The following is a 118,110-nucleotide window of genomic DNA, read 5'->3' as shown; positions in this document are numbered from 1 at the left end:
TAGGGGAGGGGGGGAGAACGGGGCCGGGAGAGCCGCGGGGGCCGCTGCCGGAGCCCCCCGGGGTGGGGGGGACACGGACGGACACCCCCTTTCCTCCGGAGGCTGGAGGGAGCCGGAGAGCCCCGCCGCTCCCCGCAGGACTTTCCGTGCGGTCCTTAAAGCGCCGGCAGCTGCCGTCACCGGGAGCCGGTGCTCGCATCGGGGGCCGTGCGGTGCTTCGCATCAAAATATCTGGGTGATAACCCCCCCTTCCATCATCCGTCTTTTCCCTCGCCGTGTGCCTCCAGGGTTGCTCGGCGAAGCCTGTCGGCTGCCAGCCCCTGGGAAAGGTCCTCCCGGTCTCCGTTTAAAAGGTGGAAGGGCATTTTCGGTGCGGGAGAGCCCGCGCCGTGCGGTGAGGGGATGCTGCACCGAGGCCGAGGGAGAAGGGACAGCAAACAGCCAAACGGGCTACATCCCAAGTGTTCCTAAATCCCAGTTCGGCGTTTGGCCGAAAAAGCCACGGACCTGTGAAGGGAGGAGTGACGTGAGAAGCCTTTACAGCCTCCAGATAACTTTTTATTGCCGTTCGCCTGGGTGCTCACCTGCAGTTTCCATGTCTGCACCTTTCTGTTTACTCCAGGAAACAAGCGAGGAGTCCATAGCTATGGCACCTCTTACCTTTCCTAGATACGTGCCTTAGAAAGCAATGTGTCAGCACACAGAAGTGGAGAAATACGGGAAATTCTTTATAAAGGCTCAGACGGCTGCTTTATAATAGTGTGTATGTGTGTATGTGGCGTGGTAGCTCTGTGAAAACTGCCCAGCTCTCCCCTCTCTAAGGGAATGCAGAGGATAACTCACAAATCTGAAAAAATTTCTAGGTGTTTTAATTCTTGAGCTTATGCAGTCAGCTTGTACCTACGCGGTGTAATAGAACAGTGCCCTTAGAAAGTTTTATATTGATTTGAAAAGTTAAAAATGAGCACAGGCATCGTCCTCTCTTACTCACCGGTGTGTGGGTCAAGACCAACATTGGTTTGTTGCTTAACTGCAGTTCCCGTAACCCAGTGATGATCCAAGCTGGGGCTTTTTTGACTTTGTCCCTCGATTATACAGTACTTTTTCTATCCCTTGTAGAGCTTCCTCAGAGGTGGTGCTCAGGAGCAGGTTAAAGAAAAGCTTCTTTGCCTTTTTAACTGCAGCTGGCTGCTTTCCATACTGTCGAATGTATATGGTCCTGTGAGAATGGCAAAGCCTGGTATGTTAAGGAGTTCCTCGTGGTAATACCTTCTGTCACTAGGAACAGCTAAGATGGCCTCCAGTCACTGCACTTAAGGCTGTCAATTTACTTGAGCTTCCTGGCAGTGATTCAGGCTTTAAGAGGATGGATGTATTGATGATTTACTGATTTCCCTCTCTGCGTGTTATACTTCCCAATCTCCCCGCTCCTCTTGTCTTGCTTCATTGGGAGGGACCTGAAAGGGCTTTGTGGGCAGGGAAAGTTTCTGGGGTTTGAGGCCAGTAATTTTTTTTTTTTTTTTGGGGGGGGGGGGGTCCTGTGTCAGGCCTGGTGATGGGAATATCCCATGATTGTTGGGGAGATGAAGATGTGGCTGATGTTGTGCAAAGCCTTTTTTGTCCCGTGTGCATATGCTGCCACTCTTAAACCACATGGGCTGGAAAGTGGATGTAAACAGACCTGAGCTCTTTTGCCCGTGCCCCGAGATGGCCAGACACGAGGCAGCTGTTGGTGCAGGCATCCTGCGAGTGATGGTTCCACCCCACGCTAAGCCCTGCTGGGAGGCAGGCTCAGGTACTGCACGAGGCTGAGGGCTTTGGGCTGGAGCTGGTTGAGGTCTGGTCCATTCAGTGTGCAGGCAGAGGCTCTTGGGTCTGCTTTTAGCTACTGGTACGGACCTACCTTTTAACTTCTGGGACTACAGATGGCAGATGAATCAATATTTTATGAAGAACACAGACGCCATGGTCCTGGTGGTACGAAGAGAACACTTACTCTGTTTCCAAAGGAGGTTGTCTCTCAATAAGAGAAGGCAACCATGAATCAGCGTGGAGCCTCCTGAAGGAGGAAAGTGGGGAATGTGTGATGTTTGTGGAAATGACTGGAGCACCCACTGTCTGTCCCGGGGTGGTTGCTCGGCCTCCCTTGTCTTGCCAAGCTGACAGGTGGAGCCCTGACAGATTTTCTTGATGCTGAAGAAAATAAATGCAGAGTCCAATCCAAATGTGTGTCATCCAATGCTCGGGAAGTTTAAGGCTACCTCTGCTAACAAAGTAGCATCTTGTGGCAGTTCTATTGGGATGCAGCTCTGGTCTCCTCCGCACTGCTGCAGGTACAGCCTGCGGATGCTCATCCATGGGTCAGGATCCCGTTGCACGGAAACGGCCTCGTCTCTTCTTTAGGTGCTGAATTCCTCTCCAGATCAGTGGAAGCTGCCTGTGTTCCGTGCTGTTGGAAATCAAACCACCTGTAGATGTCTGTCTTCAGTCACCTTTTGATTTCGTGGTTGGCTTCTCTGTCTGGAGCAGCCAGTTGTTTCTGGGCTGGTTGTTTCAGTCATTGTGAGGTTTTTGTGAAAGCCAGAATTTGTTTCTTCTGGAGGACCAGGATGTAGAGAGGACTGAAAAGCTGGAGATGTATTTTCTTCAGCAGATGCCAGCCTTGCTGTGTTGTTTCTAGATTTCTTAATGGAGTTTAACACTCGGTGGTAACGTTCATGTCATGTTCATAGGTGATACACACACAAGATCTCCAGGTTTTCACTGTTGCTTCACCTTCAGGCCTTTCAGTTTGAAGGGGGAGAACAGCTATGATGAAGGCAGTTTTATTCTTCGAGTTTGGATGTGCAGCTCCTGGAAGAATGCCCTTAAGTAGTTCTGTTTGATTTCTTGACAAGATGAAGTTATGAAATATTTATGCACACTAAATTTGGTCCTCTGCTAAGAAGGGAGGAGTTGTCTTGATGGTATGGGATAAAGGAGGAATGGGAGGAAGTCCTCTGTCATTACATCAAGATATAGTTGGAAATAGTTAGGCAACAGTGCCTACCTTATCCATCTAGAAATGATAAATGTGTCAACTTCTGGTTTTTTAGATGAAATTTTAAGTCTGTTTAGTTGCATTCCAGGTTATGCTTTTGGATGCTGTTAAGTCATAAGTCAAGTTTTGTTTGTTGTAATCTGTTCACGTGTTTTAATATTTTGCTGGTGAATATTGTTATATTAACTGAACAAATAGACTGGAAAAGAAAAATAAAGCAGCTGTCACTTTTAAAGCAATTTTTTTTTTTCTATGGGTTTTTGTCTAACATATACAACAGCTTAAATCTTTCTAGAGGATAACTCAAATACAAAACTGCTAAAAGAGTGCTAAACACTATACCAAAGAAAATGAATGGACTTTGTCTCACACTGTGGGGTTCACTGAGTGGGATGTTTCAGCTGAAAAGAAGCAAGACTCGAAGAGGGAGAGAGGAGTGAGCTTTGTGCTCTGTTTTGCCTTGTCCTCTCCCCTCTGTCCCCACCACCCCGATCTGCGTTGCCACAGCTGAATCCCACCCCAGTGACAGCCAGAGGCTTTGTGGGTGGTGTTGTGGTTTGAGGTATGTTTTAGTGGCCAGGCCAGCCCAAACCACGGACAAGCGGGTGCAGTGGGGAAAAGGTTTCGCCCTGGGAACCCGAAGCAGAAAGAGATCTTATCGGAGTGTGGTTGTTGCAACAGGGCAAAAGGTGAGCCTCACTGGTCTATGGCAAAACATGGATGCCTTGGGTTGGCTGTTGTCTTCAGATAACTGGTAGGAAAGGCTACAAGCAAAGCTGTGGCTGTATTTTGTTGCTGATGCTGAAATGATGTGTCGCTATCTCAGGGCTTTACATTTCTGGTCGTTATTTTTCTAAGGATAATTTTGAAGGGTACAAGGAGAAATGATATCAGGGTTAAGATCTGGAAAATACTGCTTTGCATAGAGCTGAGCTTTTCTTCATAAACTCACTGCTCCCTTTGGGCTCCAAGAGCCTCTCATTCTTTTTCTTAGCAGGACTCCCTTTCCCCCAGCTGCTGTTGCTGTGTTTCCACAAGTAAAGAGCAGCCTTTGCCAGTACGTAGTTTTCACCCACGGACTGGGTGTGAACTGGCAGAGTTCACAGAAATTCACAGCTTGTGTATAAACACTAAAGTTTCTGGGATTAAGAGGGCATGTGGCCCTCTGATTATTTATATTATTTTTTTCCCCAAGGAATAAATATATTTATACATACTCTAAAAACAAAAAAACAAACAAACAAAAAAAGATGAAAAAGATATTATGGAAACTGGTGCTTTTGGGATCAAAAAGAGTGGCACTTGTCCTGAACTCAGAGAGAAGCAATTCCCTGCTGTGTGTGGTGGGGAAACCACACTGAGCTTTTCTGGAAGGGAGACCACGGATTGCAACGAGTGACTGAGACTCCAAAGGAAATTCATCTCTATCCATTGTAAATGTGTGGTTGCTGTTAAGATGAAATGACACAATTAGTGGCTATAAAGAGAGGAAAAAAATCTATAAAATAGGTAGCAAATTTAAAGGGTGATTCCTTCTTTCCTACCCCTGATTGAACTCTTGTGAATGCCAGCAGATGGTGAATCGTGAGTTTGTGCTGCTGTTGCTCCTATTCTATTTACTTATTTATTTTATTTCAAGTTCTCTTTTTCTCTCCCGTTTCAAAACTTTTCATGGTGGCGTCCGTCTACCCCAGTCACATTCAGGGGGCTATTGTTCTCTGCAGCACGTTACTGTAGGGCTTTTTCTGGCTCCAAATGTCTGGAAACTGAGCACCCTTGCAGCTTATCAAAGAACATCGTACTCAATAGAACAGCGTGGCTGTGTACATAATGAAAATTTCGTATTGCATCACTCGACAAACGCAGGTTATCTGTGCAGCTGAACAATACTTTGAAACTACAAAGAGACTTATTCTTTTAAGGTCTGAATGCTGCTATCCGTGCTTTAATTGTCTTGAATGACCTCCTTCTTTTGAGAAGCTAGAGCAGGGTGTCTCAGTAGTCTGCTATTGGATAAATCTTTAAAAGGAATCATGTGGGGGTAGGGCAAAGCTTTCCAGTGGACCAAGAAAGAGGTTTCAGATATGCTCAGTCCCTGGGCAGCGGCTGTGATCTGATTCCCCACTCTAGGTGTGGCTGTCTGTTGTGTACTGTGGCGTGGTTGGTGACGATTCTCATATATTGGACAGACAGACAAATGTCTGTGATTCGAAGGTAAAAGTCCTCAAGATGTGCTGTATCCACATGGCTTGATTTCTCCCTTATGTGCTGAGCAGATCTGAAACCTGAACTGTTTATACTGTGTGTTCTGACATTAAAGTATAATCACAGAAGCATCTCCTCCTTGCTTCCTCTTCTTCCCTCCTTTACCTTGTGGTCTGCTGTTTCCATCAAGACAATTGAATGAAAAAAAACAATTGACAGGTTGCCACTAACCACTGCTTCTGGGTTTTTGTTTTGGTTTTTTTGTTGGGTTTGTTGTTTTTTTTCCCCCTTGCTGGCAGAGATGTGTTCCAGAAACATTTTAGTGAAAAAGCTTTTAATTCGTTTAAGATCTGCAGCTACCGAGTGGTGTCTGTGAAGATTATAGTGCCCTCCTGGAGATGGAGGCCAGTAACTTGGCAACACCTATTCCCAAGAGTAGTACAGGCTTCCAGTGAGGCGGAGGAACAGTTCAGCCAGTATACCTGCTTTACACCTAAAACTCCATGATTTCAATGAGCTGCTTTCATGTTTGGCAATGATTTTACATACAACAGTGTGTACTGTGTGTTCTTTTACCAGTATGCCAATCGTACTACACTGGACCCTTGGTAGTGTGGTAGGGCTGATGAGACGCAAAATAGTTGCCTTGCTTTTATTTCTTACACACTTGATAGATGTTCATGTTCTCTTCTGCCATGCAAAGTGTGAAATCTATAGCTCTTTGTTTCAGTTTCTAAAGTTTTGACTCTGTTAGGTGAGGCATTTGTGTAGATGCCTGGATGTGGTCTTCATGGATAATTCTGTAGTTCAGGTATTGGAAGGTGAAGCACCACTAGTCTTTTCTGAAGTGGAATTCAAGTGCTAGAACTTTCAATCCATGGATAAAGTCCTAGAGGAAGCTTAGTATCTTGGCCTTTTTTTGTTTAGTTTTTTTTCTCTTCATTTAAATTACATCTAGCTTTCAGATAAGGCAGAAGTTATACATAAAATCAAAGCAATTAAGATGTCCTGAACAGTTAGTAAAACCCTTAATCTTAAAACAAATGTGGTGTGATGAATCATATGCTGCTGTTGCAAGATACGGTAGTAAGGAATGGTGCAAGTCTAGCATAGGAAAGAAGGGTTTTGTTGTTTTATGCTTTGTCTGTAAGTGCTGTTCTGGGACTAGGTGTTCCTGGCTTCGGTGATTACGTGAATTGGCACTCCCTGTAATAGCCCAGCAAAGGAACTCCAGGGAGTATGCCAAGACGAAGTGCTGGAGGGTATTGGGCAGCGGGGTCTGGTGCTCCAGGATTCAATGGAAGTTGTGGGAAGAGCTACAGCCTGTTCCAGTCATTCCAGCGGTGGTTTGTCAGCAGTGAAGGGCATGGGTGTTGCTGTGTTTCCTTTTGGCATTAGGAGTAACAAGTTGGTTGGATTAGGGAAGCTTAAGTCTCTCCCCTATAGGAAAATATTCATCATCTTAATGTGGGTTGCATATGACTCAAAACCAACCTTCATAAAACCCAGTGAGCCAATATTTCAAGTCTGAATTTTTTTGCTTCCCTTTGGAATGAGTTTTAGGTAGCATTTGTGGTTTGTGATTTTCATACCGTTTACAGTATAAAAGGCTTGTGGAGCTAACTTCGCAGCACCTCCACCTGGAAACCAAATCTGCTAATCTGAAGGCCTGGCACAGAAATGTAAAATGGAGGCATGTAAGCAGATTGAAGAGTGTGTCTTTGCTAAGGATCAGGGCCATGTCTGCTTTGCAGTCCCTGTGACAATGTGCACGTTGGCATAAAACTACTAATATCACACCTTTGCCAGGGCTCCTGCATGCTTGGCTGAGGCATCACCAAGAGGAGCTTCTCTGTCTCCATATCTCCTCTGCTGCGTTGTGTACGGTCCCATCAGGCTTGTTGCTGAGTGATGGGGGGTAGAAATGTCTTCCTGGGGGTGGGGAGGGTTTGAAGTCCAACATCCTGGTCCCCCATGGTTTACTTTGGCTTCCAGCTTGTGCGAAGGCCTCAAGTTGCGCCAGGGGAGGTTTAGATTGGATATTAGGAAAAATTTATTCATGGAAAGGGTTATCCAGCATTGGAATAGGCTGCCCAGGGAAGTGGTTGAGGCACCATCCCTGGAGATGTTCAAAAGACAGGTTGACATGGTCCTCAAGAATATGGTTTAGTGATTTTTTTTTTTTTTTTTTTTTAATTGCTTATTTATTATTTATTTTTTTTGTCAGAGATAGGTGATGGTTGGACTAGATGATCTTTAAGGTCCCTTCCAACCTAGACAATTCTATTGTTCTATGAAGGAGTCATCAGAAACTTGACCTTCAGAAAGAGATTGGTGGAGTCTCTGTTGTGGAGGGTAGTTGGGAAGGAGGTAACTCCATTTAGTTCATACAAGCCATTAACACCAACAGCTACTGTGGTGGCTGGCTGTATGTGGGAGAAATAAACATAGAGAAGTTATAGAGGTTGCATATGGGGAGCAGGAATTGCCAGATCCTACAGATATTCGCGGGCCAAGCCTGTTGTGTGGCGGGAGATGCTCCTGAGCCTGTAGCATGCACAATATGTCTCTGGACCAGACCATGGTGCCGGCCCGAGGTGACCAGTGGGAGCCACTGGAGCTGTGGGATCAGGGGGGCTTGGGGAGCCCCTGTGCCATGGGCCCCATGTGCCCGGGAGGGAGCTGGTGTGCTCTTGGCAGAGGAGGGGGGTGGTGATTTTGCCAGGAAAAGTAGCAAGTCTTGTGGCAGGGAATGTCACTTGGAGCTTCTGGGAGGGGCAAAGCTTCAAGAAGTGGAAAATTGTTTGAAAAGTGCCCTTTTTGTTTGTTGGCTTTTTCTTTGTGGATGTTAAAACTGGTACAGGTTGTCATCACAGAGAACTGGGACTCCTGCACGTTTCCTTGGCCTGTGAGGATGTTGCTGGCCTCCTGAAAAGAACCAAGGATAAAGATTTAAATACAGTCTCAGAGGTTGGAAGATGCCCGAGAGCTCAACCTGATGGAGTGGATACTGGAATTGCCTCATGCCAGGGCTGAACCTTAGTGACTCAAATGTAAATATTATGTAAGACAACACAGAATCATAGAATAGTTTGGGCTGGAAGGGACCTTAAAGATCATCTAGTTCCAACCCGCTTGCCGTGGCCAGGAACAACTTCCACTAGACCAAGTTGCTCAAAGCCTCATCCAGCCTGGTCTCGAACAATTCCAGGGATGGGGCGTACTTCCAGGGATGGGGTGTAACATGCTGCAATCCTAAAAGCCCCTTTTTGACGGGCCAGTGAACACCATGTCCTGCTTGTCTCTGCCCCTTTGTGGCAAAATGTGTGGCAAAAAACTTGGAGTGGGTGAGGATGTAGCTCGGTGGATGCTGGGTTTGCAGGGAAAGGCCAGGGGCCAGCGACTGGTGGCTGGGGGAGAACTGGCCACTGGCCGGGGCTGGGTGCAGGGGCACACATCTTCCCAAGGCAAGGTGTTGGATGTGAGGTTGCGTGGGGACACAGGGTTCTCCTCTGCAAGAAGGATGTGGTTGGAGAAAGTTGGAGATTAACCACCTAAACTGTTTATTCACTCTGCCCTGAAGGGAGAGACTGTGTGCCCCAGCCTGAGGGCAGGAGCAGAGGAAGGTCCTTATGCACAGATAAGCAGTCATTTAAAAATTGTGCCCACTCGCCTTATCTGAGCATCCCCACCTTATCGTGCTGCTGTGGCTGAACCGAGCTGGGCTGCTGGGCTGAAACAGCACACTCGCCTTGCAGCTCAGTTTGTGAGAGTCTAAATACTCAGATACTGAATTATTTCCAGGATCTATATCAAAGTAATCCACAAGTGCTCAGATACCCCTTCCTCTGTGTGTGTTTTTTGGTTTGCAGCTTCTTCTTGTTGTTGTTTTTCCAACTGGCAATTTTACTCATTTGCCCCACTAAAAGCAAGCACTGACTATTCTTGTTCCTTCCTGGCACCTCACCTTTTTTGGAGATGAAAGAGGGAAGATTGGGGTGGGAAGATGAAGGAAATTTTTATCTAAGGTGGGGAGGGAGGGGAACACACGTGTGCACAGGTCTTTTCTTCTTGTCCAGCTTTCCTGTTGTGTCTTTCAGTGGGTCCCTTCAGGGCATGGTTGGATTCAAGGAGCCCTGTGTCCTTCAGTTTAACCCCCAGGCTACTGTCCTGCCCTTGTGGGCTTCCAGTAGGTGTTGCATGTTGTCTGCGGTCACCTCCAAGTTCCCTGTAAGGTAAAATACCAAGGAGCTGCTTCTCTTTTTCTACTGCCCTTTCTTGCCTTCAGGTATGATAGTCCTTCCTTTCACCTCTCCAGCATTGCTGGCACGTTGCTGCTGTTGTGTTCTTGTCCTGTCCTCCAGCTTCTTACAGCTTCTGTGCAAACTCTGCTTCTCCATCCCTCCATGTCCTCGTCTTTTCCTTCCATGACCTCATCTTTTCCCTCAACTTGGAGGAAATGGGGGTGGTTTTTGGACCAGACAGCAGCGTGATGTTTGACTGTGGGTGTACCAGGAGTGATAGTCGTGTGTGTGCTACCAGAGGTGGGAAAGCAAGTGGGGAAAGTCATTTCACAATTCCAGAGTTCCAAAACTCTGGAATTGTGAAATGACTTTCCCCACTTGCTGTTGGAAGGAGGCAGGTGTTCTGGGCTTCACTGCAGAGAGGTGGTTTCTATCAGTGCAGATACCATGGGATCTTCCTCTGCAGAGTCTTGGACTTCACTGTTGACAAGCTGTTTGGTTTAGCTTCAGTAAAGGGAGTTCTTCTGGCAGGACTCAAACGTGAATTGGTAGGCTTTGCCTGTAATGCTTCTTTTTGTCAGCCAGCACTGACTGCGTGCTTGACTTCCAGAGAGTGAGTGGAGATGCTGTGTGTTTGTAAGAATAATAGTAATTCTTGTCCGTTAGTTAACGTGATGTGACTAGCCAGCAGGAGGATCTTAGGCGTAGATCCTTGTTGGAAGACTGGTTTGTAAAAACACCAAATTATTCCTGCTCCTTTCTTAGCAGGTTTCTATTTATTAAAAGATCAAAATGTCCCTTTTGCTTTTTGAAGGGGGGCATCACCACACGCACTGGGTGATATCTAAGAGCTCGTCTGAGTTGCGTTTCATGTAATTCCATGATGGTCATACTTTTCTTCCGTCTTTGTCTCCGGATGTGAAGCTACGTTATACTCATAGCAGCAAAATACAGAAAGCAACGGTGCCTGCGTGGCTCGGAGAGATGATCTGAATCTGAGATGTGACTGGTCACACGTGTGTGTGGCTGCAGTCACCCAGCCCGGGACGTGGCTGTAGACAAACAGCAGAGCTGCGAGGGCACCGCCGCAGAATGTAGGGCGAGCTGGAGGAAAGGATCCTTGCTTTTGCCTCTCTTATGGGTTGCATTGTCAAATACCATTTGGGTTCCTGTCAATATGTAACAAAATCTCTTAAGACCAAATGGCCTGTGGGCGAAGATAAATGTGCCCTCAAAGGGGAAGGGAGGCATGATGGGCTTTTCTTCGCTGTGCGTTGTGCATGCTGCTCACCAGGAGAAGAAGCTTTCCTCTTCACAGGAGGGGTTCAATTTGTTGGTTTTTTTTCTTTTTGTGCCTTCTTAAGATGATAAAAATATTATCTCAGGGATTTTATTCACGTATCCCTTATGTTATATTAAAAACAAAGCCATTCCTGTTATACCTTGCAGTTTAAGTGTAGATTTCCCTGAAACAATGGAAATAAATTGCATGCAGGATTAGGACTGTCCTTGATCAGAAAATAATTAGGTGCAGCTTTGATTGCATTCCTCTTGTTAGCATTCCCATATTGCTCAGATACTCTCACTGTACCAGGATGTAGCCAAACCAAACAGGTGCCTAATTACAGTTGAACATCCAAAATTTCTGTACGTGTATGCGATCAGCCCGTGTTTGAAGAGGCATTACCCTCTTTTTAGTGATACTTGAATTTTTCCAGGTTGAACAGGAGGGGAGGGATGGACGCAGCTAAAATGCAAAGGCAACGGCAGCCCCAGCAAGCGGGTGCTGTGTGTGCACAATTAATTAGTGCCTGCGCGGTCTCCAAGGGCAGGGGGAGATGGGCCAGGCCACTGGGCAGGCAGCCAGGTGGCAACACGACTTCAGAGCAGAGCTGAACTTTTGCTGGCTTCCAGCTGGTTTTATTCCGTCCTTAACCCAGGCTGCGGGGGGAGGAAAAAAAAAAAAAGAAAAAAAAAAAAATCAGAGACAAATTAAAGTGTAATGATGAGTTCTTTCAAAGCCATAGAAAACTATGCCTGAGCAGTTCCTGCATTTGGGCTACTTTATTTTTAATTGGGAGCTTGTCCAAGATGCCCCAAGTTCAAACAGGGATCACTGCTGTGCAGCACAAAGCAGCATAGTCTCTCTTTAGGACTGGGGATATATAATGAGAGGACTGAGCGTGTTTATTTGGATACTATTTTAAAATATCGTCTAATTATAAATAACTGTCAATGAGAGCTCCCCAGCTCTCATGCTGTGCCCAGGAAATGTCTGAATGAATAGGCTGCTTTTCTGTCTGCCAGGGAAATCTAGAATCAAATTCTAGGTCTTAAATCCGTGAGGCTGGTAGGGTTAAAATTTTCTTCATTGGCATCCTGAATCTGTGGAGCTTTAGCCAGGCTTCCCTGACCAGACTCCCAACCATTGCATGTGGGGGGAGATGCCTTCTGCAGCAGTTAAGGTGTGCAGCTGCCTTCAGTTTTATCAATTAAGGCGACTGTTCTGTATCTGTGCTTGGAAATAAATAGGAAGTCGGTAAAAGCATGTAGTGCAATGCTAAATGCTGATCTCCCACCTCTAAGTATTAAGCTTCCCCAATTAGGCACCTGATGTTAAACAGGCACTTGGAAGTGTATCCTCCAGTGGACCTCACAGTGTTTATAGATGCATCGGAGAAGGAGCTTTCTAGCATGAGGAATTGCTGCCTCTAATGAAAGAAAACCTCGGCTTTCTTAATGAAGTATTTAAAGGAGGTGATTTGGATGGCAGCAGGCTGCTCAGAAATCTCATTACTGCTGTGGTTTTCTTTCGGTCAAGTAGTGCTGTCGTTCTCCTTATTCATACCTATCAGACTGCTTATGACAGCTACTCTTTGGATTCCTCATTTCCAAACTTGGTGCCTTGATTGCAAAGGGCAAATATTTATCTTAAATCTTTTTATTTTTTCCCCCGACTTTGACCATGAGAATTCAAAATGGAAAATAAACCAAACGTGAGACCGACATAAAAATTCCTTCCTCTCCCTCTCTGTGGTAACACTAAACTAGGCTGGAACCTCTCTTGTATGCAATGAAAAGCTGTTTAGCTTTCTCCTCCTCAGTACTTATAACCTGTGATCATTTTAAGTGTAGTTAAACTTGGTGTTCTTTGCTGTTACTAACACTTCAGGTATGTGATCTTACGTGACTTCAAAACCAGAAAACTTTCTCCCATAAGAGTCTCGGTTTTCAATTAAATGAATGATTCTAAGATTATCTCTTTAATTATTTTTCTTCAAACATAAGATACCATGATAAATAGTTGGCACTATTCAACATGTTTTGGGGTATGGGAGTAGTTTAAAGAATTGCTGAGACTTTCTAGGGCGAGTAACCATGGTGATTGATTGTTCTGTTGGATCAATCTTACAGCTAAACCCGCCGTGAGGATACAGCCAATCTGCAGTTACATCTGATGATGCTCAGCATTAATAAGAAGAGTAATTATGATAGCAGCAGAAAGTTACTGTGTTTTGGAATGCAAATGTTAAGATGTTGTTGTACTGAGTGTGTTTTTTTCCCCTGTGTGGGGGTGGAGAGCAGTCTGTATTGAAAGATGTGTTTTGGCTTGTTTGGCTTGAGTTCATAAAAAGTAAGGTTTCTCATTCTGGGATGTTTGTTCTGAAGGCTTGAAACAAACACAAACAAGGCTCAATGAAATCTGTGTTGTTACTCTTCTTTTTTTCTTTTTTTTTTTTTTTTAAGCTAGTTGTCTTCTGAACGCAAAGAAAGCAAGATGCCAAGGTTCAAACTGCGAGATTGCTAATGTCAGCAGAGCATTTACCACCAGTGGCAGTGGCACCAGAATTCCACTTACTGTTTATTTAAAATATTTGTGCTCCTCTTCCCTGCAGTAGGTCAAACAGGTTTGGTTTTTTTTTTTTTGAAGACTTGCTGAGGTGCTGTCTCTCTGTATTTGCAGCTAGAGAAAAGCTTGTCTTGGAACAAACTGGATTTTTCAGTGGATTAATCTGTCCTATAGCCTTGTAACAAGATTATGGTTTATGCTGATTTGTTGCAACAGTACTGGTATATCCAGTCATTCCAATAGCAAAATGCTAATCCTAAAGAAATAAATCTGTCTCCTTGCTGGCAGGCATAAAAGGAATAGGGGGATGGGAGTCCCTGCTCTCTTGTTAGGTATTAGTGGGTGATAGCTTGGGTTCAGCATGAGTTGGATTGAAGCAATTTGATTGTATCGGGCTTTTGCAGAGGGATTGGAAATGGCAGAAATAAAGCCTTATCTGCTTTCTGTTGATTGTGAAATATTTAGTGGTCACCCGGAGCAAGGTTTGATGGCAGCACTGTGAGGCTGAAGTATGACATCAGCACACAAAGCACCGCAGGTGGTGATGTGAAGCAGTCTGAGGGCGATGCCATCCTTGCCCCCTCCTCACTAAGCAGGTAGGGTGAAGCAACCTGGACCTGAGCAGGGTCACCAAAGCAAACTGTCTGTCCTGTTGTTCAGAGACAACTGAAAATTGCTGCAGCGTGGTCAACCATAGCCACCAGCAGCTGTGTTTTCATCCAAGGAAAAAGGTGCCCGGTGGGGACAGGCTTAATCCTGTAGCTGCATCTTGCTCAGCACTTCCTAAAGCTGCGAGAAGATTCAGTGTCCCTCCCTCCACCATCCAAGACTGAGAAGAGTGTCCTTGCTGGTAACGGACCCTGCTGCAGACGAGCAGTTTTGGGCAGCTGTGTGTCTCAATCTGGGCTGGATGGGGTTGGAGCATTCTCCTGGGTGTTTCCTACATGGTCTCTGCAGCGAAGTACCAAAGAGTCCATCCAACACTCTTGGTGTGTTTGTGAGGCACAGCCTTGAGCTGGCTTCAGTGCCTGGGCTCGCCTGTGGCTCAAATAAAAATATATTTTTAACAAAAAAAGGCCTTTTTTTTTTTTTACCTCTAATGTACAAATTAACTCTGAAGACCAACTAGTTGAATCTTAACTTGAGAGGCAGCACACAAGATTTTCAACTAATTTTGCCTGTGCTTCTCTCCTTTAGTTGCTATATTTTTATCCCCTTTTCTTACTTTTGGCAAAGGAAAGAAGAACAGAAGTCATCTTAAAATCAGAATGAGTATGAATCCTTATGCTGTCAGGGGAAGCCTTTCGTCCACTGAAACATGCAGAATTTATGTACTTGGTGGAAAGTCAAGTCAATATTACTTTGGATTTCTTTGGAGAGAGCAGTGTTTGATTGCAGTTTGAATCATGACAGAAATACTGGTTGATCTGGATAACAGGAACCAGCACAAACGAATGTGCTGCAGGAGTGGAACAATTAAATGGAAGCATATATTTAAAACTATTCGGGAAATTGTTTGAGAAGGAGGAAGGGAAACTGAAAAGTGAGGTTGATTATCAACAGTCCTAGATATAACTGATTTTTATTCCAGATCCTTATGTTGCAAGCTCAGAAGGGGAACAGAGCCCTCTGCTTTCATCTTTTCCACTATGTTCAGACACAGGCAGTCAGATGAGACCACTGTCAGGCTTTCCTAATGAATCTGCCCACTTTAAATTAAAAATTTAGTACACTACATTTTATAGCCCTGAGATGTTTAAATTTTAACATGGGTTGCGTTTGTTTTGGTTGCGTTTTTTTTCCATCTCACTCCTAGAAACTACAATATTTGCTCCTAGAAATTACAATATTTATCCTTTTAACTCACTGGCAGTCTATATTTAGACTTTGCATGATACATCCCCATGCAAATTGTTTTGTTTTTCTTTTTCTTTAAACAAATAATTTTTTTTCTCATCAGCTAGATAATTATTTTTTTTAATCAACCTTTTTTTTTGTTTCCGTATGTTATAACAAAGTGAGACTGATAGCATGGAGAGCCTTTCAAAGCAGGTTTTTCTTCAGTGGTAGTACTGTTTTCTACAATTCCATGCTCTTCTTACTCCTGGAAGAGTAACTCTTCCAAACATCTGTTCAGTCATAGTGATGAAAAACCCCATAAAATTTTCAAGCCTTGTAGATCCAATGTTCATTATTGTTGCTACAAGTGGGGTTCTTCATGTAACAAAATATTTTGGGGGTTTTCTTTCCTTCCTTCATTAAGAAACATTACAAGGATGTGGATTTTTTCCATAAAAATTCCTGTTGATATTTCAAACTGGAAAAATTCAGATGTTGTTTTCCTCCTAATGAACTTTTTCCTCTGACCTACATCGTAGATCAGTGCAAATTTTATTTTTGCGCAAGAAATAGCGTTGGCAGGCTGAACAGCTCATTGAGATTTGGCTCAGTAACCAAGTGCCAAAGCTTAAACAAGGACACCACCCTAATTTAATATTTATTAGTCTTTGACGTTCATTGTGGTATGTCTCCATAGATAAATATCCGACAGATACACTGGAGTATGATGCAGCGGGCGGAAAACAAAAGGGTTGACTTCCTCCCTCCACCCTCCTTCAGAGTTCAGATAGAAGTTATTTGTCATGAGGAAAAGTTGCATGACGGGCTAAATAATAATAAAATGGAATCAATTGTCCTTATTTGAATATTCAGACTGAACAAGAATTTTGTGTTTCTTTCCCCGAATTGTAAATTCCAAACTCAGCATGATAAAAGAAGAAAGCTTTGGGTATTAGTGAAATGATCTGTAGGAGAAGAGGCACCTGTTCTGCCTGGGAGATGTTGGTGTGAAGGATCACACGTTGTGGTAGGTGGACAGTTGGATGGGAGCTCTCCCAGGCACTGCTGCAGTTTCAGTCTGCCTGAAAGGGCAAAACCACTCTGACTTTAGATGAAGTCCACGCTTCTAAGGGAAAAAGGGGCATTTTCTCACCTGCTTCTCTCTTCCCCTTGATGTCAACTGCCCTCAGATGGTCACATACAGCAGCGCTGCAGGTATCTGATTAACAAATCATAGAATGGTTTGGGTTGGAATGGACCTTAAAGACACCTTCCACTAGAATATAGTAGGTTCATCTTCTGCTGAGTTGTCACATACTCATTTCTTTTGTTTCTCCTCCGTTGCATGTATTAAAACCAGAGAGGGTTATTTAGGAGCGTAGTCTTGTCCCCTGTCAGTGTGAAAGAATTCACACTACTCTCTTAGTTCAGACTCCAATAAAAACAGATGCTAAGCCTCAAAGATACTTGAAAATTGGCTACTTGGAGTTCTCTTCCAGTAGCCTGTTGCCCATGCGGACAGTCTGGGGTGTTTTGTGTATGTTTTTCAAAGAACTTGTGCTCATAACAGAACAGCAACATACTTGGTGCAGTGCTGCTTGAGTGCTGGTGATGCTCCCGTGTGTCCCTGCCTCAAAGGAGACAGAATTGAAGCTAACAGTGGAAAATCTTTGTGATGCAGCCTGACGTACGCCTTGATCTTTCTTGGCTTACTTGTTTTGTGTGGAACAAGGAGGTGCTGTCTGCTGTTTTTTGTGGGCGGTTACGCCTTGGTTTTTGTTGTCTTGTATTTCAAGAGATCTGAAGCCCAACCAACCAACTGGCTGCACAAGAACTGAAGTGTTTGGAGCTGTTTGAAGGCTGTGTAAAGAATGAGCCCAACAGTGAAAGAAAACACAGATTTCCAGATGAGAATCACCCAGAGTTATGATTAATTTAAATTTTTTTAAATTTTTTTTTTTTTTTAAGACAAAAGGATGCTATGGTACCCAGCCTGATTTTAACACCTGGTGATACCCCAAAGCCTACAGGTGCCTGTGGTGCTTGCAGACCCTGATTTCCAAGGAGGCTGAAGTTAGTGTGGGCAGTGCCCACAGTTCGTAGGTGCTCGCTATGCACAGCTGGGTCTTTCTGACCTGTGCATGGTCTCTTTGAGTGGGTTATCTCATCCTGGGCTTCCCACTTTTAGATGGGTGGACCCCTGAGCTTTTTATGCTGAGAGGAGAGCTTGGCTTCAGCTCTTAACCTGCTGTGAATCTTCCAATACAGTGAAAGGAAATCAAATTCATCTCAAGGTGTTACCTGCATGGGAGCTACGTGACTAGCCAATGTTTGCAGAAACTCAAGTTGGCCTTTCCAAAAACAAGACAGTTTTTATTAGTTGACTGGTGTATGGTGTTGTAGAATTCTTCTTTTGGAGTGGAAAAGCACTTCTATCTGTGCTAGCAGTGTGACCTCTCTCTGACTCGAAACATCTCTTTGCACAGAGCCATGAAGTCCATAATACTGGCCTTTTTTTGTCTATTTTTTTTTTTTTTAAACAATAAATTATAACTTAATTTCCTACTGGCATAGGCTGTACTTTGTTTTTCATGATGTGGTAGGATAATGTTAAGGTGTATCTTAATGCATGACTTGTTTGGTCCTCAGCCAGAGAAAGTCCAGTGAAGCAGACACCGTGTAAGTAAGGCTCCTCAGTGCGATGATAACATGATAAATAAGTAAGAACCTCACTTCTTTCTTTTTTTCCGGCTTCTAATCATTCTGCTTTCTCTTAGCTTCCAGTTGTTGCAAAATAAACCTTGGTTGCTAGTCTTCCCTTGTAACGTTAGCCGTGTGTTGACAGTTCTTCCTAGTTATTTCACAGCAGACATGCTCACCTGACCGGAGAGCCATCTCTTTTTGCTGTTCCACAAATTAACTCTTTATTCCTAGCAAACCTTAGTGCAAGCCCGAGTGGGGATACCATGGAAGATGCCCATTCGTGTGTTTTGTAGGAACCTGGCTGAGCACCCACTGAAATGATTTTTTATTATATTTTTTTTAATGTTACTGAGGTTTTCCCTATGTAATGATATGTTATGCTATTGTGGAACATTAGGTGGAATAATTAAACTCGCCACCTACTTAACTGACCAAGGCAGGCTGGGTGATGCACTTGATTGTACAGCAGCTGTTACCTGCGTGCAGATGGTGTTCAGGCTTACTGAAAACACATGGCCCCAAGCCTAGACGGGTTTTCCCTGGGGTTTTGCAGGCATCTTTTTCACCAGCTATTTCATAAAAGCCATCTTAAGTTTCCTGTGAGCTCCTAGCTCTCTTTTTCTGTAAGCCTTTTTTGTTCCAGGAAGAGCAGATTCTGCATGCTTGAACTGATGTGCAAGGGGCAGCATTAAGCTCACTTTACAGTCCTCAGTGATGAATGAGATGGGAGGAATGTCTCCGTAACCATCTTCCTGGCAGGAGGAGATGGTATCTAGTTCATCTGGCGTGTGTAAATGGTATCTGTTACGTTGCTGGAACCTTGTATGCCACTTCTCTTTCTCTGAATTGCTCGTTACCTACTATTTTAATGTCTCCAGACGCAAAGCTTATGCTTTAAAGCAGTGATGCAAACTCTTAGCCAAGATGACAAAGTGTGTGGCATTATAAAGTGTTTATATTCCTGTAGATTGCTGCTTATTTTTAGCAGTGTAGTTTCTGTGAGTGAATGAGTCACGTTGGCCTGCACATTTTGCAGTGACTTGAATGTTAGTTCCTCAATACTAGGAGGAGAACCTTAAAAGTTGGTGGTGGTTTTTTGGGTTTTTTTTACATTTGTTTCATGATTTTTCTTTAGTGGTTGGTGTTGAAAAGTCATTGCTGTCTTTGGCAAACCAGAATACATAGAACCTGCGTGAATTTTCTTTTATAGACTGTAAGGGGCCAAGCTGTAATTGCTGATCCAGAAGGAAGTGGAGGTGGGAGTGCTCAGACCCTTCAAAACTCTACTCCTGAGGCTTTACCCCAAGACTTTTGAAAATTGTGAAATGCTAAACTATGTAAAACTGTGCATCTTTAGAAAGTAAGTGGTGGCAACAACCTGCAGGGGAGGTCAGTGCTCGCTTCAAAAGAAATGGGCTTCCTTCTGTGCCGCAGCATTGCCATATACAAACTTGATTCCTGCGTATAACCAACCTCTGTTTTATCACCTGGTTCTTAAAAATTGCAGGCAAGAACAGAAACTCATCTCCGAACTTGTAGATCGAGGTATCCTGCTCCCAGTCTTGCTACCGCTGTTAACTGTTAATTGGAGATTGGAGTGTTTACAATGACAGAGCCAAGATTTGCCAAATGTGGATGATCCAGTTTTGGAACTGGGAAGAATTATTAAAGAAGTATTGACGTTTAATGTAGGTGGTATTTAATAAGCATGGGAATCTTGATTAAGCAATTACCTTTTTGTTGACTCCATCAACATGTGAACAATTTTGCTTTCGTGGTCAGCGTTCCCTCTGCAGTTGGCTTTCAACAATGGTGGGCTTTGCAGTATTTGTAGTTTTGTGGAGTTCTGTGGAAATGGAACATGTAATTAAAAATGGTAATACATCTTATTTGCAATGAACACATGAATGGTGCTGCTTCGGTGATTCATGATGAAGTAGCCCAAATGCTGCTTGTGGTCAGAGTGCTTACAGGAGGACAGCTTGTGTAGGAACATACCAGTGCTAACATTTTGATTTGGAGGTGTGAGGCTTTTATTGTCAGGCAAGGATGGGTGTTGACCCTTTATTTAGGGTTTAGGCACTGTTAGAGAATCACGGGTTTCTTAGTCTCGGGCATTATTATGAATAAACTTGACTCATATTTTGGAAAGAGGTTGGCAATTTGGGGAGGGGTGGGGACTTGCATGTGATAATTCATTGCTTCTACGGTTTTTGTTCGAGGGGGAAGAAAACAACTCAAGTATTTGCCTGTAGATTCTTTGTAGTGGTTTAATTATATTTCAGGCATGTGGGGTGGGGAGGAGAGGGCGAGAAGATAGAGCTAATCCATATTTGATCGTAAGAGACAAAACTGTTACTAAAGATGAGTGGCCTTGTGTTCTCGGTTTTCTCATGGCGCCTGGTTTTTGTGTAAGCAGCAGTGTGGGAGTATGTTGAATAGGTGAGAACCCAGTTGCATAGTTGGTGGATGTGAGGGCTGCCGAGTCCTCTCCCACACAGTTAAAACGTGATTAATGAAAGGCTTGCATAACTTGTGTTACTGAGACAGGGAGGAAAAAATGAGATTGGGTACGTGTGGCTGTTTTGCAAGGTACGGTTGGCTGAGAAAAGCATAAAGGGGTAAGTCTGGGCTGTGCTTGGGCCAGGAGCTGTGCCGTGTAGCTGGGGTCAGAGGTTGTCTCCTGCCTGAAGGGTCCTCCTCTCCAGGAGACAATGAGCAAGACTTATGGGGGGGAGACAGACTAGAAGGAAGAGAGTATGTATGGCCATATCTTGTCCTTAGTCACATTTGACTCTTCCTTGTATTTCCCTCCCCATGGCGTGGGCCATCATTAGCCAGGTGTTTTTGCAAGTCCATTAATCCCTTTGGTGACAAGGTGCCTCTTCCTATAAAAGAGCCTCAGGAATTCGGTTCGCCCATGGTTAGGAAAGATCAGGGTTTGGTGTGGATAGACCTGCCTGCTGGGAGGGAGCCGGAGGGAGCGTGGTCCTCCCCATTGCATCAGCCCCACCTCCTCTCCTCGGCTCAGACTCCCGTGGCAAAACATGACATTCATTTCCAGCGTAATCGGTTGGAGCAAATCATTGATGTAACAAGAATTGTGGTTTCCAAGGTTCTGTTTAAAAAATACAGCTACTTCCAGCTGCAGATTTAATTATGTAGTCACTTTTGGGCCTGCCTTAGTAATCTCTTTACACTCACCTGTCCCACCCAGTATTAGTGGAGTTACCACTTAAACAGATCGTGGCATGTGAGCCATGACTGGAAGCTTCTTTTCATCATGGGTGTCTTTATTTTCCTGAGAATATCTTTGTCAGACTCCTCAAGGATGACCCATACTGTAATTATTTCCCTGCAACCTGGGACATAGAATCCAGCTTTCCTTTAGGTAATGTTCTGAAATTATAACTACAAACCATGAGGCAGAGAAAAAGCATACCAGAGATGCTATTTTCTTCAGAATTTGTTTACTACTGTCAGTGAAACTAGTAGAATACTGGTTCTTCCCTTAGGTGTCATTGGTTTTATTTTGTTGTGGGATGGAATAATTGGTTGTTGCCATGGATTGTAGAAAGCATGAGTGTAATTCTCTGAACTGAAACATGAGTTTCAAATAACACCATGTATTATTATTACTGTGTTTTCCCCAAAATTGTAACCCTCCGTTGACACAAGCTGAAGATACTTTATGATACATATTAGGAGTTGCTCTGTGAATAGAAAATAGGAGATGAATGACTTGGTAACATTTAGTGTGTGCATGGCCCCTCTGTCAAATACATCTGAATTTACTTAAAGACATGGAAGGGACCAAAGGGTTCTTTGAGCTGTTTTGCCTCCCTTCCCTAGGCTTTTTGAGGTCCCTTCTCCCAGCACGCTGTGGGTGGAGGGTTGGTGCTTCTCAGGGAGCAGTATCTAGTGTCAAGCAGCCTGTCTGCCTGGCCGGGCTGCCAAGGACTGTGGTCCAAGGAGAGCACTTGGAAACCACGTCTTCAAATGTCCTTGTTACCTGGAAGCTACTTTCTGTGGAAAAGAAGGAAACTTAGAAATTATACCTTTGTAGGAGCAAGAATAGCCAGTACTCAGGAGCTCTGTATACCTTCTTTTTATTATTTTTTTTTGTGTTGTTTTCCATCTGCACTCCCATAACAGCAGTTTATCCACAGGTAAAAGTTCAAGCCCCAAATGTGCAAAACAGGAACTTTTTTTGAAGCTTTAATGGGCCATGGGACAGCAGACTGAAGGAAGTCCATCCCCTGGACTCTGCAGGCAGTTTGGGAGGGGTATTTCTCACTTTTAGCCAAACCCAAGTTTCTGGAGAAAATGAGCAGAATCCTGTGGCCGGAGAATGTCAGAGCAGGTGGTCGTAATGGTCTCTTCTGATTTAAAATCTAAGAATTCTCTCATATACACCAGTTGCCGCGTTTTGAATCGTGTAGGAGGGTGCTTTCTGATAGAATGGGAGCATGAAATCAGGCAGGAATGGGGTGTGTAGTACCCATTGCCTACGGTGGAAAAGATTGCCTGGTGTGGGCAAAAAAAAAAAAGCTCGATGTGGAAGTATCTCTCCTCTGCAGAGATTGAACAGGGGAAATGTCTGCTGCCCCAGGCTGAGGAAAGTCTCGTTCTTCCACTGACTTTTAAGAATATCAGAGGATAGTGAAGAGAAAGTGCAGTTTGTTGTAGTAGCTGAAAGGGATGGGTTTTGTCCAAACTTGATTCCAGGGCTAAACTACTTGCTTTATTTTTGGCTGTGGCAGCAGAGGGCTGGGGGGAGAGAGGGAAAATGAAATTTAAAGCTTCGTTATTCTTGGCCCACGTTTAATGTCTACCAAGTGTTGCTGAAAGTTCATGTGGCTGCTTTAAAGACACCTTGAGAAAGTACACTTCTGCATTAAACACACAGCAAACAGCCTGAGCTGACTGCAGGTATCTAAGAGCAGTCTGCCACAATACGTCCGGTTCTATGAAATTTTGGTCATATATCATGCTTGAGATGTATAGGTGGCCCTTTGAGTCGTCTATCCAATGTGGCTCTTAATTGCTGGAGAGCCAAGCAAAGCACTCTAGCACTGCAGGCAGTGGAGGAGGGGAGGGAACATGGTGAAAATGCAGAGGACTTGGTAGGGAGAGGGTAGGAAAGGAGAGCTGGATCTCCAGCTGTGTTTGGGATGGGTTGGGCAGGCACCACAGTACAACAAAAGGCACCACAAAGATAGATCTGGAGAGGCTTCTGGTTGAATTTGTCTCTGAGAGGACTTCCTTGTGAGGGAGAGGGTAGGAAAGGAGAGCTGGATCTCCAGCTGTGTTTGGGATGGGTTGGGCAGGCACCACAGTACAACAAAAGGCACCACAAAGATAGATCTGGAGAGGCTTCTGGTTGAATTTGTCTCTGAGAGGACTTCCGTGTGTGTTAATTATTTTTTATTATTTTTTTTTTCTCCTTAAGTGGCAGGATTACGTTTACAGATATAGGAATGGCTAATTAAGCAGTAACTTACAGAGATTTCAGCTTTGTCATTCTATTCCTTTGCGTCTGCAAGTGTGATACCCATAGTGATGAACAAGATTTGGCTTCAGGTGTCTGTAGGGTAGTATGATGCTGATCTTTCACCATATGGAAAGGTACTTTTTTTCCCTTATTTAAAAATTAAGATTTCTCAAGTATTCATATTGAGTGAGATAGGCAGACATATTTAGAGCTATGAAAAGTCTGGTTATGCAGAAAGCTGAAAAAGGAGCCCCAGAGCCACTGCTGAGTAATCTGGAGTATATCTCTGTGGTATTGTGTTCAGGCACTGAGTTGTTTTGCTTTATGTTGGTTTTCTGTAAGACAGAGTGCTTATGTTGCAAAAATGAATGGATTTTAAAATATTCAAAAATCTAAAAATAAATATCAGTAAGAATAAAATGCTTGTTTTGAAGTTTTCCTAATTCTTCATGCAATAAGTGTTATTTTTTTCCTAAAGAAAAAAAAATAATTTACATCTCTTTTACAGGAGAAGCTGTAGAAGGCCTTCGAGAGAGCGATTATCTTCTGATTCATTCATGTCGGCAGTGGACAACAATTACAGCTCACAGTCTGGAGGAGGGTCACTACGTCATAGGGCCAAAGATAGAAATCCCCGTACATTATGCAGGTAAAGCTATTGTTGACCTGTAATCCAAATTCAAAGAGAATGAATTGACCAACACTTGAACTGATCACTTTGTTTGACAGAGAGAAGCTAAGCCTCTGATGCCGGTGTCTGTGACTTACTCTTTCTTGTGTTCTTGCTCAGAAGAGAAGAGATACTATTTTACCCCCAGGGATACTAAATAGATGTATTTCCTTGGGCAGCACAATGAGAGAATATGTAGCTACATAGAAGAATGGGTATAATGAATTGCTTCTTGTCTGTGAACGTGGCTTGTGTTCTTGCTCAGAAGAGAAGAGATACTATTTTACCCCCAGGGATACTAAATAGATGTATTTCCTTGGGCAGCACAATGAGAGAATATGTAGCTACATAGAAGAATGGGTTTCAGTTTGAGTATGATGAATTGCTTCTCATCTGTGAACGTGGTGACAAACATGTAAAAGTTCGAAAATGCCTTGAAATGTTGGGTCAAAGATGGAAAGGGTTTTACACTTGATCACATACTCAAGGAGGGGATTGGTTTTTATTATTTCCATGTTAAAAGCCTTAATAATAATATTGCAGTTTTACACTAATGCTCTTCGGTTGTTCCTTGTCACTGTCTGCCTTTTTGGATGATGCAGTGATACTGTTGCTCAATATGATGCAACTAATCCATATTTATCTTAAGATTTCAAATTATTTTTAATTTCCTAGGGAGTTATTTTTAATACTGTTTCCCATTGCTTAGTGTCCTTATTCACAAGCTGAGGACAATAATAATACCTTAGTGGGACACGCTTATCTTACTGCTGTAAATACAAACATGTAAAAAGCTGGAAAGTGTGAACTGGAAGACCCATGGCTACGAAGCAGAGATGTGTGCTGAGTTTTTTACTTGGTCTTCTGTATAGCCAGTTGTCAATTGAGTCAACTACTTGGCTCTTTTACTGTCTCCTTTAAAATGTTGGTGCAACGAGGATGTGCTGAGTTGTACAAGAGCTGACTGAAATGTTTTGTTTCAATGACACCAGTGCTGCAGCTGCAGTGGTGCACCCTATTTCAGTGATGAACTTACACCAGTTACCTCCTTACCAACTGTTTCTTCTTGGAGTTCGCTTCTGGAAGGTTAATTTTTTTTCAGATGTGTTTAAAAGCTTTGGTGTGATGGCATATAGTGTCATAATATACATGGCTTTAAAACTCCCCGAATTCAAACTTTCTTAGTATAAACGATTTACACCAGTTACCTCCTTACCAACTGTTTCTTCTTGGAGTTCGCTTCTGGAAGGTTAATTTTTTTTCAGATGTGTTTAAAAGCTTTGGTGTGATGGCATATAGTGTCATAATATACATGGCTTTAAAACTCCCCGAATTCAAACTTTCTTAGTATAAACGATTTCTAGTGCCTGTGCTTAGTAACATCGATTTATTTATTTATTACACCTTCTGTCTGCTTAAGGTTCAGTGCTGTGGCCAGATAAACACTGCTTTTTCTTCACACTGAATGCCCTTTCTAGTGCCTGTGCTTAGTAACATCGATTGATTTATTTATTTATTACACCTTCTGGCTGCTTAAGGTTCAGTGCTATGGCCAGATAAACACTTCTTTTCCTTCAAACTGAATGGCACGTTTTAAAATCCTCACTGTGATTCCTGGAAAAAGAAGAACAGAAAATCAAGTGGTATTGGCATGAAAGAAGATTGGATCGTAAGGGGTTTGCTGAAGCCTGTTCTTAATTTTTAAAGAAATTAATAAAGATCTGCTAAGCAAGGTTTCCTGACTAGTCATACTTCCATTCATTCATAGCTTAAATTTATACAGATACCAGCAAAATCGAAATATGTCTCCTAAGATATTGCAAAAGTATCAACGTATTTTTCTTCCTGGCTTGTGTTAGTGCAGGAAAAGAGTGTATCTTTAGTTGACAGAACGTGTTTTGCTGTCAAACAATCTCCAGAAAGTTCCCTGCCATAAACCTGTCATTAATGAGATGAAAATACAGGAAGGTTCAGAAACTGACATGTAGTGAGGGCACTTACTGAATACGTGATGGGCTGCGATGCTGCCAGAGGAACTTCACAGAAATGGTCAGTGCTAACTTGCAGTATCAGAGCACGTCTGATGGACTTGCCTACAAGAAAGGAGACAATCTGGTGCATCTAAATGCATATAGAAACATCTTCCGTACCCAAAAGATAAATATATGCTGCTGTGGAGTACCATACAGAAATCTATAAGCTAATGCTGAGTGCGCTTTCATTGCCATACTGTGCAGTGGCATTACTCCATGGCATTACTGTTTTGGGGATCCAAACCCTGCAGCAAAGAGGTGAAGTTTAACATTGCTGCCTGAGAAGATGTGCTGGGCTGGGTGCTGGCCAGAGGCAGGGATGCTGCCAGCTCTGGAGCCGGCTGGGGCATCGGCCTGTGAGAAACTTCTATCTTTGCAGAAAACACAACTAGGGCAGTTGTCAGAATGATTATACAGGGCACAACCATTAGGTCCATTAGGTTTTGTTTTCAGGGGAGGGATTTTATGTCCTCATAGGCAAATGTTTGTAAACCGTATTGCTGTATAAATTTTGGATGATAGGACTGACCTTTTGCTTGATTTTAAACTTCTGTCAAGTAACTCGTTCATTATGAGCACACAGCTGACATTACTGCTTATACTGCCTACCAGAATGACCCTTAGGCATCGAACAAGAGTTCATTAAAATGACTTTCCAGGTTTGTTTCTGCTTCTAATGGAATAACTTCTTTTTTTTTTTTTTTTTTTCCCCCCTAGCAGAATTTAGTGTAGCAAATCATAGCATTATTTGGGTTGCAGCAGCTGAGCAGGAGGGGAAGTTGAAACTGCTGTTATTCTTTTAATGGAATAACTTTTTTTTTTTTTTTTTTTTTTTCCTCCCTAGCAGAATTTAGTGTAGCAAATCATAGCATTATTTGGGTTGCAGCAGCTGAGCAGGAGGGGAAGTTGAAACTGCTGTTATTCTCCTAAGATTATGGGCTTACGTACCACAAAATCATCTCTCACCTATACAAATATGAGTATAAAGTAAATCTTATTTTGCTACTTGCTAAATCAGGTTTTGGTACACTGACTAAACCTAAATACAATAAATCCTTATTAAAGAAGGAAAAGGGTGTATTTTACATTTAAGTGGAATCTCGCTTACAGAACCTGAGCTCTGCGGTTGTCAGGATGGTCCTTTCCCTACTGGGAAACTGCTACCCAGGTCGTTTCTGCTGGGGATGGCTGACATGGTTAATTTTTGCTGTTCCTGTCAAAGAACAGTCATATATGACAGCTGTTAGTCTAACCATTCCCTCCTGAATACTCTTTCCAGTCTACTTCTCTTTAGAGTAAAAGTTAAAGTTAATGTAGCATCGAGTTCAATTTTCATGTAATTAAAACCAAGTGGCTGATGTGTTTCTGGCTCCTAAAACAAAAGAGGTCTTCGCATCCATACAGAATGGACAGCGGATTAAAACCACTGTCCTGATAGTGCCCTGTCTTGGTGTGAGAAAGTGGGCTTCACAAGAGTCCAAGGTAAACCATCACAACAGATGCACCTTGCTTTGGTGTCCTTTGCTTTCCTTGGGCACCTATAATTCACACTAGATGCTTAGAGCAAGGTCATACCAGCTTTCTGTCTGAACTAGTTTTATGTGTTCCTGGTATTATGATATCCTTACTACTAAATTTCTACTCTAAAAGCGAGCGTGTCTCATCCGTAGCCTCCAGCTGATGACAAATGTTACTGCTAGTTTTGGCTTAGGTAGCACTGTAATCTTTACCTTGATAAATGTCTCTGTCAGTAGCCTCCGGAAAACACCGCTTTATGATCTGAATTTGGAAGATACAGGGCATGTTGGTATCTTACAGAATTAGCCTTCACTGTGCTGCTGCTTGTCGAGAGGTACGCCTCTCGTTCCCCTGCACAGAGGTAGCTGCATGGCAAGATTTGTCCCAGGGGTGTTGATGAACATATCTCAGACGTATTCTGTGATAACTGAAAGTGATTGAAGCCCCTGTCTGAGGGTTTGACTGCTGTGGCCCTCAGGTGTGGTCTGACCCTTCTTGTGTTAACTTCCAAAAACTATCAAAAGTGTTTTTGAAGACCTATGAACTTAAGCTGCAGAAGTCTTCTGCCCTGACCCTAAAAAGCCCAAGTTCAGTCTGTTGTAAATGCCTGTGTTACGTGGCTACAGTTCCTTATGTATGGAGGTGACTGATGTGAAGGTCTTGTGGAGTTGGATGTGGTTACTTAAAACTTCCCATATGAAAAAAAAGTGCCACGGAGGGCTGTGGAGTGACCCTATAGTGTGCATAACCTCACCTATGCAACATAGTCTTTTCTTTCAAAGGCTGTGCTGATATTGGTGAGGGTATGCAGCAAAATTAAAAACGCTTTGGGATGGGTTGGCAGCATCTAGGTTATTTTGCCCCAGATACTCACTCCCACATTTAATCAACTCATAACAGGACTCTTACTGGTTGTTTTTAGGACCTTATCTCTGTTGCAACTGATGGTTCATTTGCTCTCCTGTTCAGCCCGTTAGGGTTTTTTTTCCTTTTGAGGAACAAAGCTGTTCCCTTGAGATATTGTTTAAAAAAAAAAAAAATCCAAACCTCCCACTTCTTTTTATTTAAGCATCTTTGTCCAAGGTTTGGAGGGAATACCTCTTGCATCGGTGCTGCCATCTGTGTGCTCACAGGAGGCAACTAATAAAGAAAATGCTTTTATTAAGACCTTAGAAAGTAACACCCTCTTGCAGGGTGCACCTCCCTGAACACATCCGGGGTGTTGGAAATGCTCTTCCTGTGAGCTCACACCTCCACACCAGGTAGTGAAGGTGTGCAGTTGCCAATACAGAGTAATTGCCGGTGCCCTGTCTGGTTGCTTACCTAAGTAAGATAGCTTTCCTAATGTCTTTTTAAATGAGGAAATATAAAACTGTCATGTGAAGCCTTCCCCAGGTGGGGCGATGGGTGGGAATGAGTCAGAAGTCCCTTCTTTAGCATTAGCAGGGGTGTACAACGAACATCCTAGGGAAACCTGTTCCTACTGGTTTGATTTGTTAATCATGGAGCAGTGCCTGATGGGCCTGTTCCTCGTCATGTCCTGCTAACACGGAGGAAGACTCTCTCTGCAGGTCTCCTCAAGAGTGAACTTGCCTTTGCAATGGTGGAGCAGGAGAGCTCCCCGAGATTTTGCAACGTGCAGCTGCAGAAGTTTCTCTCTCGTGTCCAAAGGTGTGTCTGCCTCCCAAGCACAATTCTACAGTCCCACCAGGTCTGCTGATGTCCACTGGTCACACCTCGGACACTGGGGGAGGAGAGCACTGAAGTATGGTGTGAGTTAGGCATCTCCTAGCTGTCTTGAGACAGTGACAGCAGCTGCTCTTGCTCAGTGCCTGCCCTCAACCTGTTTCATCCAAGATCTGGAAGAGCTTGGCTTTTGACTTTGGTGATACTGAGCACTCTTAGATGTTTGTAGGTCTTGTGTAACTCTTCATGGGTCAGGAGAGAAGAGCAAACCTTGGACTGCCAAATGTCCTTTGCTTGATAACTTTATGGTATCTGCTGCCAACTTGTATTACATTGAGGACAGAGGGGCCCTTCCTTGTCTTACATTCAATTTAGTCTCTTGACTCCCTCACATCTGCTGGTCAAGGAAGGCAGTGTTGGATGAAGAGCTCTTTGTCCTGGGGTTTACCTCCGTCGTGGAGAGCCATGCCTGTTCTTCTGTATAAGTGGAGCAGTACATCTCTGATGGGGTAATTTTTAAGTTCAAAGAGGTGGGTGAGATCTAAGACAGGGAGGGACACTCCTCTGGAGTAGGGAACTAACTTAGGTGAGTCCTTTCCAGCCAACAGGTACACCACTCCCTGATATGAAATGTGTTTTGCATTTTAATTTGTGTTTTTTGCTTTGAACTGAATCTGGCATCCAGCTATCACATAGTTCTCCTGGGGCTTTTGTGCTGTACAACTGAACGTACCTTCTAGCCATCAGAAGCACTGCATTCGGGCTCTGTGAGAGGCAGGCTGCCATGTGTCTGGGGGCTGGTAAACATTAGTGAATGCATGTCCTTAGAAGAAAACCAAGAAAAAAAAAAAAACAACAACCCACACATTTAACTTCCCCCAGTACCCAAGTTTTGTTTTGGTTTATTTCTTGAACAAGGTTGTATGATCTGAAAAGCAGTCGGGGGTTTGAAAGCTTTTCTTCACAGGTACTGCTAATAAAAGCATTGCCATCAGCATATAGTCTTTATACTTGTAAAAGAGAAACGTGGCTTGTGTATCTCTGAATACTCAACTTTTCTCCCCATAAACAACTAGAAGAAACTCTATTTGGTGTTCATTTAAAAGTCTGATTGTAGAGTAGTGCCTGGGTTTCGCGGAGCAAGAGGGCACTCATTTTCATGAGCAGTGCATGTCTCCAGCTCTAAGTCCAAGATCAGTAATGTCTGAAACACTTATAGTTGCCCATATAGCGTCATTCTATGCTTTTCTGTCAGGGAAATTATTGTGCCATAACATACATTTATTTACTTGTTTTTAGTTTAATTTCTACTGCCTTTTTCCCCGCCAAAGACAGAGTTTTTCTATTCTAAGCAACCATGGCTTTGTAGTCTGGAAACAGTCTTCGTATTCCTGAATTTTTCAAACTTGTCACCTTGAAATAATGGATGGACTGTTCTTCCATACATAAGCATATATATATACACCTATTTATTTTATATATTTTTTTCCCTTGTCCTCCAGAGAGTTACCTTCAACAAGTTAAGTTGCTGTGAGACTTCCCCATGGTCCTATCTGTTTGTTATTCCACTTCTCTGGGCCTATTTAAACTTTGGCAAATGCCTCTCTGTTGTACAGCGCCATATCAAATCACAGGATCAAAATGCAGACACTGAAGTTGCTGGAAAAACCTGCTTATTTCTTTTGCACCCGTAGGTGCACGTGTTTTTCCTGTTCCTTCATTTTCCCCCATGCGCCAGTCCGTTACAGTAGCAGCTTTTTACCCAAGTTTAATAAAATATTCCTCTTTTGTCTGACCACCTGTACTGTGGAATCTCTTAGACCTTGTATTTTGTTTTATCCCTGCTAAGGAATATATGTATATGTTTTCCAATTGTTCTGTTTGCTTGCTTGCTTAGTTGAGTTTTGATTGAGCAGTTTGTGCTGAGCTGAAGGAGTTCGTTCTGAGTTGCTTTCTTGTATCACGTGCCGGCAGCTTCCCAGAATGCAAGCTATGGATCAGAAATACCTTTTCAGCGTAAGGAGATGGTTCAAATTTAGCTTCTAGTGAAACAGCGATGTCCAATTCTTCATCAGGTTGCACTGCTGAGGATCTTTCACCCTCAACTTCATCTCTCTGGAGTCAGCCAGACTTTTTTGCAGTATCTAGTTTCCTTAAAGTTATCTTCCTCACAAATTAAAAGCAGTGGATCATGAATCTCCTTCTCTCTCTTTGTATATATACACAGTCCCATGTCTATGAGAGATTTCTGTAGTCACCTACAGAATTTGTAGAATTTGCTTAACGTTGTTTGGTGGCTGGGTATATCAAGGTTTGTGTTCAGCATTCTGGTGAAACCCCACTCAACTCTGGTTCCATTCCCATCCACCTCCCAGTTTTGCTGCCTGGCCCAGCTGAAATGTCTGAAACTGCTGTAGAGTCTGCAGCTTTCAAAGGCTGCTGCTCTTTACAGTAGGGTTATTTCACAGGGTGGTGTTATTCCAAGTAATGGAGGAAGAGTCTATGTCCTAGAAGTTCATGGAAAGAAAATACCTGCATTTTCTCTCTTGCTTTCCAACCTGGAGTAAGAGTTTGTGGTTTGTAGACACCAGTTTGAACTATAAATTTGTTTGGTTTCATGGGATTTGCTTGATGCCTTAAAGGAAACAAAAGCTTGTGATGATGGTGATATTTTTCAATACTATCTCAGTGAGGTACTAGGTGGAAAGAGGTGGATGCTTTTACATGTAGCTGTCTTGCTGTCCCCTACTTTGACTTCGGCACAAGTATAGTCTTATCTTACCCTTGTTTAAAAAAACAAAAACAAACCACAAACCAAAATTTGCCTCAGCATTGAACTTTGTTATTGTGAGAAGGGAAAGGGAGTAGGAGGAGAGAGGAGAAACTTGCAGCTCTTACAACTGATGATTCGAAGTATCACATCCTCCTCTCAGACTTCCACAGTTCTTGGCTATTGCTCTAAGTCTGCAAACTTGCAACTTGCTGAAATTCAGCTGTGGCCTTATAAGCATTCACCCTAAGGTGTTCTTTTTTTTTTTGTTTTGTTTGCTTGTTTCCGATCCCTGTGGGCAGCAAAGAAGCTGATTGGAGTTGCATCAATTAGGAAAAAAACTCCAGAGGCTTGTACAAAAGAAATTAACTGGGGAGGGTGACTTTTTGAAAGATTGCAGTTGAGGGAAGGGTAGAATAGCAGCCAGGAAACTGGTTCCCAGAAGGCTGGGAGATGGGCTAAATCACACAGGGTTTGCTTGGCACTGCTTTAATTACTTTGCCTTGGCTCTTGGCTGGTACAGTGGAGCGCTGGGCTCATTTGCACGATGCAAAGAGACTTAAGTGCTTGGGAGAAGGGTCTTAAAAGCTGCCGAACTTAACCAGTAGGAAGCTGAGAGGAAAAGGCTGGTCCCTACTGGGAATATGAGGTCTATTTAGGGCTGCACTTGAGGTTCTGGTCCATTCCCGCGTTTCCGGCCACTTGAGGCTGCCCTAAGTACTTGCTACAAGGAAATTGGGAATGTGGCTCCTGAGTTCCCCAAGAGAAAGCACGGTATTCCTCTTTCCTGAGGGGTAACTTAAGGATTTAAAAGGGGAGGAGATGCATGAACGCTACAGCCTACCCAATTGGTAAGCTCCTGCCAGCAAGGTTGGGGTACAGAGGAGCTACCTGTTTCTGGGCACTGAACAAGGCATGAATTAAGCGTGAAGTGGCTTCACCCTTTCCTACCCTGAAGTCAGTGTTCAAGCATATAGGAAACCATCCAGTTTAAAAAACTTTTAAGGGTACTTATAAGCTCGAAGAGGGTCTGTTAGCCTGTAGTCTGTAGTTGCAAATCTGGAACTTCACACCTATTTTCCCGAAGTAGGAATTCTGGAATTTTACAGATTTAACGCCACCCATCTGGCCTTGAAGTTGACCCCTGGTGGGAGAAGAGAATAAAGAGAAAGCAGTTGTAAAGGCCATAGTCACTGAGTAATCAGTAAAAAAATATATGCTTTCCCTTCTGTACAAACCTTGAGGAAGAATTCTTATAAAATCTGTTTGAGCTGAAAAGTGGTATGTTTTGAGTTGATAGTTCATATGGATAATGATGCCTTTTGTTAATCTCTTACCTAACTTTGGTACGTGAAGTTGGAGTTGATGTTTTCATATGAATAGGGTAGCAGGTGCAGAAGAAAGCAAGCATGCCTCACTGCTAGGAAATCATTACAAAGAATGATGCAGTCATCAATTTGACTGTCCCATGACTCTCACTCTTTCCTGGATTGTAGTACGTGCTAGCAGCAGATAAAGATTTTTGCAGAGAAGTACAGTCCTTAATGCATAGGGGATTTGGGCATGGTTTAGTGCATACTTATGTGGGGTTTTTTTAACATTTGGCTGTCTCTTCTGCCTTTGGTTTCAGTTTGTCTTGAGTTTGTCACCTCTTTTTCCTTTGCTGATATTTTCACTTGTTACATGGTCTAAATCTGTGTGGGAATTTGAGAGGGAAGAAACTGCCATCAGCTTCCTGTGATTAGTCTAAGAAATTTCATTTTAGACTGACTGTCCCTTTTGCTTCTTGGGGCTGGAGGGGGAACTTTTACAACTGAGCTCACATGGCAAACAAGCAAGGCAGAAATTATGAGTGTCCTTCCCTTTTGTAAATACACAGCCCAGCTGGCAGGAATGCAGGGCAGGGGTTTTGATAGGTCGTGTGTGTTTGGGGAGGGAGCTGCAGAGAAATCCGTCGCACAGGCTGATGTCATCTTGAGAATTTTTGGATTCCCAAACAGACTTTTTGTTGTTTTGTTGAGGGTTTTTATTTATTTATTTATTTTTCCCCCTGGAGCCAGTGTTTGCTGCTTAAAACAACCGATAGGAAGTGCGGTAGGAATTCTTTGGTCAGCATCCTCCCCATGGAAACCAGCACACTTCACGTCTGGGAACGAGAGCCAGTCACGTCAGTGATGCCTATTAAAGCAACTGACATCACAGATGTCTTAAGCTTCGACTGCACTACTGTACCAATTGGTGCCAACAGGAAAATAAAACCATGCTATTTAAGCCATGTAGAACTCTGTTTATATGGAGAATCTAATTTGTGTGTTTAATTTAGCCTGTGATCCAAGACAGTAATTCTGCTGTGTCAGGGAAAGCCACTTCTGTGAGCTTTGAAACTTCGAGGAGTGGAAAAACTGGCTTTTTTTCTCTGTCATGAGCTGTTGTGCGGAGATTTTCTGTTCTCAGTTGGCAGAGATTAACTTGTTTCAGTGTGTGTGAGGGGGAAGCTATTAACACTAATAGCAAAGGTGACCATTATTAACTGGATGAGAGAAACGTGGGTATTTAACTTTTCATTCTGAAGGACCTAAGCATTAGTGGGAAACTGAAGCCTGTACTTATTTCCCTCACAGCTTTATGAACAGATGTGAAGTTCTGTTTCTTCTACTTGTTCCCTTTACTGCAGGTGAGACTCAACTCTTCCCTTGAACCAGAAGTTTGATCCCAAAGGTGGGCAGAGCAGGGGCAAAGAAGGAAATGCAGTGTACACGTGTATACTGTCTGGGGGCTCTCAGGAGTGTCCTCAAGCTAGGAACGCCTGGCTGGTGAGCCACCTGCCACGAAACCTACAGCGGTGACAGATCCTACTGTCATCTTGGATGACTGATAGCCTCCGTAGAGTAAGAAAGACCTTTTAAATCTAAATGCTGAGAAGGTTTATGATTTTCCTGGGAGTCACCTTCACAGCATGCTCTTGAAATATTTGTCGCCGGTTCAACCTTTTCCGGTTCATCTCACATGAATTCTGTATCGCAGTAGACTGGGCACAGCCAGCCAAGGCTGGCTGGCTGCATTGGGGTGGCGTGAATAATTCAAGCTGGCTGCATCTGTTCCTTGTTGGCTTGTGCTCACGGTGCTCACCTGATCCCTCTTTTAGCCTGTCTGTGTGTGTGGACCAGCTCATCGTGTGAAAAGTCTTGGTTTTTGTCCCGATGGCTGCACACATGCACGAAAAAGGAAGAGGGACATGTGATTGGGATGCACGACCACATCTGAGGGTTTCTGAGGGTCTTCATCAAAAGGATGGGAAATGCACTACTCGTCTTCTGCCGGAAGAATAGGTTTGGTTATTTATTTTACCATAATAACCTTTTGAATGGTGGCAAGTGTGAGAAGTGTACCTACGGAGGAGAAAGAGTGTTCAGTAGGAAGCACTGATTAGGGAAGGCCGTCTCTGATAAAATGCTGCATGGGCCTCTGCGTTTCCAAACTTAAAAAAAATAAGAACTTTGTAGGCCAAGTTGCACTCCTGGGAAGCTTGATGAGGAAAGGAAAGCCTTGGTGAGATAGATGGACAGGGTGGCTTGCATAATCCAGTTATTTAGTTCCCATGTCCCTGCTCATTTAATTTCTAGAGTTCAAAGTGTATGGGGGGTATTAAGACATTTGCTACACAAATGGCATCGCTGAGCTGAGAGATTCTTATGAGTGTGACTTGGAAACCCAGGCCCAGCTGCTGGAAGGATGTGTCCCTCAGTGTCTGTATGAGGGAAGAGTTACAGCCTATCCTGGGGTGCAGGATGAGAAATACTCTGAGTAGGAACGAGAGTTGCAGTGTGATAATAAATCAGCTTTAGCCTTCTCTAGACATGGCTGGGATGCTAGGTGGGGAAAACGGTCATTATTTATAACTCATCATGGTATCAGTTTTTTCCTGTAGAGTGCTTTCAGATCCTCCAGGAGGACAGTTGCTAGAGAAACATAACATGTGAATTTAGACAAACTTTCTAACTAAACTTAAAGGAGAACCTGAGTTTGACTTCAGGCTGACAGTGTCTTAAAACAGGATGTAAATAGAAGAGAGACTGACATTTATAATAAGATCTAGTGTGCATATGTTCCTATCTGAAAAACTGCTTTATCTGATTCTAAAAAAGAGGCTGAGAGAGGCACTTGAAATCCTAAGGGCTTGGGGCTGGTTGGTTGGTTGTATTTTTGGTTGATTTGATTCCTGCTGAGGGACCACTGCCCCATTGCAGGAAGCCTATGGATGCCTGCGGGTTACCTTTGTTCATCTACTGATGTGATAATACCCCCACTGCTAAAAACACACACACCAGAGGTCTGCAAGAGCTGTTGTAGATAGATATTTGGGTGCAGATGTGCTTGTGCCGCCTTCCCAAGCTGGGAGCACAGCACACGGACTTCTCAAAGGCAGACAAGCTTGGCTGGTCTTGTCATCTTCTGCTCCTGTAGTCATCCTACTGTGTTGGGAGTGAGCAAGGGGAAATGTTAGGGCAGTGGCAGGGGGAGATGGCGATGGAGGGGGGAAGCAGGAGACAATAGCAGCAGCAGCCTGGGTGGCGGTGGAGGGCAGGAGCAGGAAGAGGTGGTGGGATTGGAAGGTCCCCTGCAGGGGTTTGGGAAATGCAGACCTTGCAAGGATGAGGTGCTCTACCAGCCCCACTTCGAGACCAGGGCTCTCAAACTGGTAACTCTCTCTGAGCACCAAGTGGTTCTCGATACTCTGATGCTTAGGAAAATTTCTGGTACCATTTTAACAAAAAGTTGCTTTGTTAATCTGCATTTCTGGTTAAAACTCTAATGACTAGAATTAGTCTGTCTAGAAGAAAGAGACATATGGCAAGCAAATGGCTCTTTTTAATGAGCCTCCCACTCAGCAGTTGGCTGCTCATCCAGTTTGTGTGTGGCACAGTCTTAGAGCAGCATCTTATTGCCAGGAAAAAAAAATCCTGCAACCTTTTGGTGGGTTTTCTTTCAGGGAGAGGAGGAAAGGATCATAATGTAAGTATTAGAGAAAGACAAAGCCTCATGTTGGCTTCTTCAAAAATTTGTTACCAAAACTAAAAGAAAATGTTACAGAACCTAGCTTAGAAAGCTGGAAAGCACCTGGTTCTTTACCTCTCAATGGTTATAGAGTACCATATGTATCTTTTAATAGCATGTGGAGTTTTCTAATGATAAATAAAGTAACATAATGCCTGACTTCTAAAAGTCCTAGTAGTCCGAAAGGCCACAGTAAGTGATTGCAGCTGGTCTATAAAATCTTATTAAAATTAATTTCATTAAATACTTCATGGAAAATACTGTATTTGGTGGCCAGCAGTGGGTCTGGAGGGTTGATGAGACCATTGTTCCTAAACTATATGTGCCACCAGTATGGGAGCATAAAATTTATGATAAGCAGCCTTTGCTGTTAGTAACCAGCTGCGGGACTGATCCAAGAGAAACCCATTGCCGAGTGGTAGCTGTGTAGACAGGCAAGTAAAAGCATTTATGCCCAACTTCCTCATTCAGCTTTATGACTTCAGATGAACTTGTAGCAAGGTCAGGCTGTCCTTCAACACTTAACCTTGCCCGCCGAAGAGTATTCTGTGCCATGACAATGTTTTTTGGGCATCGGATCCGACGTTGACGTTTGTTTTCATCCTGGAGTAAGTTTGTGTATAGCAAATGGAGCAAACCTTGCTCTCCGTCACCCTGCTACTGATCCCCTCTGGAGCTCTGCTTCGTCTGAAGTGCAGTAGTGCTGCTTTTCCTTCTGGTTGTGATTTCTGACACTTCTCCCTGCCACTCAGTGATTGATTTGAAAGTCCAAAGTCCTTTGCCACCCTCTGTGTGAGAGGGCTGCTTCTGCAGACTTCAGCTTTGAGCGCTGCCACCACATGGTGGTTTAGTTGGGTCCTTTGTCACTGTAAGAAAGGGGGCTGGTTAAACATTCCTACAGCTCCACTACTAAGAGGAGCATGGTTCAAATCTGTTTCAGCAGGATTGCCTGCAAGAAGAGGCATATATATTTAAGTATAAATACTTAACGGGGGGGTGTCAGGAGGATGGGGCTGGTCTTTTCTTGGTGGTGCCCAGTGACAGGACAAGAGGAAATGGGCATAAACTTAAGTATAAGAAGTTCCACCTAAACATGAGGAGGAACTTCTTTACTGTGAGAATGGTAGAGCACTGTAACAGGCTGCCCAGGGAGGTGGTGAAGTCTCCTTCTCTGGAGACATTCAAAACCCGCCTGGACATGTTCCAGTGCAACCTGCTCTAGGTGGACCTGCGCTGGCGGGGGGGTTGGACTAGAGGTCCCTTCCAACCCCATATAAAAAATAAAAAATTAAAAAAAAAAAGAGTGGAAGGTACTGGAGTTCACTGGGGTGGTTACAGCAGCAGAGTCACCTAACTCTTCACCTGTTATTTGCTCTATCTGTAGTTGCCATGAATAAGATTCTTGTTGGTCTTTCAAAAGAGGAAGGGGAGCTATTAGTACCAACGTTTGTGCCCATCCAGCCCTTTTGATAAGATCTGAACTAGTAAATGCAACTTAAAATAACTTCCCCTGGTTCATCCCGTTAGCCACGTAGTTGTTATCTCAGCAGCCTGGAAACTGTGGTGCTGTGGTGGTGCTAGTCTCAGATGCTCCCGGGTCTGGCATCTGACAAAGAGGTTCAAAATCTGGGAGTGAGCTTTTCAGCTGGCCAACACAGTCTGGGTGGTAGGTTGTTTTGGTGTTGTTTTTTTTAATAGACTGTTGATCTGCAGTCTCGCAGGCTTTCTTCCAGCCACGTGGGTCTCGCCGCCACTCTTCGTGAAGTTCTCCCTCCTCAGACCTCCCCTGGACACACGCCAGCTGAGCCCCTGCCTACAAACCTCCTCTCTGTCAAATCACCGGTGACCAATTATAGCAGTACAATATGGAGGGGAGGAGGGGGAAGGCATTTGACTCTGTGCTTGCCAAGTCGTATTATCACAGCAAGGTGTGAGTAATAGCCACTCTCTGTCTCTCTCTCTCTATATATATACATGTACACCAATGCCAGATCTCACTTCGGTTTGATTTCCAAGGTATCTGTGTGCCAGAAAGCAGACTACTTCCAGAAAACTCTTCTTTGTGTGTGAGCAGTGAAAACCATTCAGTGAGAGTGGGTTGAACTTTTTTTGGGGAAAAATACAAATATATTTTAAGGAAGTTATGCTCTGATGGGCAAATAACTAAAAAAGCGATGCAGCAGTATTGTCTACCTAAATTTACCAATGTGATTCAACTAAACTGTGTTCTTTGCTGTTGGGATGCATGCGGGGGAATTTTTAATTTATTTTTTTTTTAAATCTAGTTTTTCCATTGTAAAACATGTATGCTTTTATAGCATGGAGAATTAAATAGGATCGATCAGGAGCTGGTAGGACCTGCCAACTGTTACAGTAAGTGGTAGAAAGTTTTGACTGATCCTTTCCTATCCAGGAATAAACTAGTAATATCTAGTTTATTTCCATTGTCTTAAATTCATCTGAAAAAGGGTAGGGTAAATTTCATGCAACCCCAAATTAATTTTCCGATTCTCTGGTTACTCAAAAAATAGCCAAAAAGAATTCTCTTTCATATGCAGTTTTCAACAAAACTGTGGTGCTTTAGAAACTTGAAGCTCAATGAAGTACTGAAATACATGAATGTCACAAATTTTAAGAACACAGAATAAAGTTGACTTAGTGTGCTTGAGGGAGATGGGGAAAGAAGTCTGGGATGCTGTGAAATTCCTTTATGACAAATGGACACGGCTTGTATACATCTGAGTGGGTGTGCAGGGAAGCTGGTGTTTCCATTAGAAAGTTTCTGCAAGAGAAGGTTGCAGCCAGCCCTTTCCATTTTGAAAAAGCTCTGAAGGGAGTAGGGAAGGGGGTCAAGTCCTTGAATGAGAAACCTAGTAAGTGTTTAAGGGCTGTGAAAATCAAATTTCTCTTTCTCCAGTTTTGGAAAAAAAAAAAAAACCACTATATGAATACTTCTGAGAGGATTGCTCTGCCCAAATTAATAGCATGAAGTATCTGCTGCTGTGTTTAGTACAAGCCTACTTTTTGGGGATAAGAACGTTTTCAGCTTTAAACGCCTGTTGTGCTCATAAGGTGATGTGGTGTGTAGGAGCTGTACTGTGTCTAAATAGGGACCCTCGCTTTGAGGGGCCTATCTCATAGGATCCATATGTGTGCTTCACGTGCATATATCTAGTGTTTGTTGTTGTGTGTGGCGATGATGGGAATGGATTGATTTTCACAGTTGCTGGTCCAGTCATGGTGATTCTCAGGTGCATTTGTAAAATGAAGCGGAGGAGGAAATATTCCTGCAGCACTGCAGTAATACTTGATCACGTTCATAGTTTAGTTGGAGTCAGCTTAAAACAAATTCTCTCTTTAAAGGCTGATTTAGTTGTTTGTAAAGCTCAAAACCTTGTGTGGATAGCTTTTTGGAAAACTAAAATGTGGGACCTGGTTGGTTAGCATTTGCCCTAGGCTTCAGTATCATTGACTTCAAAAGAAGTCAACAATAGAAATGACTTGGGCTGGTTTTGGCAAAGGAGGCTTTTTGTTTCTTCCTTTCCTTGGTTGGATGGGTGATCTTGGGAATGGAGACAGAATGCTTTGACTAGCATTGCTATAAATATTAGTCTCCCCTCCAGGAATTCTCTGTACTAAACAAATAAACAAAACCATTTAAAAAAAATGTTCTTTTATGTTCCAAACCATTAAAACAAATACAAACACCCTCTTACCTATGTCCTCAAACAGTTTCTCTGAAATAGGTTTAAAAATAACTTTATATGTTATTTTCTTACCTTTGGGGCCTGTTTATGGTATGCAGCCCCAACTCCATATTGCTGCATGCTACAACATGTCATATCGTGACTTCTTAGGCCAGATGAGCTTGACAAGTCAATTATGCTTAAAATTAACAGATGCTGTAACTCAGAAATTTGTCTTGAATTATCATTTTTGTAGTTCTCGGGCTTAGTGACCCTCATCAGCTTAAAAAAGCTTATCGGTCTTTCATCTTGGTAATTCCTCACTGAAGAAGAACATTTTTCTTTCTCTGCCATAGAAGGAGAGTAGTTATGACACCTAGATGGTGTCAGAATTTTGGGTAACATTTGGAGTAAGTGAAAACAGAAACAACATCAGGGAGGGATTAGACTAAGCTCTTCTTAACTGGCCTCACAGCTCAGAGGAAAATTTTATAGTCTCTCTGCTATAAGTAATTTTGCAGAGGTACATAACATTTCCTGAGTTGAGCCATGGATATTTGCTTTTTTAAGAGAGTAACAGAAGCCCTACTAATTTCAATGGGAGCAGAGCTAGATTACTGATGAGGGCTCTTAAAAAGAGCCTACTTCTGAGTATTTGAAAGTACTTGTGTTCTCTGGTATTCTGCTGATACTGCCATAGTTCAAAAAGGGAGAAATATAAAGCAGCAGTGTGGGTGACTCCAGCTATTTGAATACACTGCCCTGGATGAGAGGAGGGAGAGGCTACAAATGGCAAGGTTTTCAAATCTTAATCAGAAACAACTGAGATTCAAAAGCATGTTGCCTTAAATTTTGAAGCTTAATCTGGCAGGCATAAAAGAATGTCCATCTATATCCATCTATATAAATTATAGCTAAATAACTTTATTGCCCAAGGGTGACTAGGTCTAATGCTGGACTGAAGATGCTTATATTTGTTCAGCTGATTCCATATTAAATGTAGTTCAGATGTAATGGCAGCAACAACAACAAAAATGTGATTCCATATTAAATGTAGCTTGGTTGCAGTAGTAGCAACAACAAAAATGTGTACCTACAAACTCAGGACATGCAAGTGCAATTATTCATTTTAAATGCACTGTTAGTCACTGCAAACCACCCACAGCAATGGCTTTATGAGCATTGTGTTCTGGAGCACCAAATCTCAGTTCCTTACTCTTAGCTGCTATGGCTTAGAAACATTGTAGGAGGGAAGAACAGTATGAATGTGTTTCCCACTGAAAAGAGCAGGTGCAAGAGCATATACAAAAGACTTGTATTATTTAATAAGAGCACCTCTTCTCGTAAGGGTTGGGCTGCAGACTGTTTGAACCATATCCAATCAAATATTTGGAAACAGATGCACTCGACTGTCGTTTCTTCTCTCTTCCCTTCCAGGGGATACAATTGCACATATTAAAAGTAGCCAATCGAGATTAATTGTGTATAATAAATTTTTAGTTTAAAAAAAAAAACAAAAAAAACCCAAAAAAACCCCCAAAAAACCCCCAGACCCAAACTATTGCTTTCTATAAGTAGTCAAATCTACTTGTTTTCATGGCCATGTAAATTTATACAATTTTTCATTGTCACTGCAGCGTATACGATGCAGAAGTCAGTAACACGGTAAATCCCACAGTATTGTTTCAGTCTGGTGGTAGATGTTTTGGTGGAGTTTTTTGTTTTATCTCTTCAATTTCTTTTACAGACTTTTCTACATGGGAGTTATCACTTATGATTTGTGGAGACCTAATAACAACAGTGTTTGACTATTCCAGAATGTCCGACTAATAGAGATGACAAAATTTTGTCTGCAAACAGTTACAGATGCAAGAGTTTAGACCAACATGGAAATCAAACTTTGGGTGTCGACACCAGTATTCTTTTAAATATTGTAAACAACCAGACAGATTATTCTTAGCAATGATTTACAAACCCACCAGAGATTTGATTGCCTCCAGATTATAATGCAACATTTCCCTCTGAGCTGCAAAGTCAGAGTTACTTTGTCAGTAGAGGTTGTTGGGTTGCCACTATTTTATTTTTTTACTATCATTTTGAGCCTGTGTGTGGTGTCACCTTAATGTTTCTGACTGCTCAACAGTCTCATGTTAATTAACACCAAAATTAAAGTAAATATGTGAAGAACAGCTGAGATATTGCTAAACTCCTATAGAGATTTGGCAATTCTTATAAAAGAAAGAGAGCATTTCTTTTGTGCAAGGAAAATCCTTTTATTGGAATTCTTTCCCCTTATGCTATCAGACTGATTTATCTATTTATTTACGTCTTTTTTTCTTTTTTCCCTGCAGATGTATTGGCTTCAGGCATTGGCGACTGACCCGAGTTATATTTGCGGAGTTGATGTCTGTATTGTATTGATTGTGCTATTCCTAAATATAGCAAAGTCACTTTTAGACTGTTCTCTCCCGCTTGTTTTGCAGTCGTTCAGAAATGCATGTTCTTCTGTGAGCTATTAAGCTCCACTGTCTTGCAAGTTCAACACCTTAGTGTTCAGGTTTTGGGTAAAAGCTTTCTGATCTTGAGAACTGTGAAAAGTAGTGGTTTAAATTTCATGCTGTAATTGACTAGCAGAAATTTTTAATTATCTTTTTGAATGGCTCTTAATTGGGAGAGTAGACTTCAGGCCATTTAAAAAAACTAAACACTTCCTCTTTCATTGTGCAGTTAGACCTATATATTATTTGACAGAGGTCACTCTTACTTTTCTAAGAAGTTACTGGCATATGGTCTTAAAGGCTGCTTTGTGTTTGAATAAATCTTGCTTGGGTCCAAAATGTTGGTAATGGGTTTTCTGTGGTTTGTTCTGTTCCATAAAGCTTTCCAGTAAGAGACTACTTGCTGTAGTCTTACAGGAAAAGATGATGGGACCATCCTGCTTGTTCTTTGTGAGACAAATTCCTTTCCTGACTATGAACACGCTGCTGGAGGTGTTGTTCTGAATGTGTCCCAGCCTTTGGGCCTGGCCAGGAGAAAAAGGAGAACTTGCGAGGTGAAACAGGAAGGTGGATGAGGCTGAAGTTTCCCAGGCTGGACACATAGTGAGAATCAGAACCCATGACTAGATAAGTTGCTCTGGGAAGATGAGAGTCTTGGTATTTTTGTATACCAGATGGTGCAGGCTGAGGTGATGTAAGATGAGGTGGAATTTCGGACTCAAGAGTGAAGGATTCTTGTGGACTTGTGCTACAGAGACCCCCACTTAAGGTCAGTAACTAAACTAGTCTGATCCTGAACAGAGACCAGCTTTAAAAGTCCTTGCTATCTGGCTCGAGAGCAATATTCGTGAGATCAGTTGTAATTTGGCACTGAGTTGCAGTGTATTCATGAACACAGATGCAAAGCTAGAAGAGCATCATGAAGCTGCGATGGAAAATATCTGTCCAACCACTAACGTCTTAAAAGAAGCAGCAGCAGCTTTTGGTTACGTAGCGCTGGAGTCTGAATCTGAGCTCCGTTCATGTGCCTCAAGCCCATAGCTGTCCTTCAGGCTGGAGCATCATCTCCATGGAGGTGTCCCACTACTGGTACATGGCTGGCAGTGACCAAGTGGGACACTGCTGCCTCTGAGCAACATGGAACACCTGTTACAAACTCTGTGCATGCTATTTCTGTTTGGTAAACAGAATGTAAAGCACTAGAGGAAGTATTAAAGACAATAATTTATAACCGTAAAGTCATGATGTAATCAGGACGCTTAGAAGAGGGAATTTTGTAACCGTCTTTCCTGTTTTATTAGTATTATCTTGTATTGCAAAACTCTTCCTATTACCGGATCTGTTTGTAGGTGTGTTTATTCTTAGGGGCTGGGACTTTTCTTTCATCCTCAAATTGATCTCTTAATGTCTGGAATATATTTACGTTACACCCATTTTTTTTGAGTTCTCGAAAGAGTCCAGTCTGCAATTTAACATTCTCCACTGGGCATATAGTATTAGAATTGGTTTAAGTCTGATTTATATGGACATTCTTCTTCCAAAAAAAACAACCAACCTGGATAGTCCATTTCCTCTAAAATTGCTTATTTCCATACCGTTTTCCAGTCCTTTCTTCACCCTGCTGAAGCTAACTGGTAAAAATCCTTTCATTAAAAGCCTTTGGTCTGCATGTTGACTGCTTGCACATTAGGGTGGATTTGACAGAGGAGTTAGTTGCAGCCTGCTTTGTGTCTGACGTATTGACAAAGGTTTTAATCAGGACTGAAGTCTAGCTAACAAGAGCTTTAATCACACAGCTCAAGTATGTGACTGCAAATTTGTCAAGTGTTGCAGCCATAATATCTAAATGGTCCTTTAAAAAAATGAGTTACTGATTTGTTGCCGAGTCTCTCTTGGGGAGTTTTTTTGTTTCTATTTCTTTAACAGAGGTGGGAAAGGTGCTTGGGCTGGATTTTTTTCCCCCTCATCTTGGAACTTAATACACCCAGAAGGACCAAAGCGTAATTCCAGCAACTTGTCTTCAAAAATACAGTGTTTAAAAAAAAAATCTAACCTTGTGCTGCAGAACATTATAGACACTCAGAAAAAATAGTTATGGAAGTTCAGAAACCTCTTACTTGAATTAAACTGTGGCTGGTCTTAAGCTGTATTTAGCGGCAACTTCCAAATTAAAATAATACTGGTACAAGCTGGGCAGAACATGGAGCTATGAAACTGCATTTTCTTAAATGACTAGTTTTTGCCTGGCTGACACGATTGCAAGAAATGTGCTTCCACGTGTGTGTGTGTGTATATGCACACGGTGATACCTGTGATCAGTCAGCAGATTACAGCTCATTTTCTTATGTATAATGCTTTTTAAAGAAAATAGAGTATCTGTATCACGTGTTTAAACTCAAACTTGGTTTAACTAGTTAGAGAGCTTGACAATATCTTATTATTTGTCTTTGTAGAAAAGCTATAATATCTTAAGCATAATTCAAAAACTTGGGCAAATAATCCTTGTGGTGGGAAACTTTCCTCCTACTAAAAGCAAGCAACAGAGGGGACAGGGAAGCGGAGATGGCAGCAGAGTATATACATTTAGGGCTCTCTTTAAAGCTGTATAGATCTCATTTGAATGTCTGTATGATTTTTAATTTTTTAATTTTTTTTTTTTTTTTTTTTAAGCTGGCAACCTCTTCCGCAACTGAGTGATGCTTCCTGCCTCCCTTTCTTGGTAGGGAGCCTGCGTGTTCTGCCAGAAAGCAGCTGTCATTGACACAATCTGTTCTGTGCTCCGGCGTAGGCTGGCTGCTCAAAGGGGAGCTCTGTTGATTCTTACACATTAGGAGATTAGAGAGTGACTTCAACCTCCCTCGGTTATTAGGGCTTAAAGACCAGCTGCAGAATGAAATATTTGGAGCCTGTTTCACTAGCTTTCCGCAGTGAAGTGGGTCAGGGCAATGTGTTGAAGGAGCGTCTCCAGATGCTTTAAGTGTGTCATGGTAGATGTGGAGAGGGGGGAAATTGGGGGAACAATTTTTTATTTATGAAGCGGGATTTTTGGTGGTGTTTGTTGTTTTGTTTCTTGCAGGGGTTGAAAGATAAGGTCCGTGTTTTTAAATTTAGTATGTATTATATATGTGTATATGCATGTGCATATATAAAAATATATGCCCACATATACACACCTATCTATATATGCGAAACTATGATTACCAATTACTGCTGCCTCTTTTAGCAACTCTTAGCAATTCAGAGTTGTGCTGTGCTGCTGCTGGTTACAGAGAACAGAAAAATTACAGGGTAGTAATGCCAAGCCTCCTAAACAGTAACAAGTGAAGGAAAAAAGTATTTCTGCAAAACAATTAAGCCTGTTTGGAAGGTAATGAGCGCCAGAATCACATGCCAAGGCCTAGTTGCAAGGAGTTTCTGGGTTACAAGAGACACTTGTATGTGAGCTTAATTCTCTAAAATAAGCCTTGATTAATAAATGGCAGTACAGTGAATTTTGCCATCTACTAGGGTGTCTGAGAGTCCTGTCTAAAATGTTTCCTCAGGAATACTTTGAGAGAGCCAGTAGTGCTTACCCTGTTTGTATATAATTATTTTACTTCATGCTCTGTTTCAGTGATTACAATCTGATATGAAAGGAATGTATTTTGGGACATATTAATTCAATTTACCTGAAAGGTAGCATGGCTGAGGGATATCAGACAACCTGATTACCCTTTGGCATTTTTATTTTTATTTCATTCCGAAAGCTGAGTGAAGAAAGATCATTTCTCTGTGATCTTAAGGCATCCTTATATTTGCAGTGTATGTAGTCTTAAATTTAGGAGAATTTGTGATAAAGACATCTTTTGTATGCTTAACATTTATGTTTTCATGCAGAGAGAGCACAGCTTAACCCTACTAGTTAAACTACAGTGATTTGAGAAGGTAACATGAAAAATCAAACTTTAATGTTTATTTAAGGTTCTCCAGTGATCTTGTAGGAAAGGCGATTGTATTATATTTGATGCATTTATTCTGTTAGAAAAGCTATTATAGACAATGTGTGAATGATTCCCATCTTGGAAAAAGATGGAAAATTTATCAAAGAATGCAAATGGCTCAGCAAAAAGCAAGTCATCTGTTTAATTACAGCCTCATGTTCAAATGACAAACTGGCAGTTTTTTGGTTTCTGGAAGGAGGTGAAGATCACTTTTTTAAGTTATGAAATTGAAGTTTGTCACAATAATTCAGAAAATTCATGAGTTCCGCAGACATTTTCTGTGAAGGTTTCAGCTGTTCAACTTTGTTAGAGATCAAATCCTTCTTGCCTCTCTCCCACCCCCTTCCCTCTCTTCTGTCTGTAAAGACTGTTTTGTTTGTATAGTTTCTTGGAACAAGATCCACTGACAGCAGTCTGTGCAGCAGATTTATTAAGCAAATACAGTAGCTCCTTCTGTAGCTTCCTTTCCTGTATCATGCCTGTGACCCTTGGAGTTTTTCCAAGATAATGTCAGTCTTATGCATGATAGTTGGATACATTAATTATGCTTATGTGGAACTGAGTGTCTTAGACTTCATTCATCCATTCATTCAAATCTTGTCGAGTTAACTAGTTCCTAGAGGTGTTTGGTTCCAAAGCAGAAGGTTTTTAAGTTATGGTCCATAGGACAGCTTACTTTGGAGTGGTCTTTGGAGAACCAGCAGGGTGGTGACACTGTGCTGCTCCTTGTTTCCAGCTTTTACCTAACAGTTGAAAGTTAAAAATGAGGACTACCCTGCAGGCTGTCTAAGTACAGCAAACTCGTTACGTTGGTGGACAGGCTTGTGCAGTTGGACACAGTAACTGTAGCTTCACCAGAGTGGTTGGACCACTTTCTGCTGTTGAAGTTGTACAGGGTTCTCCTTTTAGTGTTACGTCTTTGACCCATCTGAATACTTTTTTCAGTGGAGATCCTGGTACTTTTATGGCTGGTGTAAGTCTAATAACAAAAAAAAATATCTTGCTTTTCACCTTTGCATTAAATGCAGCTGATAAACCATTAAAAGCCATTGCTGCAGAGGGAACAAACTTGGAAATCTTTTTTCCCCTCAAAACTCTCTTGTGTGCTGAACTGTGTATACGCTTAACATATCTTCTCTAAGCCACTGCAGGAAAATATAAGGCAATTGGTAGAAAATTAAATGCAAAGCAAAAATTAAGGGTCACACCTCACTGATTAAATGTACTTGAAACAAGTACCTTCTCTTTTAAGTAATACGAGTGATCATCAGCTCATCCTCAAGCCAATTATAAGACATGGGTGTGGTACTTCTCACCCTGCTCTGCCGTTGTAGATGTGGGCTTCTTGGTGCTACATAGTCCTGAAAATCTTCCCCAAAGGTGTCCATTTGGTACATTTTCACTTAGGTACTGTATCAAAGTAAGAACTTAAATGAAAACAGAGTTGAAATAGTGATAGAGATGGAGCAGTCCTTCCATACTAAATGTTGCCACCTTTCATGTGATGGTGAGAATAGAAAGCATGGCAGAAGTAGGAGGACAGAACTGGGTTTCACTTACTGAATGTGCTGGTTGCTGTCGGTTCTCTGCTAGTCTGATTCTTCCCTAGTGGGTGAGTAGGACGTACCGGGATTGCTGCTCTTTAGGTTATTTTAGATATAAAAACAGTAGCTGCTGTGCAGGCTGAATTGTGCTTACGTCAAGCAAAGGACGATGCTGGTCTAACTTAAATGATGAAACTTTTGTTTATGAGGATTCTTGATTGCATATTGACTCAGTTATGCCTAGCTGATTGGGATGATATTGTACCGAATTAAAGTGCATTAATTTGCATATTACTTCCGGACTAATCAAGAATAGCTATAACTACCAAGTACTTGATTTTGTCATGTAGTTACTCTGAAGCATAAACTTTCTGTAGAGTGTGTGTGTGTTACCTTTTACTTAACAGGAGTGGAGAAGGGTACATTTCCTAGCTCAGTGTTTCTGGAAGCTTGATTTGAGTGGAGTTTGTTTAAGGTGATATTTGGGGCTAATGGGTTAGCCTTGTGATTTTAAGAGTATTAGAAGACAAATCGGAGTCAGTGGTGGATGTTGATTGCTACCAGTAAAAGAAATTGTTGCCAAAACATTCAGTTATCTAGCTTTTTCCAGGTGTGTTTTTGTTTGTGAATTCTCTTACTTTCCTAAACGCTTCCTAAGGGCTTTCCTGGATATTCAGATGCTGTCTGTAATCTTACAGATCAGTTTATAAACACATTTAATTAAAATCTGTATAAGGACTTGAGGTTTGTAGGTAATTATAACTGTCCTGCAGCGAATGAGAAAGATGCCTGACAATATCATATGGGTGGGTGAATGTAAGTCAACTTGTTAAAGCATCCAAAAGAAGCTTAGACTCACTGCTTGTCCTCTGCCTGAATTGAAAGCAGAAGCTTATGGCTTACGTGTGTTGTACCAGTTCATGTTCTGAGGCTGGGAATTCTGCACAGATGAGCCAAACTGAGGAATACGTCCCATAGTGTGTACTAGCAGGAAAACTAGCTGTTGATGGGTGCCCACTACCTCCTTGGATGAGGTGAGGCATTTTTGATCTTCTGTGATCACAGCAGAAAGTCTAGCCCTAGGCATAGGGCTGAGAACTTCAGACAAAAGATGAGGTGAGAGTTCAGGATGAAAATCACCTTTGAGTGAATCTTACCCAGTAGTGGTGGTAGGGACCCTACTCAGAGCCACAGCTGGCCAACCAGCAAGGGTTTGCCTTGACAAGGGGTCCGTGTGGCCAGGTGCAAAGCCAGCCTGGCTCTGCAGGGAGGGTGCTCTCCTCCCTGGGAAGGGAAAGGATCGCTTGGGAGATGATGGGGACCTACACTTTAAAAATCTGGGTGCATAAACCTGAGCCGCTCCCCTGCTGAGACTATTAGAGAGCTGCATGCTCCAATTATGTCTATGGAAAATAGAGATTGGTAGTGCTTTCTGATTAAATGAACCCTTTCGTAGAAGAATCACGTTGGTCTTTCTAGAAACTATAGGCTTGGCCTTCTTTGCTGGCCACAGAGAGGCCAGTGCAAAATCCTGTGGTGCCTATGTCCAAAATGAGACAATCATTGGGGGGGTGGTTATTCTGGACATCTTGATGGACTACAGAACTGTTACTGTCATCGTTGATCAAAAACCCAGACTTAATGGCCCAGGTGACTCTTGCCAGCCTCCTGTTTCTGTGTAGGCTACATCTAGCTGATGCCAAAATGCCAATGGGTGTTTGGGGTATCAGAAGGCAGAAGGCCTTTGGCAAGCATGCTGAGCAGCTTCAGTCCTTTCTCTGTAAATCAAATAAATGACAGGTTTTTGGCTAGCAGTCTGAGCCCTAACTTTAAATCTTAGCTAAAGATTTAAAACCCGGATGCCCTGAAATGTCTTACTTCTTTCTTTCTTTCTCTGTGGAAAAGGTGAGGAAGAAGGGAAAATGCAGGCAGAGAGGGACGGTAGCTGTAGTGTTTGTAGGTATGTTGTTTCTCTGTGACAACAAGTTATATAGGAAGACATAATATTTTTGTTACACCAGCTGGAATTTCGTAAGATACAGTTGGAAAAGGCAGGCAGACTTTTGGGCACATGGTCCTTAGGGAGGAACAGCTATTTTTGCTCTGCACGGGAGGGATGAGACACATGGAGTCCTTGGCGGGAGGAAAAAAAAAAATGGAGGACTTGAGTATTGAAGTAGGAGGGCAAAACACAGTTTGACGTGCGGCAGAAAATGATCTCAGCCTCTGATCTCAGCCTTACAGAGTGAGACTTTACACTTCATTTTCTGTGTGACTGGGTATCATTGTTGGATGCTGGTGGATAACAGTGTGGTAAGAGCCCAATTTAGGCTTTGGAGTGATGATGGAATGATGATCACTCCAAAACATTGGTTTTGGAGTGATGCTTTCAGATAAGACATCTTCTGATTCTTGGTGCTTCAACATGTGGGAAATTTGTCTTCTGTGGGAAGGAGCCAGTGAGGAGAGGAGGCCGCCTTGTTATACTGGGAGGAGAAAAAGCCGTGTTAGACACCTTCTTACAGAGTAGCCAGCAGTGCTCATCTGAACGCAAGTCCTCTCCATTTCAGTCCCTGGTATAGCAGACTGGAAAGAGCTGGACCTCCTGTGTTGCAGGTGAGCCTGCTGACTGCCTGGTTTTTGAGGCATGGAAGAAAGATGCTGCCTGTAGTCCCAAATCCAAGAAGTGAACTATAAGGAAGAGTGTTGTAGGATCTGCAATCCAGTGGCTGGATCTGGATTTCCATCCACTGGATGTGGCTTCCTAAGCTCTAATCTCAACCAGTTCTCCTAAAGGAGAGAATTTCTAAAGAAAATTGAAGATGGTTGTTTACTATGTAATTTTACACTTACCTGATTGAGAATAGGTTAAAGGAGACTTTTGTTCTGCCAGTCTTTCTCAAAAGTATCCATTTACTAGCTACCACTAGAAGAAGGGTTCAGAGAGTGAGCTAAGTGCATGATCTCATACTGCATGCGTTCACCACCTGTGATTAATCGGGTCTAGAGAGGCCCCACATGCCAGAATTTAATTTAGGCACTTTAACCATGTGAAAGACCCTATTGGTGTCTTCTAATAGGTGTGAACTCAAAGCTATCATAGGAAAATTTTGAGTCTCTAAGTAACATCCTGGCACTTTTAGTTCTCATGTAATACAGATCCGAAACATTATAGTCACTATAAGCATCGGGTGGGTGGCAGTAAAGGTAAATATGATATACTAGGCACACAGTAGAAGCCTGTAAAGATGTCTTACATGCATATAGAGTTGGTTAATCTGTCTATATAGTAAAAAATACAGCAATATATCTGTGTAAGAAAGCAAACGATTGACCTTTCTAGATTTCTTTCAGTAGTCTTTATTGCGAGTAGTAGGTTTTGTAGTATTTAAGCTTAGGCAGTGTTCTGAAAAATCAGATGAGCCTAGAAGTTCCTAAAGACGCTTGTTGTTGTTGATAGTTAGGTGGTTGGGGGCAGGCTAATCACTTGATTTAAAAGAATATTGGCTGGTCATCTAGAAATATTTCTAGAACTCAGAACACTTTCATGTGCTGTTACCAGACAAGACTGTTTCACTGAATTTCACTGAATTTCTAGAGTTGGAAGGGACCATAGAGATCATCTAGTCCAACTCCCCTGCTGAAGCAGGATTGCCTAGAGCTAGAGCATGTTACTCAGGACTGCATCCAGGCGGGTTTTGAAAATCTCCAAAGAAGGGGACTCCACAACCTCCCTGGGCAGCCTGTTCCAGGGTTCCGTCACCCTCACCGTGAAGAAGTTTCTCCTCATATTTGAGTGGAACCTCTTATGTTCCAACTTGTGCCCGTTGCCCCTCGTCCTCTCGGTGGGAACCGCTGAAAAGAGTCTGGCTCCCTCCTCCTTCAACCCTCCCTTGAGATACTTGTAGGCGTTGATAAGGTCTCCCCTCAGCCTTCTCTTCTCCAGACTAAAGAGTCCCAGCTCTCTCAGTCTCTCCTCATAAGGGAGATGCTCCAATCCTTGAATCATCTTTGTAGCCCTACGCTGGACTCTTTCCAGTAGTTCCCTGTCCCTCTTGAACTGGGGAGCCCAGAACTGGACACAGTACTCCAGTTGTGGCCTCACCAGTGCAGAGTAGAGGGGGAGAATGACTTCCCTTGACCTGCTGGCTACACTCTTCCCTATACAACCCAAGATACCATTGGCCTTCCTGGCCGCAAGAGCACACTGTTTACTCATTGTCATTTTACTGTCCACCAGGACCCCTAGATCTTTCTCTTCAGTAGTTGCCTCTAGCGGGTCCACCCCTAACCTGTACTGGTACCTGACATTTTTCTTCCCCAGGTGCAGGACCCTACACTTTTCCCTGTTGAACCTCATGAGGTTCTTCTTTGCCCAGCCCTCCAGCCTGTCCAAGTCTCGCTGGATGGCAGCACAGCCCTCCGGGGTGTCAGCCACTCCTCCCAGTTTGGTATCATCAGCAAACTTGCTGAGGATACACTCTGTCCCCTCGTCCAGGTCACTGATGAATATATTAAACAGCACGGGTCCAAGTATTGACCCCTGGGGGACTCCACTGGTTACAGGCTTCCAACTTGAACCTGCTCCATTAATAATTACCCTTTGGGTCCTGTCACACAGCCAGTTCTCAATCCACCTCACTGTCCCCTCATCCAGCCCATACTGCCTCAGTTTCCCAATGAGGATGTTATGGGAGACAGTGTCAAAAGCCTTGCTGAAGTCAAGGTAGATGACATCTGCTGCCCTCCCCTCATCCAACCAACCGGTTATGGCATCATAGAAGGCTATCAGATTGGTCATACATGATTTACCCTTGGTAAACCCGTGTTGCCCACTTCCAATAACCCCCCACTCTTCAACTTGTTTGGAGATGACATCTAGTATGAGTCTCTCCATCACCTTCCCAGGGACAGAGGTGAGACTAACTGGTCTGTAGTTCCCAGGGTCCTCCTTCTTGCCCTTTTTGAAGACTGGAGTGATGTTGGCCTTCCTCCAGTCCTCAGGCACCTCTCCTGTTCTCCACGACTTCTCAAAGATGATCGAGAGTGGTCCAGCGATAACGTCTGCCAGCTCCCTCAGCACTCGTGGGTGCAACCCATCAGGCCCCATGGACTTATGAATGTCCAGTTTGGCCAAGTGGTCCCGAACCTGGTCCTCCTCTACTAGAGGAAAAATTTCCTCTCTCCATACCATCCCCCTTGCCTCTAAGGCCACAGATTCATGAGGGGCAGTCCTAACAGTGAAGACTGAAGAAAAGAAGGCATTCAGCAACTCTGCTTTCTCCGTGTCTTCCACTACTAGGGTGCCCACCTCATCCATCAGTGGGCCCACATTATCCCTCACCTTTCTCTTGCTGTTAACATACTGAAAAAACCCCTTTTTGTTATTGTTAATATTGGTGGCCAAGCTGAGCTCCACTTGAGCCTTGGCCCTTCTAATTTTCCCCCTGCATATCCTCACCGCTTCATGGTATTTCTCCTTATCTGCCAGGCCCTTTTTCCAAAGATTATAAGCCTTCTTTTTGTTCCTGAGTTCCAGCCGAAGCTCTCTATTTAGCCAGGCTGGTCTTCTTCCCTTCCTGCTTGATTTTAGGGACTTGGGAATAGCTTTATCTTGCGCCTTTAAGAGTGCCTCCTTGAAGAATGACCAGCTTTCCTGGGCACCCTTGCCCTCGAGGACCATCTCCCAAGGGACACCCCCAATCATGCTCCTGAAGAGGCCAAAGTCTGCCCTTCGGAAGTCCAGGGTGGCAGTCCTGCTGGCCCCCCGCCTTGCTTCAGTGAGAATTGAAAATTTTATCATTTCATGATCACTTTGTCCAAGACGGCCTCCAACGTTTACATCCCCCACAAGACCTTCCGAGTTAACTATCAGCAGGTCCAGTAGGGCACTTTCCCTGGTCGGTTCCCTCACCAGCTGCGTTAGGAAGTTGTCTTCCACGCATTCCAAGAATCTCCAGGACTGTTGCCTCTCTGCTGTGTTATATTGCCAGCAGATATCAGGGAAATTGAAGTCCCCCATGAGTACAAGGGAGAGTGATCGTGAGGCTTCTGTCACCTGCCTATAGAATACTTCATCAGTCTTTATATCCTGGTTTGGGGGTCTATAACAAACTCCCACCACAATGTCTGCCTTACTGGTCTTCCCCTTGATCCTTATCCACAGGCACTCGACACTGTCATCATGCATATTGCTAAGTTCTAGGCATAGAAGACTGTTCTTAACATAAAGGGCCACCCCACCTCCTCTCTTTCCTTGCCTGTCCCTTCTGAAAAGTTGGTAGCCATCAATTGCAGCACTCCAGTTATGCGAGTCATCCCACCACGTTTCTGTGATGGCAACTAAATCGTAGTTTTCTTCCTGCATGATGGCCTCCAGCTCCTCCTGTTTGTTGCCCATGCTGCGTGCATTCATGTAGATGCACTTCAGCCGGGCTAGTCTTCCCACTATTTTTCCGGAAGGGCTGGCACATTTACCTAATATCATTGGTGCGCTGTTCCTGGGCACCACTTTGGTAGCCCCGGTTCCAACCCCGTCCCCCTTCAAATCTAGTTTAAAGCTTTCTTGATAAGCTGTGCTAACTCCCGTCCCATTGTGCTTTTTCCCCTTTGGGTTAGGCTTCCCCCATCTGCTGTAAGCATCCCTGGTGACCTGTAGATCATTTTATGTTCAAAGAAACCAAAGTTCTGCTGCTTGCTCCAGTCTTTTAACCATGAGTTGATTAGTTGCTTCTTCCTACTTACCCCTTCGTCCATCCCTATGTCTGGTGGGATAGCAGAAAACACCACCTGTGCTCCTGACCCCTTGACCAGTTGTCCCAGAGCCCTGAAATCCCTTTTAATTGCGTTGAGGCTTTTGGTGGTCGCCTCATCGTTGCCCACTTGAAATATCAGTAGGGGGTAATAATCTGAGGGATGAACCAGGGAGTGGATTTTCCTTTGTATGTCCTTGGTACTCGCCCCAGGGAGGCAGGTAACCTCCCTGTGGGATGGGTCCGGCCTACAGATTGGGCCCTCTGTTCCACTGAGGATGGAGTCCCCTGTTGTTGAAATTCATATAGTATTTATCTTGGTATACTTAGTAAAATCATGTTGCTTCCGTAAACAATTTTGCCTTGGCTAAAGTTAGGTTATTTTGATCCTACAGCTGAGAATGGGAGCACTGGAAAAATTAAGTTTGTAGTACAAAACACTGTTTAATAAAACATGGAAAAATATATTGGAAGGAAAGGATAAACTATGTTCATTGACAGAAAATGCAGTTCATGTCTGTTGATCTCATGTAAGACAGTAGCATCTTTCATTATGAATGAGGATGGTTTTAATGGTATTTACTACAGTTCAAAAGTACTTCCCTCCCCTGTCAGATTTGAATGTTGCTATAAAATGCTGTATTTGGAGATATTCAACAATATCTACCTTAACTAGAAATTCAGAAACCAGTCAGGCAGAACCAGTTCTTAAATAATGTGCCTTTCTAGAATCCAGAGGACTAGCACTATGTAACTGCTAATACTTGAAAGCAGCTTTCAAGATTCAAGCTGGTTTAAGGATGGCCTCTGCACTCAATGTACAAAGTACAGGAATTGGCTCATTTAAACTCCTTCATGCTACTCTGGTTTATGGCTTTTAAAAGTGAAATTTTTATTTCTTTCCGGAAAGAAGGCTCTAGCCTGGCACATAGCAGCTTCCAGAACTTGTACAGATATATGAGGCAAGGAAAATATTAATCATTACTTGGGAGGCATCATCGAGATGTCACATTTTGTAGTTCTTAATTTTATGGCTCATTTCTGCCTTTTATGGTGTTACTTCACTGTTTATTTCTGTAAACTCTTACGTATTCTTAATGCTTCTTCTGGCTTCTTCCTTAGGAGGGGAAAAAAAAATTATATTTTCCTGACACCTTTTAGAAGGAGGATATTCAACAGAAGCTTCTCTGTTTTCTTGGTTTCTTGGACTAATTTATGTTGAGGAATTCAAAGCCCATGTCGGAACTTTTAAGCATATCTTAGGAAGTGATGAGTAAAGACATAAATTTAATAAACAAGCAGCAGATTGTTTCATTCACTACCAGTCTGTGTGTCCAACAGCATTTATAAAACATAGGAATATTTTTTTATTATTAAAATTCAGACTTCTATGGTTGTTTTGTAGTGTTTGTTCATTAAGAGCAATTGAAACCTAAGACACTTGTGCTTATCTGTGCCTAATATTGCTCTTGTCTGTTACTTCACATATTTTAAATGCTTCTTTTGACTCTTTCTCAACTCACTGCCCGTCTTGCACTACCCTCACTGCTCTTGCACCGCAGCATCCCATTTGGAAAACTATCATAGTGATACTCAATACAAACATCATCTATTAAATATCCTCAGTACAGTTTTGGAGTGCATGTTATTTACAAGCACTTCTAAAACATGGGGCATGTGTGTGTGTGTGTGATGGAAACAATTGGGTGAATATGTAAGGAACAGAAACTGTCTAAACTCAGGAATGTTTTAGAGGGTTGTAGCCTGAGTGCTCCCTTGCTGGGTTTTCATAGTCTATTTCTGTGATGCTACAAAGACAGAGATGTCTGTGTGCAACTGAACACTTTGCTTCTTTATCTTAGAGGTCATTGCAGGTGCTTCTTTTTCCTAATTGTGGTTCGGGCCTCTAAGATGAAACTTGAAAGAATAGGGCAAATAAAGAACATGTTTCTTTTCCTGTTCCATGTGACGCTTGAATTTATATTTTTAAGATACTGTATTTACCATCAGTAGCTCTTCTTCCCCATTCTTTGATTGTGGTGTGTTTGTTTTTTTTATGATAGATTTTCTTTTTTCTGAAGAAATAGCAAAGATATCATCCATGTTGAGTGGATACGTTGGTGGTTGGGGATAATGAAAATGAAAGCATTCCCTTTCACCCATACAAAGAATTGAGATTAAAGCAAGTAGTATTTATGGTCTGCATCTACCGCTCTGCTATGTTTTATTTATTGAGAAGGTGGCCTTCTGATATGTCTGAAAATCAACCATCCAAGCTACTGATGGTTGCAGTTTGAAATTTGTTGACAGCTGAAAGGGAATCCACTTTAGAATAAGAGCATGAAAAACAGTTAAAAGGCGAGCGTCAGGCACGTTGCTGGCAACAGACATCAAAGACCGTATTTTCAGCTGGATATTTAGATATGGAAAACAAATGTAGTAATAGTTTACTTCTGTTTATAAATCTGAACATGAGTCAACAGCGTCATGATGTTGCCTCAAGGAAAGGGGAGGGGTGAAGTGTCTGAGATGAAACTTGCAGTTTGTAGGTGGATGCGATTCTGCTCTCTCGGCTGTTGGTAAGGCATCAGCTGAGCAGCACGCTCACAGTCAACACTGAACCTCAAGAAAAAGGCAGACAACTGACAGTCCAGGGTACAGCAGCAAGAATAATCAGGATCTAGAAAACGCAGCCTCTGAAGGAAACCTCTCTAACAAGGGAGATTTGAAGGAGTTATTCCAAGTATCGCAAAAATCTTTTGTGAATGTGAGGTTGCTGTATATTGGCATGAGTTGCCTAGGCAGTTTGAGAAATCTTTTAGGATGGATGTTTCTAAGAACAGGTCATATATTTGCCAGAATTGGTTTAAAGACAATAAATTCTACACTGGGATCAAGAGAAGGGAGGGAAGAGGGAACCTTTGGACATCTCCTTTTTTTTTTTTCTTTTTTTTTTTTTTTAGTGAATTAAGAACTGAAATTGTATAAAGCTGCGTTCATATCCAGTCTTTCTCATCTGTGTGTTTTTTAGTATTTTCATTAATGAATTAAAGGACTGGGAAACAGAAGGTCAAACGTAAGTAGTAAATGAAACCAGGTTATGTACTGATCGATGTTAAAACAGTGTTTATTTTAGTAGAGACAGAAAAATTGTCTATGTAGGAGCAAAGGGATGTAAGTTACATTTACAGGGTAGTGGAACACTATTTTAAGAAGCACCATTTCTGAAAAGGACTTCATTATCCACTGTGAGATTTTTGTCTGATTTCTGTTGGAAATGGGCCTAATGTGATCAATGGGTATATAAAACAGGGGCTTATACAAATGTCCTCTCTTTGGGGCTGATGTGACTGCATCTGGGATACAACTTATGGCTGGTTTTCACAGTTGAAGAGATGCTGGGAGGAAAGCAGGGTTCCTAGAAGAGGCATAAACATGATAGGCTGGAAAATAACATTGCTTGCAAACTCTGGGGGTTTGGAAGGGAAGTTAGTTTTATTCAGCTGTAGTCTCCAAGAGCTTTCCCTTATCAAAGCAGTGAAATTAAGCTAGCTATGTAATAGCTTAAGCTGAAAGAGCCTGCCAGGCCAAGTTACAGCAGAACTGGAATCAAAGTAAACAAAATGGTAGCAGTGAGCATGAGGAAAAAATATTAATTTGAGGGTAGAACTTCCTTCCCTGGAAACATTTCAATAAAGGTTGATAGAGGAATTTTTTTGTCCCCTTTGGAAAAAGCAAAAGCATGTAAACCTTAACCCAAAAGAAATAATTCATTGCAGTCCTCTGGCTTGTGCTATCAAAGAGATAAGACTTAGATGATTACATTGGCTCCTTCTGGCCTCATAATTTATTTTGCAAAATGGGGGGGTGGAGAGGGGAGGAGTTTAATGAGAGATTAGCAGCTCTCCTGGGAATAGAAGAAGGGTTTTCCCATGACTGGCATTTTGTAATCTCTCTCTGGAAGTGTCTTTTTCAGTCTTTGTGCCTGTTCTTTCTAGGTCATTAATATTTCTATATGTTTTGATGTCAGAGGAGCATCTTTTTAGCTTTTTTTCCTCATAGCGGGGAGGGGACTGTTCAGTTACCATCAAGAGAATTCCTCTCAACTCTTGATTTTAGTTTTGGTTTGTTTTGTTGGATTTTTTTCACTTCAATAATTGTTTCATTTGTTATTTTGTATAACACTGCAGTTTCTGGAGTCACATAATTACTACTTCAATAATTGTTTCATTTGTTATTTTGTATAACACTGCAGTTTCTGGAGTCAGAGAGAAAAGTTTCTTTCATTCTTAGTAAAGAAAAGCTAGAAAATACTATACAAATGTGTCCTGAAAGCTGCAAAATCTAGGAAAAAGAGGAACCAAACAGTTGGTGCTGTGGGTATTTTTCATGTTAAATATATCGTGAATTTATTTTGGGGTAGAGGAGGCTTGACTTCCATTTCCAGTATTTTTTAGCTTTGTATAGATAGAATTATGAAACTCTACACACTTCATGTTACGGGAAATGGTAACAACATACTATATAAAGGGAAGTAGATGCTGTCAAAGAAGAAAGGTTGCTGATATCAAAATGATCTTGCTGGCAAGCTTATTTAGCCCTGAAGAGCTCACTGCAAATTGTGGTGTATCTGGAATTAGTAATCAGCAGCAAAAAGTCACTGGAATAGTTGGGGGCTGTAGCACATTGTATACGAGGAAACTGGAGGACATTAGGCTTGTTCAACCTGGAGAAGAGAAACATGGCGGGGCCTGGTCTTCCACCAGCCAGAGGGGATTTGTAAAGACAAGTCAGACTCTTCTCAGAGGTGCACAGAAAAAGGGCAACCTATGCAATATCCAATATGGGGAAATTCCGCTTGGATGTCAGGAAAAGCTTTGTCACCATGATTGGGGTTAAAGGCTGGAAGGGATTGCCTAGAGGTGCCATGGAGTCTTCATCCTTGGAAGCGTTCATGCCTTGATGGAACGGTTAGTCTGGCTTTGAGCAGGAGATTAGATGTCATGACCTCCAGAGGTCCCTTCCAGATGAAATTGTATGATTCATTAAGGACGTTACAGATTTGTCCTCTAAGGATAGAAATCCCATCCCTTTATTTCCTGCTTATTACTAAAAGCTGAATCTGCAGTACTGAAACCTTAGCTTAAAGTAGACAATTTTATTCTGACATTTATCTCGTTTTATAAGATGCTTTTAAGAGCCGGGCAGCAAGATGAAGAAAAGAGTGAAGCTGTCTTTATCACCTGCAGTGCACTGGTGAAATTTTTTTTCCTTGGAAAGGAAGCTCTGTGGGGTACTACAAGGTGTTGTGGTAAGGATTATAGCCATCTAGTTCCTCATGTTTCTCTGGTTCTCTACCTTCTGAATTCTAGTGTGAAATGTGGAGCTGATGTTCAGATTCACTTGTTTTCTTCCATTTCTGTTAGGAGCTGGGGATGTGTGTGGGAGGTTTTTTTCTCTTCCTCCCTTTTCTTCCTTGTATCCCTCCAAAAAAGTTCTTTCTGAACTTTACAGATGCTGCCAGGAGAAAATTTGGCATGTGCGTATAATTTAACTGTTCACTTATTCCTAATCAACGAAAATATGCCTTCAAAAATACTAACAATGTTCTCCTTTTGTAGTTTGTTGTAAGGTTTATTTTGTATCTAATTTGTGACTAATTGGCTATAGCATATGGTAACACTCTTTTAAAATAAGATGCCTCGATTTTTTTCATATTTTTTATATAAAGGAATTTTTCTGATTAGCTGTTGGTGTTTTCTGGACACTTCTATTAATGTCTGAGGGCAGGTCTTGAGTTCATAGCTGAGGTTCACTTAACAGATGGCCTTCCTTGGCTAACTTGCTGGTTCTCCTCCCCCTCTCTTCCCTTCTCTTGAGAGAGAAGGTCTCAGTGCTCATGGCTGTTAACTTGTGAAAACTGGATCCTACTGGTTTAAGTCCTTATGCATCCAAGTTGGGAATGCTCAGTAGTTAGTAGTTGTCCGGATGCACACAGTTTTCTTGTTTCTTCAACCTCCTTATTTTCTTCCTCACAGGAAATTTTCCCCAGCCCTCCAGGTTGCCTCTTAGGCTAGTCAAACATCCACAGTTTTTCAAGAGGTGACCAGGTAGGAATCACAGAATCTTCTAGGTTGGAAGGGACCTTAAAGGTCATCTTGTCCAACCATTGGAGCAGAAACCGACTCTGCATTTTAGGATTTTTTTTAAGAGTAAACAGCTTTTTGCCTATTTTTCATATCACCTCTCCAAAATTACCTGTGCGCTCAAACTGTCTTGCCATCAGATGTAATGACCCTGATAGACTTGACCAACACTGTTTCCTTCTCCATGTATGTGGTTCCGGATTTCCCTTAAACCAAGGCATAAGTTAGTTCCTTGGAAGCTCTTCTTTGCGATCTGGTGGATTGGGGCTTCAGGCAGGGAAGGAAGAAGAGGGCTTCAGGGCTCTCTGGGATAGATGCCAAATAGCTTCCTCTGAATCTTCACCTCCTTTTTCCTCCCGTTCCATGGTGTACCGTAGATATACTGCCTCTGTGCTAACTTGAGTAGAGTTTCCTCTTTTTTAGTTAAAGGACCATGATTTCTAAGCTTCATAATTTTATAATTTTATGTAAGTTTAGTTCCTTGTTAGATAAAACTGATCTTTTTTTTCTTCTTTTTTTCCTCTTTTCCATGTTCCACAATTTCTTTTTTGCAGTCCTGGTAATGACACTTGTGAAGAATTGCTTATAAAAGATAAAATAAGATCCCTGTCAGTGCAGAATTTCCCACAAGAGTGAACGCTGAAGTTCTGACCCATGTCTCATAGCTCAGCACGGGTATCCTTAAAAGGTAGCTTAGTCATACATTCTCCTCAGGGGACGAGTACGTGAAGTGCTGATACTGTGCTCTCGGGCACATTCGGGTTCAGAAATCCAAAGCTGACAAGTACCACTTTAAGATGACAAACTTCTTTAAATGAAACCGTGGTGTTCTGGAGGAGTTTGCAGGACATGCTTGCTTTTGCATGCTTGAACAACTCTTTGCTCCGTCACACCTGCTTCTCACACACCAACGTCCAGCTTTGCAACAAATGGCAAAAATCTGACATCCTGAACTTTCTTATTGAGCAATGAATTCCATCCTGTTTCATGAAGAATGAACAGAGCTGTCCTGCTGATCATGGTTGTCTTAGCTTGAAATTGGGGGTGTTTTTCTGTTTATTGTACAATACTTAAAAGCAGTGTTATTTTAGTGAGCCAACAATCTAACCACTTTACCCTTCACCAGCCTGAAATGCTCTGAACTATTTAATATTAACCGAACCATTTTACCGAAAGTGCTATCTCAAAACAAATTCAAATATAGCTTTACCCGGGAAAGCCATGGAAACCCATTTATTTTTCTGTTCTTCAGCTGGAAACAAATGTTCTGTTCTCGTACCATGTGAAACTGGAATAGATTCAGGTCAGGCAATGCATGTTCATTCCTTGAGACTCCTTGACAGTTTTAACTACATTCACTTCCCTCTTCAGCCCACTCCTTTCACTTCTAACTATGAGAATGGGAATTCTTTCATCTTTTGGGAATTGCGCTTGCATTTCTCTGAGCCTTGATGGATAAAAATCTGTTAAAACTTTATCTAAGTGGAACACATTTAGTATGTGAATTGTATTCTTGGGTGTTGCAATATAAAAACATTAGCATTCACTAAAAACGGCTTTTGGTGGGAATTTTTTTATTCTGGGTTATTGTGGTCACTTTTATACTTCTGTCTGTATTACTAGATTTGTTATGGGAAATACTAATCCATATGAGTCATGGTAGATCGGCAATCCTTCCTTGGCTATGATCTAAAATGTCCCTGATAAAGCCTAAAACTTTTCCTTAGACTAGTGGATAGCTGCATTTGTCGACAGCAGATGCTAATTGGTCATGTGCAAGCAGACACCTAATGCCTTCCTTTCTGACCTTCACCAAACATCTGATTGGAAATCTATTCAGTATCTTAGCAATGTCTCTTCTCCTGGATCGCCAAGAAATACCCATAGGGTGTGTTTGTATAAACTACCAGGCGTGGAAAATATTACGTAAAAGTTCTTACCAGCCCTTAGTAGGGATGTGGCATTGCACCCAAAGGAGCCTAAAATCAATTATTCATGTCAAAATTGTCCTTCTCTCGCCTGTGTACAATTTGAGGGTTCAAGTGGCAGCGTAAGAGTTGAGAAGGCTGTATTGTACTGAACAAAATGAGGGCTGTTCTCTAAAACCCTGTTCCCTGCTACACGGGGTCCATCTACACTAAAGAAAAAAAGAATAAGTAACAACAGATTAGTTGTGCAGGGAACCACAAAACATATTGCCTGTATTGAAGATTTAGACCTCTTCTCAACGTTGAATTCATCTACTGCTGAAAAGGTCTCCCCTCCCCCACAGTTTTGTGTGAACCAACACGTTTTGTTTTTTTTTTCCCCCTTTATAATGTCTGTTAGAGAGGTTTAATGTGCTGGAGGTGGTTGGATATTTTTCTCATTAAAATTTATGTTTTGAGTAGTTGCCAGGTCAGCAAACTGGCTAAATAAAAAGGAGGAGGATTTAGCAGAATCTGAGCCAGCCATTTACAAACAAATCTCTTGGGGTCTCTAATCACTCGCGAATCTAGCCATCACTTTGATTTGAAGGGAGATTAAGGATTACGAATATTTTATAAATCTATTTTTAACTTCAGTGCTGGTAGATGAAAGTGAAGGATTCAGTGCTACTTTTTCACCCTTTCTTACCTCCAGCAGCAATCTGGAATGATTTAGTTGGATAGACTGAAAAAAGTAAGGTGTTTTCACTCTGTCCAGACCCAGTGCATGAAAAGCTGTCAGTGGTGCAGCCAGTTATGCATTGGTACAGGAGTACAGAAATTCTGGTATCCCAAAATGGGGCTGTGGAAAGAAAGGGTTTGCCTGGTAAACTTATAATTCATACAAATTGTGGTTGGATATATTCAACTTCTGTGGCTCTCTGTCTTAAAACAAGTCCTCCTAGACAAATGGCCTTCACAAGGCAATAAAAGTTGCCAGAGCAAGTCCGTGTGGGAAGAGTTAAGTGTTTGGACAGAAGGTGATGGACCTGCCTTCTCCTACTGTAGGTGCATTTTGCCTTTTCCAAACTTGTGGGTAGCCTGTTCCTGGCAGTCAGTAACTTGGCAGGAGCTCTGTGAAGCTTTGTCACAGAAAAGCCCCATGGATGCACAAGCAGCATCCTTTAGCTCTCTGGCGCATTGCACCTTTTCCTCCATTCCCCTCTTTGTCATCTGCACCAGTTGCTCAAACCATTTTGTTCTGCCAGGTAAACTTTACTCAGTCCCAAAGCAAAGTTAGAGGAGGGAAGGAGGACTCTCATTTCTCTGAAACCTTCATAATTTGGTGCTTTTTAAACATTAGAAAGAAAATCCTGAAATTATATGCAAATATTAATAACATTTAGCTGGGCTAAAGGCGTTGAGGTTTGCCTACAAATCCCATCTGGATATCAGTCAGCGCAATGTTTGTTCTTCGTATTATTCTTTCAACCTGCTGTAAACAATTTCAATGGCTTCTGGATTTCCCCTAGATATACAAATACATTTTCAGCTCTCATCCTCCCTTTGATTCGCTGTATCAGTTCTGATGCCAAACCAAAACAAACCTCCCTTCTGTGTAATAGCTTCGCTGCATCTCCGCTCCCGCGGGACTAGTCCTGACAGGGCAGGAGACGCAGCCCCAGCCCTTCTCTCTGCCACCAGCCTTCAGGAGGGTTTGGTGTCAGGTCAGAAGAGAGCAGAACATCATGGTGGAGACCTGAGTCTTGAAACCTGCCTCCAGTGCATTGGCTCTGGCACCCCGGGGCAAGGAGAAAAAGCAGGGGGGAGGATGAATCACAGCCTGCCCCTTCACGCTGCTTTGTGTAAAGCCTTTGAACCCGTGCCCTAAGGGGAGCCAGGGTGCCCCTGCAAGGCAGGGGGCTTCCAACAATGCACCCCTTGTGCTGCCCGGCTTCTGGGATTATCCTGTAAATTCCCTGGTGAGAAGGAAACCCCCTTCTGGTGTGGGAATGATTTCCTACTCCTGGTGATGGATGAAGCTGAAATAAAGCAGTTCAATTTTTAGAAAAACCGTCGACCCTGAAGGGATTGAGCTGTTATTTTAATTACTGTAATGAGCAAACACTACTTGGAAATCATTAAAAGAACATATACACAGCTCTGTCTGATGTGTATTGATGAAACTTTTCTTGAACCAGAGGGATGCAGGTTAATTTTTTTCCTGCTAAATTGACAGCAGCGTGGGCAAGACATTTTGCTGTTGCTTTGTATCGTGCTTCCGTCACCAGGAAATTTGTAGTCAAATACAGGCTATTAGTGTGAGTGTGGGTGAATGTTGTGAGTGAACATTCATAATGGTCTCTTCATAGGGGTTTGAAATTCGAGTTGGCAGAATTAATTTTCGGCTGTGCCATTTTTCCTTGGGAACACTGACCTGTTGGAACTGTTGCAGGATCACGTTGAGTTCAATCTGAAGGTTTTGGGAGGGGTTTTGGTTTTTTTCTTTTATTGAAAGGCTTTTCAGATCCACAAAGGAAATAGAAAAGAAAACCGTACCATACAATCACCGGTGATTTAAAACTTCAGCACATAACATGGGATGTGCATGTTGATGCATTTCCTGCTATGCTGGATTTGAAGCAGTGGCTTGAAATTTGCTTCCCACCTTCACAGTTCCCTGACCGTAAGAGTAGATAATCAGCTGCTCTGCCCCAAGGATTATGTTTGGAGCAGTTCAGGTTTTTTTGTATATGCGGTTTTGACTGCAGCAGAAAGATTGATTTTTGTAGCAGGGATGTGAGAGATTGGATTCAAATTCCTAGCTCAAATGAAACAGAAGAGGGGTAGCGTGAACTGGAGTCGCTCACCAAGATGTAGGGTTGTCCAGCTGAGTGAGCGTGCATGAGGGCATCCCTTCTGTGGGCACCAAAGCGCTGGGAAGGTATCTTGGAATAGTTCTCCTGAAGAAAAGAAAGAAATAACTGTAAAACTTCAGGTCCGTTCAAGAGGCAGAAAAGTTTAACCAAGCTTCTCAATACAGAACTATTCTGTAAAGTTTTCGTAGAAAGTTTAAGATCCTTTGGAAAGAGGCTGCTGGAAAAATGGATAGCAAATTGCTAGCATAAGATAGAATACAGATGGAATATGCAGGCTTCCGTTCCTCCTTCAGAAAAGCACTTTTTATTGGTGTAACAACTTTGTAAAGTAATACTTGCAGCAAGCATTTTTTGGGGGCTAAATCCCTACTCATATGGTTCTCCTTAGCGTAGATGTTGCTCAGCTGATAGGAGCTGGTGCACTGTGCGTTGCCCAGATCCTTGTGATGGGTGGGTTTCTAAAGCTCACTGCGCTTCACGTTGCGGTGACAGTAGGTGGCAGGTGATGTGGATGGCAGATGAGCTGATTCAGCAGCAGCGTTGTGTTATTTTTTTGTCTTTATATTGCACGTGTGCTGTCCTTCTACGTGGTTTTCTCCATGGGACAGCCAAAAGTAGTGAGATAGCACTACAGCATTGGAGAAGTTGGTGGGGAATGAGACCCTAACTAATTGTGGACCTGAAGAAAGAAACTGAAGAAAAATTAGTATATATTTTGGGGGGAAAGAAATTCTGATAATTCTTGTATTTCCTTGTTGCCTTCACCACTAAAGAAAGAGTTGTCATATTCTAACATTTTTATTATTTAAAGGCTGAACTCTGCTGTAAAGCTCAGTCAGATGACCCAACACTTGCTCTTTTTCCCTCACTTCTTTCCATTAATGCTGTTTGCTTTTGGCCATGGAGGTGGAATCAGGTTTCATAAGGGAAATGAAAATCTCATTTTCAGGCAGATGTTGCATATCAAAAGCAGAAACATGTTAGAAGGCTTGATCTGATCAGCTATGCATATGGTTTAATTTTTCAGTAGAAAATATAATTAAATTGTCTGGTGTTCCTGGATTAGCCCATAGTACTTCATGTTATAATCTTGCATGAGGATCTTAAGTGTGTGGTTTTGATATTTCTGGTATATGTAAGCTGCTAATCGAGTAGCTTTTCTGTTGTGAAGGATTGGTGTCTGGCTCAATTTATCGACTAATTAACCTTCTTTTTTTTGCTGATCATTAGAGTGGTGTGCTGTGTAGTTATAGATAAGCTCATCCGCTGTTACTACTCTCGGAAGAATGCTTTTTAACTTTCATTTCTCTCAATATTGATACTGACTCTAAAGCTTTTTTAATGGTAGAGGAAAATAATTTTGAGTAGCAGAGATTTCTTTATTTTATGTTTCATGCATTTACTAAGAAATGTGTTTCCTACTGACTTGTGGCTGTACTCTACTGATTCATGGCTATACTACTTCCTAGAAGAGATCTCACAGAAGATATGTTTTACTTCAGAGGGAAGTAGTTCTGTGTGAGGAAGGAGATGGCACACATGATGTGGGAGGTGATTCTACCCCTCTACTCTGTGCTCATGATACCCCACCTGGAGTGCCGTGGCCAGCTTTGGAGTCCTCAACAGAGGAAGGATGTGGATCTGTTGGAATGGGTCCAGCGGAGGGCCATGGGGATGATCAGAGGGATGGAGCACCTCTCCTATGAGAACAGGCTGAGAGAGCTGGGGTTGTTCAACCTGGAGAAGACAGGCTCCGGGGAGACCTTATAGCAGCCTTTCAATATCTGAAGGGAGCCTACAGGAGAGCCGGAGAGGGACTCTTTGTCAGGAAGTGTTTTAAACTGGTTTTAAACTGGAAGAGAGGAGATTTAGATTAGATATTAGGAAGAAATTCTTTCCTGTGAGGGTGGTGAGGCACTGGAACAGGTTGCCCAGAGAAGCTGTGGATTCCCCATCCCTGGAAGTGTTCCAGGCCAGGCTGGATGGGGTTTTGAGCAACCTGGTCTAGTGGAAGGTGTCCCTGCCCATGGTATGGGGGTTGGAACTAGATGTTCTTCAAGGTCCCTTCTAACTCTAACCATTCTATATTTGCCAGGCAAGAAGTGAGTAAATGAAATCTAACGGACCATCCTAAACCTTCAGCTCTGCATGGAGATGTGTGCAGGCTTCACCAGTCAGCTGTCTGACATGGCCTCAGACCTTCCCCTAGAAACCCTGGCAGTGATGCAGGTAGGGTCTGCCCACACAGCACCACGGAGGTGGGAGATCACAGCGTGTCCTGGCTTGCCCACTTTATCCTCGCAGGGAAGCAACAGCAGCCCAGCGTGGGATGGGAGCCCCTGGAAGATGTCCTGTGCTGCTGGGGATGAAACCTGCCGCTGCCATATCTGCCTGGCTGCTGTCAGGCCTGATGGCTTAAGGAAGCAGATGTGCGTGATAGCGTTCATGACACATCATTCTGCTTAGATGTGGATGGGATGGAGCACCTCTCCTATGAAGACAGGCTGAGGGAGCTGGGATTGTTCAGCCTGAAGAAGAGAAGGCTCCGAGGAGACCTTATAGCGGCCCTTCAATACCTGAAGGGGGCCTATAGAAGAGCTGGAGAAGGACTCTTTGCCGGGAAGTGTAGTGATAGGACAAGGGGAAACGGTTTTAAAATGGAAGAACAAAGATTCAGATTAGATCTCAGGAAGAAATTTTTTACTATGAGGGTGGTGAGACACTGGAACAGGTTGCCCGGGGAGGTTGTGGCGGCCCCATCCCTGGAGGGGTTCAAGGCCAGGCTGGATGGGGCTTTGAGCAGCCTGCTGTAGAGGGAGGGGTCCCTGCCCATGGCAGGGGGGTTGGAACTCAATGATCTTTGAGGTCCCTTCGAACCCTAACCATTCTATGATTCTATGATTAGATCCACCACCAGTCTTCTCTGCAGTGCAAAATGAAAAGTGGCCCCCTTTTTATCATATTGCAGGCGTTTGTTGCTTTGTGGAGGCTGGCTGTCGTGAGGCTCCTTTAATGGGAATCAGATGGGAAGTGCGCGGAGCGGTTTTCTGACTCCTGTCCAAGGGAAGGCTTGGGTCAGCTGGCACACAGCGTTCTGAGGGCTGGCTCAGCTGGGCCAGCTTTGCTGGAGCTGGCAACTGAGCTGCCTGGTCAGCCGCAGAGCAACACTAGGGTACGGTGAAGAGGAACCTCTAGGTAAGACGTTAAGTAACTTTTAGAGGTATTTAGGCAATTCGGACAATTCAGACTGAGGCGTGGCGGGGGAAGCCTGTGTGTTGTGCTCAAAGAAAGCAGAGTGATTGCAGGGAAGAAAGGTGAGGACCCTGGAATTGCCCACTTTGACACCCCTACGTCAGAGAGCCCCCAGCAGATAAAATGACACAGATTGTAAGCCAGATTGTATCTGGCTGGGCTTAGCCGGTCACAGTCTTTCCAGTGATTGAACTAAACATGTTTTAGACTGTTTCCACGCCTGCTTAACTAAATCAGTGTGTAGGTAAGCCTGTTAGCTGTGGTGCCCTGTGTCCATTCAAGAGTAAGCCATGCCTGTGGCTGCTTTCTATGAACCCAGCACGTACTGTTGGCCAAGTTTACTGGTGGTAAAGACCATCACTTTCAATGTTGGTGTTTCGGCAAGATAGACACTTGGTCCCCTCAAGGTAACCCAGTGTGGTAGAAGGAGGAGGCAGATTGAAAGGGTGAGAGAAGCCTTGGGGTGCTTCCTTGGTGCAGGTGACCCTTCTCCAAGGGATCTTCTGCAGCATGGTGATGACTGTGCCACAGTACATCTGTGGAGGCTCGGTGTGTGGGAGGCCGTGTATGATGTTGAATTTTACTCCTCCTGGGTATGCTGTAGTGAAGTTGAGAAAGGAAGGAAAGGACTTTTTTGGGAAGTTACTGCTTCAAGGAGGGCAATTCATGTCATTTCAAAGGTGGGGTTTCTTAACTGTGTCTTTGCCTTTCTGCTCCCTGTGTTCAGAAATCTCAACTGAAATAGAAATTTTCCTTAAAGGAACATTTAGCTGTTGGGAAAACTTTTTCAATACGTTGTGATAACTGTGCTGCAAAGACTGATCTTTTGATGGATTTTGGTTTTGAGTTGCTTTTAGCTTGGGATGTCCCAGATTTTCTGGTTTCTAACCATCATCTGTCTCTCTTTCTATGTATCACACTAACCAATTCTAAGTGTCTGAAATTTTTCCATTGATGGCATCTTCACAGCCGTAAATCTGATCTATGTATCACACTAACCAATTCTAAGTGTATGAAATTTTTCCATAAATCTGGGTGCTAACACAAACTGACCAGTATCAATTTAGTTACATTATTCAAGGAATAACTTTTAGTTTGAACCAAAAATGTTAATCATATTTCTCTTAACCCCAGAGGTAGATTTAAGATCACCTCTTCATTTTAAAACTAAAGTTCTTTCACAGAAGTATAAAGCACAGAATTTCTCTGGAACATTTGCAGCTGCTAATGCTAGCTTGTGTACTTAGAAATCAGTATGTAATAATATATCTCATGATAATCTAGCAGCTGGGGAAGTCCGTGTGCATTGAAAGACAAATAGGCGGCCAGCCACTGATAATTACCACTTCACAGCCCTTTCTGTGAAAGGCTACAAAATGGAATTGGTGCAAAAATGGCTTTCAACCGGAGACGGCCCAAACCAATATTAGCGAGAAGGTTTCACTAGAAACATATGTAGGATAAAATATTCAATAGCATTTTAGAAAGCATTAGCAAGGCATAGTACAACTCTTTAAATCATGAATTACCATTTACGTGGAGAAAACAAAATCCCCTAAGTGGTCTTCTAAAAACACTTTGGAAATTAAACCACCCCATGTCTAGTCTGTAACGTTTCTTTCCTGTCAAGCTCTTTCAGGCTGGGGCTGCCCCCACTAGCCTGGTTTCATTTGGCTCTCACCAAGCTGGCAGGCATCCTACGAGAGGGAAAAATTGGCTGGGCATTCTGTTTCTTTACACCTTTTGGATTCAGCTATGATATATTGAACTGCCAGAGAGGGGTTTAGATGGTACCCACCTTATTTAAGGTAATGAAACAAAATGTGTGTGTAGGAATGTGTTCAAGAGAACTGAGGTAGATGCGTATCTTGCTTAGATGTAAATTTTAGGTTTATCGTCTTTGTTGCCTTTTAGAGTAGCAATGAAAATTAAATGAAGTGGCAGTGCTGAAGCAGTGTGCCATCACCCACCATCTCTATTCACCCACCTTTTCAGCTTATCTCCTTTTTTCCTTTTTCTTTCATTCCCTTTTTTTATTGTGTGACACTTTAGCACATGCTGAGAACATATGCCAAAATGCTTATTCATGAAAGCTGCCTTCATTCATCTTGAGCTGTTATTGAGAGCTTTGTCTGCTTCGTAGATAAATTGCACAATGCTGAATCAATGTCCTCTTGTACTGGAAACCAGACGAACGATTCTGACAGAAACTCTGCTGCATTCATAGAGAGTGAGTGAAGAGATGGCTTACCTCATGCAGAATACGGGTGTCGAAACACCTTCTGCCTCTCAGCTGAGGCAATGATATATACGTGGCTGCTGATCCTAAACCACAAAAATTAGAAATGTTTGCTTGCTGCAAGTTACTTTGCATGCCTGATAGATATTCCAATGTCATGGATGACAAATTTTGGAGCATAAGCTACTACGTGATTTTCAGATTGTGTATTTTTTTGGCTCTACACTTGTTTTAAATCCTCTTTAATATAGTTTTAGCGGTAGCATAAATGTACTTAACACTGAATAGTCTCCTTGACAGAAGACTGTAGCTTAATAAACCAGACCTATTGTGTAATTAAGGAGTTTCTTTGGAATTTGGCTTCATTTCATTTTTAAATATGTCTAATTTGTTCCAGAAGTAAAGTGAGCTTGTTTCTCAGAACTTGCTTGCGATTGCTGGTGGTCAGAGCTATAAAAAATTGAAATCCTTCCTAATTTAAACACTTTGTAAATACGTAAGCTAAGCTACAGTCTGCACCGGGCGTTGACGATACAAAGTGATAGTATCTTTCCTAAGAAAATTGTCTTTTTAAGCATGTAGAACAACCACCCCTCCTTTCCATTGCTGCTACCCAAATGCTGGAAATTATTTGAGCAACAGGTTCTCCAGTAATCTGAGTGCAATACTGCAGTAGGTTTAAATTGAGAGAGATGAGGAAAAAGATACAGAGACTCTGTTAGAGGTTCTAAACCACATGTATATTCAGCAAGTAGATGGGATAGGAGCTTTGAAACAATAAGCCGCTCTATAACGCACAGACGCTCTTTCAGGCTACCAAGCCCAAGCTCTGAAGTCTCTTTACACATTGATAAAAATGTCTAACTGTGAATGAAATACGTTTATTCTGTCTCATGTAAAGCCCTGTAAGCTACTAAGAACTGACTGAGCTGCTGACTCAGTCATTGTTCCTGGTTTTTACAACTCCTCCCATTCAGTTAATTAAAAAACCTGTTCCTGAACAGGAAACAAAAGCACTTTTTATACAGAATTGATCTATGTACATTTTCAAGATTTCTGCTCCGTGAATGCACTTTTTCTTTAGCTTTGTTTATGGCGAAGCAAGTGCCTGCCAGAGGCAGGGCTGTCGACGTGACCGTCCTTCTCGGGTGGAATATTTCACGACACACCGTCCTACACTCGTGCCGGGGCCCGTTGAGCATGGGACGGGGGTCAGAACCTGAAAGGCACAAAAGGCTGCTCAGCGAGCAAGGGAGCGATGAATGGCGCTAAAGTCAGGGCATGGAAATGGGGATACTCACGTGGGAGTAGCAGGGGGAAAAAGATCTGTCAGCAAAAGAGCAGAAAGTGTAAAGGGTGGTGGGTTTGAGACTGAAGAAAGTGCCTTTGCAGTGTGGCAGAAGCATTAAGAGCGTTGAGTTTTGGTGAGTGTTGACTTCAAAGCTTTTGCAAAATAAATAAATAAAAGCTGTTAGTAAAGCGAAGTTAACGATTAAGCTCAGCAGTTGCTGCTGTTATTTTAGCAAAAGCATTGGCTTGCCAAGAAATAGAAGAAAGTGTATGAAGTTGTTTGGAAAAACCACTTTCATACTGTCAAGCTTATTTTTTAGGAGAAGGCTACCAAATCCAAAGAGTTGTTCCTGGTGTAAATCCCCTAGTCACTCATGGCTAGAATCTGTGCAGTCCATGTTACGGCCAAAAAATATGCATCTGCACATCTTAACTCCCTTCCTATAACTGCAACTCTCTCCAATTTTTTAATGGACACAGTGAAGTAATACAATTCAGAGAAGGCCTGATACAGAGCTTGGGACCTGTGGTTTCTAAATTGCAAAAAGATTGCTTTCTTCAATACAACCAGATTTTTGTCCCCCAAAATGCTTAACCCTCTTTCCAAATTCAGTTGTTCCTCTGAGAATGAAGCCTCTTTCATCTGTCAGTGTAAGATTTCTCTGTTGCCACCGGTGGATGGGGTTTCTTTTTTGAATGCAGACTGATATTTTTACCTTAACCTCAAATAAATATCATCCTTTACTTGCATGCACTGGTAACGAGGAGATAAATTAAACTACTCCCTGTAAGTACAGTCTGTGTTTAAAATACTTTAACTTTCCATCAGTGCCAAATTCCTCTTTACCTTTTTGAACAAATTTAGAAACTGAAAGTAGAATAACTCCGTTCAACTACAGCTGCGCTGATCTCAGGTCCTGAAATATTGCTGCCCTTAGAAAATACTCCAGTTTCTTTCATTGACACTTGAGTTCACTCTTTAGCAACCAAAATGGGGTGAATGAAAGGGAAGAAAGGTTTCTTCTCGGGTGGATTTCCTGTGAGGACATGTCCTCTGAAGTAGGGGAAGGATGGAGTTGAGTTTTTGTACTCATTTGGTACTTGGAGTCACGCAGATTATGAAGTTCAAGGGCACCATTCCTGGTGGGGGCATCAGCCCAAATGGAACAAATTTGTGTACTGTGTTTTCCTCACAGTAATGACCACAAATTTTGTTTTAATAAAAAATGGGATTTTCCTCTTTCTGCATTAAAGAAGAAGTCTGATGTTTTCACACGTCCATAATTTCTGCTGAAATCAGTGTTAATGAGTTGGGGGAATCTTATGATGTAAAGGCAGAAATTTTTGATGCAGCTGTGCTGTAAAATCCCGGCACGCTTGGCTTACCTTTAGCAGGTATTCTAATGTGGCCTGTTTGAACCTGCTTGGAACTAGTAATATTAATTTCAAATGTTAACTTGGAGTTTATTCTGTTACTCTCATCTTGGCTTTCTTCTGTACTTTAATTACATGTTAATCTATTGTAGACACCCCTGTTCTTTTGATGAATGTCTTGGGATGAGTATATACTGATGATCTGGGAGGAGATCACCTAGTTAAGAATAGGTCCAAAGGCAGATTAAGTCTGTGCTGCCTCTTAATTTAAATGTATGTAATCTCTTTTTCTAAAATGGGAAAATCTGCTTGGGCAAAACAATGTAAGATGTTGTTAAGGACCTTGCACTTAAGTGCAAGTTTTGATCTTCAACTTGCGTTGACATATCGAAACTGTGTCTTCACTCCTTAGGGTCAGACTTTTAGCCCTGAATCAATGTTAATGTGTAGAAGAAAGCAATGTATTTGCTTAGTAAGACAAGTGACTCAAAAGTGCAGGAAGAAATCTAAGTGTGTGTGTTTTCACCTTTGGTTCTACGTCATTTTCTTTTCCAGCTGGTTTTACCTTCTTATCAAATCTTTGTCTTCCAGCCGATGTTCTCATAAGGATCCTGGATGCCCCTCTAGTAGGTCGGAGCCATAAGCTTTTAGTGCCACTTACTATTTTCATAACTGAAGTTTAAGTGGGCCTCCACTCTGGTACCAAGGGAACAGTGCTAGTAGTCACAGAAGAAAAGCTTTTGTCATCAGGCAGCTGCTATCATCAGGCTTATCTTCTCAACACTCTTTCATACAAGCTCTGGATTGGTTTAGTTGGACTTTCTGCAACTTTTCTCTCTTTCTTTTGATGCCTTTTTGTGCTGCAACCTGGATAAGCTCTGTTACTCACCAGGGGAGCATGGCATCTTGCTGTTCCGTAGGAAACTAGCAACAGCTCTTTCTTAATAGTAATTAAGAAAGGCAGACGGAGCAGTAGTCGTCAGACTCCTCTGTGTGGTCACTTAGGTGTGTGAACTAACATGTTACCTATGGAATATTCTTGGTGTCTGTTGGCAGCACATGGGAAAGGAATAGAATGATGTTAATTACAAGTTAGATCGATGATAACCCAGTGAGTAGGTTAAATCTAGTTAACTTACAGTCCAGACACTCAAACATGTGACCCCGTAGAATGGAACATTTCATTGTGGTAATCTCGTATTTATGATGATAATAACTTGTGAAACAAAGGTTAGAGGTTTGGCTTGTTTTCCCTGTCTGTCTTTTTACATCATCTGTAACCTAAAATTCCCTCTCATGCAATATCTCTGAGTTAAATCTGCTTTAAGCTATCATCAGTCACCATTTGAACAGATTTTTCTTTGTTATGCTGCCAATAGAATCAAATATTATTTTTTTTTTTTTTTCTTGTTCTGCTACTTAAAGAGTCATAAAAGTAAGATAAGAGAAACGAGAACGCTAGGCTGCACCGTCCCCTTTGCTTTGCCAGCAGGGGATTAGAGGTTTTGATTAGCAAGCGTTGGGTTGCCGTGTGGGAAAGGCAGGTTGGATTCCCCGCCTCGGTCTCTCCGGCGGTGCGATGTGTCAGCGCCCCGATGCTCTGCTTCGGCACGTCTGCCCCAGGTTGCCATGCCTGACTCACTCCCCCTTGGTTGAATGGGTGTTTGTACCACAGAGAGAGAATAAAGGCGTTTTAAGGCTTCAAAATCTTCATAATACTTCCAAGAAGTAAAACTATTCATTCTGGAGGGCTCCTTCCCCATGAAATGTTGCGCAATCTCTGCTGACTGAATGTGCCTTTGTGTCTTGCCCTCTGCTTTGCAGTGCCATAAGTTTAGCTCCAGTACACTTGATGAATTCTAATTGTACTATGTTTACTTAGATATGTCTCTAGTTCGTGTTTCATCTGTTTTTTTAATACGTTCCCAAAATTTCCAGAAGATTGGGTACAGATAGGGACATGGGAGGTCCTCTTCTTCACCCCTCTCCCTCCTTTCAAAAAAAAGTGCTGACAGGCAGCTCTTAAAAAACAAAGGCAGTATTTCAAAGTCTGCTATTTCATGGTGATTATAATATAAGAATCAATTGTAGTTTTTCTAGTTTGTGGCTGAGTCATTTTCCTTTGGAAGTTGTGTACCTAAGACTCTTGTTGTGCATTTTCCTGCTGTATTCTCCACCCTCTTATAGTGTCCTGCATGATTTCAGCAGACTACAATATGAAAATTGAAATAAAAAAATTGAAAATATGAAAATAAACAAATAAATTCTTAAAACTCAGAAAAACGGCCTTCCTCTTCTGCCCTCCCAAACCATTTATTTTTCTATAGCTCACAGAAGCTATCGATGCGGCAGATAAGGATGAACCTGTACCTTTGGGTCATCTTGCTCTGTCTTTGACTAAGAGGAGGAGTCTACCATAGCACTGTGTCTGTGTTAGTTTGCTGCCAGGATCCAGCCTGAGGTGAAGTCAGTAGTTCCTTCAGTGGGGAACGCCGAGGTGATGGAGCAGGTGGTCAGCTTTCCTGTCCCCTGCTTGGGCAGTAGGGCTGTGAGCCTGTTCCCCAGTCATTCATTTGTGGACTGCTGTCTGCTCCCGCTGTAGAAAACTCTCTACAACTCTCTCTCTCCAACTACTTGAAAGAACATTGTAGAGAGGTTGGTGCTGGTCTCTTCTCACAGGTAGTTAGCGATAGAACAAGAGGGAATGGCTTCAAGCTGCAAAAGGGTAGGTTTAGACTAGACATTAGGAAACAATTCTTCAGAGAAAGAGTGGTCGGGCATTGGAATAGGCTGCCCAGGGAGGGGGTTGAGTCACCATCCCTGGATGTGTTTGGGAGTTGTTTAGATGCAGTGCTGGGGGATATGGTGTAGGGGAGAACTTTGTAGAGTAGGGTTGATGGTTGGACTCGATGATCTCAAGGGTCTTTTCCAACCTGAACAATTCTACAATTCTATGCTTCTAAAACAGTTTTCTGTAATTCCCTTTATGCTTGCATTTTCTCTCTGTGATGAGTCTTTTCTCCCTGCACTGTCACCTCTGCAGTGGGGACCCACCAACTCTGCTGCTCCAGAGGACCTGAGCATGTGGGTCCTCTTCCGTCCTCTGAAGAACTCTGAACTAGGTTTCAAGTCAGCTGGAAGATGACAAAAGTGAAGCAAGGCATTTATTTCCCACTCATTGTTACTTCTGCATGTCTGTCAAACCTTTTCACATTTACTTAGTGACATGCCCACAAAAGAGCTGCAATATTGACTTTACACCTTGGTTCCAGTTAGTCACACCACAGCTGTATCAAAGCTGTGATGGAGTGTTTTTTGTTCTTCCTTTTTTCAGGTCTAGGCAGGTACAGCCGCTGCCATGACAACGCTTCTTGCAACAACAAAATGCCACATGCAGGTTTTATGCACAGACATATTGGCAAATGTCAATTTAAATAAAATAAAGATTTATTTTTTTTTTTAAATTAGATGTAGGCTGGAATTTTACGACTCTGTCTTAATCTATTCTTTTAGAGTCTTTAGTTTGCCTTGTCTAAGGACTAGGTAGGGATGAAAATAGCTCTGTGGTACGATCTAGCTGACAGGGTGACAAGTGAGACCATAAACTGAGATTTTCTTCCATCATCCCCCACTGAGACAAATTTATTTCTGCATCAGGCCTTGAGGACAGTTGTGCACTGTCAGCTGAGGACTACACAGGTCTGTCTTGGAACCGGGCATGCTGAATTGTGCTTTCCAATTCATGCAGTGGCATTCTTCCTAATACCTAGCAAGCCACCTCTCTGTGCCCTTTGTTATTATGTCTTATTTATGCTTTAGGCTTATGCTCTTCAACTTGCCCAGTTATATCACGGATCATCTTTTTGGAGAGGAAAACATGGGTTATTTCCTATCAGATGGATGCACAGGAATGCTGCAAAATGCAGACAAAAATTATCTTTTTCCAAAATGATGATATTCTGGCAGGTAAAGAGCCTTTTCTTCTTGACTCAGCTCCGCTGTTCTTTGAAATACTGAAATGTAGTCAGCAGTCAACAAATAATATGAAACATAAACCTCTGCAGTACTCTTGCTACCCTGCTGTGCCGTCTGCGCATTCTTGAGACGCGCCGGGCTTTGCAGAGTCTCACATAGAGAGATGTGAGACTTACTAAATAATCAAAGCTGCTGAAAGACAATACAACTCCTGCCTCCTTGGAGAAACATTTAACAGCTAACGCAATTGAGCAGATGTTTTGGTGACCTTCCGTGTTTCCTACTGATGACATGCAGCTACTTTTTTTTTTTTTAACAGAATTACTTTTTTCTTTTTGTTATATCGACATATACATGCTCTCGTCCTTTTATATCCATGAAAATGAGACTGCTCGTTCAATCTGTGAACCCTTGCTATAGATAAGGACTCCCTTGGTCTAGGCACAGTATAAAATGAGTGTTTTTGTCTTGGAAACATTCTGAAATCTTGGAAATGACTGGATTACTTGGAGGTGAGGGGTTCCAAGTCACTGTGAAAAGCAGGGAATCTTATATTACAGAAATAACCTGGATAAGGTGGGTTAGAATTGTAAAAGTACATAAGCCTGCAAGAACCTGAGCGGTGGAAGGAGCAGAAGCAACCCAAAGGCTGGGAGAGAAAGGGCTGGTTAATGACCCTGCTCACAGACGTTGCAGGGCCAGCTTCTGGCAAGAAGGAAGATGGGCTGATCTTCCTGCTCCTACTGGGTTTTAATAAATGCCTCCATAAACTGGAGGATAAGCCCTGGTTTAGGTCTTTCCCTGCCTTTTTATCTTTCCGGACTCATTTCCAGCAGTAGTGGATTTACTGTCTTTGCTGTAAGTACTTTCACAGGGAAATAAGAATTCATAATCTGCAGAGATAATATATACTAGAATGAAACTGTTCCAATACTGTGCCTGCCAGAGGCCAGGCTGAAAGATAAAGAGATATAAGGCTTGCAGTAGTCATTCGTTACTCCCTTGCATTTGGCTGGGAAGGAGTAACCACACCTGCTCGGTGGACCGTGTAGGTGTTACAAATCTTTGATCTTTCTGAACCTGCGCTGATTTACTAGAGAAACATTTCATTATTCTTTTCCTGCTAGTAAGAGAGGAATGGGGGTACTTCTATAAAAGTATAGTTTTATCTGTAGATTTTCTTTACTTTTTTTTTTTCCGTGAAATTCCTAATTAACACACAGTCAAATTGCCTTGTGATTTGTTTAAGCTTACTGTCAGTTTTGTAAAGTCTCTCGATGAAATCTTGCCTCTTGCAAAGTGTAATAAAATTCCACTTTAGCTTGCAGTCAAGCCAGACTTATGTCCATTTAACTTGTATTTCAGCCATGCTGTCTTTTTTTATGGCAACTTGAGTAGAGACCAGGGAGAAACATAATAAGAAATTGTCTCCTTCCTCCCCGTTAGTTAGTTACTTGACATCTGGCTCAAATGTGTATTGCAGGCCCCTCTTCAGCCCTTCTTTCTCTCCTCCCAATAAAAAAAGTCTGCCTTTTTCAATGAGGAAATAATTTTTTGAAAAACTGTCTATAGAAAACCTCAAGTTGTAAACCATCTTTTCCAAAGAAGAGGTGTTTTTAACATCCAGCCCTGACGGCTTCCATGCGCAGCATACTTCTGGATTTCGTAACAGGGGGAGATTAATGCTGCCCTTCTATTATATGCTTTGGGATCTGTGTGTACTCCTCTGTAGTCAACCTCCTCGTGAACTGCTGCTTGTTAGCAGTGGAGGCACAGACGGCTTTGTGTTTGCGCGGCTCAGCTGAAGGAAAGGGGAGGATGGCACAGATAGCGACGTAGACGGTTCTGAGCATCTCTTTGTACCAAAGCAAAGCTCTCCAGCTGATTTTTTTTTTAATTTTTTTTTTCTTTTCAGAAGCATGTGTAAGTCTACAATAGATAGCAGACCCTGCTACCAGTTGCACAGAGCCTGAAGCATTTGTTCTGTGCTGAGGAATTTGGAACTTCTTCATGGAAGTTTGGGTTGCAATGGGTAACTGGCCTTTTCTTGCCGCCAGGCTGTCTGCTGTTAAATACCTGACAGTCATAGTAATATAATATTATTATGCTTCCAAATAGAGTAACAAGAACCTAGAATTAAGGACCACCACCTAATTCAAAGTGCTGGATGAATATTGTTCATATAAAGTATTGTTATTCAGTATATTTTTTTCCTTCCTTGCTCGTGTGAATTCATGCCTTGTTACTGTGCCCAGCTCAATTCCTGCTCTGAAGTGAGAGTTCTCAATTTCTTTCTGAACTAGCCAAATTTTATCACTGCAGTATCTCAGAGTTTAGAAAAACTGTGTAGCTTTCATGCAGTATTGTGTTCAACTCTGTTCTGTACGTAAGGAGGGACTGTTAAATCGGAAGTAATCTCACTGGATTTTGGATTTGGATTTGTCTGAGGTTGCTGTGGTTTTGGATTTTTCTTCAGGGAACAAATCAGACCTTTGGATCCCAAATTAATTAATTAGGGTTGCATACAGGTGGCTGTGTCAGTACTTGAAGAGGACAGCAATACTCCCTGCGGAACAATTCAGAAGTAAGCAGGAGAGACCAACAGCTTCAGATCAGCCCATGGAGAATAAACACTGTGTGAGAACTTCTGTAAAATTTAAGAACATCTTGCCCTTATTGACTCTGTGAAATGCGGTCATTGGCTCTGTGCTCTAGAGTAGTAGTTTTTCTGTGCTATCAGGTGCTCCCTGGTGCAACTCATAGTCCCTGCTGCTGCCTGGTGTCCTGGCACGTCCTGTCTCTATGTAGGAGGAGGTCTGACTTCACTCAGTTCCCACACACACCTGAATGTCCTTTGCAGGGAAGTGGGGTCCCTGCAGGGGGAAGGACCTGTGGAGCTGGGGGACGCATCTTCCTCTTGGTGGCTGACAGGGAAATCCTGATACCTGGACTTAAATGATCTATATGGTGGATTTGGGATTAAAAAACACAGTGCTTCTCTCTTCATCTTTCCTTATCTGCAACTCAGGCTTCAGTCAGAACATGCTTTCCAGCTTTGTCTAACTGAGCACCTCCTTGCTTATTGTCCAGAGGTGCCGGCTGCCTGGCCCCTCTGTGGCTTTGCATGGAAAGGGGCTTGGAACAGACAGGTTGAGGAATTCAGCTTCTGGACGCTGGCACATTTCTATTGAGCGCATGAAGGGGTTTTCCAAATGTTGAAGAAGATGTTTCCAGAATTTTTCAAGATAGAGGATATGCCTACAATGAAATTTTTAGATACCTTCAGTAAGCATTTAAACAAATTTACAGGGAAGATGACCTTTAGAGATACTAAGCCCAAAGATACCTCTTCCCTGCTCTGGGCATCCTTGAGTTCCTCTTAGAGGAGTGGAGGAGACTCTGAGGGGTATTGCTAGTTGTGCTTGAAGTCCTCCTTATACAGCTGTTGCTGACTCCTGTCTAAGGCAGAATCCTGCACGAGACAGACCTCTGGTCTGACCTAGTATACCACAGGAATGGCTTCTCCAGGTCAGACCAAAGGTCCTGCTGCTTCTACCCTAGTGTTGGTCCTTGAAGCACTTGAATTGCCTTGGCTGAACTTCAAATAAGAGTGCATACTGAAACAGACAAAGTGTTAGGAAAAGCTCCAAGGGAACTGATTTTTAAGTGTGGTGGAGTTTATTAAACAGTTGCAAAAACATGGTCTTGTGGTGGGAAGTACCGGCATCTTTAGTTACCCTGATGATTATACTTCAAAGTTACTGTGATCAGTTTAGAAAGACAACATATGTGGAAGGCAATAAAGGGACATCTTCTGTCTTGTAAGTTGATATTTAGGCTTACAACCACTCGAGCATACCGGCCAGAAGAGTGTGCCTCCATCAGCAGGGTGCTGGGGTTGGGTGGAGAAGCTGAGCCTCTCGGTCTCACACCCCTCTTGGTGTGCATGTACACGTGTGTGCAAGCACCTGGCAGGATGGTGGGACAGGTCATTCTCATGGGGCGGCAGGACTTGCTGAGCTTGCGTTTGTTTCTTCCTTTGCTGGGAGGTGGCCTGAAATAGTTTAGTGTGGGCGAATTCTCCAAACGTGTCACAAAAGTCTCAAGTCTAATGGGATGTAGAGGGGCAGCAGGGTGTTGTGCACAAAAATGCTGAAGGAGTGAGAAAATATTTCTGTAGGAGGCTGACATCCTGATGTATTGGATGAATTTTAATGAAGCTGAGCATTGTTTGGAAACAATAATCCAGTGGCTTCATGCATTGCTAATTTTAAAATATGATTTACAGGAGATGCACTAACCATTGATTTTATGCAGCCTTTTACTCATTTTCTTGAGTTGTTTCTTACATCGAGTCTCGCTGTGCTATTCTCTTGCTGAGGTCAGCATTTACCTTAGTAGTAGTTAATGTTTCTAAATTTGGGAAGATCGCTCCACTGATTTTAAGTTTAAGTCATACAAACAGCAAATGTGTCTGTCTAAGCTTTCGTTGTCTCTGTATTTATAAAAGAAAGCCTTTAAACTTCGTGTTTGCAGTGCGCAGAGGTGATTGATGTGCCTGGCAGTCCCTGGCAGGTTTGCCCCGGATTTAGTTCTTGCCTTTTACAAAACTTAGAAAATAGCCAAGGTTTTTGTGCTGGGGGGAGGTAAAGTCAGCAAGAAAAACTTCTTTCTGATGCTCTTCTAGAGGCCACCACCTTCAAAAGGTTTTTAAATGTGTATGGTTTGGTTTCTTATGTTACCTAAAGTTCTCAAAGGGCTTAGTTTATGGAAAGTTAGGTGCCATTCTGCTCCGAGGGAAGCCTGGGGGTAAAAGGGGTTTAGCCCAGCATTTTTTAATATCTCTTTGATGATGCTAAAAACAGAAACAAACCCCTTAAGTTTATTGTTTTGGAGTTTTATAGTAATGGCTGTGTTTTCTTCCTGTAAAGCTTTTAATATTAAGGGCCAACAAATGCTATCTGTACAGCTACTGTTAGACCAAATTAAGTACACAAACACAAATGCCTCCAGAGTTACTTACTATTTCTAGAGAGCACGTGGTAAAAGGATCTTTTTTAATTTAACATCAGCTCCCACACGTTCTTTTCGTTCCGACCTGGTGAAGCTGGGTGTCTCTCACAGCAGGTTTGGGAGACTCACTGCAATCTCTTCGTCTTCTTGTTTGGCTGCTAATAACCGGAAAAATTGACCGAGCGAAATGGTGAAGAAGTTGAGCCAGCAGTTGCCACAGTGACAGTTGTCCAATATAAATATCTTACAACTCTTCTGTTTATCATCTGTTTTCAGGGCAGTTTAAGCTGCTGGAACAAGACCGAGATATTAAGGAGCCAGTGCAGTATTTTAACAGTGTGGAGGAGGTGGCTAAAGCATTTCCTGAACGAGTTTACGTCATGGAGGAAATAACGTTCAACGTTAAGGTAGTCCCTGAATAAATATTTATCCCTGTCTAAATGATTAACTGTTACAACCTTTATATACATGGCAAGTGAGCAACGGCGCTGTGTGGGAAGTGTGATTTTTGAGACAAGCGAGCCTTTAGTGCTCTGCATTCAGTGATGGTGCTCTTTGGGATCATTTTTGCAGTCTTAAATCAATGTGTCCTCTAAGGGCTCTTCTGTCCTATGGCACTTTGGGGAGCAGTCCTGATGATCCATCCAATAATTCATCTAATTAGGATGCTCCTGCCAGATTTTAAACAAATGTTGTTTGTTGCCCCCTCTCCCCTCCCCCCTCCAGCACTCTGAATTTTATTCTCTGCTGAGCAGCAGCTGCTCAAATCTCTGTCCAGAAAGACTTACTCTCAGAGAGCACACGGGGTGAAATGATGGGGTTGCTTGTCTCAAAATTACTGCAGCTAAATAGCACTGTAAGTAAAACAAAAAAAAAAAGCAAACAAAAAAACAAAGGACACACTTGTTCTGTGTGCGTGTGTGCGTGTTTGTGTGCATGTGAATGTCTCTTGGGCTCATCAAAGGGTCAGCAATCCCATGAGTGTTAAGAGGGCTTACTGTCACCAGACACACTGCAGCGCGGTGGCGTGACACAATGAAGACAGAACTTGTTCTTCCTTGTCCTGCCTGTATGTCCTAGCTCTGTGCGTGACACTACACAAGGTAGGTCAGCTCTGCCAACAGAGCAGAGTGGTCCTCAAGTTCCTCTGGTTTACAACCACCTAAGACTGGTTCAAGAGCATCCTAGAGTTTGGGATGCAATGGCACAGATCCATCGTGTGCCCGACAGGGGAAACCGGTTGATCCTGCTGCTGCAAAACCAAGATAGAGTTTCCTGCTCCCGTGTGTAGTGACGTGGGGTTTTTATAACCACCTGTTAATGGCTTTTTCTCTTTCTTGCACTGCTAGACTTGGGGGACACCAGCTAGTCCGCAGTTTTTATAGGTGTGAAACAAGATGGTTGAAGACAGCTATAATTCCCAGAGCTCATCATTTAATTCATTTAGTGACACAGACTCATGCCTTTCAAGACAGTAGGTTATTTTCAATTCTGCTCTCCATTAATCTGAGCCCCTAAAACAGAGCCTTTCATGAATGAAGGCTATATGAGAAAGTTGGAACACTTTTGTATATTCCAGGTGTAGTTGGGCAAATCAAGGCAACAAGAAAATTCCATTTCTGCCCAGGAATGTCAGTCTTACCTTGGGACTGCTAGCCTTATCCAGTGCTGTGCTGTTACTTTTCACTTGATCAATAACCAAATCAAGAGAGTGGCAGAGTAAAATGTGCAGCTTTGATTTTATAGGGAGAAAAATATTCATGTGCAGGCTTGTTTAAATGTGAAATGTTGTGTCTCGAGTTTAATGTGAGTTTTCTTAAAACTCTTTGTCATATTTAGCAAACTGAGAATTAAGCATAGCTTACTGTTAGATATAAAATCAATTTTTAAAAGATATTATAGTGATACTCCTTAATGTAAATAACAGAAATAATAATCCAGGTTTAACCTAGTTACATAGTTATCTTGGCAGTACTTCCTTGGCAGTTTTTCCAGTTTCGTAGAAGTCTATTCCAAGGTTATCATCTTCCAAAAAATAAATGAACTTAACAGGATTTATTAAAGTGTTTAATAACCCTTTGCATGCAAGAGAATTATGTAGGCTAAAATTTTAATATAGGGGAGATCCTGTCAAACTGATTAGAGCAAAGGGAGGAATACCAAGTGTGGTTGATTTCTGATGCTTTGTGCTCATTTAAATTCAGAAGAAAGTATCAGAAGGTAGCTAATCCGATATTAAAAAAAAAAAAAAAAAAAGCCTATCTATCTGATGAAGCATTTAAGATGAGGAGGGACGCTGAAGTCTGGGAATTCTTTCTTATTCCAAACACTCCAGTCTTTCATGGATAATTTTTGAAGAAAGAGGCTGTAGGGTTGCACCAGACGGTCACAGCGTGGCTTTGTCTGTGCTTGTTTGAGGTCTGCCTGCGTGTGCTGATACGCCACGGTTATGGTTCAACTTGGGACAAACCTTGCTCCTCCGTGTAAATCCTTTCACTGCTCCGGCAGGATTTTAGAGCTAGCGCTGCCGTTCAGAGAACTGCCTTCTGGCTGTCATAGGCCGTGGGGTCTTCTCCAGGGGGGGAAGTTGCTTTATTTTTACTTCATGTACTAATTGTTAAAAATGAGCCACCTTATCCTGGGAGAGGCAGGGGAGATGGACTTTCCTCCTTCCCTCTCTCCCTCCCTCCTCAGGGATTTGAGACTAGGCAGGCTTTCTGAGCTGAGGCAGGGGATTGGGACCTGCCAGATATTTGAAGGAGGTCTGTGACACGTGCCATCAAGCAGAGCTGGGAGTGGAAGGTGGAGTCACTATTCACAGAGTAGCATATAAAAATTTTAGATTAAACCAAACCTTTGTAATGGCTAAAACTACTCCTGGTAGTTTCTTTGGACGTACGTATGTATCAGTACTGTGCTTGTGTGCCCAGTCAGTTGCCTGGGGTACCTCTGGTGGCCAGCAGCATCTACAGGCACAACAATTTAGACTGTTCTGGGGATAAACTAATTTCACTCAGTCAGTAGGTATTTAATCTATTTTCTTCACTGATCAGATAGGTGATAATCCTTTTTAGCATTAATATTCAGCGCACAATTGCAGAGAATTTTGCTTTGGTAACAGCATTACGCTACAAAGATGAGGATTTTTTAATTCTCTGTTAGGAAGAAAAATATTAAGAAAATATTAAGGTACCCCAGGGCCCTAGCTTTTGCTGAACCGACAGCAGTAGATTTCTGCAGTCGGATGCTCTGGTCCCATACAGATGGTGGTCTGTACAAATACCTAGGAAGCTATTTGCATCAAGACTTAGAAACAAAACCCCCACATCATACGAAGGACAATTCCCAAAAAGTTATAAAAAGCAGCAGTATTGTCTGATAGATTAACGTTGGACAAGCCATGAATTCCTGCACTGTAAAAAACAGCCCCCTTAGTGTTGCAGGACCCTTCAAATATTCCGGGATATAATTTTTGTCCTGCAGATATCACTTGCAGAGAGCCTGGAGAGGCTGTGAATCTGTTTGCAGAGCCTTTCCAGGACAGAGAGGTGGGTTAGTTAATTAGCCTTATAAGGATTCTTATCTTTCCTATCAAAAACATTGTTTGGCTGCTGTGAGCTTTTGATACCAGATTTGTTTGTTGTTTTTTTTATTGTAATCCCCTTTTAACCGTGGTTTAACTCTGTTGGCTCATACAGTGTGCATTTTGGCAGAAATAAATCTACGGTGAAAACTTTGCACTTTTTTTTTTTTTTTTTTGTTTTGGCAAATGTTAATGCAGTACAGTGAAGCAAAATTGATCTCCTGATTTGACTGCAGTTCTATAGGCTCTGATAAACTTGCCCCGAGTTTCCAAAGTGCACAGACATAGAAGGTTGTAACCTACACTGGCATTTTTAAATGCTGCAATAGCGACTTTCTGGAAATCAAACTTGTTGGCAATTTATAGTACTCCACCTTGAGAATTAGTGGTTTAGTCCCCACATTGCCTTGTGCCTTGATGCCAGACTTATGAGGCTGCAAGCCTCGGCTCTCAGAAGGTTTTTCTTGTTTTCTTCTCCATCTGTTCCTGGTATACCCAGGCTGTGGCACCTTGGGGTCTTGCAATGGCAGCGCAGCGCTGTGGCTGCCTCTCTCCTCCAGCCTCTGGGCATGGCATCAGTGAGAAGGAACCTTAGACCGGCTGCTTCATGCCTACATCCCTATACCTGCCTGGAGGGAATTACTCCAGAAGAATCCAGGATAGTGAGCACCGTTGCAGTGCAGTGGCCTCATGAGCCTTCCTGACATCCCGTGTGAAGAGATGTTTCATGTTAAATATCTGTGGCATTACCTGTTTTGGGTCATTTTTGGAACACTTTGATTTATGTGAGGCATTATTAAACAGCACTGAAGTCAACTTTTAATGTAGCAATCGGGGCAAAGTCTCTCTCAGCTGAGAGGGAAATGCGTGCGTAATAACATGAAGAGTTTTACCTGCTGATACTTGAGAGATAGATGTTTATAAAAGAAAATAGGATGGTGTCTCACTGAATTTGGTCAACTTCCTTGAAAAAATTTGCTTATTTTTTTCTGCTAATAGCTCTCCTGAAGACTCTTTGGTTTATATCTTAAAAATCTTTATCCGTTTTTTGTGACCTGTAAAAAAGAAAATTATCATATATAGTATATATATATGTAGTGCTATGATTAGTCCCTTGGCTTTAATAGTAAAAAATGTATTAAGTAGCTATGGGTCACAGACCTCACAGTTAAAAAGAGCTCTACCAAAAAAGAAATATCCTAACTGTGTATTGTTAAAGTGAATGCAATGCTATAAAGCCACAAATCATTTTTATAAGGAGTTCACATGTTGTCCAAGTGATTAAAGACTTCTACATCAAGCTATAACAAATTGGAACAATTGGAGTCCAAGATGGGATATTGACTGAGGTGATACATCAAAATCTATTTGTCTGAGTTAACCTTTCCTTAAGCAAAAGAAACAATATACTTGAGCTTTCCCAAAAGAACAAGTTTCCTAAATAATCATTCATCACTTTCCTGATGCCTGTCTTCTGCAGTAGGTATAATTGGCTTCTGAATGTTACTGAGTTGCAGGAGTCTAAAAATTTAATACATTACAGTGTGTTAACCCACTGCTGTTTTGGGACATCTCTGTAAGCCAGTAACCCTTCTGGTCAGCATCCTGGCATCAGTAGTGAACGGTTAATGTGGATCAACATCTAGCATTAGGGAGGTGAAGGGCAAGTACAGTATGGAGTAGGTTCTGGTTCTGTGGGTCCTCTGTGTTAGGAGCTGTTCAGTTTCAACATCTACTAGTGATTTTTAGATGGTTTTGGAATATAGTGTGGCAAGAACTGCCTCTTCCACAGAGCTGGGAGCACCGATTGTTGTTCTCACCTATTACCAGAAAGTCAAAACTGGCAGGGAAGGGCAAAAGAGGAGCAAGGGGGAAGTAAAACTGCAAGAGTCATTGCCTAATGCATAAAGCATCGTTGTTATAATGTATAAAGCAGAGAGAGCAACCATGACGATAAATGTGTTTGGGGAAGGAGTTATTTCGGGATGCTCCCAAGGCTAATCGTTTAAAAACTGGAGCAGACTGTGTGTGTATCAGGTAAGGACAGCAGCTGGAGGTATGGTGGTTACTGCTGCACATTGTTGCACTGGAATTGTCCAGTAAAGAATTCCTGTTTAAAATAGATGTGAGGAGGGGGCACACACGCAAAAAAAAAAAAAAATTAAAACATGAGGGTGCAGTCCTACTGTGGAGATATTTGAGGAAAATGCAGTGTCCTACCTTCCTTACCCCCATTCCTCCAGCTGGTCTCAGCTTCCTACCAGTTTTAAGTTCTTTGCACGTGAAGGTTCAAAAGCAAACCTGGGAGAAGCCCCAAAGGAGGCAAGAGCCTCCTCAAGTGCAGGCAAAGCAGGAGGAGGGAAGTGAGCTGCAAGCGTTGGGCAGAGTGGAGCCAGACTGGGATTGGAGTCAGCCCTCCCAGGTATGTTACACAGCTGAATGAAGGCTTCTGGGGTGCTTTCTGCCTTCTGTAGCATTACCTGTTTTCCAAAATTATGAGGACATTCTAACAGTTTGTCACAAGAATATATGATTATTTCTGTGTCAGTCTGTGTTCTGGACTATCTTAACTCTGCTGCTGCAAGATAGTGGGCTGCTGTCTTCTCTCTGTCGTACACCAGTGGTATGCCATGTCACCTGCATGGGCAAGTCTGAGCACCTAAAATAGTGTAGGGGTGTGCTACACCCCTCCAGTGACTGCAGGAAGCAGAGGGTGCACGGGGCAGGTTCTCAGCGGGGATGTGGAGGAACATGGTGCCCGAAGGTGCAAATCCTGTTGGGTCAGTGCTGGAAGCTTAGAGGGCAGAGGGAGCTGAGTCCGGTGTGGTGTTACCCATTCTGCCTTTTGGGAGTAATTTATGATATGCACTTTCCTCCAGATCGTGCTGTCTTTAAGGGTCTTATTTGGCATGAATCAAATCTGTTCGAAGGAGCTGCTGTGCTTGACTGATTCCTGGGCTGATGGGAGCCCTGTGAAGGTCACTAAAGGCAAGTGCAAAGCCCAGCACCTGGCATGCACCCTGACAGGCTAGAAAGTAGCTCTGGAGAAAAAGTCTGAAGGGTACCTGGTGGATGGCAGTGGTGGTGTGGCAAAGGCAGTCAACAGCATATTGGGCTGCAAGGGAGTAGCCAGTAGGTTGAGGTTCTCCATCATTCTTGGAGAATTCTTCATCACTCTTGGATATGCAAGACTGTAGCCAGTAGGTTGATTCTCCATCATTCGGTAGTCATGATCCTTCAGCTGGAGTATTCCTGCCAGTTTTGGAAAGGGCTTTTTTCCAGTAGTACGCTAATGCAAGGAAGACATTGACATGTGGGAGTGAGTCCAGTATACCAAGATGGTCAGGGGCTGCAACAAATCAAATGTTAGGAGGGGCAGGGAGAACTGGGTTTATTCAGCATTGAGAGGGCTGAGGGGAGATCAGAATTTGGACAGCAGCTGATACCTTATATTTATGTTCAAAATTTGGTAATTGAGAATAATTTTGTCTTTAAACGTGCCTGTCGAACCTAAAAGTCCATTTGTGATTTGGCTGGTGGAAATGGGGGCCGTTAATAAGCAGCTGCTTTGTGAGACCTTCGTTGTGAAGCTCGGCCAGTTAGTTACCTCTGTGGTTTCACATCTGAGCCACCGTTTCCTTCTACAGTGGCGTGTGTGTTTGTTTGTGAATCACCAGGGAACTGCGAGTTGGCCGAGCAGCAGCTCCCACAGCCGTGGCCTGTGACACCTCCCTCGCTCCGGCCCGTGTCCCCCGCAGGAAGCGAGAAAAAGCTGTAACCGTGCTGTCTCGAGTTAAAATTTCTGACTCTGCAGCTCACGTTGTCCAAAGAAGCCACTTGTGGGGACTTGTCGATGCTAGAAACCGATATTCTTACAGAATGTGCCCTTTCAAAAAGAGGAGAGGGGGATGGAGCAGTACATGCACAGAGCTCTGTGTGTCCTCAGCCCCTACCAGTCCCACTGAAGGCAGGGCTACGTGGCCAGATGCAGCTCCGGGCAGGTTTTGAGGAGAAACCACCAATGAGCATCCCACCAGTGTTATCAGCAAAAAAACCCGAGTCCTTCCCTTTCACGTCACGGTTTCAAAAACGCTGTTTGGCCAGTGGTGTGAACTGTGAGTGTTACGTACCATAAAACCTCGTAGTTTCCTGGATTAGACCAGTTAGTGTTTGTTTAGATAATTCAGGGCTCGAATGACTTCCTCTCCGGAAGCCCCAGGACTGAAGTGCGAAGGCGGCACACCTCGGCTGAGCTCTGAAAGGCTTGTGGGAGATAATCTCAGCTCTACAAACAGGGGTGAACTGCAGATCACGTCTTAGAAGAGGAAGCGTTACTCACGGCGCTTGTCGGTTATTAACTGATTGGAATTACAGCTTTGATTTCGTGCAATGGCTATTCTGTGATGACACCTGAATTTGAAGCCCGGAATTTGAACCTCACATGGCTCTGTTGAAGTCTTTAGGGGTTGTGGAGGTGAGGAAGGGATTTACTATTTTAGTGTATGTTTCCATTTCTGAATAAAATGGTCTATACAGGTCAACAGCATTTATCTGATACACCTTCCTTTATGAGTAGGTATCTGATGATGATGATGAAGAGCTGGGTGGATTCCTGTTAGGTACCAGAAAAGGGCTTTTCAAGTTAAACCACTCAATTACAAACCAGAGCAATCTTGTCTATAAGGAGTTATTCCAGTCTTAAGGAAATAACTTCAGGAACAAATGAGCCTTGGACATCTGTTTTTCCTTTTTTTTTTTTTATTTCCAGTACAATTTCCATACAAGAAAAGCACACACATGGCTGTGCACATGTTGTTTAATCTCTTAATTGCAATTATGATCAAAAAATGAGGAAGGAAGTCTATGACTAGGAGAGCAAGGCAGAGGGGGAGTTCGGCATATGGGATAGACCGATACTGTTGACTTCTCCTTCAGGGAATAGATGTCATCTGTCATTCCCCCTAGCCTGGAAGACATTATATCAAAGGGATATGCTTCATCCATAATGATGAGATCACCTTGTCTGCTCCTCAGGGAGCCAAAGATGGTGAAAGAAGTTTGTTCCCCTCAAGAGCCTGGCAAATAAGTTCTAGCAAACAGCAAAAAACAAAGGGGTGGGAAAAAGATGCCCAGGGGAGTCCAGACATGCTCTGTCGTAGCTGCATGACACAAGTAGCTATTTGAATTGCTGGGATACGTGGATTTGTCCTTTCTCTAAAAACTGGTTATATTTATTCTTTTTGCCTTCTTTGGCAGTTTCAAGTGGCTGTTTCCCCTTGAGTAAGATGCAGGAATGTGCAGAACAATAAAGAAAGGTTACTTGGCCAAGCTTCAGGTTACACACCTTGCACTTGACTACTTAGCTGTTCAAATAAAGTTAGTTTAGTTTCTCCCAATGTATAGTCTTGTCAGTACAGTATTGATAGATTTGATACGATTTGAAGTATTACCTTCAGTGGGCGAAACTCTAATTTTTTTTTTATTATTATTTTGCAGGTGGCTTCAGGTGAATGCAATGAAGACACTGAGGTTTACAACATTACCCTTAGTACTGGGGATGAGCTCACTTTAATGGGGCAAGCAGAAATCCTTTATGCAAAATCTTCTAAGGAGAAGTCACGACTGAACACCATCTTCAAAAAAATTGGGAAACTTAACTCAATTAGTAAGCTAGGCAGAGGCAAAATGCCCTGCCTCATCTGCATGAACCACAGGACCAACGAAAGCATCAGCCTCCCTTTCCAGTGTAAGGGCAAGTTCAGCACCCGCAGCCCGCTGGAGGTGCAGATGCAAGAAGGTGAGCACACGATTCGCAATATAGTAGAAAAAACCAGGCTGCCCGTTAACGTGACTGTGCCGAGTCCTACACCAAGAAACCCTTATGACCTCCATTTTATCCGCGAAGGGCACCGGTACAAGTTCGTCAACATTCAAACCAAGACCGTGGTGGTGTGCTGCGTGCTTCGTGGCAACAAAATTATTCCCATGCATTTTCCTTTGCACTTGACCCTTCCGAAATTCACTCTACCCGACAGTCTGGTGAAGGGGGAGCTGTGGCACGAATCCCTCATCCAGCACTGGTTTAATATATGCCAGGAGCAGTTTGACATAGATGAGTATTCCCGTGCCGTGCGAGATGTGAAAACTGACTGGAACGAAGACTGCAAGAGCCCCAAGAAGAGCCGGTGCACGGGGCACAGCCACGTGCCCAACTCCCTCAGCTACGCCCGGGACGAGCTCACTCAGTCCTTCCACCGCCTCTCGGTGTGCGTCTATGGAAACAACTTGCACGGGAACAGTGAAGTCAATCTCCACGGCTGCAGGGACTTGTGTAACGAGTGGGCCCTCTTCTCTCACGACGCCCTTCAGTACCAGGAGTCTGGCGACAGCAGCAGTGATTACCTTTTTCCTGAAGTTGGCGAAGAGTCGATGTTTCTGCCTACAAAACCAGAGCTTCCTTACGAAGAGCTGTGGTTGGACCAAGGGTCTGGAAAGGCTGGTGACCAGCCTCTCACTCGCTCGCTAAGTGAGAAGAACAAATGTGACAACTACAGAGGGTCTTTCCGATCAAAGTGTGGTACCGCACCTCTTCCTGTGCCTGCGACTGTCGGAGCAACCACAAAGTCTTCAGATGTTTCCCTACCTCCACCTCCAGTGCCTCCCAAATCAGAAGCAGTAAGTCAGGGTTATTTATGTTGGTTTGTTGCTTTTTTTTTTTTTTTTGGTGATACAGGGGTTGCTTTGGGATTCATTTAGGAAAGACTTTTGGCAGGTTGAGGGGGAAAAAAGGCAAGGAAAGAGTGAGACTTTGTGAGATGCGCAACTTTGACAAGTTTCCTACCAAGTGTAAGTTGTATCCTAAGTCATATCACCAGAGCACATTTAATATAACTGATCTACTAGCTTAATCCTGATACTTTCAGGTGGTTTTATTGGGGTTTTTTGCTCCCACAAACAAGGTCTAACAATTGCTAGGTCCCTTCCTTCCCTTGCTTTCCACATCATCTCTCCACGTGGTCTCCATGTTTTCTCGTATTTTCTGTGACCCCATTCTGTGGCATGACCCTACTTGGAGCTGCCTTGGATCACCCTAGTGTGTGCATCTTCAATTAGCAGGCCCTGTTAATGAAGACAGCTAGAATTTTTATGGAATTCAAGTGTTTGTTAATGAGAGATTTTCTTCTTGGTTACGAATCTATGGCAGATTCTGAAGAATATTAAGTGTCATTGACCTCAAGGAAACTTTATCAAACTAGACCTGAACTAATCACTCTGTGCTGCTTATTGAAAGAAAACATGTTTAAATAGGAACTCTGCAGAGTTGATAAATGAGCCTTCTAGAGGTCTCAATTTTAAACATAGCATGTTTCCTGTCCTAGGGTTTCTAATGAGAACTCATGGGAGAAATCATTTCTCCAAACCCGAAATGTCATGGAGGCTTCAGAGGCAAAAATACAGTGTTTTATCAACAGGAGCTTATGTGGACTGAGTGGAAAATACAACCATTATGTGGTCTCTTGACAGAGTCTTGAACATTATTTTTTAAAAAACACCAGGGAAAAAAGAAAACTTCCCCCAGGAAAGAGTGTCTAGGAATCTCTGGCAAAATTTAAGTGCTACATACTTATGTCGCATTAATCTTGACAGATATTATAATTTAACAAATTAGTTTTGCAGAGTTTTTGCTGGAATTTAAATAAATAAAATACTGTTCCATTTGCAAGTCCTACGCTATTTTCAAGAGCGTGGCTGCACAGCAAGCTGAGGCTAACCTGAGACCCAACTGCTGCAAACCATGGTGATCCCATCCCTTTTCTATTCCCATCCTACAGTCCAGCAGCGTTGGCCGCAGCCTTCCCATCATGAGCCAGGTCACAGTCTGGTTGAAAGCTAAATTGTGTTTATTTGTGCTGGGTTAGCCTTAGCCTGCAGTGGGTCGCTGTGGGGATCCCCCTGGCTTGGCTCCACGGCTGCTGGGGAGGTGGAACGAGGAGAGGGGAGGAGAACATCAGTGCGGGCATGAAACACACAACCACAGCCTTGGACCGTGCCACCAGAACTTCTCCCAAAAAAGCGGCCGCAGCAGCTTCAGCAAAGACAGGAAAGTCAAGACATTACGTCTTCTTAGCGGAGAGTGTTTATGTGTAATGTCTAAGTGCGGGAACCCGAGAGCACTTCCTTGCCTCCGAGGTCAGGTACGCTCTGACACGTTGTCCAGACTCCTCTGGACAAGTGCCCAGCAGCACCGTATCAGGATGAGGTTCCCTGGCAGACTACGCTGATGTAAACCAATGCGGGCTGGTCCCTCCCTCCCTCCTCCTCCTCCTCCTTTCCCAGCCACATGGTCCTGGCTCCTCTTTTGTGCTGGCTCTGGCACTCCTGCTCCTGGGCAGGCGGCCAGGTCTGGATCTGGAAAATGATTAGTTTCCTGCTGATTTCTGTGAGCTGAACTGCTTCAGCGTGGGGTCAAAGGAGCACTGGAGCCAGCGCCGGGGCGGTGGGGGAGGAAGGCTGCCCTGGTTGGGGGGGTAAGGGCTGCCCTCCTGGCAGGGGGCTGATGGTCCCCCGGGTCACACCAGAGACGTGGGTGTCTCATCTCATGCCTGTGACGTGGGTGTCGGGATGCTAGGAGAGCTGTGGAGCACCTGCACAGCATCGGTGTGGACCCTCACACTTGGGGAACCCATGTGGCGTAGTGACTGCCTTCTGGTGGTGGCAGGGTGGCCTTTGGGATACCTACATGTGTTGCCTTTTAAGGTCACTTTGAAAAGCGTGCCGTTTTGTCGTGTGTGTCTTACATTACTGAGGTAATGTGTGAGTGCTGTCAGCAATTTTGGTATTGCAGGAGAACTAATTTCTGCTAAAAATATCAGCTTGCATTTAGAGGTGGGCTGGGGGTGTAACCCCATAAGAAATAAAACAAAATAAAAAACCCTGCATCTCTGTAGATGATAGTAATTTAGGCTGGGTTATGTGGCTTCCTGGAACAGCTTTGGAATGAGTATCAGTGATCTACTGAATTCATCAGTGGGCTGGGGCCAAGGCGATGTTTGCATGGTTTCCATGTAGGGTATTTATAGAATAAGTAGATCTCAGGAGCTGCTGATGAACATGCGGTTTAGTCATCACTCCCTCTAGAATGCTATTCCATAGCGGTTCTCTACAAAGGTTGGCTGGCGATTGTATTTTTGCATGCACTAAATTTAAAATGTGTGTGCAGGAGCTGGTTGCAGGAGGGAGACAAGGACATTCGGGTGTTTCAGAAGCCGTTCTGGTTTTCTTCTCACCGGGAGGATGGAGCATTCAGATATATAATGCTTATTTTCTAAATAACCTTTCAGAAAATCAAAGTAGCGTGATGGCAGAAGGCGAGGGGGAGGGGGAGGTGACCTCTGGATTCAGGCCCGTAAATCAGAAATTGCTTCAGTCCCCGAACGTTAATTTGCATAAAATCAGAGGCTGTTTTCCTGATTGATTTAAAGCACATCCCCCATGGAGTGTGCCGGCAGTTCAGGCTCCCGTCGGCAAGGAGCCTTGAACGGCTCCACAGTCGTGCTGTTTGTCATCCAGGTGGCCTCAGGAGCAAGTCACCATGATGGGCACCTGCGATGCCCAGATTCAGGAGGGACATCCCCGGGGTGGGTGGTGGTGGCGGGGTTGGAGCTGGCAACCAAGGAGCAGAGGTCTTAAAATCCACCCCATGCCATCGGAAAGGGGTGGCTGTGGCCGGGTCCCGGGAAGGAGAGCTGGGGCGTGGGACGGCTCCAAGGTGCAGTGCAAATGCACTTTGTCCATGTCTGGCAGCTGCTTGGCATCTAGTGCTTCTGGGGAAAAGAGCATTTCCTTGTAGCAGCAGCAGCTGTGGCAGACGTCGTGGCTGTTCCCCCCACTCTCCCCCGTGGATTTCATGGCTGTTGGCTGGGAGCTAGCAAGGGTGGCTCTCCTCTGAAGGGTGTCCCCTTGCTCTTCTCAGTTCGAGCTGCAAGATCTCTCCTTTTTGACTCCTCTGCTGGGTTTCCTGAGGGCCGCGTCTGGCAGCTGGAATCGCGGCCTTGTGACAAGGGACCAACTGGGACTGCAAACCCGTATTATTTATGGCCTTGCTCTGGTCTGCAATCTAGGTCAGCGAGGGAGCTTGGCATAGTTTGTTGTGCCAGCACCTTCGGATGCCAGCAGTCTTCCCAGGAAAGAATCCCTTTAACCCCTTGACCGTCTGCTGTGCTCCAAGAGCTCCCCTGAGCGGTCTCTCTAACCCCGTGGGTGTATATTCAGTGCCCTGCAGTACTAACTTTGCCTGGTCTGACTTGGGGAAAAAAGAAAAAAAAATGAAGTCCGTAGGCATCCTTGGTGCAGAGCACTGAAATGGTTGAAGGGTTTTATGCCTGAATTCAATAACAAACATGAATAAAATTGATTCTTTTCTTTTTTTCTTTTTTTCTTTTTTTCTTGAAAGAGCAAATAAGAACCCTTAGAGCAAGATTTATTTCAGTGTTTTATGCTGTCGGGCATTTCCTGTAATTTTGACTTGTTTTGAATTAGGGAAAAAATGTACTACAATGTCCTAGTCCCCAGTTTTCCATTTCACAAAAGTACTAAATGGGTTGTTGCATTTTGAAAGCACTGAAGTGGATTGCAAAAGGTTCCAAATTTATTTTGTTTTTAAATAAATTAAATCACTTCAGTTGCTAATTATGTGTTGCAGAACTGCTAAGATAACTTTTAGTTCTGCAGTGTTGTTAAATTTAAAAATAAGCTGTAACTTTCAAACACAAAGAGCATTTCCCTTTTCTGGTGCATCTGAGACTGTTTCAGACAAGGAGAACATAGAGGTCTTCTCCTGCCCAGGGAAAGGTGCTGAGTCCTTAGAAGTCCTGCCTGGCAGCCTCATTCTCAGTAGCCTTGCTCACCTCTAGCCCTGCTAAATGAAGTTGCTCTCCCAAATATCATAGAGTGGTTGGGGTTGGAAGGGACCTTAAAGATCATCTAGTTCCAACCCCCCTGCCATGGGCAGGGACACCTCCCACTAGAGCAGGTTGCTCAAAGCGCCATCCAGCCTGGTCTTGAACACTTCCAGGGATGGGACATCCACAACTTCTCTGGGCAACCCATTCCAGTGTCTCACCACCCTCACAGTAAAGAATTTCTTCCTAATATCTAATCTAAATCTCTCCTCTTCCAGTTAACAACTGTTACCCCTCATCCTATCATTACACTCCCTGATAGAGTCCCTCCCTGAATGTAGTGATGAGATTAAGGTCTTAATTCCATAGTTTTCTTTCTGTGGGGGTGGATCCTAATATTTTGCTCCTACCTGTGCAGACCAAACTAAATGTCAGATGAGCAGTGCTGCAGGCACGTGTTTTAGGCTGAAAAGTTGGCTGCCTGCAGAAAAGTAGACTAATTGGCTGGGTGCGTTACTTGGACAGGCTCTTCTGCCCCACACCTTTCAACTTGTGGGTTATGTAGTTAACCTTACCCTGGACTGCTTTGGCAGCTATAGAAGGACTGAAGCTCCAGGTCTGAATCCCAGCATCTGGTAAATACAAGATACATGTACTGTCCCTGGGGAAGGAGGATTGGGAATTATCCTAGGGCTGGATGGCTGAGTGTCACTGCAAGTCAGGAAGCATCAAAGTCTGTTGATATGTTTTCATTACGTAAGCTTGGTTTATTACATCTAAATAAACAGCACTAATGAAGTTTAAGCCTAATGAATTGCTTCTTACGAAATGTAAAATATCTGGAACAGCCTGTCTGATTTCATATGTTACTGGAAGGTTCTTTTACGTTGTTTCATTGCTGCTACTTTTTAAATGAGTGGATATCAAACTACGGAAAAGCACCCTAAAAAAGATTGTTGGTAGCTCTACTGGTAGCAAGGCGTTCTTTTGGACTTCTTCATGACAGCCACATACTGTTGCAAATGTATATACTTAGGATCATTTTTCTCTTCTCCTCCCTTTTTAATTATTTCCTTTCACAGAATAAGGCAGAACCAGATGTGTTTCATCTGGTTGAGAGTGCTGTTGCCCAGATTTTCTCGCTGCTTACTTAACGTGTTCTTCTTTTGTACAGGTAAAAGAGGAATGCAGGCTCCTGAATGCTCCCCCCGTCCCACCGCGGAGTTCGAAGCCATCCTCCACCAGTCCTTCCATCCCTCCTCGAACAGTCAAACCGGCACGACAGCAGACCCGCTCTCCCAGCCCGACTCTGTCCTACTACTCCTCGGGACTGCACAACATGTATGTGTTTGGGCTGTCAGAGCCCCGTGCTAGCGCTTTTTGAGAAAGTTAAATTTAGCCGCGTTCCTTTTGAAGGCGCTTGTTTATAAAGGCATGGTACTGTGTCAGAGTTGCTGACTTCTTGTGAAACGGGCGAGCCCGTCAAGTTATTTTTAAAGAGCCAAGAGGAAGCAAAGCTCCAGCAGAAACTTATGTTTTACTAGATAGGACATAGCAATTTATATTAAGTGCCTGCACATATTGCTGTAGGTAATCTCACGGTAAAGTGGGACAGGCTGTCTAAATGGAAAATCCTGTACAGTTCTGTGTAATTCTTGAAAGGCTTGAATCTTCAAACCAGAACATCTCAAAGCTAGTTTTTGAGTGGGATTTCAGTGCTACATGCATGCAGTGCGTCCAGCGCTGATAAGTGGGGGCATAAAAGGGGTGTGGTAATCCAGAAACGTGTTGTGCCAGCTCTATGGGAACCTACGGGGTGGGTGTGATGGAGAACAGAGAGGCCAGCAGACACCACTGAGTGCAAAGTGAGGTGTAGCGGAAAGGGGCCAGACAGCTTCCAGATCAAACCCACTCCAGCACAAACCTAGCCCACAAACTGGAAAATCCGCTCAGCCTAGTCAAAAGTTGACTGTAGATTTTGAATTACGCGGCTGCAAACCTTTTCCTAGCAATGCAGTGTTCTTTTATTGGCTTTAGAAAGCGTATACACCTTTTGAAATCTCACCTTCTTTTTCACTTAATATTGTCTGGTTGCCATTACTTTTGGTATCTATTCAGTGACAAGATACTACCTGTCTGGATATTACAAATCCATCTGAAACCTCACTGAAATAATTTAGCCTAGATGCAGTTGGAATAATAACTTATGCTGGGATTGCCTTTGTAAGCCATACTGCACATTTGCAGCTTAGTGTTGTGTATCTGGCAATGATCACTCTAGATCAAGGCTGTTCATTTGTTTTTATGAAAGCCTGTTGGGTAGTTCTGTCAAGGTCTACTCCACAGGAGGCACCAGACCTCCCAGCATTTGAGGCCCACCAAATGCTGCTTTCTCTCTTTGTAGCTAAGAATACATCTGCCTCCCAAGAAACCAGGAAAGCAATGAGAAGTGAAGTTTCTCAGGAATACAGGTGGTATTATTTGCCTTGAACTTCACAATATTTGCATGAAATTCAACTCCAGCTTCAGTCCAGACCAGATATCTCCATCTTGGTAGAATTGACCTAATGCTGCAGAGGAAGCTGCTAAAAAATGGGCAATGTGTGGAGTAACCAGAGAGCTGGTGAAGTTGCTTTTCAGGTCCTCCCATTTTTATCAATGATCTTATTTTCTGGATCATGAAGGGTTGCAGCCAATATTTTAAATCCAAACAAAACCAACACAATTTGTCCCTATCTGCCTATAAAAATGTCTGATGTCTGACTTCAGCTGTATTTGAGGTTTCTCTTGCATCCTTTGGCACTGAGTCACAGTGAGTTAATTTTGGTGGAGAACAAATAAGGAAGCACTTTGAAAATGTTACTTTATCAGTTTCCAGTAATTCCATTAATCTTTTGAATCATTAAATGTTCCCATTTCTAATATTGAATTAGAGAAAAGAAGCAGGATCAATCTGCTTAATTCCTCTGTATTGTTTACGACACCTCACTGACTCTCTTCTCTGAATTGAACAGCACAATGACTAGATTTGTGAAAAATGTTTTGCACTGCGTACGTTACAGCAGTTGCCCTTTAAACAGCCAGAAATTACCTCTATTGGCAGTGTATTCTTGTTGAGGAGGAAAAAAAAAATTATACAGTAGTTGGAAGGGACCTTACAGACCATTGAATTCCAACCCCCCTGCCATGGGCAGGGACACCTCCCACCAGACCAGGTTGCTCAAAGCCCCATCCAGCCTGTCCTGGAACACTTTCAGGGATGGGGCATCCACAACTTCCCTGGGCAACCTGTTCCAGTGTCTCACCACCCTCACAGGAAAGAATTTCTTCCTAATATCTAATCTAAATCTCCCCTCTTCCAGTTTGAAACCATTACCTCTTTTTCCTATCATTACATGCTTTTGTAAAAAGTCCCTCTCCAGCTTTCTTGTAGGCCCCCTTCAGGTACTGGAAGGCCACTAGAAGGTCTCCTCAGAGCCTTCTCTTCTCCAGGCTGAACAACCCCAACTCTTTCAGCATTGTAAATTCTATTGTAAAAATCCAACTGCTTTAACTTGCAGTCTTTTATTCATGACATGAAAAGGAAAAAAGAAAAGCTTGGAGGGCATGGAGTGGAGAGCGAAGGATAGTTAGACAGAGAGGGGAAACCGCATTTCTAGGGGCTGTTTTATAACTTACAAAATTAGTTTTATAACTCATTTTCAGTCATATAGGTTAGAGCTGCTTTATGGTTTTATGCATCTGCTCTCTGTGTTAGAGCTGGGCAAGTCCAGGTTGGCTTCCTCACTGTAAGCGCACGGGGGACTATTTTTTGTGTCAATCTATTCAAGATTATGCTGTTGTTTTGAAAGCTGCTGCCCTCTTCAAGCGGTTTTCGCTGAGTTGTCACAGAATGACTACCTAGTTTCTTTCTTGAGTAGCTAGTTTCCAGAAGAGAGAGGTGAGTAATTAAAACAATTATTTCAACTGTTGGTTTCCCTCTGTTTTGCTAGGTGAGGAATTGATAAATCAGCTAATTGTTTTTCCAGTGTTCTGGCTTAATTGGCCAGAATTCCAGATTCTATAATTCCCAGTCCTTCAGACTTTCTAAATGAAGTGGCATAGAAGCAGCAAACATTTGCTTTTGATAACAGATCACATGCTTGTGTTGGCATCTCTGTCTCTCAGGAACACCTGGATACAAGCCATCAGTTCTCTCAGACAGACCGAGCTTAGTTTACCACCTGGAAATAGGTCAGGGTAACTTTCTTCAGGTGTCTTTGAAAAGTGTTTCTTGTCTTAGCTTTTTAAGGATATGAACACACAAACTAGTTACTGCGGGGTAAGCTTAAAGCCTGATATTTCAACACATGCAGCTAGGTCTGCTTACCCTCCCAGGTAAAACTCTTCTTTTGGCAGTAAGCATTAACTTATTCTCTGTTATTATACTGTGCACTGGTGCAGTTTTTGCACTGGTGACCGGTGGGGATGGATCCTGTGCATGTGCGTGTTCCCTAACAAATGAAAATGTTGACTTGAAAAGGGTTTTTGATCATCTCTTATGTCAGTCAAGCTTGGGTATAGTGCAATAGTGACCTGCCCCTGTCACAAGCTTTTGCATGCCATGACATATCTGTGGTATATAAACATAAAATACAGGATTACAATAACTTCTAGTGTATGTGAGGCTGTTCCTTTTCCATGGTAGTGTCCCTCAGGAATTCGACAGTGGAAAAACTGAGTATTCGGGAGATGAATTGAGACATCTACTTTTTTACAAGCTTGAAAAACCAAGATGTGAGGCTTTTGGGTATATCAGCATCTTGTCAGGCTTGTAGAAGGAGTAAAAGAACTGTCAATGCATTATTAAGACGTGTTGTTAATTCAAATCTGAAAAGTTCTGCCAGAGGAAAGAAGATTCTTTCCTTGTGACAGCCACCCTCTGACTCTGTCAGATGATTTATTAATTTATTCAAACGCCACATTTTTTCTTACTAACAACATCATTTCTGCTTTGTTCCTTAAGCAATGTCACAGAGAGCGACAACACCAACCCAACTGAGAGCACACCTGTTTCCTGCTACCCTTGTAACATGGTGAAAACCGAATCCAAAGAGCCTGAGAGCACGATGCCTTTGGGAAGCCCCTCAACTGAAGCTCTGCCTTCGAGGTTATCTTGGCCAAACCATTTTTCGGGAACTGCTGAAGGCCAGAATAGAAGTGATTTCCTGCTTGATCCAAGCAGGAGCTACAGTTACCCCAGACAGAAGACTCCAGGTACGCCAAAGAGAAACTGTCCAGCACCTTTGACTTTTGACTTCGATGGGTGTGAGCTCCCGGCAGGGTACTCCCCGCTCACCCCAGCAGAGTTCACAAACACCATCTCTAGCTGTCCAAAGTCGGCGAGTTACTCTCTAGACTGCACTGATGAGAAAACTCTGGGAGTCAGCAACGCAAAGCAGAGCCATTCGTGTCCTGCCTTACCTCCCCGGGCACCGAAGCCAAGTGAAGAGAAGACAGTTACAGACATGAATCCCTTGCCGCTGAAAATAGATGGTGCCGAGGAGGAGTCTAAAACTGGTTCTCCAGACCTCTTGGAAGATCAGTTTCTCGTTAAAAAGGGCATGCAGGATACGTTCTCTGTGTCTTATCCCTTCTCGTCTCCCCTCCACCTCCAGTTAGCACCAAGATCTTGTGGGGATGGCTCTCCCTGGCAGCCACCTACGGACCTTTCTGGACTCTCGATAGAGGAAGTGTCTAAATCGCTGAGGTTTATTGGTCTGTCAGAGGACGTCATATCGTTTTTTGTTACAGAGAAGATTGATGGCAATCTACTGGTTCAGCTTACAGAAGAAATCCTGTCAGAAGACTTTAAGCTAAGCAAATTGCAGGTGAAGAAAATACTACAGTTCATTAATGGCTGGCGGCCCAAGATGTGATACTGACGACTGGTTATTAGTGAAACTGTACGAGATGTGCTCGATGCACTTCAGCTAATACATCACTTCCTGTTTTTTGCACTAAAAGCCCTTCCTGTAAATAGTAGTAGAAAAATTCTTACTATGCAGATAAACATTTTTGAGTGGTGGATGGATCTTTTTTTTTTTTTTTTGGTATGTCAATACTAAAGTTAGAGAATCTGCAGAGGTGTGCCTTGTGCATCCCTGAACGTTCAACAGCTGCTAAAAACTGGACACTAAGGGAACTTTTACTCCGTAGTCTGTCAAGACTTAGTCGTATTTATTACTGAACAATTTGATGCTGAAAGACACACACCAATCCAGTTTACAGTTTTGTGTTAACGGCAAAAAAAAAAAAATATGTATTTCTTACGGGATTATTTGTGTTCAAGTAATATTTGGCAATATGCTGTGACTTTCTTCTGTTTCTGTTAACAAGAGGCATGTTCAGATACACAAAAACATCATTTTGACACTACATCTGAAAATGTTAAGAATTGCTGTGAAGTGCCACTAATACACTATTCTTGCAGCATATTTTTTATTAACAGTATCTTCCTGACTACCTGTAATGGGTACACTTTCCACGGGATTTTGGGCAAAAAGAGTTAAATGTTTTTCAAAACAAGAGTCTTGCTCAGCTCATTGCCCAGAGGGGAGGGAGAAGGGGGATTTTCCTACTGAGCCACTCTGCCCTGGCCAATTAAAAGTTTATGACCTGTAGATTTCAAAAGTTGCTTTTGTAGTCGGGTGGCTGGAGTGAGTAGCATGACTTGTGGTCGTGCAGCTTTCTCATGGGAAAGGCAGTCCAGTGCACAGACCCTTCTCTGGTCAGATCCTGCTCATGCAGCCCTTGCAATAGCCTTGCTCTGGCGAAAGACAACCCCTTGTTCTTTCCTCTGCTGCTGTTACCATCATCTGAAAATGTGCTTGATGTGCTATCCTGTGCCTGCAGTCGGATCTGCGTGGGAAGGTGACAGTGCTCCTGCAGGATGCCTTTGAAATACAGCATTAGGGAGGTGGGAACAGAAGCAGCACGTAATGCGCTGGTGAGAAGGGGCCGAGGGAGGGTTTGGGCCGTGCCTTGGGAAGTTCTTGTGATGTTTAAGTTCACCTATCCCGTTTGCAGTGGATGCAGGAGGACGTGGGGGTCGAAGTGGGAGGAACCGTAGCATCGTAAGATGTGCTAATTCAGTTGCTCAGCTGCAAAAACTCACTGCAATAGATGTCACATTAGGCAGCAGTCAAAAAGGAGCACAGAGATGGGAAGGGGACATTAGGCTGCCCCTGGAGACCTTTCATATTTAACTGCTCAGAAGGCTAGAAACAGGATTACCTTTTGCTAGTCCATTGCTGATTTCCTGTGCTTGGCAGAGCTCTCCGAAATGTGTCTAAATAACCTCAAGATCCTCTGCGTTTGTAGCACTGAATGCAGGGATTCAGGATACACACTGTGGTGTCCATCCTCAGCAACTGTGTGGGATCCTCAGGTGGTCAGAGCCAGGGATGCTGGAGCAGCTTCACCTGCTGCTGAGCAGAGCCCTGGCCAGGATGACACCATCACAAAAAATCTCTCTTTTTCCATTGTAGGGCACAAAGCTGGAGCATCACAAGGACATACAGAGGAGGGACAAAAATTGAGAGGCTGCTTTTGCCTGTTTTCTGAACCATATTGACTCATTAAAAAGAATTTATTTGCAAATGGAGTTTTCTGTTGCCCGGGCAAATTCATGTCATGTCTCCGGACCGAAGCCAAGATGCATCATTTGTCTTGCAATAATGCAAACCACCAGCTCCCAACCAGAGAGCAAAGCCCAATTGATGTGGGTACTAGAAAGCAGTGAGCCAAAAAATATCCCAATAGAAAAAACCCCAAGAGTTCATAATCCTACTCTTTTCTTGATGTATTGACTTTTAGCAACAGATCAATAGCTTTCTCTGGATGCATTTTAATTAGCGTCCTAAAATATTTTAGCTGCAAGTAAGACTAAATCAAATCCAAGTACTGCTCAGATGCATGTGCTTGTTGGTGGGCATGTGCAAGTTGAAGTTAATTGCATTTTAACCCTCACTATGTCAAAAGAGTGTTCAGATTTGAAACGGCCAAATTTGAAATGTCATGTACATCTGTTTATTTTCCTTTGCTTGTTAATTTAGGATTTTAAAAAAAAAGGAGCTGGAACTCTTGGTAATATTAACATTAAATATTTTGAATGCCCCCAGGATATTAACGTTGCCCAAAAAATAGTGTTGTTTGACTATGGATGGATATCTGTTCTGGTATCTCTGTTTACCTGCTTGGGATGGTTTTTCTGGCAAGCAGCCTGGTGGAATTTGCATTCCTGAGTGTGCTGCATTGAGATCACGTATGCATAGACCGAAATGCCACTGGCCTGTTGAAAGGCCCAGAAATGTGCAATGGTTTCAAAAGCAGATTCTGTGCAAAAGCACAGCTAAAAACCCTAATTGTAAACTTGCTATTGATGTCCTTCAAGTTGTCTTCTTCTGGCTTGGCACTGCTTACTTGTTTTTATCCATAATATTTTAGCATTTGACCTTTGCTTTTGCCCTTAGCAGCTCATCATCTTCATTTTCCATTTCTTTAGCGATTTAGGTGTTCCTAACCTTTGTGTAGTGTGAATTCTATGACTGCGGTGTCAAGCCACCTGCCGTGGTGCCCAAGCTGGATGAAGCGTCTGCTCAGGTGAAATAAGGAGAGGGATGACCAAACTGGGCAGGTGAAGTATGGTGGCTCAACCTCTTCACCACGGTGTGAGTAGCCAAGCTGTGGTAGCACTGATGCCCATGGGATCTCATTTATTTGCTTTCCTCTTGAGCTTCATTGCCGTGGTGTTAGAGGGTCAGGACCATCCTTGGCGCTGTAGAAGGCAGTTTGAACAGGGCAGACCAACATGAACGCGTCGATCTCACGGAAAGTCCCTGGCAATAAAGGCATGGTGGCACCTTTGAAATGGGGCAGGAGCAGAGGAGTCCTTCAGGCTTTAGCAGAGAACCATGTGGTTTCTTTAGAAGGATGGGGTATAAAACCTGGAGACTTTAATCTGTGAAAGGTTACAAAATGCTGCACTGTTTATTGTACTTTGCGATGGAGGGTAACTTTAATGTTCCCACTGTGATCAGGAAATGTCTGAAAGCGCTGGGGAATATCCCCGAGATACAAACTTTTTACCAGCTGATGTGAACAGGAGGAGACAGCACTTGGCGTTTGATAGGACTCGCAGATGGAGCAGCGTGAGGGCATGGGCACTCTGGTGGGAGTCCCTTGCTGCTCAACTGTTGGTGTGGGGTCTTGCCTGGTTTGGTGCAACCGTCTGCAATGGATGATCCCAGGCAGGTCCCAAGCACAGCTTGGAGGTTAGTGATGGGGGACACCAGCCTGGTTTTGGAGAGTAATGGAGTTCAACCCTGTTGATGTGACCTGTGTGGGTTGTCCTTGGGGGCTGAGAGCAGGCTCTGGCCCATTTTGTCTGCTAACAGAGGTGTAGCCATTGAGTTCAGGTGACACCTGTCATGCCAGAGTGTACCTAAAGTTGTCTACTTTTTCAAGGCACTCTGCTAAAATAGGCCAACCCTAACCTTGGACTTCCTTCCTCGGATTAAATAAGTGTAAAGCCTCTGGTGCTTATTTAGTGATCAGTGTCTGACGTTGTGTGTCATCCTTGGGGTTTTTTTGTTTGTCTGGGGGTTTTGGTAGTAAAAAAATCTGGCATGTCGTTCTGTACGGAGCTGTCTCTTTGTCCTGCACCAAGAAACACGTCCTTTCTATGCAACAGTCGCGTGGCGGCCCAAGGGCTGATGCTGCCTTCAGCGGCGAAAGCTGGATTCTGGCATGGGGGCTTCTCTGGAGGTGGACATGGAATTGGCCAAGGGAGGCATGGGGGAGGAAACTTGAGGGGAAATGCCTTTAAACGCTCGTTGTGCCTAGGGTTAAGATTCTTTGTCTTGCTGCCTGGCTGGCTAACCAAAGCTGTATTGAAATCAACTCAAAGTGCATATTTGCGTTCTTATTCTTGCCGTATTGTAAAAATTGCCTACGGCTAGAAATTTAGAGACAGAAAACATTTGGGCCATCCAAAATGGGAAGGAAAATGTATTTTGAAGTGTTCTTTGCAGCTAGAAGCAAGGGTTGAAGTAACTGTGTATTACAGAGGTTTTTTCCAATACAACCATTTTACTTGCCACTTTAATTGACTTAATTCCACAGCAACAGCTTCAAGAGAAACAGCGTAAATAGCGATGCTGTTGCAAAAAAAAAAACCAAAACCACCATGTTTCAAATCTGTCTATAAATACTTGAAGTGATTTCTCCTATGTTTTCTTCTTGAGTCAACTCCTTGATTGTCTCCATCGTGGTTTAGGCAATCCTCAGACCAGGACAGTCTCCCCACTAAATAAAGTGTGCTGGCACCAGTTCCTTGTGTGCTGCCCACTGGGGCGCCTGCCTGCGGGCCGGGCAGGGGGTACACCACGCTACTTCGGAGCCAAACACCAGCCCTGTGTGAAAAGGACAAGGGCTTAGCCCAGCTCTCCTGGCTCCTCTTTTTGACACACTGAAATTGCAGCTTTCCCGCCTATGAGCTAGAAGGTACGAATGAAATCCTAATCAAAGTTGAGGGATGGTCCGTTTTATTCACGGTATTGGGGAGGGCAGGGCAGTAGGGAAATGCAGACCCCTCCTTGTTGAGACCTAGCAATAAATGACTCTTCATTTGTTATGTCTTAAACTCCTAATAGTTTGGGAGTTGTTCAGACTTTACCATTTCTGTGCGTAGTAACCAAATTTCCAGCGTGAAAAATCTGCAGAGTGATTCTCTTGACTTGGACAATCTTCTGAATTATATTAAAAATATCTGTTAGTTCTTAGCTCTTTAGATTCACTTTGGGTAGGTCAAAAAAGTAACACTTGGGAAAAAAAAAAAAAAAAAGAGAAAGCCCCAAAACTTTGGCTTAGTACATTTCCGTTATAAAACGAAGCATGGGTTTTGTGGAATTCTGTGCTGTTTTGGGCTTTTGTGTAAAAGGCTGAAGGCAGATTATTATTTAAACCAGGTGCAAATAAATATCCCTGTAATGTATATGAACAAATTTAAACCGCGTATTGTAAGTATATAAACTGTATATTAAAGACACTATTTTCATGATATTTCAAACGTGTACAGAATTTGTTGTGCTAAATCGGTTGGGTTGCATGTATTATATAAAATGGTTGGTTTTCATTTAGTAATTTCACTGACTTATCCTCTTGCTCATCTCAGTATAATTCGGAAATAAGCACTTCTCAAGTAGTGAATTCACAAAGTGAGCTTGGGATAATTGAGAGGAGCAATCAGGCTTTTGCATTTAACCTCTCAAGACACATTACTTTTCCCTGTCTTGTAATTTCACTTGATCCCCTTCAGCAAGAGCATCGAGCTGTGTGTTCCCCAAAGAATTTGTTGCCAGACAGCTTTCCTGTCTCCAGCAGACGTTCACCTAAAACATTATTTTCCCAAGCCCTCAGCCGATTATCTTTGTTTTAGAGAAATGCAGTCAATTATAATTTGGATAAGCTTTCAAGCGCAGAGACCGTGCGCAAGTATTTCTGCTTTGCAAAAAGTCTCTGAAACATTTATTGGGTGGGGAGAAAATTAGAGACAAAGCAACGTTGTGCTCTCGGTTGTCTGTTCCCGTCTCCAGCAATTGTGGCAGCAGAGGGAAATGTCAGCTCTACAGCCGCCCACGCATCGTGCAGGTGAGTTGCTCCTGTGCCAGATTCCCCTTGGGCTGAAGCTTCCTTCACTGGTTCTAGGCCAAAGGAAAGTTTACTCCAGCACAGCAGTAGTTGTGGAAGGGTTTTATGGAGGCACTCGTGTTTGTGAGAAATACAGCAGGGCAGAGTCTGCCACGGTGGTTGACGTTGGGTTTGATACAGATGGGGTTTACTTGCCTCCAACCCTCACATCTGGGGGAGGGGGGAAGCGTGTCTGGAGGTGGGATGTGCATCGTGTGGCTTGGATGTGCATCTCTGCTTCTCAGAGAGAAGCAGAATTGCTTTCCCAAATTAAGAAAAATCTCATTTGCCATGAGCGAGGCTGCCTAGGGCACATCTCTGCTCCACGCCCCAAAGAGGGGAAAGGAAAATAAATAATTTTCTGAATGTTCTGGTCAGCTGGCTCCAGGCTGGGCAAAAGGGTCCTCAGGAAAGCATTCAGCGCAGGCAGGAGAAGGAAAGGGCTATAGCCCAAGTCAGCCATCTCCCTATCAGGAAAGGGCTGTCCTAAGGTGGGTGTTTTCTGTTTATGTGTGTTACAGTAGTCATCGAGCCTGACATAAATCTCCTGTCTGACTCTGGTCACCATGGCTACCTGTAAATGTGAATCAGGAATACAGGCAGGGGAGGGACCTGAAAACGCACCTCTCTCCTCTTTGGGAATTGCAAACTTAACACCTGTGGATGTGCTGCTCCTCATGGTATGATGTGTTTGCTAATTAGACCTCCCCGAGATCTGTTTATGTGTGTGTACCCTGTTCTCCTCTCACTGGGGCTCCTGTCCTTGAGTGGAGTTGCCATGGGATTCAGGATATTGAGAGAGCCTGACGTCCTGTCTCATGACGCCGGTGACTAATCCCTGAAGTCCTTGGTTGCAGTAGACTGCTAGCTCAGGTCGTCACTAGCTTGAGGCACTCTATACCACGCTCTGTTGCCCAGGTATAAACATGCTTGATGTCATCAGATGCACATGTCATGTACAACCACTTTCTCCTGTGCACAGGGTGACCAAAAGCTGCAAACCTGGGTGAAGTTCTGCTCTCCCTTTGTTCTGTGCCATGAGCAGATGATGGGACTTGCCATTGCAGAATGAACAGAAAATCTGGGCTGCTTGGGCAGTTGTCCTCTGTGGTTTTGGCCAGGCCCTCAGTGCTGCTGGACCATCTCTCTAACATGGCAGCATGATTTTTAGGGATTCCCTTGGTACCCCTTTCTAACCGCTTCCTCGGCCTCTTGGGCAGCTGTTGGAATGGCAGCTCTGGGGGTTGTGCCAAAACTCAAAATTAATTATATTCTGTATATAGGTTATTTTTGTATTTCTTCTCTTGCCTGTGGTTATCATGCTCAGTAGAGATCAACTTTTGTTGAAAAGTATTTATATTTTTATTCAGTTGCCTGGATCCAGCATTTCTCCCTTCCTGGCATAAAGCATTGCTATTCACTTTCACTTGGCACAATGAAGATCTGACGAAGAGTGGCTTTGAGAAGAAGGTGTCTTCTCCCCCTTCTTTCCAGATTCCAAAGGTGGAATGCTGAAGATGGGTAAGAAAACTGCCACAATGTGAGCATAGAAATACGACCCAATTCTTTCTTTCTTTATTGCTCAGTGAGGCCTCAAAATGCCCTTGACTCCTGGACAGGACAAAAGGAATCTGATGCCAAACACGCTTGGATTAAATGAAAACCATTCCTCACAAGGAGTCTGGGGTAGGAGGAAGAAGAATAAAAGGAAAGAAAATAGGGAGGGAGGATACAGTATATTTAAGGTGCCAAGTTGGAGGAGCTGGCGATGAAGTGGAGGGAGGTGTCCTCTTGCTTTGTGTGGCAGCAGCTACTGTAATACTTGTAGGTGCCACACTGTGTCAGACTGGCACACGGCCACCAAAAGGTGGAACCAGCTGCAGGGGCTGCAGAGGGTGACAGATGGGCTCAGGGATCTCATTAGGACGCTGCCAGTCCCGTAAAAGCTCTGCCACAAGAAGGAGCTGTTTTAATTGCGCTGCTGCTATTCCATTACACAATATCAACAATTGCTCTTAATGAATACGGGGGTCAGTGAAGCAGGTCTCCAGGGCTGAGTTGCCCGTGGATTAGTGCAAACAGAAAGCAGGAGGAAGCTCTAATGGGTTGGCGCTGTAAGAAACTGGCGTAGCCCTGAAGAGCTGCATAGATCTTGGCTCATCTTATTTAGTTACCTGCAATTCTGCAAGTGGGAGAAATGGATGACAGTTAAAGACTATCCTAAATATTAGTCCTAGATAGCCTTTGTTCCTGAAGAATGAAGCAAAGCCCGTCCTGGTAAGTACTCCACCAGTTTCTGCCTGAAGACAATGAGTGTTTTCATCCCTCAAAAAGACTGGAAAATCATATTAGATTAGTATTTCATAGAATCATAGAATGGTTTGTGTTGGAAGGAACCTTAAATATCACCTAGTTCCAACCCCCCTGCCATGGGCAGGGGCACGTCCCAATAGACCAGGTTGCTCAAAGCCCCATCCAGCTTGGCCTTAAACACTTCCAAGGATGGGACATCCACAGCTTCACTGGGCAACCTGTTCCAGTGCCTCACTATCCTCATAGTGAAAAAGATCTAATTTAAATCTACCCTCTTCCAGTTTAAAACCATTGTCTCTCATCCTGTCACTACATACCTTGGTAAAAAGCCTCTCTCTATCCCTTATAAGCCCCCTTTATATATTGAAAGGGCACTATAATGTATCTCCCCAGAGCTTTCTCTTCTTCAGGCTGAACAACCCCAACTCTTTCAGCCTATCTTCATGGGATAGGTGTTCCAGGCCTCTGACCTTTTTCATGGCCCTGAAATTTCTCATTTTAGTAACAAATCAGCAAAACTGCAGTAGAGATGGGAACAGCCCTCTGCTTACATTTGTCCCACACAGGTCTGTGGTTACTCTTGCCTTACTATTATTTCTCCAAAGTTTTTGTCTTTTCCTTCCTGTAATGAAAGGCAGTGATAGTTAAACACTTTTCTCTTAGCTATATAGTAAGCTTTCCAATAACCCTTCCTTCCTGACTTTAGAGAAATAAGTGTAAGGGCACATACTGTTTCTTCTTTCTTTTTGATTCTTTGCTGCAGCTGGTTGACTGAAAAAAGGAAGTGTCATTTCACAGGGTCTCCAATGTTCTTTTTTTCTGCTCTTTTTTTCTCATGCAATGCTGAAAACTAGGATTGGGAAACTGAGCCTGCAGTGGGAGTGCAGCAGGCTAAGGATAAAAAGCCCACAAATTAAAAAAGCTACAAACAGTACAAACCCAGGTTTCCCAGCTTGACCTACAAACCCAGGCCAGCATATCCTTTCATTCTGTCACCCTCCTCTGCTACCTTTTGGCCTCCAGAGACTGAGTGAGTGCCTCTTGCCATGGGTGACAGGGCATTTGCAGTGGGTGGGTGGCTGCCTCTGGTCCCACACAGAGCCCTACTGGTACGTCCAAGCAAAGCAACCCATCCTTTTCCTGCCCTGCATCCCTCCTGCTCTGAGAGCTTTAACTTCTTACCTTCCATGGCAGATAAACTTGGTTTGGGCTTCCCCCATGCCTGAGAACCCTGAAGAAATCAGCTATGGTGATATCTGCGTATAAAAGCATTTAACTAATGTTTATAAAATACCCCATTGCTGTTGAGCAGCAGGAACTGTTTTGAGGACTGCAAAGCTTTCAGGTGATGGAGTTTCATTCATTCTTCTTCTGTGGGTCTTTCCATGTAAAATGAACCCATCCCCAAGCCCAGTGTAAGGCATGATATTTCTCCTCCTGCTGCCCTGAAAGTGGTTTGGCTATTTCCTCACTCTGGGTATTTCTGAGACATCTCCAGCTACAGTCTAGTTGTACAGAGTTTGGTTTCCTAAGCATACATAACCTCACCTACATTTGATAACTAGCAGTGGGAATTTGATTTTTGTAGCTTATCCAAATTATTTATGTTCATATTTCCTTGACCCGGTGTTTTTACAAGAAAATTGAAATATCTACCGAAAGTAAAGCTACATACATAATCCATGAAAATTGGTGTCATCTTATGATGGCTTTAAACAGGAAAAACAGAGAAGGGCAAAGCACAAGTTAAAGGAGTTATATCTAGGCTGCAGGTTCTCACTCTTAAGCTTGAAATCTCAGGGCTGATGATGAACTTGCCTGGAGCCATGAATTTCCATATACAAGATGCAGCTTTGAAACCTTTTTCAAAGTCTTACTTTTGAACTGTGGAAAACCAGAGATGAGAAGGCAGTTTCTAAAGGAGAGAGGAGAGGCCTGTCTGTCGCGCTGCGCCTTTCATCTCCAAACACAAAGGACCAACACAGAGAAGAAGATCCAGCATGAGCCCAGCCACAGCAGCTCAGCCTGGGGTTGCAGCCCAGCATCATCTCCATCACAGCAGCCCTGAGCAAAGAGCATGGCAAAGGAATGGGAACAGGACACACCAGGATACTTCTTGGGACTGTTTTCCCCATTTCCAATGATTTACATCTCAGGGGCTTTCAGCGACAGAAGTGGTATTTTAAATTTAAAAGTCACTGTCTTCGCTAATGAATTTCAAAGTTTCATGTTAAAATGCAAATTTCTACCTGCAACCTCTGTAGGTTTTATTCAGAAGCGCTAAGCAAGAATTAAGATTTTAGGAAGAGATGTGTTTAAAGACCCCAGCACCACCAATAAAACAGCATCAGCACATTGTGTTTGTAGACCATTCATGATTCTACCTCTGCTATTTTTGTTCTTGCATGCTTTTCCAACGTGTTATGACTTTCTGTTGGTACTTACAGAGCTTGAGATTCATGCAATAACCTGTGGAGCACCTTGAATTAGGGGATGCTTGTTTCTGACCAGGTTAAAAAAAAAAACAAAAAACCTCCCAAATCTCAAGGGATGCAGTTTGCACCCACTGGTTCATGGGGATCTAAAGAAAACATGCTCAAATATCAAGGCACAACCTAAATATTGTCTTAGAATTAAACCTCAGCATTTCTCAAGTTCTGTGTGAAACCAACCTTACTGCATGGGTCTCAGCTTTTATTTCTCAGACAAAATTCAGCCTGAAATGAAATAGGATTTTTAGAAGCCAGAGGGGATTTCAGCCAAGAAACTAAGACAATATTCATCAGCAAAATTTGACCCATGGTATTATTGAGCCTCTTACGCCTGTGTTATATATCAGAAAAATTCTTCCCAGAGACCCATTCTCCATAAGAACCACTGCTTATTGCTCTGCATTTTGTAATAAACCAAGCTCATAAATGCATTTTTAATTGATATAATGGAAGACTTGGAATTTTTTTGGGGGAAAAAAAAGGGCTATAATTCCTTCAATTATACTGAAATATTTCAGATCATTTTAAATGGGTGCCTTCTGGAAGGCTTTGCCGTTTCTTCCTTTTTAATACTTACCATAAGCTATTTCAGATGGGAGCTCTTTAAAAGCGAGAGCATCAATAAAAGGTTAAAAGCCAGCTAGTCTCTGATTAGCTCCATTTTTTTTTGCTAAAGCTGTGTTATATTGCTGAATGCAGGTGTGTTTATGCACCTGTGTGTCTGTGTGTGTATGCATGTAACTTACCAAAAATGCATGAATAAAAAAATCATCTGCTGCTTGTCTGCTGCTTACTCTGCCTCTTAAGTGCTTCTGCAATACTGAAAACACGAGTTTTTCCAGCATGTAAGAACAAGCAAGTGAACTTGCCTGACAGACAGGAAGCAAAATCTGTTCATGAAGACAGACCGACACTTCAAGTGCAGGGAAATGGGAAAAGGGTAATCCAGGCTCCCTTTTAAGTTTGCTTAATAATAAGGTTTTCTTCTCTTCTGAGAAAATCAAAGATTACATTCACACAGGTAAAGGGCTTTTTTAATTTGATTGTTTTAGCTGAGTTTCTTTATGCAATTTTCCATTTGATTTAATTCTATTTAGTATGATAAATGCTGCTTAATCTGAAATTCTTTCTTTTTCGTTTTCAGGTATGGAAAACAGAGATGAAAGATTAGCTTCTAGTGACCTGCATCAAAATATAATTTGGCTGGAAATGAAATGAATTTGGATTTAGCTGTATCTCCTGGATAGTTTCGCTGCGACAACAAATCTTCATAAAGTTAAGCTGCCTTTGCTCAGGGAGTGGAAGAGGTGTGTTCAGCTGAGCTGTGAGAAGCTCCTGCTGTCTCTGCCCTGCCTGTGTGTGTGTGACTGGAGTCAATGCCATCAGATCCTCCAAATGTAAAGGAATTTAGGATTTTAAAGCAAGATTACCGCAGCAGCTTTTCATGGTTTAATTATTTTATATTGGAGGCTGCTGAATGATGCGTTCGGTGAGCTGATTGCTTTTCAGAGAGCATTAAAAGATTTAGTCGCTCCCTGTTTCAAAGGTTTGGAAATTTTCGCGCTGGGATTGAAGGGAGCTGTGGAGCACAGCGTGTCTCTCCCCAGGCGCTGGCAGCTCGCTTCCTTGGTAGCTTGGGCTGTGTGGAAGGAATTGTGACAAAATGTAATTATTTTGGATCTAGGCTTTGTTGTAACTTGGACTGTGTTTTGTCTCTCAGCTGTATAAAAGGCAATATGCACTGGTTGTTGGGTTTTCTTAATCGCTAAGTATTTAATGGCAAGTATTAATACAGCATTTTCCCCCTGCTCTGCTGGTGGCACTGGTCTCCTTGGGTGCCCACTGCCTGGTCTGGTCCTGGGAGCCTCTGGGGTGGGCAGCCTGGTACCCCTTGGTGGGTGCAGAGCGGGCATCTCCAGACGGACATCTCTTCACATCTGGGTGTCCTTATTTACCTCAAGGTGTTATCTGAAACATTTCAGCATAATTAAAGGAACCATAGTCCTTTTTTTCCCCCAAAAAAATGCCAAGTCTTCCATTATATCAATTAAAAAATGCATTTATGAGCTTGGTTTATTACAAAATGCAGAGCAATAAGCAGTGGTTCTTATGGAGAATGGGTCTCTGGGAAGAATTTTTCTGATATATAACACAGGCGTAAGAGGCTCAATAATACCATGGGTCAAATTTTGCTGATGAATATTGTCTTAGTTTCTTGGCTGAAATCCCCTCTGGCTTCTAAAATTCTTGTCTCATTTCAGGGTGAATTTTGTCTGAGAAATAAATGCAGAAACCCATGCAATGAGGTTGGTTTCACATACAGGTGACTTACGTGCCATTGCTTGCTCCCTTCCTCGCTGTACCATGGTGGGACCATAGCTGCTGGGATTGCCATCCATCCTTCTCCTCCTCCACGGGGAAATACCGCATATCACATATCCCAAGAGCAAACGGTTCTGCTTTACAGCACTACAAAGATCACACAAAAGCTATTTAGAGAAAAATTAATTTCTCCTTGGAATGAGCAGTCATAAAAACCTCCTTGCATCAAGGTCCCTTTGCCTGACACCCCCCTCCCCAGGTGGCTGCCAGCCAGCAGTGGGGTTGGGCCTGGCAGCCATGGAGGCTGGCTGTCAGGGATGGCTTGGGGTGAAGGTGGTGTCAAATCCAAGGGATTGTTTTTCACTGTGAGTAGTGTAAAAGTTCTCATCAGTATGGTTGCACATGGTATGAATTATATCATAATTTTCTTCCGTGCCGATTACAATAAAGATCCTGATTTTTTTTAGTGCCAGGATCAGGGCTTGCCTGTGGTGTGGAGCTGAGGACAACCTTTTCCACCCATCTCCCTCTCCTCTTTGCCAAATTTCCTCCCGTCGCCTGGCCCTGGGCCCTCCTCAGTGACAGCTGAACACTCCCTGAGTTGTCTCTCTGCTCCTCCATGAGCCCTTGGCACAGGGGGGCTGTGGTGGATCCACGGCTCGGTGCCCACCCGGGCAGGGACAAAGCGGGCAGCTGGGAGAGCTCTGCTGGATCACAAGGGCTGAGGCAGGCTCAGCAAACACGGGGGATTGTTAGGAGCCTCCAGAGGCAGCCTGAGCTGGAATTGGATTCTTTTTGGTGTAGTTTCTGCTCAAAACCTCTTACCTGGGAGACACAGCCATGCCTTGGGGGGAAAAGGGGTTCGTGTTGCTCCTGGGCAGTTCCTGATCTGCCTTCATTTCTTTCTCTAGATGCTTTATATCGATTCCACTCTCCCCTCCCCAAGGAATTTTCTCACGGCCCTTCTGAAGCATCAGCTGTCTCACCAGCGCATCCCTACAAAGCCTGCAAACTTACAAAAGATTGATAGGTTCATAAAGTAGAGGTTAAGGTGGCGTTCCCCTGCTTTCCACTTTAAAATTTAGGTTTCTGAGATGATTGCTTTTTCTCACCCTGTGGGGTTTGCA

General features: G+C 43.1%; 1 protein-coding gene across 1 annotated transcript; it reads left to right on the top strand.

Annotated features, from left to right (window-relative positions):
* Nucleotides 1-1,707: 1,707 nt before the first annotated feature.
* On the top strand, nt 1,708-109,229 carry GAREM1 (GRB2 associated regulator of MAPK1 subtype 1). Its single transcript, XM_014936895.1, has 6 exons — nt 1,708-1,795; nt 23,884-24,024; nt 83,919-84,049; nt 92,722-93,900; nt 99,301-99,467; nt 103,132-109,229. The coding sequence occupies exons 1-6, from the start codon at nt 1,708-1,710 to the stop codon at nt 104,042-104,044; spliced, it is 2,619 nt and encodes an 872-aa protein (XP_014792381.1). The 3' UTR covers nt 104,045-109,229.
* The last annotated feature ends 8,881 nt before the right edge of the window (nt 109,230-118,110 follow it).

Source organism: Calidris pugnax, unplaced genomic scaffold, assembly GCF_001431845.1.
Source record: "Calidris pugnax isolate Ruff unplaced genomic scaffold, ASM143184v1 scaffold51, whole genome shotgun sequence".
In the NCBI taxonomy this organism is placed as follows: domain Eukaryota; kingdom Metazoa; phylum Chordata; class Aves; order Charadriiformes; family Scolopacidae; genus Calidris; species Calidris pugnax.
Note: the sequence above shows the minus strand (reverse complement) of the source record. Positions and strands in the feature narration are given on the sequence as shown.

Excerpts from the sequence above, each read along its gene's own strand:
- GAREM1 (XM_014936895.1), top strand. The coding sequence starts at position 1,708 with ATGGCCAGACACGAGGCAGCTGTTGGTGCAGGCATCCTGCGAGTGATG. Across the intron at positions 24,025-83,918 it reads AATCCCCGTACATTATGCAG|GGCAGTTTAAGCTGCTGGAA; the intron begins GTAAAGCTATTG and ends ATCTGTTTTCAG. Across the intron at positions 99,468-103,131 it reads TCCTCGGGACTGCACAACAT|CAATGTCACAGAGAGCGACA; the intron begins GTATGTGTTTGG and ends TTGTTCCTTAAG.